We start from the raw sequence: 144,179 nt of genomic DNA on the forward strand, positions 1-144,179 counted from the left end.
TGAAGTCTTCATTTTTCTAGTTCTTCACATAGAGGAAGATCTTAAAAAATATTTGTTGAATTGAAACAAATAGGTGATCTCTAAGATCCCTTCCATCTCTAAACACTAATAGCCTATGATTGTACTTTTAAAATGTACTTTTAAAAAGAATCTCCTTGGTCAGGCCATGTTTCCCAGTTTTTATTTGGAAAATATGGTCACTGTTTATATTAACTGGACTATAGATTGTGGTATCACAGATCATAGGTGAGTGATATTGTTGTGAAGGCTTATAAAAATATCTACTCTGCCTGTGTAAAAGCTCTGGTGTGCCAAAAGTATGATCCATATTAAAAGCCTACTGAGAAACTCAAAAGCAGGGTGCCAGGGCTTTCTGTGCACTGAGATATTTTATTTAACTATTAACTTTTATTCTTTCTCCTCTCTCTTCTCAAAACGTTGCCTGAATTCTATTAAAAAATGCATAAATTCTTGGCAAGAAAGAAACTCTCCCATTGGAAGGAGCAGATGTCCTGCAAGAAACTTTTTGCCGTTATATTCTGTTTCTAATATCCTAGTATGATTTTTTCTTTAATGTGAACATGTTCTGGGCAGCTTTTCTATCTCTGTCCACCCCATGCAGATCATCACCATTCCCTGGCCACCCTTTTCAAATTTCCAAGGAAGGACAACTTAGACATTGGAATAATATTAAGAAAAGAAAGAAGAAAATTCAATTAAGCGTGTATGTAAATACAAATCTCTCAGTCTCCAAACAGAGAAATACCAGTTTAATAAGCAAGGCAGTCACTGGAATCTGGCCTCTCTTCTTCTATGTATTTGTTTTAAGCCCCAGAGATCTACTGCTCTCCATGATTTTAGGTAAGAGTCTCATATTTTAACAATTGGCATACAATCATCACTTAAACTTTTCTCAGGGTCATGGGATCATGTAGATATGTGAGAGGCAGTTTAGATCAGTGGATAGAGTTGGCCTTACAACTGGTAAGATTTAGTCCTAGTCCTAGTAAGGATTTAGTCCTGAAAAATTTCAGGACTGCATTGGTAGAGTGAGTACACTCTTTGGGAGAACTCTCAGATGACGTTCCTGCTGATGAAATCACAACTCTTACAATACTGATGAAAACACAGACTACAATAGAAATTTCCTCTTGACTAGCATCAGGTCTCTCGAGTCTTATGATTGGTTGATAATGAGGATAAACTCTCAATTGTATAGTTTAAGTTAATTAGTTTAATTCCTGCTGCTTAATGTTAAGGGAAGTTACTGTTTGCCAAAGACAGCCAAATTATTCTATTCAGCTATAAGATGATACTGGGCAGCTAGATAGCACAGGGAAGACTATAGGACCCAGAGTCAGGAAAGTTCAACTTCCTGAGTTCAAATCTCACACCAGACATTTACTAGCTGTGTGACTCTGGGCAAGTCACTTAACCCTGTTTGCCTCAGTTTTCTCATTTGTAAAATGAGCTGGAGAAAGAAATGGCAAACAATTCTAGTATCTTTGCCAAGAAAATCACAAATTGGGTCACAAAGAATTGGACACACTGTACAACAACATAAAATGATACTACTTTGTCCACGGTGGGGTTAAGAGAGGTGCAAATATATAGATTTGTTATTCCAGTTTAGGCAACTAATGTGGAAATTTTTCCATCTCCTGACTGTATTTTTTCACTCGATATCCCCCACAACTGGATTATCTCCTTCCTCACCTTCACCTTTTGGTTTCCATGGCTTTCTTCATGTCCCAGCTAAAATTCCATATCTCCAAGAAGGCTTTCCCTAGCTTCTCTAACTAAGATTAGCTCTAATCAGAACTGAATATATCTTGTTTGTACATAGTTATTTCTATTTTGTATCCCCCAGGTAGACTGTAAGTTCCTTGAGAGCAGACTGCTTTTTGTCTTTTTTTATATCCCTAGAGCTTAGTACAGTGTGTAACACATAGTGGGTGCTTTATAAATACAAATGAGCAACCTTTCATCATAAGAGAACAGAATGGCATTTAGATATTTTAATAATCACTCAGCATCTATTAAGTTTTTGACAGTATGTATGCCAAGTGCTAGTATATAGACAAAAGTGAAAAAGTACCTACCCTCAAGGAGTTTATAATATGATATGGTGAGAGGAGAAGGTATATTCACTTAAAAGTATATAGAAAATCATAAAATAAATACAAGGTGATGGGGGGAGAGGGAAGCAACTAGCAGTAGAGTAAAATCAGGAAAGACTTCACATAGACCTCACATAGGTGGAACTAGAGCTGAATTTTAAGAGGTACCAGAGATGCTAAGAGGTGGTAGGTAACAGTGAATACATTCCAGGAAATGTGAGTATCTTGGAAATGGTAGATGGAAGGTGGATGGAAGCAGAGAAAGGAGGTCAATTTGGCTGAACCAGAGAGTTTGTAAAGGAGTTTAAAGTATGATAATGTCATAAAGGTAGGTTGAAGCTACCAGAAACATTTGAAATGCTAATCAGGGGAGTTTGTATTTGATTTTAGAGTTAGCAAGGAATCACTGGAGTTTACTGAGGTGGGGATTGACATGGTCAGATTTTTGGTTCAAGGAAAACACATTGGCAACAGTGTGGAGGCTGTACTGGAATTGTGTTTGGGAGACCAATTGAGAAAGTATTGCAATAGTCTAGATTAGAGGTCATATTTGATCTAAACTACTGTGCTGACTGTGTAAAAGAGAGTGTGGACATGGGGACAAAATTTAAAGGAACTAGTAATTGATGAGATATGTGAGGTTGGAGAGAATGAGAAGTTAAGAATGGCAATGAGATTGTGAACCTGGGTGATTGGAAGGATGGAAGTATCCTCCATAGTTTGAACTTCAAATCTAGGTCTTTCAAGGTCACCTTCTATCTATTTCATCCTAATGTTTGTGACATCTCAAAGGAAGACAAATTATTACAATGGGGTCTAGGAGTCATAAAATGGTGACTGCTGAACATTTAAGTTTCACTGAAGAAGAAATAAAATGGTATGGTTCCTTTCTAGTTCAAATTCTGGATTTGCAAATGTTGGAAAAATAATCCCACAAGAAGAAGATAAAAAAATCTGTGGTTTTTTTTCAAGCTGTGAAAAAACGTGTGCTTTATAAAAGAGCTCCACAATATTTAAATTTATAACAAATTCTTCATCCCTGTAAAGAATGTCACTTCCTAACCAGGTGGTGGTGGTGATAGTTAGGAATGTAAAGAAGAGATGTGAATGAAGAAAAGGGGAGAGGAAAGGAATATGATAGAAGGGAGAATAAAGTAGGGGGAAGAGAAGTAGAAGAGAGAAGAAAATGTAGAAAGGGAAGGTTTCTCAAGGAAGTCAGAAGGAGAGAAAGAGAAATATTAAAAAGAAAGGAGAAAGAATGGGAGAGGTATAGAACAGGGGGAAAGAGTATAAGAAGGACACTGAGAGAAGACAAGAGTAGAGGAGAGGAGAAGAGAAAAAAGTGAGAAAGGAGGAAGAGAAAGATACAGAAAGGGAAAGGCTAGAGAGGTAGAAAAGGGAAAAGAAAAGAGAGAAGAGACAGAGTCGAGAGACAAGAACAGGGAGGCGAAAAAGAACAATAGAGTTAGACGAAGAGAATAGTAATATATAGAAATGCAGGTGATTTATGTGGGTAGGTAAAAAGGCTATATAGAAGGAGGAGAAAGGAAGGGATGGAGAGGAAGGGGAGCCAGAATTTGTGACTTTTTTTAATAACAGAGAAAAGAGCAAGGCAGCAAACAATCTTAGCTCAATCTCAGGGGCTTCATCAGAACTGAAATCCAGTCCTTACAATGTAAATGTAACAATTCTCCAGTTTTTATTCACAAGACTTGTTTCGGTAACGAAGTTTTATATTTCTAGCCAAATTTCCTCTTTTCTCACCCTTCATAGGTCAACATTTGTTGAGCACCAAAGCAGTCGATACATTGGGGCATATAGGGGCACTTTTAAATTTAGGGATAAACACCCCAGCTGTAAATCATTTCCTTTTTTTCCTCTGTGCCTTATAACTCTTTCGGAAGTCCCAAGTCCTGCTTAAGGTACTTTAATACCAAACTTCTCTCCCGGAAGACCTATTGACCTATTCAGGGGGCTTACCTAAAGATCACCTGGGGAAGGAAGTGACCTTGAATTCTGGCCACAGTTAGAGTCCCTGAATTGTCTATTTCTCCTGTTTCTCGGTCTCTCCTTCCCTCTAGCTCTTTCTTATCCCCTTCTGGTACATAAACTTTGATTTCTCGGACCCTGGAGGCAAGAAGACCTAGAGTCTCTAAGAAAGATAATTAGTTGATGGGCTCCCTACAATGGTTTTTCCCCATTCCCTTTCCTTCAGCCTCCGTCAAGAAACCTAGTATCAAATAGCAGACTTGAATGAAAGAAGGCGGTATTTTTGGTCCGTGGATCTGGCGCATATTAATAAGGGCAGATTAAATCTCTTCGACAAACATGAAACGATTAGAGCCTTGCGTGTTCACATCTGCCTACATTTAAGTAGAAGCGCAAACCAATATTTGTCAGCACGTTGTTTTAAATGCCTGGCTCCTGGGGGAGCACGGGTTTTATTAACTTTAAATTGATTACCATCTGTACTGTTTGCCCTCAGATCAAATTGTGTGTACCAGAAAGCCCAGGCTGCCCAGGGCCCGAAGCTCTAGGGGCCGGCCCCGCCCGGGCGGGCAGCGCGAAGCCCGGCAGGCAGAGGCAGCCTGGACAGCAGCTCAGCCAGCGCCCGGCCGGCCGCCGGGCTGGCTTCGGAATGGTGAGGGGCCTACGCGTTTAAAAGGGGGGCCGAGGGGGGCGGGGCAGGGAAGCCGCCTAGCCGCTCGTCAGCCGGGTGGTGAGCAGTTCTGGAGTGCCCCCCTGAGGATTCCCGGGCACAATGGTACTCGCTCTCCGCACGTACAGGGTGTGCACATCGTCTCGCGTAGAAGGGCCACGTAGCGTTGGCTGCGCGAGGATTTTCCCAGCCTTCCCACAGGCGGGCGGCCTCCCCAGCTTCCCCCAGGATGGGGAAGAGTGGGAGTGGGAGGGGAATGGAAGTGGGCAGGGCCCGGAGGGCTTTCCTTTCTTGTAATCCCAGAGTAGGGGGGAGGGGGAGGGCAGAAAGTCTCAAAGAGAACTAGTTTATACAGCGAGAAGCCAATGGAGCTGCAACGCAGAACTGGCCGGCCTACACCGGACTCCTGTCCAGGGAGTTTGGGGATCATTTGGGTTTTCGGGCTTTGGGATGACTTGTGAGCAGTCTCTCTTCGGTCCAAGAGCACATCGTCAGCGGTGGTCGTCGTGTCCTCTTGTCTTTCTTGGTTTTCTGTTCTCAAGCTGACTTCCTGGAGTCCCTTCTTGAAATGTTTTCAACATTTCAGTACCTCCCCTTTTCTGGAATGCTAACTCTTTGCCTCTTCTTGAGAACTGCCTGCTAAGTTAGATCTGCTGTAATGGAGGGAGTTTTCACGGCAGGAGTTCCGTTTGTGTCCGAAAGCACAGATTCTTGGGCTTTAGAGTGACCCTTAGCTATACCTGGTAATCAGATTGCCTGATCTTCAGCACATCGGTCATTCATTCATTCATTCAAGAAACAATGATTAAACACCTACTACCTGCAAAGAAGAAATTATGAATATTAAAAAGGCAGGAGGGGTGTGTTAAGGAATTAATTTGGGGAGGGGTCCCAGCCAAAGTAGAACTGTATATATGATTGCCCACAATGCGTACAGAAAAACCCTTTTGGGGGGGTATGTATCATAATGATATTATGCATTGAAATAGAAAATTTGGTAGACAGCCCCTTCACTTGTGCAGCTTATCTTTTTAATAGAGATATTTAAAAATAAACATGTAACTGTAATACACAACATTATATTGATGACGCTGGAAGAAGGAGGTGAGACCCCCACAAAGACTGGAGTACCAGAAGCAGGTCGCATGGAATGAATTCTCAGACTCCAGCATTGTTGAGGTCAAGGTAAAGATTTATTATGCTTTTCAGGGGGCAAGAGTTCTTAGGGAATCTGCAATCTTAGAGGGGCACAGGTAAAGTTTCTATAGGAAACATGTGCCAAATATGCTCACTAGGTGTTTTGGGGTGGGATTAGGGAGTGGTTAAGGAATGGTCACTCTTTAAAGGAACATGCGCTTTTGGTATCTACAATGCAGGTATTTTACCCAGAGTTCATCAGGAAATAGCCCAAGGAGGGGCTACATGGAGGTGAAATGTCACTAAGTAAACTAATGGTCAGAGCTGACTGAGAAATACCCAGGTTGCTCTCATCAATGTCTTGTTAGACAAGATAAATGTAAGGGAGTATACGTATGTCTAAGTCTAGGATGCACATGATTGGTCAGTGAGGAGTAAATGTCGTTATGACCCAGTGCATAGCCCGTGCAGCCAGTACACAGCTGGTTCAGACTAATAAGTTCTATAGGTGCAACTGGCCACTATAGCAGGAAGGGAGATAACAGTTGTTGCTAGGGTAGTCTGTGTCCTTGGATTGGGGAGAAACTGCCTGGGATAGTGTTTTGAAACTAGGGAGAAATGTGATTTTTAAAGAGAAATGTCGTTTTAGAATTGGACCCCAAGCACATGCAGCCAAGCACCCCATCAATATGACAAGTGCATTAATTTTTAAAATTAAATTGGAGTTTTTCAAACAAAGTTTTACATTCCTTCCCTCCCATCTTCCACCCAGCACTATCCCCTGCTCCCCCACTGAGAAAACAATAAAATTGAAGTCTATTAGAAACATGCCTAGTCAAGAAAAACAAATTTCCAGACTGGCCATGTCCAAAAACTAAAATCTCAGTCTGCAATCTGAGCCTATCATATCTGTATCAGGAGATGGCTTTTATATTTCATCCCGAGTCCTCTGGAATCTTGATTGATCATTATGTCGATCAGAATTCCTAAGACTTTCAAAGTTGATTGTCTTTGCATGGTTTTCATTGTATAACTTGTTCTGATTCTGCTCACTTCAATCTGGGCCAGTTTATAGAAGTCTCCCTCTTTTCTCTGAAAGCATTATTTTCATCATTTCTTACAGCACAAGTGTATGGCTTCACCTTCATATTCATGACTTGCTCAACTATTCCTTGGTTGGTGGAAGCACCCTCATTCCAATTCTTTGCACTTGGACAAAATTGGTACAAATATTTTTGTATGTATAGTTCCTTATTGTGGCAGCTAGATTTCAAAATGGATAGAGTGCTAGACTTAGAGTCAGGAAGACTCATCTTTCTGAGTTCAAATCTGGCCTCAGACACTTACTAGCAGTGTGACCCTGGGCAAGTCACTAAACCCTGTTTGCCTCAGTTTTCTCATCTGTTAAATGAGCTGGAGAAGGAAAGGTCAAAACACTTCAGTATCTTTGCCAAGAAAACCCCAAATGGGGTCATAAAGTGTTGGACGTGACTGAACAACAATAGGTCCTTTTCCTCTTTCTTTGTCTCTTTGGGGTATAGACCTAGTAATGGTTTCACTGGGTCAAAGGATATTCACAGTTTAATACCTTTGGGGGCATAGTTCCAAACTGCTTTCCAGAATGGCTAGATCTGTTCATAGGCCTACCAATGGTGCATGCTTGTGTCTATTTTTTTTTTTACCCCCTCTAGCATTTTTCATTTCTCTTTTTATAACAAGTACATTTAGAGAAGTGAAGAACAAATATGCCATGTGAGCTTGAAGGAGGAAGATAGGCCTTTGAGAATGTTAAGGAAGGCTTCATAGAGAAGATGTCATGTGCTTTAGAGGAGAGGAAAAGAGAGAGAACATGGAGAGGAATTCAACAAGAAGAAGAGGGGAAAGGAGAACATTCTAATCACAGGGGAAAACATGAATAAAGCCATGGAGGAAGAATGTGTCTTATTTTCCTCCAGCCCTTGACCTAAGTAACATTTATTCCTGATATCTTGTATTTTCTCATGCTATTCTGAACATCTATCCATTTGAATCTCCCCCTTTCCTCTGTATCTAGTTTATTCTTTTTCAAGGTCCCCCTTCACTACAATGCCATTCGATCATCCTTTTTGTTAAACTGCATTCTTTCAAGACTTACTGCATGCAATCCTCATTTAGGCACTTAGTTATTAGTGCTTAATTATTTAAGCATTTTATGTCTTCGTGTGTTGTCTCTCCTGCTCAAGTCTTTCTCCAATGCCACATCTTGGCAGAAAGGTGACTGGATTTGCACAAATGCATCAGTGGAGCTCTGTCTGGCAGGTCCCACTAGACTTTCAAGCACAGGGCCAGGGGAGGACAGTGCCCTTGTCTAATGACCGTGTTGCAGTTTCATGATGTGTTGTGATGGAACTGTCTCAAAGAATCCAGAATCAGACCACCTCTATTCTGCTCAACCTAGAGACTGGGCGGGGAGGGAAGGTCAGAGTCAGAGACTTTGCCCACCCTGGGCTGCCAAAAGCTGTTTCAGTTTCATGATGTGTTGTGGCAGAATCATCTCAAAGAATTCAAAGTCAGACCACCTCCAATCCAAGTATAAGCTTTTATTGAGACTGATGCCTCTCATGAAGCAGGCTAAGTTCCAAGAGGAGCCAGCAACTTCAGAGAAAGCAAGATGGATTTTTATAGATTAAAAATGCAATTATATAACAGAAATTATTAATATTAAAAAGGCAAGAGGGGTTTGTTAAGGGATTAAATGCAGAGAGGTCCTAGCCACAGTGGAACTGAGCCTGTGATCACCCACAATGCATACAGAAAAGCCCATTGGGGGGTATGTATGTAGGATAATGATATTATAATAAGTCTCTCAACTTCATAAGTTCACCTAAAGGACAGCTTTTGCTCTTACTGTGAAGGTGCCTACTTAGGGAAAAGTCCCTTCTTTTGTTTTGGGGTCCTCATACTGCTTGGGCATCCTGGTGGTGCTGCTTTCTGATTGGCTGCGTATTATGGTCCTGTCTGATACTAGATGGGTGTGGTTGTGGTTGAATGCACGTACACACCTGCTGTGGGAAATATGAGGAATGGGTCTGGGGGCAGTGGCTAGCTAGAGGCAATGACTGGGATCCCATCACATGGACGCATCTGCTGTTTCTGTGAAGAAACAGTTCATGGACACATCTGTTGTTCTAGTGAGCAGTGAGACATATATGAAGAAGTTAAGATAGTGGGTGGGGAGTCAGGGGTGGGAGGTGTGAGTGGTTCAGTAGGGGTAGTGGGTCTGCTGTTCAGTGGGGCTTATAAGGAAATTAGAATATTGAGGCTGGGGGCAGCGGCTTTATTATGATTCCATTAACCAGACTAGTTAATTGTAGACAGTATTATCACCAGTGTTGTGTATCAAATAATTTTTTTTCCTTTTGTCCTTTGGCTTTGGTAGAAGAGTTGCAATGAACTGCATGGATAGGAGAGTTCACTCACCCTACAAAATAAGGGCTCTTGAAGTATTAATGTCTGTCTTGTCTACCACATACTCTTCTGAACCTTACCTTACTTTTTCTACTATAGTTTCTCCCCTATCTACCCCCAGCACAATTTGAGGGGTATAGTAGCATCTCAGTAAAAATTTGTCTCATGATGGTAACTAGGGACTTCCTATCTACTCTGGTTTGAGCACAGCCCATTGGAGCATGTATGGAGCTATACTGGACTTCCTGCCTACTTCTGAAGTCATGAGTGTTCTGGCTCAATACTCCAGGATTTCATGCTTTGGGATAGCAGTAGCAAAAGGAAGAGGATATATGAAAAGATGACTGACCATGTTAAAAATATCTGCTTCGACCTCTACTCTGAGTTCATTCCCTCCTTATCTGGAGGTAAATAGCATGTTTCATCATGAGTCCTCTGGAAGTATCTTGTTTTCATTGTGTTGAGCGGTGTTCCTTAGTCTTTTAAAATTGTCTTCAAAATGAGATAATGTAAGTAAAAGTACTTTATAAATAATAAAACACTCAAAAAAAGATAACTAGCCAGAAAGCCAGAAAGAGCTGCCCACTCAGTAGACTTTAAAGGAACAAACAACTTCTCCTTGCCTCACTCATGGATATGCTATGGGGCTAAAAGGCGCTTCTCCTCTCTTCCTTCTTAGCCAAAGGCAAGGGCAAACTTTCCCTCTATTTTCTTCCCACTTCACAGAGGGATAAAAGGTCTTTGCCTCTCATTTAGCATATTAAAATCTCATCTTTAACTCCAGGATTTTGTACAGGTGGTCCCTCATGTCTGCAGCGCATTCCCTCCTTACCTCCACCTCAGGTACTAAAAAGCCTTTACTGCCCTGCCTCCAGACTCTCCCAGAGCTGTTACTGGGTATTTATTGATCTGGATATATTTTATATTCTCCTTCCTCATGATACATAACATCCTTGAGATTAGGAACCGATTCATTTTGTCTTTGCATTTGATTGATTTTTGTCTCCACTAGGCAGCATAGTACTTTGCATATAGGAGATAATTACTAAATACATATTGAAATTGCAATAAATTTCTGCAGAGGAAACTTTGGGAAATTAGATACCAAAATTTACCTAATGGAGAGGTTTAGTTCAAGTTGGTTTGGTGGGGAGAGGAATAGAAATTGGTCCTTGTCCAGTGGATACCCACCTTTCCAGTCCAGTTTATGAGACCCCAGGAGGGATCAGGTAGTGCAGGGACAAGGTATTTCATTCTGGCTTTCTTTCTGTTCTCTTTTGAAAAAAAAGGCTTCAGTGACCCTCTTTTGTTTCTTTAATATTTTTGTGACCTTATCCCTGCCCTCTTCTCCTTCTCACTCAACACAAAGAAAAGACAAAAACCTTATAATAAATATGCAGTGTCAAATTCCTACATTAGTCATATCCAAAAACGTATGTCTCTATATTTCATTCATCAATCATCTCTCTGTTAGGAGGTGGGTGCCATGCTTCCTCACTGGTCCTCTGCAACGTTGGTTGGTTATTACATTGATAAGGTTCCTTAAGCCTTTCGAAGTTATTTTTCTTTCTGATGTCATTGTCACTGTTTAATTTCTCCTGGTTCTTCACTCTGTATCAGTTCATATAAATCATAACAGGTTTCTCTGAAATATCTCCTTTATCACTTGTTATAGTGCAACAGCATTCCATTATATTCATATACAATAATTTGTTTGGCCATTCCCCGAGTGAGGAATGCTACCTTAGTATCCAGTTCTTTGCCACTAAAAAAAGAGCTGCTATAAATGCTTTTATAAATATAGGTCTTTTTCCTCATTTTTAGATCTCTTGAGTGGTATAGGTCTGGTTGTGGCAATATTAGGTCAATAGGTAGACATAGTTTAGTGACTTTTGCTCTTTGCTAGCCCTGTTTTTCCTTGAATCAAGCTTAAATTTGCCTTTCTGCAATTTCTACCCAAAGCTATTAGTTCTGCCTCCTGAGTCCAAGCATAACAAATTCAACCCTTCCAGTTGATAGGCCTTCAAATACTTGATAACTATCACCCTCTTCCCCTCCCCAAGCCTTCTCTTATCCAAGAAAGACATCCCCAGTTCCTTCACTTCATCTCATATGGCATCAGCTCAAGCTTCTCCACCTTAATGGTTGTCTGGACACTATTCAATTCAACAAATATTAATTTAGCATCTTCCGTGTTTATTGCACTGTGTTAAGTGCTGAGGATACAAATAAGAAAGAGAATATTAGTCCATATTTTGAAGAAGCTTATAATCTAATGGAGGAAAACAAGACCCACAAGGAAGCTGAAAAGAGGAGGGGCAAGGCAAGGGGGGACCCATGCAGGGGCATGATGTTCTCTGTAGTGGAAATCACTTTATCTCTTAATGTATCCTGAGGTTGTTTAAAGTTTTTTGTTTTGTTTCGTTTTGGCTGCTGTATCACACTATTGACTCATCACTGAGCTTGTGGTCCTCTAAAGTCCAAGATCTTTTTTAAACATGAATTGATTTCTCTATACTTGTGCAGTTAATTTCTTACAACCTAACATAGGGCTTTATAGTTATATCTCTTACATTTCAAATTTTTAGACTAGGCCCAATGTTCTAACATTCTGGGATTTTTTTTGGTTCCTGACAACCATCCCTGTGAACTTTGTTTAATCTGCAAACTTAATAAGAACGTCATTTTGATAATTTCCCAAGTATAGATCGCTGAGCACTCCACTAGAGACTTCTGTCCAAGTTGATGTGGAACTGTTAATATCTACTCTTTGCAGATATCTTGGCAATTTCACCTACTCATACTGTAGTGTAATAGTTACAAATATGAGTTTGACTCTAGCCCATATGCCTCCATCTTTCCTGCAAAAATGTGAGAGATTTTGTTAATTGTCTTGTCCTAAAAGAGAGGGAGATATTCCATGATCTGCAAGTCTAGTAACCTTATCAAGAAAAGGAAATGGAGATTAGTTTTGCATTTTCCATTCTTTTTATTATAAACTTGACAAACATCAAGAAATTGATATCAAGAAACATGAGCATTTCCATCCTCAAAGAACAGAAGATTGTATGTGGAATTGTAACTTACTTCTATATGCAGAGTGGTGGTGGGATTTTAAAGAATATATTAAATTTAACATAATAGTAGCAACATTGCCCTACTTGACTGTGCCACTTTTTTGACTTAACTCTATTGTCTCTTCAATGTATCTTTTAAAATGTTTCATTGACACTATTTTTTCTTTTTTTTTGGCATCACTATCACTCTCTTCCCTTTCTACTCTCTCCACATCTCACTCAATAAAATCCCTCCCTTGTAACAAATAGGTATAGGTAATCAAAACAAAGTCACAAATCAATTGTAAAATTATTTCTTGATAAACTCTTCTTGATAAAACCAATATGCCTTTGCAACCACCATTTCCTTTTCTATTTGTTCACTAACCATATCTTTAATGGTACATTTCTTAAATTTTGCTGGGGAATCAAAGTCAAGCTGACGGACTCATAGTTTGCAAACTATATTATCTTTCCTTTTTTTTTTTTTTTTGAAAATTGGGGCATTTTTTTAGGACTCTAGTACTTCTCTTATTCTTCACTATCGTTCAAAGGTCCATAACTTTAGCTCAGCATTCACAGCTGCCGTATTGTGTTTTTTTTCCAGTGCATTTGGATGTAGATCTTTTGAACCTGGTGATTTGAAGTTGTCCAGGCATCAAGGTGTTCTCTTACTGTCTAACTGATTATCTTGTGTCAGTGACTCATTAATCATCTTTGTTGTACCTTTCAGTTCATTTTCCTTGAAAGAGCAGATGTACAATAAGAACTGAACAAATCAGCTCTGCTTCCTCTTTATTGTCTGCCCTGTCCACTCTGAGATTCAATCCTATCTTTTCTTTCCTTCTTCTCCTTTCTTTCCCCTATATATTTGAACAAATGCCTTTTTTCTTTCCTTTTTTTTTTTTGTGCCATTCTTAGGTTTTCTTACATATCTTTGCTTACTCTCAATTTAAAAATGGTTGACACTATTCTTGCAGGACATGCTACAATTTATATTCACCTTCAATTACCTGATCTTGCATTCACCTTCTGTATATGTCTTTTTTTTAATTTTGCCAAGGCAGTTGGGGTTAAGTGACTTCCCCAGGGTCACACAGCTAGTAAATGTCAAATGTCTGAGGCTGGATTTGAACTCAGGTCCTCTTGACTTCAGAACCAAGTGCTCTATCCACTGAGCCACCTACTTCCCCTACATCTTTCTTTCTTTTTTTTTTTAAATTTATTTATTTAACGTTCATTTTAACAAAATTTTGGGTTACAAATTTTCTCCCCTTTTATCCCCTCCCCCCCAAACACCAAGCATTCTAATTGCCCCTCTCACCAATCTGCCCTCTCTTCTATCATCCCTCTCTGCCCTTGTCTCCATCTTCTCTTTGTCCTGTAGGGACAGATAACTTTCTGTACCCCTTTACCTGTATTTCTTATTTCCTAGTGGCAAGAACAGTACTCGACAGTTGTTCCTAAAACTTTGAGTTCCAACTTCTTTTCCTCCCTCCCTCCCCACCCCTTCCCTTTGGAAGGCAAGCAATTCAATATAGGCCATATCTGTGTAGTTTTGCAAATGACTTCCATAATAGTTGTATTGTGTAAGACTAACTATATTTCCCTCCATCCTATCCTGCCTCCAATTACTTCTGTTCTCTCTTTTGATCCTGTCCCTCCCCATGAGTGTTGACCTCAAATTGCTCCCTCCTCCCCATGCCCTCCCTTCCATCATCCCCCCCACCCTGCTTATCCCCTTATCCCCCACTTTCCTGTATTGTAAGATAGGTTTTCATACCAAAATGAGTGTGCATTTTATTCCTTCCTTTAGTGGAATGTGATGAGGGTAAGCTTCATGTTTTTCTCTCACCTCCTCTCTTTATCCCTCCACTAATAAGTCTTTTTGCTTGCCTCTTTTATGAGAGATAATTTGCCCCATTCCATTTCTCCCTTTTTCCTCCCAATATATTTCTCTCTCACTGCTTGATTTCATTTTTTTTTTTAAGATATAAGCCCATCCTCTTCAATTCACTCTCTGCACTCTGTCTCTATGTGTGTGTGCATGTGTGCATGTGTGTGTGTGTAATCTCACCCAGTACCCAGATACTGAAAAGTTTCAAGAGTTACAAATATTGTCTTTCCATGTAGGAATGTAAACAGTTCAGCTTTAGTAAGTCCCTTATGACTTCTCTTTGCTGTTCACCCTTTCATGGTTCTCTTCATTCTTGTGTTTGAAAGTCAAATTTTCTTTTCAGCTCTGGTCTTTTCATCAAGAATGCTTGAAAGTCCTCTATTTCATTGAAAGACCAATTTTTCCCCTGAAGTATTATACTCAGTTTTGCTGGGTAGGTGATTCTTGGTTTTAGTCCTAGTTCCTTTGACTTCTGGAATATCCTATTCCATGCCCTTCGATCCCTTAATGTAGAAGCTGCTAGATCTTGTGTTATCCTGATTGTATTTCCACAATACTTGAATTGTTTCTTTCTAGCTGCTTGCAATATTTTCTCCTTGACCTGGGAACTCTGGAATTTGGCCACAATGTTCCTAGGAGTTTCTCTTTTTGGATCTCTTTCAGGCGGTGTCCTGTGGATTCCTTGAATATTTATTTTGCCCTCTGGTTCTAGAATCTCAGGGCAGTTTTCCTTGATAATTTCATGAAAGATGATGTCTAGGCTCTTTTTTTGATCATGGCTTTCAGGTAGTCCCATAATTTTTAAATTGTCTCTCCTGGATCTATTTTCCAGGTCAGTTGTTTTTCCAATGAGATATTTCACATGATCTTCCATTTTTTCATTCTTTTGGTTTTGTTTTGTGATTTCTTGGTTTCTCATCAAGTCATTAGCCTCCATCTGTTCCATTCTAATTTTGAAAGAACTCTTTTCTTCAGTGAGCTTTTGAACCTCCTTTTCCATTTGGCTAATTCTGCTTTTTAAAGCATTCTTCTCCTCATTGGCTTTTTGACCCTCTTTTGCCAATTGAGTTAGCCTATTTTTCAAGGTGTTATTTTCTTCAGCATTTTTTTGGGTCTCCTTTAGCAGGGTGCTGACCTGCTGTTCATGCTTTGACTGCATGTCTCTCATTTCTCTTCCCAGCTTTTCCTCCACCTCTCTAACTTGATTTTCAAAATTCTTTTTGAGCTCTTCCATGGCCTGAGCCCACTGGGTGGGCTGGGATACAGAAGCCTTGACTTCTATGTCTTTGCCTGATGGTAAGCATTGTTCTTCCTCATCAGAATGGAAGGGAGGAAATGCCTGTTCACCAAGAAAGTAACCTTCTATAGTCTTATTTCTTTTTCCTTTTCTGGGCATTTTCCCAGCCAGTGACTTGACCTCTGAATATTCTCCTCACACCCACCTCGCCTCCTGATCCTCCCAGCCAGCACTTGGGGTCTGAGATTCAAATGCTGCTTCCCAGCCTCAGGGCTTTGGGCGGGGGCAGGGCTGCTATTCAGTGTGAGATTAAGTTTAGGTGCTCAGGTGGGGGCAGGGCCGCCTCACGGGCTCGGTTCCCTCAGGGGCTTTATGCAGAGACCTTCAACAATGGATTCAGGCTCCTGACTGCTTGGGGAGCCCTGGTCTGCCGCTGCCTCAGCTGCTGCCTCCCAAGGGGGCCTGAGTCATGGGGGTACCCCACTCCCCTCTCGACCCGCCAAAGAGACCCTCTCACCAACCCCCGTCACCTGTGGGTGGAGGGACCCGTGCGGCCGCTGGAGATTCCGTCCCTGAAGCCTGCTCGGATCTGCCCTTCTTGGTGCTGCGGGCGCAGCAGGGCTGTGCTGGGCTCCCAGTCCGTGGAGCCCAGTCCTTGGCGCAAAGGACCTTTTGCGAGAGATTTGCAGGTCTCTCTGGAACAGAAATCTCTTTCGCTCCACTGTTCTATGGCCTCTGTTGTTCCAGAATTCACTGTGAGTTCCTTTTTACAGATGTTCTATGGGTTGTGGGTTCGGAGCTATGTGTATGTGCATCTTTCTACTCCGCCATCTTGGCTCCACCCCCTCCCCCTACATCTTTCTAAGAATATGAAACATATTTTTGAAATCTATCTTCTTTCTCCTGAGTTCCAGACTTACATTTCCAAGGGCTTGCTATATATCTCCATCTGGGCATCTTGGCAAACAGTTGCTAAGTCCTGTTGAGTCCACCTCTGCAATATCTTTCTTTACCTCTGCAATAGTTGTGCAATAGCTCTTGTATCCATCCCCTTCTCTTCACTCACATTGTCCCCAGTCTATTTTGTGTCCTCATCACTTCTCACCTACAGTGTTGAAACAGCCTCCAAACTGGTATACCTGCTTCCATCTTTATTGTCTAATCCATCTTTAGCAGATACTGAAATAATGTTCCAAATATACACATCTCAGCATGCCACTCCTCTGTTCAAAAAATCTTCAGTGGTTCCCTATTGTTGGTGGAAGAAAACAGTAATTTAGACTGACATATAAGGGCTGCCACAATCTGTCTGCAATCTACTTTTCTAGGCTTATATCATGCTATTTTCTTCACACATTCTATTTTCCAAGCTTGACTACTGGTTGACTTTCAGTCTCACGCTGCATTTTCTTTCCCCTGTGTTGGTATGTGCCAATCTTCCTTCCCTGTAAACTGTTATCTCTTCATCTCTTCCTGTTGAAATCCTGAGAATATGGGTTCAAATTCTGACTTTACTCTTTATTCTCTGTGTCACTTGGAGTAAGTCTCTTCATTTTTCTGAGCCTCAGGTTGTTAATCTATAAAATCAGGAGTTGTACTAGATAATTTCTAAAGTTTCTTCTAACTCAGAGTCCCAGGATCCTATAATTCCATGTTCTTCCTGTGAGGTCCAGTTCAGGTACCACTTTCTCCATGAAACCTTCTATGGACCACCTCCTCCAAACTCCCTTGAGAAAGTGATCTCTCCTAAGATTAGAAATGTAGGTTGGAGCCAGATCATAATGGGCTTTGAATGTCAGGATCACATTACTAGATCTTTAGTGGGGATCCACTAAGAGTCTTGGTTATAGAAGTGAAAACAATAGGTCTTTACATTGCTAAACCAATTACTCAAGCATTGAAATAAAGGGTAGGCTAGGGAGGGAAGAGATTAGAAACATGAAGAACAGCTGAGGACTAGTACAGTAGTTCAGGCCAGTATTGATAAGGGGCTGATAGGGTGATCACAATAAGGAGACAAGAAAAAGGGTATTAAACCAAAGGACATATTTCAGAAGTACAATAGCCAGGTAAGGGGGCAGCTAGGTAGTGCAGTGGACAGAGCACCAGTGCAGGAGTCAGTAGGACCTGAGTTCAAATCTCACCTCAGACACTTGACACTCACTAGCTGTGTGCCCTTGGGCAAGTCACTTAACCCCAATGGCCTCATCCTGGGTCATCTCCACTCATCCTGATGAATATCTGGTCACTGGATCCAGATGGCTCTGGAGAAGTGAGGCTGGTGACCTGCACAGCCCTCCCTCACTCAGAACAAAGTCAAGTGCAAGTCATGTCATCATTTCTCTGATGGCATGGTTTTCTTTGGCAGCAAAGGATGAACACACACACAAGTCAGGTAAGGCAATCTGTGAGGGAATAAGGGAGGGAGGAACCAGAGATGATTTTAAGCTTGTGAGCCTAGAACTAGGGTTATTCAGTCTGAAGAAGAGATGACTCAAGGGGACATAATCACTATTTTCAATTATTTTAAGGATTTGTCAGCTGGAAAAGGGAATTAGACCAGAACCAAGAGCTACGAGTAGCAATTGCAAAGAGGCCAATAGGCTCTTCTTTCCAAGCCTTGATTTCGAGGTTAAGGGAAAAGCACCAGCTATTCTTCTGAATCTCTCCCCAAGCCACCAATCTGCTTAAGTATTCTTTTTCACTGTTTTGGAAAGATAAGAATAGAACTTTATTAATCTGGAACACTGAGCAAATTATAGGGTCTTTAAATCTTATGACAGGGTATGTCCCAGCTGTTACCTTGTGAGAACTATTCATTATGAACTAGTCTATTTAAAGGTGGCTTTGGCAGCTTGATGATGGTGACTTTGTTCTCTGACTCACAGGAAGCAAATAAGTTGCTATCAGGTGTTTGCAATATTTTGTAGCTTTACTTGAAGGATCCTCCAAAGAGGAAGAGAAATGAGCAGGAGAGTTAAGGACAGAGGCTTTTCTCAAAATAAATGTTAGAACTTCTTAAAGACCATCGGCAACAAGCTAAGACTATAACTTTGCACAAAGTTGCAGAGCTCTATTGATAGAAGGTGCTTCTTCATAAGGAGTTGCCTAACCCTAGTAAAACCATAGATTTAGACATCCCTTCCCCCCACCCTCAATAAAACAAAACGGAAGCAAAAACTTATTTTAGGTTATGGCAAAGGGCCATGTATCTATGCCTTACAAGAATCAATTGAAGAAACAAGATGTGTGCCAATTGTCATTACCCAAATACTTCCATTAAACTGAATTTTGACTCAACTACAAAGAGAGTTTAAGTAGCTTGGAGAAGAGAAGATGGAGAGGACAAGGGGGAATTACGACAACTGCTCTCGAATACTTGAAGGCTCGTCATGTGGAAAAGGGATTAAACTTGTATTGCTTGGCCCCAGAGAGCAAAACTAGCAACAGCAGGTCAAAGTTGTAGAGAGACAGATTTAGTTTCTATGTTAAAAAAATAGCCTTCAAAGAGAGCTATTCATATTTGGAATGGGGGTACTGGGGGAGGCAGGAGACTTTCCTTCATGAGAAGTCTTGAAGAGAGAGATGGATGATCAATCACCATGTTGTAGTAGCAACTCTTGTTCAGGTAAGGGTTCCATAGATGGGCTTGGAAATTCTTCTTAGCAATGTGATTCTATCATTCTGTGATTCTAGGAAAATGGAAAGGTCCTGGGAGCTTAAATTCTGGGCCCACATGAAGTCTGATCATCTCTTTTTGACATATAATTTTCTAATTATCTTCTTATTCTTGATCATTGAATAAGTATTTAATAATAAAAATTCTTATTTGAAACAAATATAACTCTATATTGCATGTACTCATTACTGAACATATTAATATAATGCATGGAAACAGAGGAGTTGGTGTTGCATAATGGAGAATTGCTACCTTCAGAACCAGGAAGACCCAGGTTTAAATGCCACCTCTGGCATATACTGGCTAGGGGAACCTGGGCAAGTCACATAGTCAGTTGTTGTTCTAAGTAACTATGAGTATAAATTGTAGAAAAAAATGCATTAGTTTATGTAAATCTTTCCAGGTTTTTCTAAGAGCATCTAGCTCATCATTTCTTATTATCACAACAGTATTCCATCACAATCACATACTACAACTTGTTCAGCCATTCAGCAACTGATGGCTATACCCTCAATGTCCAATTCTTTGCCACCAGAAAAGAGCTACTATAAATATTTGAGCATAGTTCCAAATTGCTTTACATAATGGTTGCATCAGTTCAAAACTCCACCAACAATGCATTAATGTCTTATTTTCCCCACATTCCCTCCAACATTTGTTATTTTCCTTTCTGTCCTATTAGCCAATCTAATAGGTATGAGGTAGTACCCCAGAATTGGTTTAATGTGCATTTCTCTAATCAATAGAGGGTTAGAAGATTTTTTTGTATTGCTGTAGATAGTTTTGATGACTTTATCTGAAAACTATTCATTCTTTATGATCATTTGTCAGTTGGGGAATGGCTCTTTTATATATATATATATATAAATTTAACTCATTTCTCTGTATACTTGAGAGATAAGACCTTTGTAGAGAAACCTGCTTCAAAATTTTTTTCACAGTTATGATTGCTATTTCCCTCCATCTTATTTTTCCCATTTATTGTATTCTCTCTCTACTTTTATCCTGTCCCTCCTCAAAAGTATTTTGCTTCTGACTGCTGCCTCCCACAATCTACCTTCCCTTTTATGAGTACCACCCACTTTCTCTTATCCCCTTCCCCCCCTACTTTCCTGTAGGGTAAGATAGATTTCTATACACAACTGAGTGTGTATGTTATTCCCTCTTTGAGCCAATTCCAGTGAGAGTAAGGTTTCCCCATCCCCTCCCCCATCATCCTCTCTACTGTAAAAACTCTTTTGTCCCTTTTTTTTTTTAATAATTAAATTTATTTATTTATCTTTTAACATTCATTTTCACAAAATTTTGGGTTACAAATTTTCTCCCCTTTTATCCCCTCCCCCCCCAAACACCAAGCATTCTAATTGCCCCTGTGACTAATCTGCTCTCTCTTCTATCATCCCTCTGTGCCCTTGTCTCTGTCTTCTCTTTTGTCCTGTAGGGCCAGATAGCTTTCTATACCCCTTTACCTGTATTTCTTATTTCCTAGTGGTAAGAACATTACAGTTGATCCTAACACTTTGAGTTCCACCTTCTTTACCTCCCTCCCTCTCCACCCCTTCCCTTTGGAAGGCAAGCAATTCAATATAGGCCAAATCTGTGTAGTTTTGCAAATGACTTCCATAATAGTTGTGTTGTATAAGACTAACTATATTTCCCTCCATCCTATCCTGTCCCCCATTACTTCTATTCTCTTTTGATCCTATCCCTCCCCATGAGTGTCGACCTCGAATTGCATTCTCCTCCCCATGCCCTCCCTTCTATCATCCCCCCCACCCTGCTTGTCCCCTTGTCCCCCACTTTCCTGTATTGTGAGATAGGTTTTCCTACCAAAATGAGTGTGCATTTTATTCTTTCCTTTAGTGGAATGTGATGAGAGTAGACTTCATGTTTTTCTCTCACCTCCCCTCTTTATCCACTAATACTCCACTAATGAGTCTTTTGCCTGCCTCTTTTATAAGAGATAATTTGCCCCATTCAATTTCTCCCTTCCTCCTCCCAACATATTTCTCTCTCACTGCTTGGTTTCATTTTTTTTTTTTAAGATATGATCCCATCCTCTTCAATTCACTCTGTGCACTCTGTTTCTATGTATGTGTGTGTGTGCATGTGTGTGTGTGTAATCCCACCCAGTACCCAGATACTGAAATGTTTCAAGAGTTACAAATATTGTCTTTCCATGTAGGAATGTAATCAGTTCAACTTTAGTAAGTCCCTTATGACTTCTCTTTGCTGTTCACCCTTTCATGGTTCTCTTCATTCTTGTGTTTGAAAGTCAAATTTTCTTTTCAGCTCTGGTCTTTTCATCAAGAATGCTTGAAAATCCTCTATTTCATTGAAAGACCAATTTTTCCCCTGAAGTATTATACTCAGTTTTGCTGGGTAGGTGATTCTTGGTTTTAGTCCTAGTTCCTTTGACTTCTGGAATATCCTATTCCATGCCCTTCGATCCCTTAATGTAGAGGCTGCTAGATCTTGTGTTATCCTGATTGTATTTCCACAATACTTGAATTGTTTCTTTCTAGCTGCTTGCAATATTTTCTCCTTGACCTGGGAACTCTGGAATTTGGCCACAATGTTCCTAGGAGTTTCTCTTTTTGCATCTCTTTCAGGTGGTGTTCTGTGGATTCCTTGAATATTTACTTTGCCCTCTGGTTCTAGAATCTCAGGGCAGTTTTCCTTGATAATTTCATGGAAGATGATGTCTAGGCTCTTCTTTTGATCATGGCTTTCAGGTAGTCCCATAATTTTTAAATTGTCTCTCCTGAATCTATTTTCCAGGTCAGTTGTTTTTCCAATGAGATATTTCACATTATCTTCCATTTTTCCATTCTTCTCTCTTTGTTCTGTGATATCATGCTTTCTCACAAAGTCCTTAGCCTCCGTCTGTGCCATTCTAGTTTTGAAAGAACTATTTTCTTCAGTGAGCTTTTGAATCTCTTTTTCCATTTGGCTAATTCTGCTTTTGAAAGCATTCTTCTCCTCATTGGCTTCTTGAGCCTCTTTTGCCAATTGAGTTAAGCTAGTTTTCAAGGTGTTAATTTCTTCAACATTTTTTTGGGTCTCCTTTAGCAGGGAGCTGATCTGCTTTTCATGCTTTTCTTTCATCTCTCTCTTTTCTCTTCCCAGTTTTTCCTCCTCCTCTCTAACTTGATTTTCAAAATTCTTTTTGAGCTCTTCCATGGCCTGAGCCCATTGGGTGGGCTGGGACACAGAAGCCTTGATTTCTGTGTCTTTGCCTGATGGTAAGCATTGTTCTTCCTCATCAGAAAGGAAGGGAAGAAATGCCTGTTCTCCAAGAAAGTAGCCTTCTATAGTCTTATTTCTTTTCCCTTTTCTGGGCATTTTCCCAGCCAGTGGCTTGACCTCTGAATATTCTCCTCACACCCACCTCGCCTCCTGGTCCTCCCAGCCAGCGTTTGGGGACTGAGATTCAAATGCTGCTTCCCTTAGGGCTTTTGGCGGGGGCAGGGCTGCTATTCAGTGTGAGAATTAAGTTCAGATGGTCAGGTCGGGGCAGGGCTGCCTCTCAGGCTCAGTTCCCTCAGGGGGTTTATGCACAGACCTTCCACAATGGATCCAGGCTCCCGCCCGCTTGGGGAGCCCCTGTCTGCAGCCGCCTCTCAGCTTCTACCTCCCTGGGGGGCCCGAATTGTGGGGGCACTCCACTCCCTTCTCGACCCGCCAAAGAGACTCTCTCACCGACCCCTGTCACCTGTGGGTGGAGGGACTTGTGCAGCCGCTGGAGATCCCATCCCCAAAGCCCGCTCGGATCTTTTCCTCTTGGTGCCGCGGCTGCCGCAGGGCTGCACTCAGCTCCCAGTCCCAGCGCCCAGTCCGCAGCGCGAAGGACCCCCTGCGAGAGGTTTGCAGGTCCCTCCGGAACAGAAATCTCCCTCGCTCCAATATTCTGTGGCCTCTGGGTGCAGAATTCGCTGTGAGTTACTTCCTTGTAGCTGTTCTATGTGTTGTGGGTTAGGAGCTATGTGTATGTGCGTCTTTCTACTCCGCCATCTTGACTCTGCCCCCTGTCCCTTTTTTATGTGAGATAATTTACCCTATTTTACCTCTCCCTTTACCTTTCTCCCAGTGCATTTCTCTTTCTCATTCCTTAATTTTATTTTTTTAGAAATCTTCCACCATATTCAATTCATAATTGTGCCTTCTGTCTAGATATACTCCTAACTGCCCTAATACTAAGAAAGATCTTATGAGTTACAAGTATCGTCTTCCCATGTTGGAATGTAAGCAGTTTAACCTTATTGAGCTCCTTATGATTTCCCTTTCCTATTTACCTTTTTATACTCCTCTTGAGTCTTGTATTTTAAAGTCAAATTTTCTATTCAGCTCTGATCTTTTCATCAGGAATGCTCAAAAGTCCTCTATTTCAGTGAATGTTCATTTTCTTCCCTGAAGGATTATACTAAGTTCTGCTGGATAGATGATTCTTGGTTGTAATTCTAGCTCCTTTGCTCTCCTATTTCAAGCCCTCCAGTTCTTTAATGTAGAAGCTGTTAAATTTTGTGTCATCCTGACTATATCTCCACAATGCTTGAATTGTTTCTTTTTAGCTGATTACAATATTTTCTCCTTGACCTGGGAGCTATGGAATTTGGTGGTAATATTCCTGGGAGTTTTCATTTGGGGATCTCTTTCTGGAGGTGGTTGGTGGATTATTTCAGTTTCTATTTTACCCTCTGGTTCTAGAACCTCAGGGCAGTTTTTCTTGTTATTTTCTTGGGAAAATGATATCTAGGCTATTTTTTTTTTGATCATGGCTTTCAGGATGTCCAATAATTTTTAAATTATCTCTCCTGCATCTATTTTCCAGGTCAGCTGTTTTTCTAATGAGATATTTCACATTATCTTCCATTTTTTCACTTAAAGTTTTGTTTGATTGTTTCTTGATGTCTTATAGAATCATTAGTTTCCACTTGCTCAGTTATAATTTTTAAGTCATTATTTTCTTCAGTGAGGTTTTGTTCCTCCTTTTCCATTTGGCTAATTTTATTTTTTAGTGAGATCTTTTCTTCAGTGAATTTTTGTCCATTTGTCCATTTCTGCTTTTCAAGGCATTCTCCTCATTGGATTTTTGTGCCTCTTTTACCATTTGTTTTATTCTGGTGGTTTTGTTTTTGTTTTTTTGAGTGGGGAAGGTAAGGCAATTGGGGTTAGTTGACTTGCCCAAAGTCACATAGCTGGTGTCTGAGGCTAGATTTGAACTCAGGTCCTCCTGACTCCAAGGCCAGTACTCTATTCACTCATGGCACCACCTAGATGCCCCCTGTTTTTGTACAGTGTCATCTTCTTTAGTAGTTTTTTGTGTCTCCTTTACCAAGCTGTGTGACTCTTTTTTTTTCATGATTTTCTTGCATCATTCTCATTTCTTTTCCCAATTTTTCCTCTGCCTCTGTTAATTTATTTTTAACATCCTTTTTCAAGCTCTTCCATAGCCTAAGAGCAAATCATATTTTCCTTTGAGGTTTTGGATGAAGAAATTTTAACTTTACTGTCTTCTTCTGAGTATGTGTTTTGATTCCTTGCCACCATAGTAATTTTCTGTATTCAGAATTTTTTTCTGTCATTTGCTCATTTTTCAAGCCTATTACTTGATTTTTAAATCTTTGCTAAAGTGGAGGTCTGCTCCCAGGGTGGAGGGAACACTGTCCCAAGCTTCAGGAGTTTTGTGCAGCTGCTTTCAAAGATACTTCTTGGGACCTGTAAGTTATCAGTTCTTGCAAGGTGATGTGATCTAAGGACAGGTGTGTTTATTACTGTCCTGGCCTGTGCTCTGGTCTGTGAGTAACCACAAGCACTCTTTTCTGTCCTGGAACTGTGAGGAGGATCCCTGCTCCACTGAAGCTCCAAGCTCCATTGTACTAGTGTTCCTCCTTGCCCTGGGACTGCCACCCAGGACTGTGACCTGGATCCAAGTGGGAGCAGAACAACAGAGACGCCTCAGTGCTAACAAAGAAATCCCTGTAAACTACTTCTGACCAGTTGTTCAACCCCCTTACTGTCTGGTACTGTTGGCTACTGCTGCTGCTGATTCAGCGGCTTCCAAGGCCTGCTTCTGGTTTGCTGGGGCTCTATCTGTGCTGGACTAAGCTCTGCTTTCACAGACCTTTTCTGACAACCTTCTAAGTTGTCTTGGGCTGGAAAATTGTTTTACCTCATCCTTTTGTGGGTTCTGTTGCTCCAGAATTTGTTTTAGGGCATTGTTTAAAGGTCTCTTGAGGGCTTTGGGGAAGAGCTCAGGCAAGTCTCTGCCTTTCTCCATCATCTTCCAGGTTTTTCTTTCCCAAGTAAACATCCACTCTTTCTCTAGCTTCCCCTCATGATGCTTGTTTATCCGTAGGTAATATAATATAATCTACAGTTTCATTAACTAAATGTTTTTAATAAATTGAATTTTGACTCAAACACAAAGAGGCTTAACTAGAGATACATATAAATAGCAGAGAACCTAATTTTTGCTTAGGTGTTGGGGCATTTTTCCTGACTGGGGTCTAGGAGTGATAGCTACTGAACTCAGAACCTTGTATTTAAATAAATTCTCTTAAGTGAAAGAGAAATACATGAACCTTAGGATGTATGTATGTGTATACACACACACACACACACACACACACACACACATTTAAGCAAAAGCACCTGATACAGTGTTTTTATACATGTCTGATAACGTATGCAACACCCCTTTCTAGTAGGCCTCCACCTCTCTGTCATGAAAAGTGAGGTATGATGTTTGCTTCTTGCCAACCATAGAGAAGTTTGGATATGATAGAAGACAATTATGCGTCATCATATCATCATACTGGTTATTCTTTATAAGCCCAATTTGCTCCTAGCCATACTGATAAGATAATCCTAAGAAAAGCTGAAATGAGCAGGAGAGTTGAGGACAGAGGTCTTTCCCAAAATAAAGGTGAGCTCTATCTTGGAGGCTACAAGAACAAAGAGTTCCTCTTCTTTGATTTGCATCTGATTTGGCTAGTAAGAATACATATATACAAATATACATATATCTATACACACATATTAATGAAAATCCATTGACAGAATTAAGTTCCTTTTGATTCTTGTTTTTAAAAAATTAACCTTTTTTTCATTTTGCAAGCATTTATTCTCTCTCTCTCTCTCTTCTCCCTCTCCCCTCACTCTTCCCCCTCCCCCCAAAAAAGAAAAACAAAAATGTATTGTCAACTAGAACAAATTCTCACATTGGTCATGTCTGAGTATGTCTCATTCTATTGATGAAGACCATCACTTTTCTATCTGTTTGCCTTCTTCACCCTTGAGCCTCTAGAATCATGGTTGGTCATTGCATTGATCAGAGGTCTTGAGTCTTTCAAAATTTTTCAGTTTTTATGATGTTGCTGTCAGTGAATGACTTATCCTCCTAGTTCTGCTTACTTTACTCTGTTTCAGGTCCTACAGGTAATCCTAGGTTTCCCTGAAACCACCCTCTTCAATATTGCTTATTTGCACAAAAGTGCTGGAAGCATAGTTCCATCATATAGCACAATTTCATTCCATTCATTTACCTTTAATTTGTGTAGCTATTCCTTCCTTGATCGGTACTCCCTTAGTTTCCAGTTTTTTGCCAATACACACAGGAGGGAGGGAGGGAGGGAGGGAAGGAGGGAAGGAGGGAGAGAGAGAGAGAGAGAGAGAGAGAGAGAGAGAGAGAGAGAGAGAGAGAGAGAGCTGCTATAAAAATAAAAAAGAATCTATGAGTTCTTTTCCAATTACTTCTATTTCTTAACAATGATCCTGAAAATCTTATAAGATGATGGAGTAAAGAGGCTCTGCTTCCAGTGTGGAGAGCACACTGTCCCAAGCTTCAGAAGTTTTGTGAAGCTGCTTTCAGGGGTACTTCTAGGGACCTGTAAGTCGTCAGTTCTTGCAAGGTGGTGTGAGGAGTTGAGAATAGCACCTCCATTCATTCATTTACTCTTAGATTACTGGGGTATGTACATGAATAAAAGAGAAATTCCCAGATCATTTAAAGTGATACTTTTCACTATTCGTCTGGGACAGTGTATGAAGAAGCAACTGGCTTCACAAACAGAGACAAGATATGGGAAAGAAGACACATAAGAGCTGCTGCCAATACCATAGCATTACTTTATTGACTGTTAGTCATTACCTGAAAGGGTCTAAGGATTGGCAATCAATGACAGGGGCTGCCATCTGAAGGAGAAGGTGCTGAAAACTTCCCCAGAGGATGCAAGTCTCTTCGAGTCCCTCCACAATTACAAGTTACCCTGTCTTCCCCATCTCTCTCCTGCCAGAGGGCAGGATACTGCTTTGCAAAGTTTTTGAACAATCAGGTCTTTTTTAAATGATGGAGGGAGGGTAATGTTTCTCTTTGCATGTCAATGTGGACTTATAGATCTGTATTCTAGATAGGACTTATTAGATTTGGAAACTAGATGTCAAATAGACTCCTCGCCTACATGGAATTTCCCATGGAATTTGATATAATTTTTCCATTTTCCACATCGTTATATTGAAAGAAAAATCTGACTTATTGTATCCTCACTTGAGGATATTTATTGTATGAAATCAGTATGAAAATCAGTATGAAACATTTTTCTCAAAGGGCATGATTTTATTTATTTTTAATTAAATTCTTTTATTATATGTAATACAAAACAATATATTATACATAAAATAAATATTTATTTGAAATTAAATATAGAAATACTTTTAATTAAATACACTTTTTAAATTTAATGCACTTTTTCCACTTCCCTTCCCAAATAAATATTAGTTCACTCGCTAAACAATTGCAGTTACGCCATTTCTCCAGAGCACTTTGTCTTTCTCCTTTGCTTTCTTTCACATTCTAACTTGTATCATTCGTCTATCTCTGCGTGTGATATTGTTTCAGTAATCTGTAAACTCTTGTAGATGGGAATGGGTTATTTTTCACCTTTCTATTTCCAGTACCCAATACAGTGCCTTGAATGTAGTAGGCACCAAATAAATGTGTGCTGAATTGTCTACTAATTACATAGGTGCCTTAATAATTTTTGATGTGAAAAACATAATAGACAGACACTAAAGTCATTATTAGTTGAGGGCAGGACACTTTGTCAGAGAATCATGGGATTTACAAGCTGCTAAGGACTTTAGAGATCATTGATTTTGAATCTGATGGGATCTTAGAGGTTATCGAGCCCCACCCTCTCATTTCATGGATAAAGAAATACACTCAGCAAGGTTAAGTAACTTGCCCCAGGTCACCCAGGGATAAGCAACAAAGCTAAGAGGTCCTTTACTGGTTTGTTGTTATCAGGTTAGAACATGAATAAGAATATCTAACATAACCAACCCCATCCCCTATCCTCCAATAAAGAAAATGAGACTACTTTTGTTGAAATATCTTGTCTAAAAGTCATACAGCTAGTTAATGGCAGAGCTGAGATTGGAACATGGCCTAGTGCTTGGGTCCATCACAGCCTTAATATATGCTAGTTCATGTCCCCTAAACTTGACAGTATAACAAAGTTAAGACTTAAGATGAGTGATTTAGTTATAAGTGTAGAAAGGTATGTCTGTGAGTTCCATGTTCCCACAGAATTTGGAGCTTAGATTTTTGAGCATCAAGAGCAATTCTTAAAAGACTATACTTTTTTTTATTCAAAAGAGATTTTTTATTGATATATTTTTAAATTTCACCTATATTCCCCCTGCCATGTCCCTCTCATTCTCCCTTTCTAGTTATCCCATATCACATAATATTTTTTTAAAGAAAAAGGAGAGGCAGTTAGGTGGCACAATGGACAGAGCACCAGCCCTGGAGTCAGGAGGACTTGAATTCAATCAAGCTTCAGACATTTATCATTTACTAGATGTGTGAACCTGGGCAAGTCACTTAACCCTGATTGCCTTGCCAAAAAAAGGGTGGGGGCAACCCAGCATAACCAATCAATACAACTAGAAAAAAAAATCTAAAAATATATACAATGTCCTACACCCATGGACCAGAGCTCTGACCTCTGCAAAGGAGTGGGGAGAAGTATAGAAGGCTGAGTGTGAACCTGAAATGGGAATGCCTTATTCAGTTTGAACTCAGATTGTGAGAAACAATGCCTTTAAAAAGCCTACTAGAGTCTAGTGAGTGAATCTGGCAGGAAGCTGTTATGGGAACAAGATAAAAAAGATGGGAAGAAGCAAGCAGTCCCTTCTAGGCCATGCTAATGAAGCTGCCATGAGTGGCAGAGGTAGCCAGCAAGGAGAAGGGGTTGGACAAGGTTTATCTTTCCACTTACACCACACAGTCTCTTGTAGTTCCCTTATCTGTCAAATAAGAAGTTGGCCAAGATGAAGGGTCTTCAAAGTGAAGAGTATATAACCCAGGGACGATATTAAGAGCACATAACCCTGAAGATAATCCATTGGGATCTGGGGGACTACAGGAATTTCATTTTCTATTTTTTATATTAAAAAATTAAACTTTATTAATATTTTATATGTGGATTGACACTGGTGCTCTCATTCAATTTCTATGGTAGATAACCATATGTTACATACAGTATGTGACTGATCTTGAGGGAAGAATAGTAGTTTCCTAACACTGAGGAGTTGACAATAGCACTTCCATTCTTTCATTTACTTTTAGTTTATTGGAGTACATACATATGCCCAGCTTCCCCGTGCCCAGTTAAGCATATTGATAGATTTTATTACCTAATTCTTTCAAAAACAAAATTTTTTTTATTTTTAACAAATTTTTAAACAAATTTTGAATTTTCTCCCTCCCAACCACCCCTCTTCTACACATTGAAGGCATGCAGACTTAGAAGAAGTATTGTTAGGTCAAAGGGTAGACACAGTTTTGTGACCCTTTAGTCCTAGTTGCAAATTGTCCTGAATGGTTGAACAAGTTCACAATTTCATCAGTGCATTAGTGTCCCTATTTTTTCCACATCCCCTCCAGCATTTGTCAGTTTCTTTTCTATCATACGAACCAGTTTGATAGATATGAGATGGTACTACAGTTGTTTTAATTTGTATTTCTCTAGTCAATAGTGATTTGGAACATTTTTGTGACTATAGATAGTTTTGATTTCTTCTTCTAAAAACTACTTGTTTATATCCTTTGACTATTTATCATTTGGGGAGCAATTTGTATTTTTATAAAATTTCCCTTTATCTACTTTATCACTTGGTTCGTCTTAAATTCTTACCTTATCCATGAATCCGGTAGATAAAATTGTCCATGTTTTCTTAATTTACTTATGGTATCACCCTTTATGTCTAAGTCATATATCCATTTTAACCTTATCTTGGTATTCTGTATGAGATGTTTCTAGTTTCTGCAAGTTCCTGCCAAACTACTTTCTTATTACCTAGTTTTAACTAACCTAATCCTCACACAATAGACAAATAGCTTAGAAAAATTTCTTTTTTTAATAGTTTTATTTATTTATTTTTAGATTTCGACATTCATTTCCACAAAATTTTGAGTTCCAATTTTTCTCCCCATCTTTCCCCTCCTCCCACCCCATAACACCTTGCATTCTGATTACCCTTTCCCTCAATGAGCCCTTCCTTCTATCACACCCCACCCTTCCCTTATCCCCATCTTCTCTTTTTTCTTGTAGGGCAGGATAGATTTCTATACCCCATTACCTGTATTTCTTATTTCCCAGTTATATGCAATAACAATTCTCAACATTCATTTCTACTACTTTGAATTCCAATTTCTCTTCCTTCTTCCCTCCCCACCCATCCCCACTGAGAAGGCAAGCAATTCAATACAGGCTATATATGTGTTGTTTTGCAAAAGATTTCCACAATAGTCATGTTGTGTAAGACTATACTGCCCTCCATCCTACCTTGTCCCCCCTTTTTTCTATTCTCTCTTTTGACCTTGTCCCTTCCCAAAAGTGTTTACTTCTAGTTACTCCATTATCCCATTTGCCCTCCCTTCTATCAAACCCCTCACCCCATTTGTCCCCTTCTCCTCTACTTTCCTGTAGTGTAAGATAGATTTTCATAGCAAATTTAGTGAGTATGTTATTCCCTCCTTAAGCCATATGCGAAGAGAGTAAGCCTTTCTTTTCCCCTCTCACCTCCTCCCTTTTCTCCTCCATTGAAAAAGATTTTTCTTATCTCTTTTATGAGTGATAGTCTACCCATTCCATTTCTCCCTTTCTCCTCCCAATATTTTCCTCTCTCACCCCTTAATTTAATTTTATTTTTTTATGGATATCATCTCTTCTGATTCAACTCAACCTGTACTCTCTGTCTATGTGTGTGTGTGTGTGTGTGTGTGTGTGTGTGTGTGTATGTGTGTAATCCCTCCACCAACCCAAATACTGAGAAAAGTCTCAAGAGTTACAAATACTATCTTTCCATGTAGGAATGTAAACAGTTCAGCTTTAGAAAGTCTTCTATGATTTCTTTTTCCTGTTTACTTTTTCATGCTTCACTTGATTCTTGTGTTTGAAAGTCAAATTTTCTATTCAGTTCTGGTCTTTTCATCAAGAATGCTTGAAAGTCCTTGATTTCATTGAATGACAATTTTTTATACTCAGTTTTTCTGGGTAGGTGATTCTTGGTTTTAATCCCAGTTCCTTTGACTTCTGCAATATCCTATTCCAATCCCCTCAATCCCTTAATGTAGAAGCTCCTAAATCCTGTGTTATCCTGATTGTATTTCCACAACCCTTGAATTATTTCTTTCTAGCTGCTTGCAATATTTTCTCCTTGACTTGGGAACTCTGAAATTTGGCCACAATATTCCTAGGAGTTTCTCTTTTTGGGTCTTTTTCAGGAGGTGATTGGTGAATTCTTTCAATATTTATTTTGCCTTCTGGTTCTAGAATGTCAGGGCAGTTTTCCTTGATAATTTCATAAAGATAATGTCTAGACTCTTTTTTTTTGATCATGGGTTTCACGTACTCCCATAATTTTTAAATTGTCTCTCCTGGATCTATTTTCCAGGTCAGTTGTTTTTCCAATGAGATGTTTCACATTATCTTCTAATTTTTCAATCTTTTGGTTTTGTTTTGTAACTTCTTGGTTTTTCTTATAGTCATTAGCTTCCCTGAACTCCACTCACTTTTTTAAAGAACTGTTTTGTTCAGTGAGCTTTTGAACCTCCTTTTCCATTTGGCTAATTCTGCTTTTTAAAGCCTCCTTCTCCTCATTGACTTTTTGGACCTTTTTTTCCAATTGAGTTAGCCTATTTTTCAAGGTGTTATTTTCCTCAGCATTTTTTTGGTTTTCCTTTAGCAAGCTGCTGACTCACTTTTCAAGCTCTTCTATGGCCTGAGCCCATATCATATTCATTTTGGAGGTACTGGAGGCAGAAACCTTGACTTCTTCTGACAGTATGCCTTGTTCTTCCTCATCCAAAAGGATGGAAGGAGACACCAGTTCACCAAGAAAGTAACCTTCTATGGTCTTATTTTTTCCCCCTTTTTTGGACATTTTCCCAGCCAGTTACTTGACTGCTGAATCCTTTGTCAAGAGGAGGGTCCTAGTGCTCCTCCTCCCCCCAGTACAGTCCTCAGGGCTGAGGTTCAGATCAGCTGCTCAATTCCCCCAGAGGCTTTAAGTTGAGCCACTGGACAATAGACCCAGGCTGACTCCATGGCCACAGTAGCCACCTGCCACACATTGCTGCTGCTGCTGCCACTGCCTCTGCCACCACCTGGTGCCAGTGCTAGAGGGATCCTGCTCCCCTCTTGCTCAGCTGGGAAAGCCCTCCCACACTGACCTTTGAAGCTTTCTTTGTCACTTGTGGGTTGAGGGATCTGGGACCCTCCCTGCTGAGGATTCTGCCCCAAAGGCCTGTTCAGGTCCTGTTCCTCCCTGTGCCACACAGCCAGGGCTGGGCTCAGCTCAGTGTCCTGTGGGATAGACCTTTCCCGTCAGCCTTCCAGGTTACCTTTGGCTGAAAATCTCTTTCACTCTGTTGTTCTGTGGCTTCTACTGCTCTAGAATTTGTTGAGAGTCACTTTTTACAGGTATTTTGTGGGCTGTGGGGGAAGCACTAGAGTATATGTGTCTTTCTGCTTGGCCATCTTGGCTCCTTCTACTCCACCATCTTGGCTCCTAAAAACATTTCTGCAAGTAGATTGAAGTGAATATTAAGGATGTAAGCATAAACAAAAGCCAAAAAAAATGGCAGAGCAGATGCTAGTATAGTCCTCTCTCAGATTCATTACAAAGTTTAAAACAATGATCCTCTGATCAGTTTGGGCAAAAATAAAAAATATAAATGATCAAAAAGGTTATTTTAAATAGAGATTTACATCAACTATCATCAGTTCTGAACCTTATCTATCCTAAGTGTATATTGGACTTTGAGATATTAATGATAAAGCCATTAGGATTTGCAATACCCTAAAAAACTAAGGGTTTGGAATGTGAAGACAAATTTTTACAAATTTACAGGTTTTTTAATTGTGTAAAGTCATTTAATATTCAAGACAATACTTTACAAAATATCATCTGGCCAAGGTGGTACACAAATACCTCTAATTCCAGGCCTGGGAGAGTGAGGCTAATGCATCTCTTAAGCTCAGTTCTGAGTTGCAGTAGGGATTAAACCAATCAGATGTCTGTTCTAAGTTTGGTTCCGATGTGGCAAGCCTCTAGGAGTGAAGGCCATCAAACTGCCAAAGAGAAATTTATGCCCAGGGCAAAAATAGAACAGGTCAAAGTTTCCATGCCAGACATCAAGGGAATCTGCTTGTGAGTGGTCACTCCTCTTCCAGCCTGGGCTAGATAGCGTGATGTATGAAAAGTCTGAGAGACATAATTTCTGGTTAATTAATAATCAGTTTTATTAATTATGGCTAGCTGATAAAATGATCATTTGGCTTTCTCTCAGAAACAGAAGATGAATCATGGAAGTCAATCAATGCTTGGAACCCTTGGAAAAGTAGATATTCCCAACAGGTGGAAATCAACTTTGATTGGTTTAACAATTGATGAGAGAATGAATATTATAATGAGAGGTAGGCTTATTCTAATGAGGGATTGGGGATGTGCCTTTGATTATATCACTCATGGACAAAGAGAGACTCATCTCAAGCCAGACCAGTCCCACCTTGAGCAATCTATACGAAAAGATATATCCTCCACCCAGTCAATGAACAATGAATGATGGTGGGGTAAGAATTCCATCTAGATAAGATGGTTTGGGTGGGGTAAATTTTGTGCAAGATCAGAGATGTCCTTGACAGAATGGGTTTTGAATGAGGAAATAGAAAAGGGAAACCTTAATCTCAATTAATATGAGACAAATAATCATGTCTCTCAATATGGAGAATTAGTCTAAAACAAAACAAAACTGTCAATAAACTGAATGACAAATATTTTGAAGCTTCTTTTATTTTAGAACTCTAATCAGCACAATGAAAACTCATGATTCCAGAAGACCTAAAATTAAGCATACTACTCATATCCTTCCAGAAACATGATGGATTTACAAAAAAGAATTAGACATATATTATTGGGCATGACAAGTATAGGAATTTTTTTAGCTGGATTGTGCATATTTGTTGAGGCCTTTTTTTCCCCTTTTATTTAAAAATTTTTTTAAAAAAGGAAGAAGAGAAAATAAATGCTTATAAAATAAGTATTAAAAAATTTAAATAAAAGAGGATACAGAAAACCCAGATTCTTTTGAAGTTTCTTACTTAACACTGAAAGATAAAAAGCCACACATCATTGGGGAAACATTTGTTCTTCCTGCTGCAGTAGTAATGGTTGGAATAATGCATAGAAATCAATATAATAATAAACCATAATGTACTCCTAATTCAGCAAATACTGTTAGAAGATATAGGAAACATTGCTGGAGATGTGAAGAAACAAATACTAAAACAAATTATTCAGTGTAGGAGGTTTGCTGCTAGATAAAAATATCGACTTTTCTAGATTCTCTAGATTCTATTTCAGGAATGAAATATATGAAGAACTACTTTTTTTGTGAGTTTCTAAGGAATAGATGTGTTGGAGAAGATGTTGTCTCAGCAGTAAATGACTTCCTTAATGAAAAAATTGCTTTATGTAAAAATTGTGTTAAGTGTAGCCACTGATAAAGTAGTTGCTTCGACTGGAATTTCTGTAAGAAAGGATTTCAGGGTAAGGTTACAGAGATAGCATCACATGTGAAATTCATTCTCCTCATCATTCATAGGCAACTCATTGAAACAAAGAAGTAGGTGTATATTGTGACACATATAGGATGCAAGATCATGACAGAGTAAATCCTTGATAATGCCTGGTAATGGGATGGGAAGGGATCAGATTAGCTTTGTTCTACAGCAGGGTTCAATGATTATTTCATGGGAAAGTACTTAAACGAATTGCCAAATTTGAAGATGTTAATAAATCTTTTTCTTTTGCAAAAATACAAGTGCTCCAAACTTGCCAACCATTTCTATGATAAGTGGATGTCAGTAATATGCAAATAAACAAACATGTAAATAAACATTTATTTTTTAAATTTAATTTTTGTTACATTTTAAAGTCTGATCCATTTCCCTCTTTTTCTCCCTCCCCAGCCCGCACTAGAGAAGGCCACCATTTGACACAGATTTATAAATATAATATATATATATATATAATATAAATATAATGTAAAGCCATACTATGCTTACTCCTATTTATCTGTTCTTTCTCTGACGTGGATGGCATCTTCTGTCGTAAGTCTTTTGTAGCTGATTTGAGTATTTATAATAAACACTTATTCTAAATATAAAGTCAACTACCCTGTAAGGTAAAGGTGACATTTTAACAATGAATGAGAAAGTAGGTGCTTTCTGAAAAAAATCGGTACTATGGAGAGACCATTTTGAAAATGAATGTTTGCAAATTTTCCACTTTATTGCTGAAAATGATTCATGTCACCTATTTAAACTCTCATATTTGCACACTTAAAAACTTGGCAACAGAATTTTCTAACCTGTTTAAAACCTTCCAAATAAAGAATTTAAGTGAGTTTTGAATTCATTTGTCTAAAAATATAATAATGAAATACCTTCCTATTTCTGAGGGCAAGTGATTGATATCAGAAAAGAAGGAAATTTACCAGGTGAAAAGTAAGAATCCTTATTTAGTAAGCACAGTCAACAAGCAATATGTTTCTCCTTCTCAGCTCTATGTATCTTTTTCAGATATGATAATCATTAAAATCAGGCATCAAAGTAAGTGAAACTTAGAACTAGACCTTTGAATCTTTGGATTACAAAGTATTCAACTATGATTTTAAAAAGCAATGAAGCATCTTCAACTACAGTGCTTTCACTAAAATTATTAATAAGTTATTTTAAAATATTTATTTAATCATCTCATTTAAAATTATTATTTTTCTTTATTTTCTTATATAAATGATATGTCAATACAGTGGGACATGCATATAATTTATAAATACACAAATACATGTACATGTTAAAAAAGGCTTCAGTGATAGGCATGTATGATCAAAAGTTTGGAGACCACTGTACTAAATAATCTGAAGGGTCTCTTCCAGGCATCAGATTCTAATTATTATTTTTAAAAATTTTATTTATGTTTTCTGTGTCTTACAACACCATGGTATTTCATATATCTTCCCCCCTCCCACCCTCTGTCTTGAAAGTCATCCCATATAATAGCATTTTTTTAGAGAGGAGAAAAAAAAGTCAGCATAACCGATCAATACACTGAGAAAGTTCAAAAATGTTTGCAATGTGTAACACCTGTGGACCTCCTATCTTCACAAAGGGGTAGGTTGGGGGTGTCTTCTCAAAGCTCTTCATTCTTATCCCACTTGATGTTTATAATTTTGTTACATTTACTTTTGATTTTTTTCTGTGTGTACCTTTGAACTTTCTGTTTACATCATTGTAGTGACTGGATATGTTGTTTTCTTGCTTCTTACTTCACTCTGCATCAGTTCATATACATCTTTCCATACTTCTCTGTGTTCATAACACACATCATTTTTTTACAGAGCACAGTTATATTACATCACTCACATCCATGTATCACAATTTGTTTAGCCCTTCCCCAATTGATGGATATTTACTTTGCTTCCAATTCTTAGCTGTCACAAAAAGTTCTGCTATAAATATTTTGGAGTATATGGGAACTTTTTTCTTATCAATGACTTCCTTGAGGTATAAGCTCAGTGATGGATTCTCATTCAAAAGGTATGGACGTTTTAGTCACTTTATTTGCAAAAGTCCAAAAGTATCAGATTCTAACTCTATGTAGTAGGCTCTTTTATGGTAAATATTACACTTTTTTTGCATTCCTCAGTGTATAGCAAAGTGTCCTTGAAACATAGTAGGTTGATTGATGAATGGACAGCTACTCCTCTTTGGGCCTCTTCAAATCTTGGTAAAATATTGATTGAAGAGAGGTCTATACCATTCATTCATTCATTCATTCATTCATTCAGGAAACATTTAATAAGTTCCTGCTGTGTGGCACTGTGTTAGGTACAGATTCCACATTAGCCCTCTGGGAGCTTATCCTCAAAGAGCTTACATGCTGTAAGATACAACATACTTAACTACACAGTATATATGAGATAAATTCCAAGTAACTGGGATGGGGGGAGGAAAGGCTTGGCATTAGCAAGTGGATTGATAAGGAGAGGTGGAACTTAAGCTGAGTTGAGGATTCTAAGAGGCTGAGGTGGAGGAAGCAAACTGTAGAAATTTTGGGTAACGTGTGTAAAGCTATAGAACCAAAGATGGAATGTAGGGTATAAAGAATAATGAGCCCAGTTTGGACAGAAGGTAGAGAGCACAAGGGGAAATAAGATGAAATAAAGCAGGCTGGACCAGATTGTGAAGGACTTTAAACAAGAAACAGAGGAGTGTGTATTTTAGAACTGCAGCAATCCAATGGAACCATCTGAGCTAAATTTTTGCTCTAGGAAGATAAATTCAGAGCAATAGGAAAGATGGAATGGAGAAGGGAAAGACTTGAGGGAGGGAATTCATTAAGAAGCAATTGAAATAGTCTAGGCAGGAGATAGTGAGGTCCTAAAACAAGATGGTGGTCATATAAATAGAGAGGGGACAAATATGAAAAATATGGAGGGAGAATCCATGAGTCTGGGCAAGTGATTAAATCTAGACAGTGGAAGAGAGAAGAGTCCAGGCTGACTTGGAGGTTGTAATCCTGGGAGACAGGAAGGATGGTGGTGCCATGAAGAGAAATAAGAAAGTTTGGTGGGTGTTTTGGGAGGAGGAATGAAAGAAACAAACATTGATTAAGTGCCTTACAAATATTGTCTCATTTGATCCTCATAACCCCGGGAGGTTGACACTATTATTATCGTCATTTTACAATTGAGGAAACTGAGGCAAATAAAAGTTAAATGACTTATCCAAGATCAGTGAGCTAGTAAGTGTCTGAGGCCAGATTTAAAGTAAAGTCATTGTGACTCTAGACCCAGTACTTGTCCATTTTTATGTTGAGGCTGAGATACTGGTGATACAGGACATTGGAAGTGTTAATGAGGCAGTTAATGTTGGAGTACTGGAACCCAAGAGAGAAACTAGGGCTACATATTTTAAACTAGAGTCATTTGCACAAAGAAAATCATTGAACCCATCGGAACAGATTATATCTCAGAGAAAGAAGGTGTAGTGAGAAAGAAGAGAAAATGTCAAAGGTAGAGCTTGTGGGGGAGGAGCGATATCAGATAGAGTAGGAAGCAGAGATGGTGACTTAGAAAGTAAGACTGTTAAGGAATGACCAGACAGGTTGGAGGAGAACCAAGAGTTCGGTGTTATGAAAACTGAAAGGAGAGGCTATGCTGGAGGACAGAGTAGTCAACAGTTCAGATGCCATGGAGGAAGAGGATTGAGAAAAGCCCAATAAATTTGCCAATTAAGAGTTCATTGCGACTTTAGGAGAATAATTTCAGCTGGTTGATAAGGCAGGAAGCCAAACTGCAAAGGGCTGCAAAGTGAGTTGCCTTTTCTATTTCACACTTTTCCTGCTTAACTGAGAATATATCATCACTTCATATCATTAGATTTTAATTGCATGCCATTTGCTTACAGTAGAGTTGGCTGAAAGTGAATGTGCCCCATCCTGTGAGTGCATAAAGGCAGCGATGACTTTCACTTTGCAGTGAGTGTATAGAATAGGCCTGCACAATATATGGCCTTCTGCCCGCCAAAAGATTTCAGGTGGCCCTTGAAAAACATAGAGGATGTAAAACAGGCCTGCACAACATACTGCCCTCATGCCTGTGTGTTGTACAGGCCTGGTGGAGAGTAACTTGCACCTTGAGCTGCTATGAGAGCCTAATAAAATTATGGGCTAGGCAAAAATCCCAATACAAAGAAAGCTAAAGGATTCACCCATTGTTTCTGTGTAATGGAATTTTATTGTAATGAATATAATGCTAGGAATCTCATTTTTAGTGATCTATGGGAACTCTAACAAGTGAGAAGAAATGCTTTCATTTAACAGGCAAAGACAGAGGTGTCACATGTTGCTCCATTCCTTTTCTCTTTTAATACTGGATCATTTGAATGCTGTTGTTTTAGTCAATGGTTTTTGAATTTAGGGATTATTTTTTAATTCAAAAAATAGAGGGTAGATGGTTTCTATGTTTGAGGGGGAAAAGGGTGAGAAGCAATTATTACCTGGGTGTGAAACAAAAGAACAATATGGAAAAATTAAGGTATATCAATCTAAGTACAGTGAAAAGAGCACCAGACAAATTCAAAAGATCTGGGCTTGCCTCTTACCTCTGACACTTATTAGCTGTGTCCCTAACAAGTTCATCCCCCTCTTTAGATCTGAGTATTCTCAATTGTACATTAGGGAGTTGACCTAGAACAGTTTTTAGGTTCCTTCAAGTTCCAACATTCTGTGATTCAAACTCAATTCTCCTTGCCACCTCCTGACCTTGGATCAAATAACATAAAATATTCAGATACTTGCTCATAGAAAGTGACAATGATGCGGAGGAAGCGAGAGAAAGCATTTATTTGTTTATAACAGGAGAATTTATAGTAACCATTTGAGTAAGACAGCATAATTGTGGACCATCTGCTACTATGTAAAAATATGCAAATCTCAATGAAGTAGAATCCAGTCTTCTAGACTACTAAGGCTTCCAAAATGAGTCTAGAACTATAGGGAACATAAAACAAAAATAAAACTTTGTGGGCATCTGAAGAAGCAGCTCTTGGCCATCCAGCTAAAAATAAGAGCTGAGCCATTGCCAGCCATCTGGACTTACGTTTTATCACTACACTCCAATGACTGGAGGAAAAAATGAGGCTGATGACTTTGTGTAGTTCTGCCTCACTTAAATCTAATTCACTCACAAGTCCAGACATCACCTTCATGATGTCATTGGTCTTCTACAAGAATGAAGGACAAGGAGGAAGAAGAAAGAAGGAAGAAGGAAGAAGAAGAAGAAGAAGAAGAAGAAGAAGAAGAAGAAGGAGGAGAAGGAGAAGGAGAAGGAGAAGGAGAAGAAGAAGAAGAAGAAGAAGAAGAAGAAGAAGAAGAAGAAGAAGAAGAAGAAGAAGAAGAAGAAAGAGTGAGAAGAACTCAAGAGCCAAAGATTATATTTAACATGTCAGAACTGGCCAAACAACCACACACGAGGACAAGAGTACTTTCATGGGAAGATTATATTTAAAAATGATCCAGTAAAGGATTAAGTCCAGGTAATAAGCTCCCTAGTCAGCCGTGAATATATCTCCTCAGTCTCCATCAGGGATGAATCCAAGGTCACTTCCATAGACCCCAGATCTTTCCTTGATGTCCATCACCAATTAGATCTCCCTGCTCTGTTTACCCCCACTTCTTCAGCAAGCTGTGCCCTCCAGTAAGACAAATCCAGTCAAACAGATCTGGAGTCAGGAAGACCTGAGTTTGAATTTTGATTCTTTTGACTAGCTGTGGTGACCATAGGCAAGAGCCTCAATCTTCTTATCTCTAAAAGGGAGATAACCGTACCTCTAACTTTTACCTCAGCAGGTTGTTGTGAGTCTCAAATGAGAAAATGTATGAAAAACATTTTGCAAACCTTAAAATCTACATAAATCAGTTATTAGCATAATTGAAAATGAGAGATGGTTTTCATGTTGATAGAAATCTATTGTTTTGTTCACATTGTGTATTTCACTTAATATTTGTCAGCCTTTTAACAAGTTCCTTCTCCTTGATTCATCTGCATTCAGTTTACAATCTATATAATTTGTATATTCTTAAATCCAACTTTTAAACAACTTTATAGCAAACTAGGTGGGTATTAGTAGCTCATTTTAATATCTGTATTTCAAAAATGAATTTAAATGTTTTAAAATTCATAAATAAATAATAAAACATTATGCCATCAAACATTTCATTTTAAATAAAATATTTCATTTGAAAGTATTGTAAAAAAAAAAACTGCTTTTCAAGATAGTGTAGTTTAAATGATACAACTTTTGAGAAAATTTGTGATGCCTAAGGATTCCCAAAGATCTTAACTCTTCCTTGAGGAGGTATGGGAGAGGGAAAACAGGGAATGAGAGAAAAGAGTGATGGAGGGGAAAAAGGAAAGGAGAACTGAGAAATAGAACTCTTAAAACCACCACCTTTTTCTCTGCATTTCTTATTGTCTCCCAAGCCCTTACTCTTTTACCTTCCCAAACCCTGCTCAGAAACTGATTTCTCTGAAAGTTTCTGACAAGTTAAACCACTACCACCACCACAACAATCAAAATTCAGCTCTGACTTGGGAATTTCTTCAAATTATTGTTGGAAGCGCATCATTCCAGTGGTGCCAAAATATCACCTCCTGATTTTATGAAAGAAAAAAATCTGCGTTAGTCCCTTATCCACACTTTGCCTCCTTAGTACCTCTGAATTGCTTGCAATAATTAGCCACTTGAGTTATATTATTTTTGCTTTACTCATAAGTATCCACTGAGGTTGTTTGTGAAAAAGGTCGTCTGAAGGATATGCTAGTCTCTAAACTGCAGCATACAGGTTTGAATACTACCCCGGAACCCCTCATTGCCCATGTTCAGCATCCTGAGAAAGGGGTCTCTGTTTATGTTAGCTCCTACAGTTCTTGAGATCGGAAGCAGAGACCACCATATTGTTTCAGAGGGAAAATCTGAAGGAAATGGGACATATTGACATTCATAGCCCAAGTTTTTCCAAAATCTGTCTACAATTGCCTCCTCTGTCTTTGTCCATTGCAACAGACTCTGGTAAATTCTACTACTGGTGGGACCTTTGGGAGCTCTTTAAATTTTGCAAGTTTGTAAGTTGGTCAGTTTCATCTCTGCCTACTCAGTGACCTCAGAAAAGGGAGAAATAACCACAAAAGAGAGAAAACACAGATGCATGGTGGGCAGAGCACCTCTTGCTACCACTTCCACATTTGGTAGCTCATTGAAGTCCTTAATCTCACTTAATTCCAGGAAGTAAAGAGAGACTCAAAGAGAAGTCTTCCCTTTTTCAGCTGAGCTACTCCTGAGTCATCCATTCTTTCAATGAGAACAGTTTTCATTATCATGGCATGTGAACCTACAATCACTCATGCCCAGGAACTAGCTTCCCAAAGTTCTGTGTGTTGGATTGGAACCAGAAAGGAAGTATCTGTACATACTCTTTATAACTCACCAAGAGCAAAGGTGAGTATGCTCTAAGTGCTATGCCTTCATTGATCAGTCTCTCCATTACTCACTTATGACATTCATATATATGCTCTTTATTAATCTTTCCTCCACTTCCAAATTATAAATATATGTTTATAAATATGCATATTTATAAATATAAATAAAAGTGGTGGTGATGCCCAGTCATTTTTCAGTTATGTCCAATTCTCTGTGACCCCTCTTGGTGTTTTCTTGGCAAAGATACTGGAGTGGTTTGCCATTTACTACCCCAGCTCATTTTAAGGAAATGATAAGGAAACTGAGGCAAACAGGATCAAGTGACTTGTCCAGGATCCCACAGGTAGTAAGGGTCTGAGGCCAGATTTGGACTTAGGAAGATGAGTCTTCTTGAATCCAAGCCTGCTACTCTATCTACCGAGGTTTGGAAGTGGAGGGAATGATAATGGAGAGCATGTGTGTAAATGTCACATATATATCTATATATCACATGTGTACACACACACACACACACACACACACACACACACACACACACACACATTCCTGGTGTTAGAATTGGAGAGTAGCATTACAGAGCTTTCTGATTCTGAACCGTGGCATTTCAAAGTCAAAGAAAAGGCCAACAGAGACTGTCATAATCCTCTGGTTTTCACACCTCTGGGCCTGTTTCCTCCACTGTAAAATGTCCTTGATTTCAAAGGCCCCTTCTAGCTCTAATACCCTAGCATTTTTTGAAATAATTAGAGAACATTTAACCAAAGGCTGTTGGTTTCTCTCCCCAAAATGTTGAAGCAATCCTCACTTACATGACCAAAGGATAAAAGGTCCTTTGCTGTTGGCTTTGCGACCTGGACTGGAAACTTGTACCAATGTTCCCACGCTTTGGGAAACAAAGCATATTTTTTGACTGACTTGGTGGGGTTATTTCTTTTTTGCCTTTCCAGATTGTAACCTTCCTTCAGCATTTGGTCACATCGTGAACTGTCAGAAGTCCAAAGTTCTGCACAATGTCCTGTCACCTTTGCTGAGGCCAAGTCAGTGCAATAAATAACACTGAGACTGCAAACAACAGTGTGTTCTTGTGGCCTAGTATTCAGGCAACACCCTCAAAACCGACATAACAGCTTCCTGTTTCCTCCTCTCCTTCTCTTGCTTTCCTTTCCCCTCTCTCCCTGCTGTTTCCACTATTTTTTAGTCAACTATAATCATAGTGAAGACAATAGTAAAATAAAAATAAAATAATAAAATTAGACAAACTGTCTCCCTTCTCTTACTTCCTTCATATCTGGCCAAGCCTCCTTTCCTTATTATGTCTTGGCTCCTACAGGATAAAAACACTGGGTCCTGGACTGTGTATATTCTCGTATAACATGCAGTGCTAACTGCGTTCTGTCTAAATGGAAATATCATAGGATCATAGAAGGTATCTTAGAAGCCAACTGGATCAACCCTCTCATTTTGAAAGATGAGGAAACTGAGGCCCAGATGATGGATTTAAGACTACTATTTCTCTTAAAGTTATGCCACAGCAGATAGAACTGAGCCTGGAATCAGGAAGACCTGAGTTCAAATCTGGGACACCTAGGTGACACAATGGGTATAGTAACAGGTCTAGAATTAGGAAAACTTGTCTTTTTGGCCTCAGACACTTACCAGTGCTGTGTGACCCTGGGAAATTCGCTTCACCCTGTTTGCCTCAGTTTCCTTATCTGTAAAATGAGTTAACAAAGGAAATGGCAAACCACTCCAGTATCTTTGCCAAGAAAACACCAAGAAGGGTCACAGAGAATGGCACACTGTTGGAACAACTGAACAAAAATGAGTTCAAATCTGACTTCAGAGAGTGTGACCCTGGAGAAGTCACTTAACTTCCATTTGCCTTAAATTCTTCAGTCACCAAATGGGAATAATCATAGTACATACCTCCCAGGATTGTTGTAAGGATTAAATGAGATGTTGTGTAAAGCACTTAGCACATAGTAGGCCCTTAATAAAGGCTTGCTTTCTTCCTTAGTACTTCTTGAAAATTGGGCTGTACGTTGAGTTGGGATCAATATCATTACTTCTACCTCCTCAATACTTATTTCATTTGGTTTTTCATCCACATTCTAATTCCAGTCATTCCTGCTCAGTCCCTCACCCATGATTCATTTCATTCCCTATTCCCACTCAATCTTCTCCATAACCACTTTGCTGCTGAGCCAGTGCCCTTATTCTATCTCCTCTAGCTCTGGAACCACAAACAGATAGACATCTCTGCCCTTGCTCCTGGAAAGGATATGCCAGTCTCTTCCCTATGTCCCCACTTACCATCCTGGTAACTTTCTGGACCAAGGTGCTCTTCCCTGACCATCTCTCCTTTATGTGTTGTCTCCACCTATTAGAATGTAAGCTCCTTCAGAGAGAAAAAAATGTAATTTTTTTTCATTGAAAAAAACCTTAATTTTGAAAAAGAAAATATGCTCATTAAAGACAGGGACTATCTTTGCATTTATATTTGTAACCCTACCACTTTCACAGAGTACTTGTCACATAGTGCTTAATAATTGTTTTTTCATTTACTCAGTCTATTTTAGAGAGGCTAAGCTATTATAAAAGCCTCCTGACTGACTTCTAGTTTCTCTCTTCTTCTTTATATCTATGCATAAGTATATTAAAAATTCTGAGAATATTTATCCTAGAGAAGACCCAGGGAGACCATAATGGTCTTCAAGTATTAGAAGGTATTCATGTGAATGAGGCATTAATCTTATTTTATTTGGTCCCAAATTACACCACTAGGACTCATACGATAGATGTTGAAAAGAGGTAAATTTTGTCTTGATGTAAGGAAATACTTGTTAACAACTAGAGAGATCCAAAAGTGGAATAGAATGTCTCAGGAAGTATTATATTTCCCTATCTTTGGGAAGATACTGCATGACTATTTGCTGCATATGTTAAATAGGGGTTCTTTTCCTAGATTAGGTATAGACTAGATGACTGCCAATGTCTCTGCTAGTTCTAAAATTATGTGAATTTGATTCGTGATTCTGATTAAAAAACCTCCAGCAATTTTCCATTGTCTACCAAATAGTTTAAATTTCTGATCACAGGCATTTAAGTCCTCCTATGCTGTAGATTTGACTGATCTATTCCTTCTTTTCATATAGTCTAATATTAAAACCAACCTGGATATTTTTCTATCCATATAGGTTTCTCATCCATGTCATCTCCTATGCTTGGAATAGATTTACTCCACTTCCATTTCTATTTCTTTCCCATCTCTGTTGAATTCAATTCAAGGCCAGATTTAGATATACTCGTCTTCAGTTCCATAATGTTCTTTCCCCCCAGAGAACAGTGACCTCAACAAATTTTGAACCAAGATCTTTGGAATTGCTCCAGCTTTTGAGAGCACTTTTCCTTGCCCTCCTTTGTCCTTATTAGCTTCTTCTTTGATTCAAATTTAATTGCTAAAATTATTACATTACTCCTTATTAGAGTATAAATTCCTTGAAGGTGAGGATGGTGTCTCTTTTGCACCTTCATAGCTACAGTTTGAGTGAGAACAGTCCTTTTGTACATAGTAGGTGCTTAATAAATGTTTGTTGAATTGAATTATTAAACTAATGTTATGAACATTATGTCAGAGAAACATGAGGCATTTTTTTCTCAATACTGTCTTACTATAGGGCACTATCATGAGATCATGGAGACACTTGAAATAAAGTCTGGATGTTGAGCTCTCTACACTTGAAGATAAAGGGAATTAAAGATCTGAAAATAGGGAAAACTAAAATTAGAAATCAGAAAATAGGCCTTCAGATGAGTCTGGGCAGGTTATTTCATAATAAAATGATCCTAATCTGTATTTGCGCCAAGCTTTTTATCCAAGAGCTCTAAATACTTTACCTATACTACTTGGCAGCAAGGGTCATTATCTCCATTTTACAGATGGAAAAACAAAGGCCTAGATTTGTAACGTGAACCATTAAGTGGTCTTGATGGGCTATTTTGAATGTAAAGTAAATGAAGTGAGGGCTAAGATTATAAAATTCACTTCAACAGTTCAACCCATATCCATTTAGGGTCTACAAGGATGAAGGCTTTGGAGGGTATGCCTATTAAAGAATGTCAGAGCTAGAAGAGACCTTAGAGATCTCTTCATTTTAAAGGCTTGATCTTGGACTTTTTTCTTTAAGGCTCCACATTTCAAATTCTATTTATTACCTATAAAAGCACTGACCTTATAACAAGGATGACCAGTGCTTTGTCTCAAAGTGTTGACACCCTAGGGGTATGGGTATTTCCTCCCATAGCAATTGCTTGTATTCAGTCTTGCTTCCTTATCCTTCACTGACCCACACCATGTTGTGGTGTAACCACCCCCTAGACTGTCATCCACAAGGTCCTTTCCCAAGACCAGCCTTCCTTAACTCCCAAATGGTGGTGTGGACTCAAGACTGAATTTACCCCAAACACAAGAAATCCTAGTTGTGCCTCTGGCCTCTTGAACCAAGGAAGGCACTTGTTCAACCGTGGACCTTGGGAGACCAAAGCACATTTTTTCCACTTTTTCTTCCCTTTTTTTTTTTTTTTTTTTAACAACATAGCTAATATGGAAATATGTTTTGCATGACTTCACAGGTAGAATGAATGTAATATTGTTTGCCTTCTCAGTGGTTGGGAGAGGGGCTGGGGGAGAGAATTTGGAACTCAGAATTTGAAAATGAATTTGAAAAACAATTAAAATTAAAAAAAAAAAAGAAAGTATAATGGACTAGGAGTGAGACCTGAATAACATGAATTCCCATTGTGTTCTTGAATAAGTCATTTATCTTTTCTAAGTCTCAGTTTCTATATCTATAAAATGAAGGGGCTGCATTGGGTTATTTTAAAGGTCCTATGTTGATCTAAAATGCTTGAATTTATACATAATAAAATATCCTTAACTTTCAATAAGAAATTTGGATGGTTACATTCTTTGTTCCTTCTTTCCTTCCTCCCTCCCTCCCTTCCTTCCTTCCTTCCTTCCTTCCTTCCTTCCTTCCTTCCTTCCTTCCTTCCTTCCTTCCTTTCTGTAAATTCCTTGATAAACCTAACTTTCTAACTGTCTTTGATTGACTGTGACTTTGAAGAAAAAATGAAGAAAAATATTTGAGCTTCAAAAGTCAGGTTTCTGTTCTTCCTCTTTCATCACCCTGACTAAACAAGTAATCCTTGGGCAGATTTCTCAAAATTCTCTGGAAACATGAGTAAGTAATAGAACTATCCTAATCTCCTTTAAATTTCTCAACAGCTTTCATACGAAGAAAATTACGCCTGAACAAACAAAGGATCAACAAGTGGGCCAGTCCTTGTGCCCTAAAAGTGAAAGCTGATTGTCTTGCCCTGAATTTTATGGTCAAACTCTAGAATTATAGGCCTCCTGGAAGATTCACTGTTAAGCTATCCTGAAAGTCCATGTCACAGGAGCATGGGACAATAAGGACTTGGAGTTACTTTTAGTATCTACTCTAGCCCATTTTGTGTAGGCTCCAAGAAGTGTGTTATTCTGAATTCTGTGCTAGAGGTGTCTCACATTACAGTGAGGGAGATCCTCAGGTCAGTCAATATCAAGTGTTCCAGTTCAAAATCCTACAGTTGTTCCCCATTGTGGAACAAATGACCCAAGTTCTTTAGTTTAGTCTTCAAGGCTTCCTCAACCTTTTCAAATGCACTGGACTTTTCCAGACTCTTTCCCTTCACATAACCTATACTCTGATGAGGTTGGACTCCTTGTCAAATCTTGTTATTCCACCCAAATGTATCTGGTCACTGGATTCAGATGGCTCTGGAGGAGAAGTGAGGCTGGTAACCTTGCACAGCCCTCCCTCACTCAAAACAAAGTCAAGTGCAAGTCATATCATTTCTCTGATGGCATGGTCTTCCTCGGCAATGAAGAGTGAACACAATAATCTATGAGTAGATGCAGTTCCTGAATGGGGACCCAACTAACTGGGTAACTCAGCTCCTCCTCTCCTGTCTGTCTCCCCCTCCCATTCTTTCTCCTCCCCAAAGGAAGGTAAATTTGGATGGCCAGTTAACTTGGGTTTTGCTGGCCAGATTCCTTTCCTTCCCTTCCCTTCCCTTCCCTTCCTTTCCCTTCCCTTCCCTTCCCTTCCCTTCCCTTCCCTTCCCTTCCCTTCCCTTCCCTTCCCTTCCCTTTCCTTTCCTTTGCCTTCCCTTCCCAAAACCTTAAACCTACTACACTCTGAAACTCATACGTTGGAGGACACTAGGCCATTACCTAAGGGCTCTCTCCTGGACCCTCCTGGCTTCAGAGTGATTATTAATAGTAACTGTTGCTGTTTCCCTCCCAGCCTGAGGTCTTTCTTTTTCTTGGCCTCATTAAAGGGGCCATGCCCTGGCTACTTCTTAAACAGGTCTATTCAATGAATGGACATTACCTCACCCTAAGGCAGTACCTGCAAAGATCTTGGACTAAAAGGTCCAAGGTCTCCCAGTGCATCCTGGGTCATCTGCAGTCGTCCTGATGAATATCTGGTCACTGGATTCAGATGGCTCTGGAGGAGAAGTGAGGCTGGTGACCCGCACAGCCCTCCCTCCCTCAAAACAAAGTCAAGTGTAAGTCATGTCATCATTTCTCTGATGGCCTAGTCTTCTTCAGCAACAAAGGACGAACACAATAATAACAACAATAATCTCACTTTCCCAACTTCAGGGCTTAGTACAGACTATTCCCTTGCTCTGTTCCCCACCCATTTCTAACTGCTAAAATTTTCACCTAAATTTCAGTCTATTCAAGAACCACCTTATTGTCAAAGTCTTTCCTAAATGCTCTTCTAGAAGTGACCTTCTGAACTCTCATAGTACCTTGTACTTCTCCTGTGGCTCTTATACTCTACCTCTGTATGTAGTTATTTAGAGAACCCTCTCTATTCCTTTCAACAGTGTTCATCTCCCACCTCTGAGCCATTGCAAGGACTATTTTTCATGCCTGGAATGCACTCCCTTCTCATCTCTGCCTCATAAAATCCTTTATTTCCCTTAAGAAAAAGCTCAAATATCATCTTCTTCATAAAGTTCTTCCTGACCCCAACTATCTTGTATTTTGCTGCCGTGTTTGCACTTGTTTTGTTTACGCTTAATATCTACATCTTGTCTTCCCCTTAGAAGGTACATTCCTTAAACTCCCTTACATTCTTAAACTCTTAAGCAAGGATTATTTCAATTTTTATCATTGTGTACTCAGCATCTAGCATTGTGCCTGGCACATAGTAGGAACTCAATAATTATGTTGATTGATTGATTAAATGCATGTATTATCTCCCTTACCACTTTAAAGGCAAGGATCATGTTTTATATGTTTTTCATCCTTCAACCTTTTAGAACTTCACCCATCTTGAGCATTTTTATGATCATTACACTTAGTAAGTAATTAAGATTTCATATGGTTAAGTATTTCATTAGTCTGGGTGAGAAATACCTTAGCAAGATATATTGAGTGAAGAATTCACTGAGTTTTTTTTGGGGGGGGGCAGGGAGGTTGTTTTGTTTTGTTTCATTTGTGAAAAGTTAAGGAAATACACCCAAGTAATAAGGAATTGGATAACCAGAAGTTTTATCTATTGTAATAATGTCTACTCTTTGAAGCAGCTCCCATTCACATTATTGGGTATAAGACAATATTATTAGAAAGAATGTAATATATTGGGGAAAACTTGAGAGAAAACTATATTCCAGAAAGCAAGCATTACCACCACTAGATCTGTATCCCAAAAAAGATCAAAGGAAAGGAACCTATATGTACAAAAATATTTATAGCAGCTCTTTTTGTGATGACAAAGAATTGGAAATTGAGGGGATGCCTATCCTCCTCTGGGAAATGACTGAGCAAGTTGTGATATATGACTATGATGGAATATTACTGTGCTATAAGAAATGACATACACAATGGTTTCAAAAAAACCTGGGAAGACACATATGAATTGATACAAAATGAAGTGAGCAGAACCAGGAGAACATTGTACACAGTAACAGCAGCATTGTAATGATGATCAGTTGTGAAAGATTGAACTACTCTCCTCAATACAATTAACCAGGACAATTCCAAAGGATTCATGATGAAAAATACTATCTACCTCTAGAAAGAGAACTGATGAAGTCTGAGTACAGATTAAAGCATAATTTTTTCAATTTGTTTATTTTATTAGGTTGATTGCTCTTTTTTTTTTTAGTTTGTGTTTTCTTTCTCAACATGGCTTATGTGGAAATATTTTTTGCATGAATATTTTTTACATGTATAATCTATCAAATTGTTTGCCTTCTCAAAGAGGAGGGAGGAGAGGAAGAGAAAGAATTTTGAACTCAAAATTTTTAAAAATAAATATTTCAAATCTTCTTTATGTGTAATTGAAAACATAAAATAAAAAGAGAAAAAATGCTTGACCAAAAATCAGACAAAAAAAAATGACAAGCAGGATGATTTCAGAAAACTTGGGAAGATTTATATGAACTGATTCAAAGTGCAGTGAGCAGAACCAGGAAACCATTGTGCATTGTAAAGGCAATATTATAACAAAACCCATCAGTGAAAGACTTAAATACTCTGATCACTGCAGTGATCCAAGATAACTCTGAAGGACTTATAATGCAAAATGTTATTCATTTCCAGAAAGAGAACTGGTGAAGTTTGAGTGCAAATTGAAGGATAATTTTCTTACTTTATTTTCCTTATTGGTTTTTGCAATATGACTAATATCAGTGCATGATTTCACGTGTATAGTTGATATCACAATGCTTGTCTTCTCAATGGGTGGGAAAGGAGTAGGAGGGAGGGAATTTGGAACTCAAATTAAAAAAATAAATGTCAAAAATAAATAACAAATAAAAGGGGATAAGTATCTGAGGTGGGATTTAAACCCAGGTCTTCCTGACTTCAAACCTGAGTTATGAATTCTAGCACTCTAGATACTGTTCCAGGATATATGTACCAATTAAACAGAGGACAATGTTTTTAAAAGAATGGTTTAGAAAGTAGAAATAATCTATCTGTAATTTTCTATTACAGTCAAAGATATGGCAATTGCTTTGGGAAATGTGATAGTCATTTAAAATTATTCATTTCTAATCTTGATCTTCAACAATAATCTCTCATAGAAATAGAGAAAAAATATAATCTTATCAAGAAATCATTAGCTTGTGCTAGCCATTCTCACCACCTTCTCACTCTACTTTCCCGTCTTTGAAATAATGCCATACACTGAGCCAGCAGATACACCTGTAGTAGGACTCCAATGCTTTTTCATGAATGGTATAGGCTGAAAAAAGCCATCTTTAATATCTTGCTCCTTTCCTTTAAGATCAAGGTGAAATTCACCAAAGGATCTCCCAATGGGAGAACTCCCTCTACCCATGTAGTTCACAACCTTTCTATGACTTCATTGAACACCCTAGGGAATTGATTGAGGTACATAGATTTAATCCCTCTATGATTTCATTGAATGTCCTAGGGAATTGATTGAGGCACATAGAGGTTAACTAACTCTCCGGAGGTGATAGCTTAGTAAGTGCCTAAGGTGGGACTTTAACCCAGGACTTGCTGACTTCAAGCCCAGATTCTTTTCACTATGTGACACTGTCTCACTCTCATGAGCAATAACATACACTTATGCTTGGACCTAGGGAAAGACCAGAGCAATTCTAAGGCAGCTGCCTAAGGCACCCAGGTTGGACCCATGCATCTGCCTTGTTTGCATTAGGGCTATCCTCCAACAGGTTGCAGTGTGTGATCAACAAGCATCTCTTCCCTATGCCCTGCATAGAAAGAGCCCTGTGCCAGGCCCTGAATCATAGAATCCTAGGTCCTTTGTGCAAGAAGGGACTCCAAAGACTTATCTAGTTCAATTCTTACCTGTAGTATAAATCCCTCCTGAGAGATCTACACAGAGTAGTCATTCAGCTTCAGGTTAAACAGCTCCATCAATAGGGAACTTACTGCCTCAGTGGGGCAGTTAATGGTAGTCCTTGCTGTAAGATAGATTTGCCTCATGTTGAGTCAAGATCTGACTCCCTGCAACTCCCAACCATTCTGCCAACTAGTTCTGCCCTTTGAATCTAAGCAGAAGAAATCTGTTTTAACCCTTCATATAGTAAAATGCAGATACCTTCCTCTACCAAACCAATCTTCTCTAGCCCCAGTTCCTTCAGATTATCCTGATATGGCAAAATTTCAAGATCCCTCCCCATCTGGGTCCCTGTTAATTGAACGTGGTCCAATTTATCAGCTAGGTAGCACAGTGGATAGAGTGCCAGATCTGGAGTCAGGAAGACCTGAGTTCAAATCCAACCCCAAAGACTTACAAGCTATGTGATCTTGGGCAAGTCACTAAACCTTGTATTTGCCTCAGTTTCCTCATCTGTAAAAGTGAGGATAATAGTAGCGCCTACCTCCCAGGGTTGTTGTGAGGACCAAATGAGATAATAATTGTAAAATGGTTACCACAGTCCTGACACAAACTAAGTCTTATTATAAATTATAAATTATTATATGATATTATTGTTATATCATAAATAATATTATATAAATTATATAATTATTATATAACTTATATAAATTAGCTCTTGCTATTGTTATTATTATTATTTCATTAAAATCTGAGGGTATTTCTTTCCCATGTGAATTGCTACCTAGCAAGATCTTGCCCATCCTACATTTATACAGTTGATTATTTTTACCCTAAGAACAAGATTTTCTATTTGTTCCAATAAAATTAGTTCCTGTTAGATTTGGTTCATTGTTAGAGTCTAACAGGACCCTTTTGCATCCAAATTCTGTTGTAAAATTCATCTAACACAGTTTAAAAGTCAGTCTCTTGGAAATGATCCATCATGTGTTCCTGGTGCCACTACTCATTCTCAACACTCAATTTCCACTCTCTTTCTCAAATTCTTCCATCAATCTCTCTCCAAAGAACTTTCAAAAAAGTAAAAAAACATAAAACACTCCACCCTCTAGTTCCAATCTTGTGATAGTTTTGTCTCTTTCTAGGTTGAGAAATTCCTTGGTGACTTGGGAAGTCAGTCCAACCCTTGCCAGAATGATTGTTACACATGTAATCAATCAATCCAGAAGCATTTATTAACCACCTAATATGTCAGACATTATGCTAAATGCATGGGATACAAATTAAGTAGCCCCAATTTCCCAGAAATTTATATTCTAATGGGTGAGACAACTTGTACATATAAAAGTGTGACACCCTGCCCCACCCCCATGGGTTACTTCCACATCTGAGTACTCAAAGGTTGGATCCCCAGAGGATGTCTGACTACTGCTCCCCTCAGATTCAAGGGGTAACCCTGAGATGTTGGAGTTTCTGTAGTTCCTGAGCCCCCACTGGTGTGGCCCTCATGATCAATTATCAAGTGGATATGAATTAGCTTTTAGAAAGGATATATACTAAGCAGGTATAGTGAAAACTGGTACAGAAACCATTCCTGCCAGAGCACAGGCCAATTTCTCCTTGGACACAGAAGGTCCCTAGGGGAGTGAATTCAAAGTTACAGTAAAATGGAAGTGAGGTACATCTTTGGGGACCCATGTGGCAAAGGAGTAAGTCATAGCTCCTACTTACTGGAAGTCATCTTTGACCTTTGTGGAGTGCTCATGATTTCCCCTTCAATGTACTTTATACTTGGCTCCAAGGGTCAACACCCTGTAAACTCCTGAAACTCTCTTTCATCCATGTGTCTAGATTGTCTTCAGCGTTTACTCACATCTTCTATGTAAGTGCTGCAGTCAGCCACTGTTGCCCACTGGATGATACTGCAGGCTCTGGTAGATACTGCTACTTACACCAATGGGACCTCCAATTCTACTGACCTTTCAGAGTTCACAATGTCATAACTTGGTCAAGTCAATCTTAATTGCCCTTTCCAAGGAGATCTATTGTTTGCCCTCAGCATGTTTCTCTACTTCAAGTAGTATGTGTTGTTTCCAACTAGTTCATTCCAAAATGGTCATTGGGGTGGGGAGGAGAGGGAGGGAAAGAGTATGAAATGAGGAAGGCCCTTTCTGCTCCTCACGAGGAACAATTCTGTCCTAGAGATCTAGGTGGATAAGCAGCCCTCTTGCTGGAGGTGCTGGTCCTCCCTGAATAGCCCCCCACATGCTTGTCTTTTAATATTACTGTACATATACCACCTATCTATTCCTTTTTTAAAAGTTATCAACCATTTATTTTTTTCCTTTCTACCTCCTTTTATAAATAACTATTTATGTACATATAGGACCTTTTGCCTTTTTTATTTTGGGGGGAGTATAAGCCTAATAGTGGCAAAACTATGCCAAAGTAAAATATCTTGAAAAGGTACCAAGTTACCAGATTCTAGGTGGTGTAGAAACCCCATTCTTGGCCCCCCATTCACTGCTGCTGAAATATGAGAGTGCCTGAGGCTTTCCAATAACATACCTCTCAGGCCAGATGGCATTAGATATTGGATATGGGAAAAGATTAATCCAGAGAGACATATTTTAGAACCTATTTTTTAAAAATCTCACATATGTAACTATATTCCAAAAGAGTGGTTGCTTTCTAACACCTTCTCTAACAAGAAAGATGATAAGAATCTGCCCTCTAACTGGAGACCCACAGTCTCAGGTAAAACCCAAGATCTATATTTCAGTATTGTCAAAAAGACTTGGTGATTGGAGCTCTAGGACTGGATATACCACAAGGGGCCAGAAGGGCTTTATGCCAATTGATGACTGCAGTGAGCATAATTTCTTGCTGCAGTCTGTCTTAGATGGTGCCCAACACAAAAAGAGAAGATATCATCCCCTGAGAAGAATGGGCTGGACTATGAGTTGTACCACAGGAAAAACAATGTCCTACATATGTGGATGATCTTGCCATAGTGGCATGGGTGCCACATGAGCAGAATTATATTTTAATGGGAGCAAAATGCTTGTCCTTGTTGATTGATGGTCAAAAAAAGAGGGCATTCCTCACCCAATTCCTGGTTCTAAATCAAGGGATTTTTGTGATGTTGGAGAGAACACAAACCTCTGCCTTAGAAAACTTACAAGGCTCCACACCAAAAATTCTGTCAGTAATGTGATAATCAATATGACCAATTGATTTGGACCTTATAGATAGGTCAAAATTAGCACCTGTCAGAAACTAGATGAAGTAAATGCTTTCATTTTGACTTGTGCTTCTATTTATCTTAAAAAAGGCATGGTCCCCAAGAATACTCTTAATCTCTTGGACAAAACAATCAAAAAGAAGGACAAGAGATGATTGTACCTTCCTCAGAGAGCCTGTATCTCCCCAATAAAATAGAGGGAGTGAATTTAGTGCCTGTAATTGTGGTGGCAGATATTGGACATGGGGTGAGGCTACTGTCCTCAATCAATCTGGGATGACTTTCTCACCATTTCCTCAATGATATGGTAAAAAAAAAGAATCAAGTGCAACCCTGACCAGAGGACCTTGCCTCCTGCCTGAATGGATCTTTGGAGGGAGAGTTTGGGAATCAAGGCATAAATGCTCAAATACTTGGTCCCCAATTCAGGTAAGCCTTCTCTCCACAAAAAATTTATCCACAAAGCCCATCCATTCCATTCCATCCAATGATGTCGTTTTCCTACGGCTCAGCAATAATCCTTTGGCCCTGGAATGAAAATCAGAATCAGGTATACAAATCTCATGAGGAAATTGATGGACTCAGTTAGAAGGAGTAGGGAGGTGTGTACACATGCGTGTATGTGTTAGTAGTTTAAAATGTACAGACTTTCAGGTATTATTGTTATATGATGATCCACCTCAGAATTTTCTGACATGTACTTGTTAACGATAAAGCATAATAATATAATTTAAAATATGTGTATATATATAAATTCACACACATATACCACATATATACATCCCTGTTCCTTCTAATATTTATGTATATGTATATGTATGAGCAAATATATATATATAGGAGAAAGGAGAAGGAGAGATAGAGAAATGCATCATAGGATGAGCAAATATACACAATAAATATAGATTAAAGTGCTTATTTTTAATTATTTTATAGGACAAATGTTATTTTATCCCTAATTAAATAAAACATTCCAGTTTTACTTTGTAGATAACTCTTCATGAATTGGTTTATTTTGCTCATTTAGAGATGATGTACAGATATTGTTTAAATGTATACATACACATATTTTAAGCTCATGTTATTATGCTTTACCATTATCAAGTATACACATATCAGAAAATTCTGAAATGCATCTTCACATAATAATAATACTTGAAGATCTATACATTTTAAATATTATTTGAATTAAAATAAAATATCTTTGGGGGTTGTACTTCCAAACTGCTGACCAGTTCCCAGCTCTCCTAACTGGGAATCAATGTATCTATTTTCCTTGAACTCCTCTAATATTTGTCATTTTCCTTTTCTCATCAACTTTAACAATCTGATCGATGAGGTGGAATCTCAGTGTGGTTTTAATTTGCACTTCTGCAGCTAGTTATCTGGAGCATTTTTTTCATATGGCTATTATTAGCTTGGGTTTCTTTCCTTGAAAACTACCTATTCTTTTGATCATTTATCGACTGGGAAACGGCCCAGATTTTCACCATCCACAAGTTTTACAAGCATAGAGAGTAATGCTGGAAACATCTCTGACCAATAGGATCCCCTCTCTAGTTGGGAAGGAAAGACTAACATTAACCAAATGAAAGCTGACCACACAAGGCAGATGCTCATTTATACCATACAGATTCTACAAAGGAAGTTGAAAGAAAAGATAAATACAGACTGGAACAGGCATAGAAGGCAATGTTGGAGGAGGGATCTGAGTTGGTCTTTGAAAGACAAAGGACAGGTAGGATTTGAACAAACAATGGCAGAATGGAGGGAATTACAGCGGAGAGGAATCAATGAGTTATGGAATAGAAGAATTTTAAAACTTAGCAGTTTCAAGACTTTTGAGATCACCTAGTCCAACACCTCCAACTCATGAAAGAAGAAAGCCCTGAGAAAAATGTACAAAGGCATGATAGAGCATGGATTGCTCATAGGACAGAGGTGAGAGCAGTCTGAGAAGAGCAGAAATGAATACTGGAAAGAGCTGGGATGGGAGTCTATACTTACAAGGTTGAAGTCAGATAATAGATAATTTTAAGAATCCAGCTGAGCAATTGCAATGAATTTTGGGAGACACTGGAGGTTTCTGAGTATGTTAGTAACAAAATGAAGACTTTAGAGTCATAGCTAGTAGCTAACATTGATAGAACATTTTAAGGTTTGCAGTTTTATGCATCATCTCATTGGAGTTCACAACTGTGAAGCTAGTTGCCTGTATTTTTCTCATTTTATAGATTAGAAAACTAAGAAGGAGAAAGGTTAAATTGCTTGCTCATATAGCTAGTATCAGAGGCAAGATTTGAATACAGGTCTTTCTGAGTACAAAGCCATCATGCCATCCACCATGGCACTAAGATGCGTCTATGCAGGAATTCTGGCTCTGGTTCAGACTCTAAGATAAGTTGTTTCCCCAGGATGGAAGTAGAAAAGTTTCCCTAGCATGGGAGTAGAGCTCTGGCAGTTGTCCAGCTGATTTGGATCCAGTTGAGTCTCCAGTAAGGTGCCATTTTGATTTTTGATTGATGTGTTGATTGATCTGTGTTTTGATTGATCTGGTTCAAGTGGTAAACTAATCAAATAGCCCTCCTCCACCTAATGCCAGTGCCCTTCTCTATGAGTTGTGTTTACATTAGAAACTTGTTCTCCTACCTCAGAAAATGTATATTCTCTCCTCTCCTACCTTGATCCCACCCCTCTCCACACACTCCCCCACACTTCCCCACACACGCACATACACAAACACAAACACGACTATGTTTCCATCTGTAGTATGGCGAGAACGTTTGCCCACACATGCACTTTGTCTCCCTCTCACAGAAATGAAGTAAGGCCAAGTGAGGAAATGATTCTACATCAGGACAGCGTTAAGGAGAGCAGTGTTATTTATACTCATAACAAGTGTTACCTATGAATTCTAAAAAAGTTTTTTCTGCAAGAAAGAGCAGTTGCTTCTCTCAAATAAAAAGAAGAGTTTTAAGACTTTTCTTTATTCCCAGACTAACCTTTTAAAACTAGGGAGAATAATTTGACTTACTGACAAGAGGAGAAATTTAAAGTACATAGGGCAATAAATTTGACTATCTGTGCTTTGAGTATATCTCTGTCTAATAATCTGGTTGTATTTTTAAAAAGTTACTTAAAAATGGTTTATCAGTAGCCTATTCTGATGTGGCAACACACAAATGTTTTCCAACAGTTGGCACCTTGTAAAAGAAGGCTCCCATAAACAGGATATTCCTGTTGGCAAGGGGCAGCATACTTGCTTAAAAAAACAGTTTTGTGTTTCTACAACAGTCTACTGACACAAACAAGGAAATGTACATGAAAAAAATAGAAGATATATACATTGCTGAAAATCCCCTGCTATCAGCATGGATACATCAGCCATAGTTGAAGAATGACGAATGATGTTGGTTAAATATTTTAAATCCCTCTCTCGATGAAGTTTTGTCTTAGAAAAGCAACACAAGAGGCAATTTTCTTTCTCTCTTTCTGTTCTCACCTTTTTTTTCTCCACTCTTTCTCCACATCTTCCTTCTAAGAAGCATTGTGTAATGAAAAGAGCACCAGTCAGAGGCAAAAGTCCTGAGTTCAAGTCTTGGCTCTGATATTTACTGTTCCTGGAGAAGTCACCTCTCAGACTCTCGTTTTTTCTTCATCTATAAAATGGGGATGCTAATCTGGTACTATATATCTCACAGGGTTGTTGGGAAGAACACTTGAAATGCTGATAAAGTGCTTTTAAAATATGAACTATTATTTGATTGACCTGTCTAGTAGAGCTCATCAGTGAGATGAAAAATGACTTTCCAACTTCTAAGGGAGGAACTTCCCACTATTCATTTTTTTATTGTGCGTTTTTTTAAGGGTTTGCATCCTGATCTCATATTTGTCTCTTGAATAGCTAACATTCCGTCAGTGGAGCTGAGGATGTGTAGGCACCATTCTACTCTGGACATGAGGCTCAACATCTGATTTATTATATCATAGGACAAACAAGAGCACCTACCAATGGAGGCATTGCCGGTCCTCTCAGGGTTACTGAGATCAGTAATGTCACACTCCCTTAGAGGCTTTCCAAGTCCACATGAATGGTCTGTTTAACTTTTGTAAGAAATAGGTCAATAGAGAATTGCGAAAAACCATGGAAGTAACACTTGACAAACATAAACCAGCTAAGCAAATGGTAAATGATGTGGCAGGCACCCACATGTAATGAGGACATATATCCTCTGTAGCAGAGCATAGGGTCTAGAAAAAAAATAAGGCAAGTCTTTAAAGAAATCAGGCTATAAGATTTTTTTCCCAGTCAAATTTAAATATGTAGCATTTAGGACCATTTAAAACCCTGAGTTGTCTTTGAACCTACTCCTTCTTGTTCACCAGGAATAATGTCTCTGTCCCAAAACTGTATCTGATTTAGAGTTAGAAAGTCCATATAAATGGACAATCCATCTATTGGCAGCCACAACATGACTGTCAACAATAATGTATATGTATAGATACACATACATATAGACAGTTGTTTGTGTATACACACATATGTACATATGTATGTAATATGTCTGTATATATAAATATGTATATAGATAGTAATAGACATGGATATAAATATAGCCATAGATGAGCAAGATTTGAGGGCAAAGAATTAAAGACCATGAAGTAGTTCATGATATTTTTATAACACCTCCCTTTCATTTGCACAGAAAATCTAAAGCATCTTGAGGATGAGGAGAGGGTGCTCAGGAAAATTGCTGAGGCTCAGGTCCAAATAGCCCTTAGACATTTGTTAAAAAGCAGACATTGAAATAATTTTTTTAATAATTTTTTTTATTCTACACTTAACAAACACCAAATAAAATGGGGATTTCCACAGATATAGTAAAAGAGGAAAAATGATTGTACAGGAAACTGAATTTCTATTATATAGAGCTTGCTTCTATTTTAAAAGATGTATAAATTCTCCATGTAACTTTTCAAGCTGTCCTCTCCCTCCCTTCTTCTCCTTGTTACTTCACTTCTCCCCACCTTCAAGAAAATTAAAATAAAAGAAAAACACACCCTTATGCCAAAAATGTGTAGTCAAACCAAAGAAATTCCCATAGTAAAAAATGGTCAAAATTGCATATCTCATTCTGTATATTGACTCTGTCACTTATATGTTGGGACATGGGTAGCATAGTTCATTCTTGTTTCTTTGGAATTGTATTTGGTCATCATATTGATCTAAGATTCTGAAATGATATTTAAAAAACGAGCAGGTTAGCATCAGAAACAGTGGAAATGAAAAGGTATTTTCTAACCTTAAATCAGATAGAGGCTTGGATGGTACAGAAACATTATTCCTGGTGGGCAATGAGTAGGTTCAAATACAAACTATACGTCTATGAGTTCTACCTTGCTGGCTTGCTTATCTGTGTTTCAAGGATATGGACCTTGGAAGATATCCCCTCCTAGTGACCAAAGCCCACACAGCTAAGATTCTGGGCCTGGCAGATTCCTCTCCTTACACAGAGAATCATTGAGGGTTTCTTCTTAGTCTCATGACTGGGTATGTGAAAAGTCTACTTCTATCACCAAAGAGCTGAAGCTTAAGCTGCTGGCTCTAAGAAGTTTATTTACTATTGACTAAGGTGAAAAGAGATGATAGGGCCAGTCCTTTATCTTATGAGGAAGAGATAGATCCTTAGCTGAGGACTCTAGCTGAAGTTCAGAAATTAGAAACAGAGAGAAAGTCTACAACTATTTTTCTGGTGGAAGTTCTCAGCATTGACAATGAGATCCATGGGTTAATGCCTAGCAGCAACCATATGAGCCAATGGGATGCAAGACCCAGCAGAAACTATGCATCATTATGAAGAGTAACGTGATGGAATTATAAGAAGAAATCAGAGGCCCTACAGTGCTAAGGGATGAGTTTTATCTGTGTCGATACCTCTTGCATGTGAATCCTGGCCACATACGTTCCTTACATGTGATGATGATCACAATGATGTTGATAGCTAGCATTTATATAGCACCTACTATGTGCCGGGTACTGTGCTAAGCACTATATCTATATCTATATCTATAGAGATACATATCTAGATAGATATATAGATATAGATATATATATGCATCCTGGCCACACACGTTATCTAGGAGAATGTCACTACATATTTTCTAGGCATATCCACTCTTCCAGCTGAAAGTGATTGTACCAATGGAGTTATGGAAGAAATTTTCTATTGCTCCTTTTCTTATAGTACTTTTTCATTAGATGTCTTTGCTTTTAAATAATTGTCTCCTCTGTCTGAATAGCAAAAACCAAACACATTGGTGGGGGCTCATGAGTAGATGTGGACCCACAGAAAACATTGAACTTAGGATAACTTGTTGAAGTGGTCCACATGCCAGTGGGGGTGCTCCCAGGTGCTACAATAGAATTATGGCACTAAAAAGGACCTTTGGTCATCTAGTCTAATCCTTTCATTTTACAAATGGGTAAACTAACATACATGGAGAGTTAGGTGACACAGTAGATAGTGTGACAGACTTGGAGTGAGGTAAACTCATCTTCCTTTGTTCAAATCTGGCCTCTGACACTTCCTGGCTGTATGTCCCTGGGCAAGTCACTTCATCATGTTTGCTTCAGTTTCCTCACATGTAAAATGAGCTGGAAAAGGAAATAACAAACCACTCCAGTATCTTTTCCAAGAAAACCCCAAATTGGATCATGAAGAGTTAAGATGAGTGAAAAGTACTGAACAACAATAAAACAATTTCCATAGCGAAGAAGGTATTTGCTTAAGGTCCTGTCTTGATTTTCTTTCCTTTACACAAAGAGTGTTACCAATTCCTTCTCTTTTTTTTCAGGTTTTTTTAAATTACTCTCCATCATTTTATCTCCCCACTAAACTTCAAACTTCATTAAGACAATGATCATGTCTTGGTTAAATTTTATATCTTTCTCAGTATTTCATTTTCTATATACAGTAGGTACTTAATTGAATTTAACTGACTTTTCACTATTTGATCTAAATGAGAGGAAGATGATGGAATCTGGTGAACTGCTTACATCCTTCCCTAGTTTTCTAATTGAAATTACTGACACTAATAATGTCCAAATTAGGTAACTGATGAATTGACTTAAGAACTTTGTATGTAGCAGAATATTTTATACTTTAGAAGGTGCTTTCTTCATATTTGTTGCTGTTGAGTTGTTTTCACTTGTGCCTGACTCTTTGTTACCCCATTTGAGATATTCTTGGCAAAGACACTGGAGTGGTTTGCTTTTTCCTTCTCCAGCTCATTTTACAAATGAGGAAAGTGAGGCAAACAGAATTAAGTGATTTGCCCAGAGTCACATAGCTAGTAAGTGTCTGAGGCCAGATTTGAACTCAGGGAAGATGAGTCTTCCTGCCTCTATCCATCATGCCACCTAGCTGCCCCCTTCTTCATGATAACCCAGTAAATTGTAGTATGCTAGTATTATCACCCCAATTTCAAAATGAGGAAATGAGGTTCAGAGAAAGCAGGTGACTTCCCCAAAGTAGGTGATAGAATCAGGATTAGAACCCAGGTGTTCTCCTTTCAAGTCTAGCGCTTTTTCCATTATATCATGTTGCCTCCCATAGTAGTTATACAGCCCTGAATGTGAGGTGCTGCTTTTGGTCGTGCCAATTTACACCTACACAGAAGATATCTTTCTGAACTGATCTGCTTCCTAGAAGCACTACCCCTCAGGTCTAACTGTTACATGTTAGGTTGGGGAAGGAATCAGGCTGAAGGGCAAAGTACACACTTATACAGTGCTTTATAATTTACAAAGTGATTTCCTTACCCCAGCCCTGTGAGGTAGGTATAAGCATTATTATTCCATTTTTACAGATGAGGCTTAGACAGGTTGGCAAATGACTCAAGTCACATGATCAGCACCTGGCCTCACCAGGACTTAAAGCCTGATTCCTTGTCCAGCCCTCAACTACCCAACACTTTTCTGTAAATTTTTTGAGACTTTTATTTTTGTCTCGTATCCTAGTCCCTAGCACTGTGCCAAGCATTCACTTATCATTCAATAAATGTTTGTTAATTGATTGACTTTCAAAACTGAAACTGCAAACTGGAAAACTCCTCGTATCATGCCCTCATCACTCTTGTTGCTACTTACCCTTACAACCTAACAGGAAGAGAAAATTACAGGTTGAAACAGGCAGGCAGAAGTAGAATCTATGTACTCCAAGGTCTTTGTTTCTCCATAGTCCAATCTTTCCTGTCTTGTGGCTCAAGGCAGTCAGCTGATAGTCACTGGAGTTCCCCTTCTCTTTCCCTACTGTGCTGGACACAGTTGAAAGTGGGAACATGCCTCCAAAATTAAAGTGGAATGGATTAAAGAACAAGCAGTGAGGCTGGTGACAGCCAATCAGAAAGGCTGAAGATGGGTTCCTTGCATGAGGAGGAGGAATGAGCTAAGCATCCTCTCAGATCTGTTCCAAAATTTAACATTCTAGGATTCTACAACTTCTCTCTGGCTGGTATCTGCCAAGAATGGCTAGCTTTCTCACTAGAGGAATCTGGGCTGACAAAGAATGGTCGAGAGAAATTTTCTCCTCTCATTCTCTCCCTCCCCTCTCTCTAGTTCTCATTTAATGATTCAACAAATGTTAATTAAGTGCCTACTATGTTCCCAGCACCTTAGGGAAAGCAGAAGTCAAAGACATGATCCCTGCTCTTAAGAAGGTGATCATACAAGATCCACATATATGAAACAATCAAAGAACCATTCAAAGGAGCCTTAAAAGTAGGGTGAGATAAAATCTACTGGGGCCAGGGAATGTAAATCATATGTAAATATTGATGGCATTCAAATGAATGGTTGTGGGTTAGGTTTAGGGTCAGGAAGGTTTCATGGAAGAAATTAGTCCTGACCTAGGGCCTTGGAGGAAGTGGGAGATTTGGAGAGGTACAGGGAAGTTATTTAAAGCAGGGATAATATCACAGTAGCAGAAATGAACATTATGACCCAAGGATGGTAAAAATATGGGGCCTTGGGTCAGGAATGATATGGGCCTGCCAGTAACCAAAAGCCTATGAGAGAAAACACTGGGTGAGGAAAGAGATGAATGATATTCCAAGTTAAAGAGTATGGATTTGAATTGAAAAGTAATAGGGAGCCATGGTAGGATTTTGACCAACAGATAATGATAAAAGGAATGTTCTAGGATGTCATGATTTCTTGAAAAAAAAATGGCATTAGTTATAAGGGGGACCAGTGAGGGCAATATGCCTGTGCTACTGATATGTGAGTCAGTAGGACCGTCTTTAAGTACGTAGATAACACATTTTAAAAGGTGATGGAATAGCTAAAGAGTTGTTCTTCATTCTATAGGAATCATTTAAATGTGGGATGTTCAGAGAGTACCTGTGCTAGGTAGGAGTTAGAAAACATGGGCTGAAGTGTGAGTTCCACCATTTACTTCCTATGAAGCAAGGGGCAAGTCTTTCAGCCTCCCTCAGGTGTAGTTTCCTTCTCTGTAGAATGGAAATAATAATCCTTGCACAATGTAGTTTGCAAGGGTACTACGGTCAAATGAGATAGTTCTTGAAAGCTCATGGGAAACTATAAGCCATCCTCTGGACATGAATTATTATTTTGGCTGGCTCACAGTAGGTCAGCAATGTCCCAATACGTCAGGGCAGTTATGAGCAGTCACATGGGCTAGGCATAATTTTGAATGGTTAGAGAACGTTGGGGCAGGTAGGTGATTCAGGGGACAAACTGACTGCATCATGGAGTCAAGAAAATTCATCTTCATGAATTCAAGTCTGGCTTCAGTGTTGTGTGACTCTGGAGAAGTCACTTAACTCTGTTTGCCTCAATTTCCTCATCTGTAAAATGGACTAGAGAAGGAAATGGCAAACCACTTCAGTGTCTTCACCAGGGAAACCCCAAATGGGGTCACAAAGAGTCATACACGACTGAAACCACTGACCAGCAACCAAGAGGGAACACAAAAGGACCAGAAATATGGCCTCTATGGTAGGCTCAACAATGGGTTAGCAGTGGTTGTCTTATTGGATCATGGAGTGGGAAAGTCCTTCATCATTTCAGGCTTCCTTGGGGAATGTGGCCGCTGTGGTAACCACCTTCATCCTCAAGTTCACTAGTTAAGGAAGCCAGGCTTTTACTGCCATCTCTCTCTGACCCCACCCCCATACCTACTCCCCGAAGGAAACAGTGGCATTCTTTTTTTTGGCGCTCACCTATGAGGAATGCCATCATCACAGCCTCCTGATTTAACTTTGTTTGTCTCCCCTTGCATCACGCCACTCTTCAGAAGCAGCCTGTTTGGCCCTGCTCCCATCCTGTCATTGTCTCTGCAGAGCTGGCGCCCCTGCCTGCTTGGCAGACACCACTGAGCAGGGGCCCAAGGCCGAGCCACCAGAGGTGTGGTCCCTCCAGGCTCTGGCAGAACTCACCTAGCTCAGCTCTCCTCTCCAAGGAGAAAGAGGCCTTCCTTAGGGGTTTATACCGATGCCACCTTGGCACGTCAGTACTTCTCTTCCTGGTACTGACCTTGACTGAGGAATAGTTGTCAAAGGTCTGTGGTAGGGCCATTGCACTATTATCATTTGTTATTGTTATTGTTTGTTTTATTGGCTTTGATGTGGTCACAAGGTGGTTTTGAGCAGGCTGATCCAAAGGAATGCAGGCTTGTCTGCACCAGAAAAGAAACACAGTTTCCAAGGGGAGTGGCACTGAGTCTGGCTGATTCTCCTCACCTGGGGCACCTACAGGCAAAGGGAATTTGATCTGGCAAGAGGGGCGAGGGAAAGTGGCTCAGAGCCTAGTCCTGCTACATTCATTTTCCCACCCAATAGGAAAGGCTACCTTTCTCAAAATGAAGCTGGTTGTTCAGTCATGTCCAACTCTTCATAACTCCATTTGGGGTTTTCTTGGCAAAGATACTGGAGTAATTTACTGTTTCCTTTTTCAGCTCATTTTATACAGATGAAGACACTGAGGCAAACAGGGTTAAGTGACTTGCCTGAGGTCACCTAGCTAGTAAGTGTCTGAGGATTTGAACTCAGGAAGATGAGTCTTCCTTACTCCAGACCCAGCACTCAGCACTCTGGCAGTTCATCAACTGTGCTACCTAGCTGATTTCAGCTCTACTTAGGTAAAGCTCTACTTAAATACACTGGAACAACCTGAATGAGTGACTTCCATCTCTAACTCTCCCCATCCAACACCACCTCTAACCCCACCCTATTCCTATTAAGTACAGGATGAAGGCAGCATCAGAATTCTCCTTTATTTTAATAGGTCTTTAAGGTCCATAAAGTGCTTTTCTTGCAGTTACCTTGTAAGATAAGTGTTGGAAGCATTATTAAACCCATTTTTACAGATGAGGAAAGATTCAGAGGTATCTCATAGTAAGAGTTGAGTTGGGACTCAAATTCAAGTCTTCTAAGTCCAAAGCTCCTTTCTCTTGAACATATTGCCTTGTCCACCTGTCAAATATGCCTTATGCCTTTCTACCACTGGGCACCCTTTGCTGGGGATTAGAAATTGGCAGTATTTCAAACAAAAGCTAGGGGTTTTCTCCTGCTACTGGGTTTGAGAAGAGTCACCTACCACTACTGAGTTCAAAGAGTCTCAGGGCAAAAGCAGGATCCCAAGAGCTTTGGGTTCCACTTTTCTGCCAGCTATATATCACAATGGCTCATATGAAGACAGGTTGAAGACAGGTGGGCTTATCAATGAACAGTATGCACAAAGTTTCATGACCATTTAAGAGCATTCAAAACCATTAGGGCTATTAGCTAAGGAAAATAAAAACCTGCCTTAAAGAGAACGAGTTTGACAGCCTTTTTTCTGTCTTTCAAAGTCATCAAGGTTCCCTAAGCTTGGGTGCCTCATAGGCATCTTCCAGTGGATTTCTGGTTTTGTTTACTCTGTTTAACTATCAGAAGTTCCTTGGTATTTGCCTTACTTATAGGCCCCTTTTCAAAGTATGTTGACATTAAGGCTGGTTTCCCAAAGCTCTAAATGGGTTCTTGGCCCTTGGGCAAGGACCATCTGGACAATCTCAAGTAGGCATTCTGTGAATGGGAATGTAGTCCAATAGAAAAGTCTCTGCACTGAGGCCTAGGAGAGCTCAGGTTTGTCCCCCCAAGTTATCCAAGATCAGTTTATCTTCAGCTGTCTGACACTGAAAGAGGTCTGGAGTGGCAAATCAAGGACCCAAGGGAATGAAAAAATTGAATTTCTTTTCAATATTTGTTCATGTCAGAAATTCAGCTCTGTGGGGATGAGTAATAGCTGACTTTTGCAATGTAGTATCTCACTTGATCCTCAGAACAATGCCATGGGGTAGGTACTATAGGTATTATTCGTTAATCCCCATTTTCCAGCCCAAGAAATTGAGGCTTCCAGAGATAAGGGAATTGGTTATGGCTGTATAGCCCTTGTTGGAACCTGAGTCTCTCTTGAATTTAAGCTTAAGTCTACACTCAAATAAAGGAGGACTTCAGTGGAAAAGGTAGCAAAAATAAGGGAGCATAAATCTTTTATTGTAAATTGAGGATTCTTTTTTCCTTTTAGGAAATTAGGGTTGAGGAAATGGCAGTTTCTCAGGGTCACCATTCTGATCATGAAAATACTTGGACAGTGGGTGGAATCAGAAGGTGATGGGAGGTTGAGCTGACATCAGTCTCTGTTACAACCTCCTTCTGTTGTAACTGTCCTCATTCTTGTGAAAACAAAAAGCCCAGAGCACCAGATCAGGTCTGCTTGGTTGTAGTACAGGTAATTGAGACTCTCTGCACTTATTTCAGCAAAAAACTTATCCCTTGCATCATTTTAGCAAAAGGCAGAGGCCCAAGGGTGATCAGGCAAGTGATAATAGTTCTTCTTTCATGTTCTTGGAACTCAGCTAAGTGTCAGCCTATCATATTATTTCCCTCCCCCCCTTCCCTAAATCCCATCTCTGACAAACTGTGCTTCCGGTAGGAACTTAATAAATAAATGCTTGTCTGATTGAAATTAAAATCGGATGAAATTCTCCCCTTTTTTTGTGTCCTGGAATTTCAAGTCCCAGAGATCCTTTGGCATTAGTAAGCGGAAGGAAGGGAAGTTCATTGAGTGCCCTTCCTGACAGGATAGTGATTTGAGCCTTCACAGTCTTTTCCTCTGGTCCAGATGTGACTCAGAAGTACCCCTGCTTCACTCTCCTGGAAGCCCAACGGACTTGAGAACTTCTGTCCTGCTGGCCAGCCCTCCTGACATTGGGGGGAATCATGAGGGTTCTGTCTGGGAGGCTTCTGTCACATTGCTGTTTCCCACATAATTTTGTGTTTAGAATGATAACCCATACCTCATCCAAATGCTATACAGTAGCTTAATTTTGCTGATCCAGCCTGTGGAAAAGCTGGATTGTAATGCCCTCTAGAGGAATGAGGATTTTTTTTTTCTTTTTAAAGCTATCAGGTGCCTCTACTCCAAGGGCTTCCTGTCAGCAGAGCTTCTCTGGAGAAAGAACAAATAACTACAACCTGTGGTGTCTGCGATTTTTTCCTTCCTTCCTTCCTTCCTTCTTCCTTCCTTCCTTCCTTCCTTCCTTCCTTCCTTCCTTCCTTCCTTCCTTCCTTCCTTCCTTCCTTCCTTCCTTCCTTCTTCCTTCCTTCCTTCCTTCCTTCCTTCCTTCCTTCCTTCCTTCCTTCCTCCTTCCTTCCTTCCTTCTTCCTTCCTTCCTTCCTTCCTTCCTTCCTTCCTTCCTTCCTTCCTTCCTTCCTTCCTTCCTTCCTTCCTTCCCCTTGCTTCCTCTCTGTCTCTGTCTCTCTCTGTCTTTCTCTGTCTCTGTCTCTCTGTCTGTCTCTCTCTGTATCTGTCTGTCTGTCTGTCTCTCTCTCTTAGTCTCTCTGTCTCTGTCTGTCTCTGTTTGCCTGTCTGTCTCTCTCTCTGTCTGTCTGTGTCTGTCTGTCTGTCTCTCTGTCTCTCTCTCTCTCTTTCTCTGTCTCTGTCTCTCTGTCTGTCTCTCTCTGTATCTGTCTGTCTGTCTGTCTGTCTCTGTCTCTGTCTGTCTCTCTGTCTGTCTGTCTCTCTCTTAGTCTCTCTGTCTCTGTCTGTCTCTGTCTGCCTGTCTGTCTCTCTCTGAGTCTCTCTCTCTGTCTGTCTGTGTCTGTCTGTCTGTCTGTCTGTCTCTCTCTCTCTCTGTCTCTATCTCTGAGTCTCTCTGTCTCTCAGTTACTGGGAATATTAAAAAGAAAATGTTCCTATAGGTCTGTGTTTCTGTGATCTTAGGCCAGTCTTTCTGACTCTCAGTTTCCCCATCTGTAATATGAGAAGATTCTATCAGATGGCAATAATGCTGATAATATCTCATGTTCATAGAGTGCCAGAATATCTCTCACCTCTCATTTCTATAGTGCCTAGCACATAGTAAGGTTTTAAGAAGTGTCTAGTGATCAACTTTTGACTACAGCATTATTTTACCAGATCTTCCTCCTAATACTAGGCCTGTAAAATAGGCCATGCCAGAATTATTATCTCCATTTTACAGATGGGGAAAGAGACAAAGTGATGCCTAAGGTTAGACACAGAATAAAAATCACAACGCTTAACATTTATGGAGAACTTTAAGATGTAAAAGTCATATTATCTTATTCAAATGTCACAATACTCCAGTGAGGTAGGTTACTATGGGTATTATCCTCATACCCATTTCAGGGTATGAGGCAACTGAGTGATTAAGGGACTTGGCCTTGGCCACACCATGGCCACATCAGGGATGGGAGTTGAAGCCAAGTCTCCCTGGTTCTGAGGTCAGAACCCTTTCTACACAGCCCCTCAATTTCTTTGGTAATCTCCCCCAACTAAGAACCCCAACTGTGGTAAATAATTGTGATTTTTTCCTCTCATCTGATAGACTAAATCTTGAACTCCATCTCAGGGTTTCCAGTTTCAGGTACATTTCAGAGCACAATCTAGGAGGCAACTAGGTGGCACAGGAGATAGAACTCTGGACATGGAGTCAGGAGGACATGAGTTCAAGTCATTTAACCTCTATCTGCCTCAGTTTCCTCAAATGTAAAATAGGAGTCATAATAGCACCTACCTTACATGGTTATTGTGTCTCAAATGAGACAATATTTGGAAAGCACTTAATGGTGCCTGGCAAGTAGTGGGTGCTTCATAAATGCTTGTTTTCCTCCCCTCCCCTTTTTCTTCCATCCACTGCCTTGTTTTACTAAGCTTTCACCTTTCAGTTCAGAGATTCTGTGACTCTAATAATGCAAGTAGAGAACAAGGTGATGTAACACATGAGCCACATGGTCTGATTGTTATCAATATAATACCAACTCAGTGAGGCTACTTATTAGACTTCTTAAAGGATCTAGGTTTTCATCAACATGGGGACTTACCTTCCCTAGAGCAAGTGGAAACTCCTCCCCACCTTGATGGCTCATCCCCATGAGCTGCCCTGGCCAAGACAAACCTGGTAGCTGAGCCTCTTCCTGCTCATAGCCCATCCCTAGGTCCACACTCTGAGCCAGGCTTTTTAAGATTCCACACAGCTTCTTCTCCCCTGGTGGGGCCTTTGAGAACCTAGGCTTACTTCCATAACACAGGGAGCCATCAGAGAAGAGATTTATTTTGTAAAGGATTTAGTTCTACATGGGGGAGAGGAGGAGAAAGTATTTTTTTCCTTTTACATTTTTATCAATATATTTTTGGTTTAACATCATCTGAATTTCCAAATATACGCCTCCCTGGGCCACTCCCCGGAAAGCCATATTTTGTAACAAAGAATTAAAAAAAGAGAAAAAAACAGTTCGGCAAAGTCAAGCAACATGTCAACAGATTCTGACAGGATAGACAAATTGCTAGGGGGAAGGGAGGGAAGAAGGAAGGAAGGAAGGAAGGAAGGAAGGAAGGAAGGAAGGAAGGAAGGAAGGAAGGAAGGAAGGAAGGGAGGGAGGGAGGGAGGAAGGAAGGAAGAGAGGGAGAGAAGAAGGGAAGGAGGGAGGAAAAGAGGATGGAAGGAAGAAAGAAAATGTTGCATAAACACAGACAAGCAAAACATATTCCTATATTGGTCACATCCAACATAACAAATGCATTTGCTATTCTGCATATCAGTCATCATCTCTCTGTCCTGAGGTTGGGGAGTCTTCTTTTTCATCAGTCCTCTGGAATTATGGTTGGTTATTTAGTGGATCAAAGTTCTCAAGTCTTTCAAAATTGTTCACTTGTTATAATATTGTTGTGTTATAAATTGTACTCCTTTCACTCCACCATGGATTCATGATGAACTCGGTCATCAAAATCTCCACTAATACTCAGGAACATTTTGACATACTACTTATGTGCCTGGTGTTCAAATTAGTGCAAAAATTAATACATAATTCCTGGAGAGACATCTCAGCCATAAATATCGCCTGGTTTCCCAGGCTATAGATGGGTAGTGATTTTTGCTTTGATTTCCTTAATCCACGACATAGTTCTTGAAGACAATGTGCAAGTTGGAAAGACTTTGAATCCGGTATTGTTTGTGAATCAAACTAGTTAAGTGGGGAGAGACTCCTTTCCAAAAGCTTGGATGTTAGGCAGCTAGGCAGTGGATAGAACACTGACCTTGGAGTCAGGAAGGTCTGAGTTCAAATCTTATCTCATACACTTATTATTGGTAAAAATTGATATTACATAATTATTTATCATATAATGAAACATTTTTGCTTAATACATTTTCCTTTATAGTGCCTACTATAAAGACACCATGCTAAACACTGGGAACACAAAGGAGAGCAAACCTCAAAACTTAATGGGGGACACTTAGCTGTGTGACCCTGGGCAAGTATAAAAGCAAGAACTCCGACATACAGAAGATGTCTGCTATCACCGATTCTTAGATCTGCATTTCTAAAAGGAAAGCAACTTTTGAGGGGTCAGCAATCACTTTAATCAAGCACATGTATCATTCACTTAGTTTAGGGCAAAAGTTAACCCTCTGAACTTCAGAGAAAATGCAGAGAAATAAAAATCAAAGACAATGCTTCCAACTGCCTGACATAAGCAATACATGCACCCTAGATCAACAGACAGATCCAACTGTCTGACCATTACATACATACATAATTACCAGGGAGTGAAGCACCAACATCTGAGCTTTCAAAGCCAGGGGACTGCTTAGCAGCTTCCCAGAGTCTCACTGGGCACACAAAGCTTCTTCCCAAACTAAGCCCCAAAGTAAAACCTCACCTCAGAGTACTTATACATTTTTCAGAGCCAGAGGGCATCACAACCCTTGAGAACCAATGCCTTATTAAAAAATAAACAAAAGATGGGGGCCTTCCTACAAATCTTCCCTAATCACACTCTGCTTAATGCGCAGGCCCATTAATGGGTGGGGAAGATCTTCTCGTTCAGAAGCAAAATTATATTAATAATACACAAAACAGCATTATCAATTCAGCAAGTCACTTAAACTTATTCACCCTCAGTTTCCTTATTGGTAAAATGAGGATGGGAATTGTATCTATCTCATAGGGTAATGGTAAAGATCAAATGAGAAGAAAGTGTTTTGTCAACCTTAACCCACTATATAAACGTTACCTACTGGGGCAAGTCATTAAACCTCCCATACCTCAATGTTTCCATTGTAAAATGTGTAAATGGCCTCTGAGGTCCCTTATTCCCCTAGATCCTTGATCCTATGATTTTTTTTTTGGCCATGGAAATTTGTAAAAGTCATGTACCAAGGTTTGGAAAAACTATGATCTGTCTCTGTAAGGAATGTATCCCTACTGATGAAATCACAGATCCCCAAAATATTAAAGACTACTCTTCCCTATTTTAATAAAAGATGTTACTCCTATTTTGTGTGTGAAGAAGCCAAGGTTCAGAAAATAGAAGTTACCCAAAGTCAAGATACTGATTAAAAGTAGAGCTAAGGAAACAAAAAAACAGATGTGTCTTGAAATCATTTTTCAGCCATATGTTCCATGTAGTCAAGCATCACAGAATGAGAGATTTAAAGATTATCAGAGATAGAAGAGACTGTAGAGAAGATCTAATCTAACCTCATTTTTTTTAACAGATGAGGAAATTGAGGCCCAGAGAGACCAAGAAATTTATTCAACATCAGGAAGTGATTTAGTGATAGGAGTTTTCTGACTCCTGTCTTCTCTTGCTCATGCCACATTATTATGGATTGCTTTTGTACAATTTCCTCCAACATTAGAACTCACATATATTCTCCCTCTTTCTTTGCATGTATGCATTTTTCTGGCCTATGCCAGCTATGCTGTAAACTTTGTGGAGGATAGAACCTGCCACAGCTTGCTGTCCCCTGACATAAAGCCAGGGTCATTCTCATTCTATGATAAGGCATAAGAGCAGAAGTTTTATGGAGGCAACCATGAATTATTGAAAGCTATGCCAAGAGAACGCAAGCTCTGGCAAGTTCTATCAAACTGGAAAGACTTTGAGTACAGAGATGTTGACCTGTGTGTATATCCTGAAACACGATTAGAATGTGTGTCTGTCATCCAAGGACCAGTCAAGCTGAATACAAAGAAGTCACCTGAAATCTAAACACTAGATGATAAATTTGGGAACGATAATGGCCCATATACTGGATGGAAATACGAAATGGGCTTTGGTTCTGGGTGGTGTTCTCCCATGTGCCTAGTGACAACAGTGGTATGGTGGAAAAGAGAGATGAGGGCTTTAAAAAAGGAAGGAAGAAAAGAAGGGAGGAAGGGAGAAAGGAAGGACTCACACAATTCTTGCATTGTCTAAAACATAAACAACTGATGGTATTCTTACGATGAGATCTTTGTCTACTGGCCAACACACTGACACATGACTAAAGGAACCCAATCACCTGCAGATCTACATTCTCACTGTAAAGAAAACCAAGAGGCACAAAGAAGTTCTAGGTAGATGGAAGAGTGACTCATAGATTATCCCAAGGGAAGTAACTCAGGAAGTTGGTGATATTGCTTTTGTCATGTTCCCAAAGGGGAAAAAAAACCTCATTTACTAGGCCACTTGGGCACCTGCCTTGTAGCACTCATGAAGACCATAAGTTAGCAAATCTCCATGAGCTAATCGCAGCTTTGGCAACAAAAATCTTCTCAGAAGATGAAGAAACAAAGTCATTCTATGAAAAGTTAGTAAGCCTCAAGTTAGGTCAATGTATGAATAAAAACATGGTAACTTTGTTGTAAAAGTGAATAAAAGGTAGAGAATGAAACTATGTTGGGTTTAAGATCAAGAAATGAAAGAAGAAAAAGGTTTAGAGACTAGTTTTAGAGACTGCTCAGAAGTCTTAGACCCATCCACCAAGAGTACTTCCTTTGAGAGCAGAACAGAAGGCGCTGGATGTGAGGAGGGTTTAATAGTTTTACAAAACCAAAGTTGATTCAATCTCAACAAACAGCAAGTAACTAGTTAGTAACATTGTTCATAATGAACTCTGTGCATGTCATCCGATGAACAACTGGAGCAACGATCAAAGGGAAAACTAAATTAAAAGAAAAGATAAAAACAAAGAGAGGATCCAGCATGAAGTTTTGGCAGCTCCTACCAGACTCCTTTAAACAGACTCCAAAATACTCCAGAAAATGAGAAATGACAAAGGTAAAGACATTAAGACATTTTAGCACAATGAGTAGGTCAAAAGGTCCTAGATATTGCCCGGTAAATGCTTAATATTCTTGGGAAATGGAAAGATATAAGTTCTAAGGATGCCAGTTTTGAACACAAGGTCATTTACAAAGCATTTTAGAGAAGAGCTATCATAGACAGCCAACAGCATCATCTCGCAAAATAACAAAAAACAGTCGAGCAAATTCAAAGCTTGGCATCAGAAGAACCTAACCAAACACCATTCCAAAAGTGTGTGTACACGAAAACATTCAAAGAAAAAAAATGGGAAAAATCTGTTGGGATTTTTATAATGAGTTATTTTCGTCAGCAATGGTGATGGAACCATCACATTTGAATTTTTCCACTACCTCCTAACACAATCCTCCTAATGCCTAATTACCTCCTACTATAGTAATATATGAAAGGAAATAATAAAAGCAAGTATGAAGATGAAGTTCGGAAGAGATTGAATACATATGGGAAAATCTATACTTGAGATGATACAGTTTTAAAGGTATTCACATATTAGTTTTCAAAATATCTCAAAGAAAGAAAGATTCCAAGAAAATTGAAAATATCGTAAGCAATGCTTCTATAATGTCCTCCCCCCTCCCATGAATCCATTAGTAACTGCTAATTGAAATGCCTACTTTCTCATGTCTATAAAAATCTTTATGAGAGTGGTCTTTGCCATGAATGATATTCTTGATGAAGACATAGAAGTAGACAGGCAGACTTCTGTGGAGAATTTTCTACAGCAGATCTTTATGGTCAATTGATTAATTATAATATCTCACAGTGACTATTGTTTATTTATTTTTTATTTGACTTGACAGAATAAAGTGCATTCTTAAAGACTCTCTTTAACCAAGGTATCTTCCTCACATAGTTTAAAAGTGTACATATGGAGGATGAATGAGTCTGTGGAAGTCATCCCAGGGAGTATGTGCCCAGAACACTCCTGGAAACTTCTGTAGACTCCAATGAAATGGTGATTCATCATTTGAGCCTTTGAGGGATAACGAAGTTCCTTCCTGAATCAGGCCATGTGAGGTTTGGAGTTGGGGAGCACTTGAAGGTCTTGGTATTACAAGTTCTGTGTCCATTGGTGGTTCACTGGTCTTTCCTTACCCCACAAGGTGATAGGGGGAGGTGAAATGGGCAGGGTGGAGAGACCTATGTCTGTTAAAAGAAGCTACAATTTCCGATTCAGTCACTCACTTTCTGATGTGGCAGGTAATATGTTTTCTGCTTTGACTCACCTAGGCAGAGAATTTGGGGTGGGAGCCTGGGGAGGGTTAAGGCTTTCTTTTCTCCCACAAGTCCCACTTAGAGCATGGACTCCATTAGGTAACCCTGTGCCTAGGACCCTGCTAGCCTTTTTCACTTTGAGTTTTCTTTTCTGAGTAAGTAGCCCGGGAGCAACCTGAACGGTGCTGTTGGCTGTCTATGATAGCTCTTCTCTAAAATGCTTTGTAAATGACCTTGTGTTCAAAATTGGCATCCTTAGAACTTATATCTTTCCATTTCCCAAGAAGGCTTTACATTAGATCAATGTTACATAGGAAGGTGGAGGTGACCATATAAATTTGGAAGGTCTAGAGATCTGTGAGTTCGAGGTGGCAAGGTCTACCAGAATGGTGATGACTGGAAAACAAGGGAAGCTTCTACATAAGAGAAGATATTCACCATGCAAGCATTCCTCCCTAATAATTCCTTATATTTGCAACAAGCATTCTAATTTGAAAAACAATTTCAAGTCAACACATTTATTACATGCCTACTATGCCAAGCACTGTGGTAAGTCCTAGGGAAATGAACTAAGGCAGAAGCAGACCTTGCTGTCAAGAAGCTAATGTGGGAAACAACATGAAAAGCTCTGTACAAATGCAACATATACAGGACAGATTGGAGATAATCTCAGGGGAAAAGCATTAGCACTAAAAAAGCAGTGGAAAAGGCTTCTTGAATAAGGTAGGATTTTCAATGAGACACAAAAGAAACCAGGAAAGCCACGAGGCAGAGGAGAGAGAGAATTTCAAGGATGGGAGACAGTTCTTGAAAGTGCCCCGAGTTGGTGGTTGGAGAATAGTGAGGAACTCTCTTATATTTTGTCTTATCTGATGTAACCAAAGCTGGTAGTATTTATCCCCACTGCACTGATGAGGGAACTGAACCCCAGAAAAATGAGTGACTTGGCCCAAGTTGCAGAGCTTGTAAGCCGGGATTCAAACTCCAGCAGGTCATCGGACAGTCCCATGATGTTTTCATAGTGCTCTGCTAAATTTCACATGCTAGCTCATTCTTACAGTACCTCAGTGAAAGAGGCTTCCAAGAGGGCTAAAATTCTTGAAGTATAACAATAATAAATAATGACCACAATAAAGATAGGTATGAAGTATTTTAAAGTTTCCAAAGTTTACATGCATTCATTCTTCTGAGCTACACAATAGTCCCATGAGTCCAGTGCCGCTGGTGTTATCTCCATTTTACAGATTAGGATGCTGAGGCTAAAATGGGATAATGTAACTTGCCCATACCTAAGGAGCAGCTTTCTGAAGCCAAATTTCTTGAACTCTTCAGTTTCTTGAAGACAAATCTGATATTACCACGGAAGGGTCAGAGAGACCTCCTAACATAAGTTTCTACAGTTTGAAATGCAGTACACATACACATGCACTCTTCTCTATTCAGAAATGTCCTTTTTAATAGGTACACATTCATAAAATTGATCACTTACTCAACCACGTTCTCTCACTTGTGCTTAGGCCTTTGGTACACACTCATGGCATCACAGCAGGTTAAATCTTGAAGGGGTCTTAAATAACTTACCCTAATATCTTTAGTGAGTCAACTTCAGAGTTAGGACTTGAAACACCAAATTACCTAATGTCCAGTACAGTGTTCTTTCAACTGCACCAGCATTATGTAGAATAAAATACAAAGGATTTGGAGAAAGAAGACTTGAATTCAAATCTTACCTCTCTGTCTCTTACTCAGTTTGTGACCTTGAGCAATCACCTGATGTCTCTTTGCCTCATTTTTGTCATTTGTAAAATCAGCAGATTGGACTAGTTGGCCTCAAAGGTCCCTTTTATCTCTAAATCCACAAGACCAGGATCGCTCAGTTACACCATGTCCATCTGTATTTGGGATACTCAGACCCAGAGAATTTATACCTGCTCCTTGAGTATTTCTTTTTAAAATAAATTTCGTTGATTTTTTTTTTGAATTATCACTGTAATTTCTGGAAATTCTCTTCCTCCTGTTTGCCCTTGAAATTAAAATTTTCTTTATGACAAAGAAAAACAATTAAGCAGAAACAACTGACCCTGCCAACTGGGTCAATATTCAGTCCTAGTAGTCTACTCAAAAGACTGATGACTTCCTGCCAAGAAGAAAGAAGTAGGTTTTATTTATTTATTTTGCTTTGGGACAGTAACTGGTTTTTCAGTCATTCAAAGCACTTCTTTTTCAAGCATGTTTTCATGAATATTTTTGCAGCCATCGTATGTATTGTTCTTTCAGTTTTATTTCATTATGCATGGATCATACAAATCTCCCAGTGTTTGCCGGAAGTCTTCATTTGCTACTGCACAACAGTATTCCATTCCATTTATACACCACTGGTTAGTCATTCCCCAATCAATAGACAAGGCAGCTAGAGGGCTCAGTGGGTAGTGGGCTGAGCTTAGAATTAAGAAGACCTGAGTTCAAGTCTAGTCTCAAACATTTCTTAGCTGTGTGTCACTGAGCAAGTCACTTAACCTCAGTTTGCCTTAATTCACCGAAGGAAATGACAAACCACTCCAGTATCTTTGCCAAGAAAGAATTAGCATGACATGGTCCAAGAGATCATAAAGATGCCAACACAACTGAATATCAACAAGAAAATCTATGGCACCTCCTTCTCCCCCCAAAAAAATCCTTTGCTACCACAGAAATGTTGTTATGAATATTTGGTATATCATAGAACAGACCTGTACAATATACAGCCTGTCATAGAATCATAGCTTCAGAACTAGAAGGGCATTTAGAGGACATTAAGTCCAAACCCCCAGTTTTATAGAGGAAACAGGCACAGAGATGTTAAGTGATTATACTCATGGTCACACAGCTAAGAAATATTTTAAGGTGAGATTTAGCCTAGGTCTTTCCAATGCAAATCCAATATACCATCCACTACACCACTTGCTGTCTCTGTTTCTGTCTGCTCTCTTTAAGAAAGATGCTCAGTTATGGAGTTGCTGGATTATATATCTCCTTTCATAAATCATATATTATGTACCCTCTTGTCATTGTACAACTCGTTCATGCACATGACCATGCTACCAACACTTGTACTTTCTGGGTCTGCATACACACACACACACACACACACACACACACACACACACACACACACACACACATACACACATCTATACACAAAGAGCTAAGAGGGTTAAAACCCATGCACCTCAAGCTCCAGAGGAGAAGGGGTTGGGCGCAGTGAGGGAGGAGAAAAGGGGAATGAGAGGGAGCGGGGGAGAGAGATGGAAATGGGGTGGGAGGAGAGAGACAGTCAGAAAGACGGACAGAGACAGAGAGACAAAGAAAGAGTGACAGAGGGAGGGAGGGGAAGGAGTGAGAAGAGAAAGAAGGAGAGAGAGAGAGAGAGAGAGAGAGAGAGAGATTGAGAGAAACAGAGAGGGAGATGAGAGAGGGAGAGGGAGGGGAGAGAGATGGGGAGAGAGGGCAGACAGAAAGAGAGAGACAGAGAGGCAGAGACAGACAGAGACAGCGTTTCTTACGCATAACATACCCCATTTAAAGTTGAAAGGGAATCCTGTCTTTCAGGACCGTGGCCAGCCTAAGAACAAAGAGTCGCGTTACTGGCCTGACTAAAGTTATCATTAGTTTTTTATTTCCCTTAGGTTTATGATGACATTTTTCATCTCGAGTTGTGTGTAGCATATTTTAACGCATGTTATAAACCTTTGTGCGCACAAAAAGCTCTATTAAAAGAAGGCTGAGGTCAAGACACAAACTTATGAAAGCAAGGAAATAGAAGTTTAAGGGAAAAAACATTGAGGCCCCATACCTTTGAATGTCTGGACCAGTGCAGCCCTATTAAAATAATGAGGGCTCAAGGCGGCAGAGAAAGTGACTCGTCCACAACAGGGTTGCAGTTAAAAATCGAAGAATCCACGAATGGGAAAAGACCTTAAGAGGTCATCTGGTGCTCCTCCTTGCCTGGCAGATTGATACCTCAACCATCCAAGTCGACATCATTGATTTTGTTTCTTAACATCTCTGAGATCAGAAATTTTCAAAGGACCCCTTGCAGTGAGTTCCAGGCTTCATTTACCCTCTTAAGCAAGACATTTTCCTATACATACATGAGGCACTGTGGAAAAAAGTCCTGGACAAAGAGTCAGGTTCCAGTCCTGGCTCTCCAATTTATAAGGTCCTTTTATTAAGGGGATTTGTTCTGTGAAGTTTGGATTCAGTCAAAGGGCTGTACTTGAAGACCTAGAAGGTCACATGTGATCTCAAGGTCGCAGGTGTTCCACCCTTGCCTAGGCGAAAAGTAAATTCTTGTCAATGAATACAGGTATAAAACATATTTACTTGGAAACCCTAGGAAATCAGGTTGGTAATTTGTTCCTCGTGAGGCTGAGGTTTACATTATCAGATAGATCATACAAATGAATTAATGTTCACACATTTAATTAATGGAGTCTGATTGCAAGTATTAAGAAGTGTTAGTCTAATTGGAGTTTCCATCACACTAGTTAGCATATGTAATGGTAAATCTACTTTGTGCATGCACTATGAATTACAGAGCTCTTTGAGGGAAGATATTATAATAAGTTTTCTATTTGTATCCTTATGAGAATATCCTTATACTTGACACATAGTATGCAGCTAATAAATGCCTTTTCATTCATACATTCACTGGATATAGAATTCAAAGACCTAGATTCCAATCTCAGCTCTAATATTCACTTCTTGCCTGGCTTTGGGCAATTCAATTCATTTCTGTTTACTGTGCCTCAGTTTCCTCATCTGTAAAATACTAAATGACCTTCATAAGACCCCTCCCCACTATGAATGCAATGGTCCTATGATTGTACTAGCATACTTGATATCATAGATCCGTATTCTCTGATGAAGTTAGCTGGGGTTCTGGCTGCTTCAAACTGCCTTCCAGCAGGCAGATGTCTTTTTTCTTTTGTGGTATGCTTCACTCTTTGGCACTAAAAGGCTTCTCAACTCCTTCTGGGTGCTGTTGGTTGGGAGACCACCTTAGAGATTCCTTCCTAGTGTGGTTGCAATTCTAACTCATGAATCTAGTAACAGAGGAATAGACTAGATTGAAGTCTATCCTTCCTACATAGAGACGCATCCAGGGAAATAATAACAGTGCTATGCATACCGACTTGTGAGAGTTGCTTGTTAACTTTTCAGTGTGAGCATTTGCACCTCAAAAATAGGCTAATGCTACTAATTGGGGCTTGATTTATTGCTTCATTGATTATCTGGGCTTAAGAAAGTGATAGGGAAAATATTAATAATGCAGATCCAACGTAAAAGTGTGTTGTACATACTCCCACCCAGAGCACTGGTTGTTAAACATTTATCAACAGGCTTCTAGATAGTGGAATAATAAATTTAGAGCCAGAGGACTTGAGATGACATCTAGTCCAACTTCCCAATTTTATAGAAGATGAAACTTCTCAAAGAGGTTACTTATTCAAGTAAATTGAGTGATATCAGGCTAGTAATACTTTTGCCCTGGACTTGGAGCGTGTAACTGTATATTGTTAATGTAAAAATCAGTGCTGTCTCTGTTTCTTCCCTACTTACCTTTTGTGAATTCTGCTGTCCCAGCACTCTAACTCCACTTTCTCTTCGTTCTTTATGCTCCTTAAATGTGTATATATTCACATTTCAAGTTTCTCTCTCTCTCCTTCTCTCTCTCTTTTTCTCTCTCCCCCTCTCTCTTTTCTCTCATCTCCATATAGCCTTCTTTTCTCCATCTCTCCATCTTTTTCTCTCTGTCTTTCCATCTCTCTCCTTTTGTCTCTCTCCTCTCTGCCTCCCTTCTCATCTCTCTTTCTCTCTATCTCTCTCTTTCTCTTTCCTTCTCTCTTTCCCTCTTCCCTCCCTATCTCTCCCTCTTCTCCTCTTTGCAGCTTCCTCTTTCTCTAGTCTCACTTGAATTTTCCTAATCTATTCCTGGCAGCAATAGGAGGCAGCCAAAGAAGCACTAGTCTTAGAATCAGGAGATTTGGGCTCTCATCCTAGCTCTGCCACTAATTTATTATGGGAGCTTTGGGAAGTTGTTGTCCTTCTCTGGAACTGAAGTACCCCCTCTGTAAAATGAAGGGATTGGACTAGATGGTTTCTCAGGTTCCTGACATTATATGGTCTTATTATTTCAGACAATCTGTTAATAAGAATCTGATGACTCTAGGAGAAGCAGAAATTTTTACTAGATTCAGATCAACACACAAGGAGATAGTTGGCATAATGGATAGAGCACTAGACTGAGAGTCAAGAAATCCTGAGTTCAAATCATACACCAGACACTTACTAGCTTTATAACTCTGGGCAAACTACTTAGCCTTTTTTGGCCTTACAATAGCACCTACCATCTCATAGGGTTATTGTGAGGATCAAATGAGATAGTATATATAGAGCACTTTGCAAACTCTAAAGTCATATTTTTATATATGTGTATATATGTGTACCCATATACATATATGTATATGTTTTTATATATATATATAAAATAAATGCTAACTAGTTAGGTGGTGATGGTGATGGTGGTGGTAGCAGTAGTAGTACTAGTAGTAGTAGCAGGACCAGTAGTAGTAGTACTAGTAATAGTAGTAGTAGTATTAGTAGTACTAGGAGGAGTAGCAGCAGGAGTAGTACTACTACTAGTAGTAGTACTAGTAATAGTAGTAGTACTAGTACTAGTAGTAGTACTAGTACTAGTAATAGTAGTAGTAGTAGTAGTAATAGTAGTAGTAAATGGCTCCTATGTGCACAGCATTGTGCTTGGCCCTGGGGGAAGATGCAAAGTTTAGCTAGCACACAGTCCTTGCTCCTGTAGAGTTCATGGTCGAGTAAGATAAGAGATTATATGGTCATAGATTTAGAGCTAGAAGGCAGCTTAGTCATTAGGAAGGTCATTTATTTCAACCTTTTCATTTTTACAGATGAAGGAGACAAAGTACTTGACCCAATGTCACACAGGTGACCTTGTGTCAGAACTGGGGGTTTGAATTCAGTTGGGCTCCTCCTTGTACTATTCCGAGCTTGATGACTGACTAGGTGTGCGAGATAAGGTCAAAGGAAGAGTCAAAGTTAACTCGGAGGTTTCAAATGTGGGAGACTAAGTGAATGGAGATGCCACAAACATGTATGGTGAGGTCCAAGGCACTGATCACCACGCTCCGGCTATAGTTCCACTGATAGCATGCTAGACATGGAATGAGGAAGACCTGAGTTCAAATATAGCCTTTGGCACTTACTAGCTCTATGACTCTGGGCAAGTCACTCAACCTCTTGTTAGACTCAGTTTACGCATCTGTAAAATGGGGATAATAATAGCACTTACCTTCTGGGGTTGTTGTGAGGATCAAATGAGACAGTAATTGTAAAATCTTTAGCACAGCGCCTAGTACACAGTAAGTGCTATGTACATTTTAGCTATCCTTATGATGTATCTTCTATGTACCTAGCTACTTGTATGTTGCCTCTCCCACTAAAATGTAAGCTTTTTGAGGTCAGGGACTATTTTTCCCCACTTTTTTTGTACTTCCAGAACTTAGCATAGTGCCTAGTATATAGTAAGAGCTTAACAAATGCTCATTGATTGACTAACTGAGGGCTTCTCCTGAAATTACCTTGCCTTAATAATGGAAGGAGTTTTTAAGCTGGGGGTCCAAAGAACCCAAGGGAAGATGGATATCTGTAGATAGATTCCAACTTCAATTGCAAAAATCATATATTTATTCCAATACGGTTAATTTCCTTTATATTTTACTACGTGCACATAAAAATACATTTCTGAGAAGGGGTCTATTGTCTCTACCAGACTTCCAAAGGAATTCTAGAAATCATTAAGAATACGCTCTAGGGGAGACATGAAATCTTGCCTTGGGAGGCCCCTATCCTGGAAGACCATGGTGTGCACTAAGAATAAAGGATGCTTACTTCAATGCCACTCATGCATTGTGGTAGCTTTACTTTGCTTCCTGCCCCTGGAAAAGCAGATGCTTCAAGTAGGATGGTTGCCATGACTCTACCTTTCTCCCTCCCCCCAATCTCAGGGCCCATTTGTTCTACTTAAAAAATAATTCTGTGGGTAAGATGATGTCATATTATTCTTACCCAGACAGTTGAAATGTAGGAGATGCCCTTGGAGAACCATAATATCAGCTAGCACTCGTACCTTTTCATTTGGTGAACTGTTGAAATCATTACAGTCATCAGAATCTCCTCAATAAATCCAGCACACTCTCCACATGTTTCAGGTGTGGGCCCTTGGGCCAGACATTTGGGTTTCAGCAGGAGGCAAGCAGATGCATTTCCCTCTCTCTCTTGCAAAGATGTCCATCACCTTCATTCTCTATTTCTAGAGGATTATAGACTGTCACCATCTACCATCATCTGGTATCCAGGATCTCTGGGTCTCTTTTCCTTACACTGAGTGGAGACTAGCATACTGAGATGAGGCAGCTGCCCCAGATGGAACCTGGAAAGGATGATGGGAAGGAGAGAAATGGGCTATTCCTATTCCTGACCTCTTGCTTTTATGAGTTTGCTCATTCTATTTTCTGTGATTAGAATGTGTCTCCTTCCCGTCTTTGTGTGTTCCATGATCACCTGTCCTTTCAAGTGCAACTCACATTCTGCCTCCTCCATGCAGTCTTCCCTGATAACCATCCTTAGTTAGTAATGATCTCATTCCCTTGGTGCTGACACAACATTTGAATCTCTTGTGAATTTATTATGTAATATTGTGTTACAGCTACCCATATTTTTGTCTTATTCCATCCTACTCCATATGCTCCATGCGAATAGTATCATCTCTTATCTAAACTTACCTACCTACCTACCTATGCTAGGTATCCCAATACCCAGCATAGTGCTCTGTACACAAAGTGCTTAGAAACACTTTTTGAATGAATGAATGAAGATACGTGCATTGGTCAAGCTTCTTCTACAAGTTAATCCTCCTTTTAGAAGTGTCTTGGGGCAGCTAGGTGGCACGGCGAATAGACCACCAGCCTTGGAGTCAGGAGGACCTGAGTTCAAATTCAGCCTCTCACACTTGACACTTAACTAGCTGTGTGACCTTGGGCAAGTCACTTAACCTTGATTACCTTGCCTTCCCCCTCCAAAAATTTTTTTAAAAAATCTCTTAAGGGCCCTAGTGGACAAAATCTATATTCTCAATTTGTTTGAGCAACCTTCCTCAAACAGCCCCTTGAGCTCTAAGCATTGCCTTGGTTAAGTGCCATCCAATCCTTAACTCACTGAGTGGTTCTCTATGCCTGCTTCATCTCTACAGAGGCCTAGAATCCCATTTCTTGCATGTGCAGGGGCTCCGATGGAACTGTTGACTCCACACATTTGTCAGGATGAATGAAGAGGTACTGGCAAGAGCAATTGTTTCAAATAGCTCAGTACTTGATGGAGCATAAGGGGTAACTAGATATTGTTGTGGTTGAGTCATTTGAGTTATGTCTGACTCTTAGTGATCCCATTCAGGGTTTTCTTGACAAAAATACTGGAATATTTTGCCATTTTCCTCTCCAGCTCATTTTACAGATGAGGAATCGAGACAAACAGGGTTAAGTAACTTGCCAGAGTCACACAGCTAGTATCTAAGACCAGATTTGAACTCATGAAGATAAGTCTTCTTTACTCCAGACCCAGCACTCTATCCACTGTGCTACCTAGTTGTTTCAGCTAGACATTACAAAGGTCAATACAAATTGAGAGTTTTTTCAGGAGTACTGTCAGTAAGACAGTCTGGACTAAGACGGAATATTTCATTCCATTCCCCATTGGTTCTGAGTCACAAGTTCTGCGATTGAGCAACAATGACATGTTGTAGTGCTGTCTGTAAGGGTACGAAGAATAATCATGAATTAGATTTGTGCCTGAAACCACAAATGTTCTCCATGAGCCACGAAGAACACTTCTTAATCTCTATAAATATGGAAAGAAGACCAAAAAAGAAGTCCACCAGCTCTCCCTGGACATGTTACTTCCTGATAAGAACATGACTCATTAAGCTAATCTTAAAAGACTTTAATAATTCAAAAATTTCTTTAATTTGGTGCTGGGGGTAGGTATTCCATCCACCAATGTAGAGAGCTACTCCTATGTGACTTTATAGAGAGTTTCAGGAGCCACAAAAATTCATTCCCCAATGGTCAATTTCTGTTGATGAGCCTTTCTTTCAAGGTCCTGTTCCTGATACCACAAACACAGTGACAGTTCTCTGGATCCTCAAAATCTTTTCTTGGTAAAACTGTGATATTCTTCAGGAAAAGTCTAGGATCATCTCCATGCCTTCATGAGGCATTTGAATGAGCTATTAATAGGGCAACAAAACAAATAATCCTTGTAATCATGGAGAGAGAGAGAAAAAAACCCAACCTGCTCTTCCTTATCATGTTACTTCCAACCATAAAGATCAAGTATGACAAAAATTGATAGGACCAAGTTCTCTACTGCTGCAAAAGATGATCTGAAAAATATGCTTATGGCTCCAGTGGAAATCCTGGCCAACATCAACATTACCAGGCTAATATTTGCTCACCATTATCAGATAGATGTGCCTCCTACAGACTATGTGCCAAGGATTTCTGGCCTTTAATGGAGCAAATTTGCTGATACAAATTTTAAAAGCTTCTATTTCTTTCTCCCAAAAGTGACTGTTAAGAGTTGCAATTCAGTCATGAAATATATACACATGTATGTATGTATTGTTTCTGTGTGAGACACAGAATGTGCTATATGTAACATTAGCTGAATAAATGATATTTAAACTCAGCCTGCATAAGCAATAAGAACTGAGGAGTTAAGGTAAAGAACAGGAGAGGGGAGAAAAGCTTTAGGAAAAATCTCTCTTTGTGGGTACCAAAGGAATAAGATGAGGTAGGAAAGTACTCTTTTCTCCATTTCACTTCGCTTAAGTAGACATTAGCCCCAGAGGTGTGGCTTTGGAAGGCAAACCCCTCAATCTCAAACTCTCCCTTCCTTGAGCTTCTTGACCCTTCTAGAATATCCTGTCAACAAAATCATTGGAATTGGATGGACAGCTACAGAACAAAGAAGTTAATTTTCTCAGACAAAACCAATGCAAAGATTGTTACACACTCTTTCCACTAGTTTTGCCATTTGACTTGCATCAATTAAGCACTTGATTTTAAATTTTAATTTAACTTTTTAAATTCTGAATTTTCCAGGCACACACATGCACGCACACACACATGCACATGCACACACAGAACATTACCAGGTACAAAGCAGAACAGAAGAAAAAGTCATATGAAAAACCACAGACATCTACGTAGAGCTTGCTTTACATATAATTATATGTAGCATAAATAGGTAATGCAGATTGAATATAATACATAATCACATATAAGTAAAATACACTCAGCATGACTTTCAAAGTTGTCCTATTTGTCTGAAGCACTTCATTTCTAGGACCTCTCAAAGGAGTGTTTTTCTCTTCATCCCAGCTAGGTAGCTCAAGGTGGTTTTGTTCCAAAAGACAAATAGTCAGCCTGAAAGTAAAAACCCCTGTGCACACTGAATTTAAAGACACAGGACCTGAATCACATCCCAGCTCTCTATGACAGAGAGGTGCCTGTGGTCCCTAAAACTCCCCAAGTGTTATTTGAATCAGAGTAAAATGTTCTTGGGAAATGTTTAATGAAATAAATAAAAATACAATAAAATATAGATAATGTTAATGTGTGGTTTTCTAAGTCAATAGATGCCCCCTCAGGAATCCTTATGCATAATTTAGGGGCCCAAGTTTCTATTTTAATTTAACACAACTGCTTTATGGTACTTTGAAAAGAAAACTGCTAGAATGAGACGATCTTGATTCATTTTCTGCCTAGAGGTTGGGTAACCTCTAGCATTACAAAAAACCTTTCTGAGCTTGTGTCCTTGTTTGTAAAATGAGAGGAAAGGTCTAGATAATCTCAGGGGTCCTTTTCAGCTCTAGTTCTATGATTTTACACTCCTAATCCTTAATCTTTCTGGGACTCAGTTTACTAACCTGTAAAATGAGTGGGTTGGACTACATGATTTCCAAAGTTCCTTCTGGTTTTTAATTCCATGTTCTTCTCAATGATATCTGGTCACTTCTATGTCCCCAACAACCTAGACATGAAACAACAGAAAAAGTTACTTAGAATTTCTAATGAAAAAGAATGTTACTAGAAAGGAAGTATGCCTGTGGTCTAGCAGATGGTGGAGTAAGGGAAACCTGGGCTCAAATCCTATCCCTAACACTAGGTGTATGTCCATGGGCAAGTTATTTTACTTTTCCAAGCCTCAATTTTTTATCTGTAAAAGGAAAATAATGCCTGTAGGATCAATATGTAGTATCATATTTGTAAAATACTGTGTAAATTTTTAAGTGCTATATAATCATTAGCTGTTGTTATTGAGAGCAACTAAGAGGGGATGCAGTACATAGAGCGTTGTGCCTGGAGTTAGGAAAACTCATCTTCCTGAGTTCACATCTGTCCTCAGACACTTACTAGCTGTGTAACCCTGGGCAAGTCACTTAACCCTGTTTACCTCAGCTTCCTCATCTGTAAAATGAGCTGGAGAAGGAAATGATGAACCATTCCAGTATCTTTGCTAAGAAAACCCCAAATGGGGTCACAAAGAGTTGGACACAACTGAGAACAACAAATCACTACCCTTTAGAAGATGTCATGTACAAAGGGTAAATGTAAGAGTGGTTCCTTCTAGGTGGTGAGTCCCTACAGAGTCTCCTGATCATGCAGGACACTAATGAATGCATTAAGCAAAGGCCAGAGTATAGTCTCCTAAATGAGAGATGTAATTGCTCAAAAAAAAAATGGTCTTGACCAGTCAAACAAGAAAAACCAAGTGGATGAAATATGCTTGTTGTTTACACTATGATATCCAGGTAGATGAACAACTTATAGAGTTTGTCCATAGAGTTTGCAGATACTGCAAACAGACAATATGGGCTGAGCCCAGAATTGAACAGGAAAAGGAATAGGTTGGCTTACTTTTGGGAAACTACAGTTATTGTTTTTTTCAATGACCTCCAAATTTCTCTGTGAAATAAAGGTCTATCTTTTTAACAATAATATTCTTTTGTTGTTGTTGTACTGTTGAATTATGAAATATTACACTCTTTAAAGAACTGAGGCTGATATGAGATGAAAAGGAATGGAAAAAAGCAGAGGGTAGACATGAGTAGATGAGACCTTAACACAGATCTTTGGAAACCTTATAAATATAGAACTTCACAGGAGGGTAAAGAAATTTATCAGAAAAATATATTACTAAAAAAAAGCAACAAGTTAGTCATATAATGAAAACAATGAATAGTCGAGAAATGATCATGCATTCCACTGGAAATTAAGCGTGCAGTTCATTGGGTGAAATCCCTGTGAAATATTTATGGGAGAACACAAACAAGCTTCATACAAGATGGGCACACATGGATGAATTGCAATTTGTCTTATTGTTGGAGGAAGTATCCACACAGAAGAGACCACAGATCTATTGAAGCAACAGAGTCGGTGCTAACAGTTTTCTTAACTATAAAATAAGGATAAAAATATTTAGACTACCTCCTTTACTGGGTTGTGGGAAGAAAAGAGCTCTGGAAACCTTCAAGTGATATAGAAATATGAACTGCTATTAATATATTGTTATTTTGGCGACAGCTCTTTCCAAGGAACTCAAAGGTTTTGTCGACTCGTTGTCTCATTCATTTTTATAGACATATTATCAAGATGTTTGCATGGCACATTTGCATGGTACATGTATGTCTTTCAGACAGTTGAGGTACTATTTTATGCTCTTATCATATGGAATATCCTTCTTCTCCTGATTTGTCCATTAAATTCCTACCTGTCCTCTGGAGATCCACTCAAATGTCATCTCTCCCAGAACACCTTCCCTCAGCCTTCTGGTTGGTGATAATCTTCTTCCTCAAACTATACAGAAGGTTTCCTTTGTATCTTGCTAGGCATTTAAATAATTTTATGTATTATAGCTATCTGCATTGGTATCCTATCCTTATGCTAAAGTGTAAGTTCCACGAGGACAGGGAATGTATTTTATCTATCCTATGTATCTCCTCTAATAACACATGACAATTTAAAAGGTTTGAGAGATAATTTCTGAGCAGTTTAGCAATTTATTAATAAGAACAACATAATTATTAATAAAAGACGGTCATTAAGCAGTTTTTCTTAGAGTAGGGGTAGGGAACCTGCAGCCTCAAGGCCACACGGGGCCCTCTAGGTCTTCAAGTGTAGCCCTTTGACTGAATCCAAATGTCAGAACAAATCCTCTTAATGAACGGATTTGTTCTGTAAAACTTGGACTCACTCAAAAGGCCTCCCCTAAGGACTTAGAAGGCCCCATGTGGCCTCAAGGCCACAGGTATCCCATTCCTGTCTTAGACCAAAGACCCCACATAGTGCTAGTCTCACAGTTTATATGGTCTTGGAAGAGCAGGTGTTCATGAGGGTGGCAATCAACTCTAACTGGTTAACCATCAATGAGAAAATTAACATTACAATAAAAGTGTGAGCTACATTACAATGAGGTATGTGACTTAGGCCACCCAAATCTTGGCCACAGACTTAATAATTTCCATATTGTCTGTCTGACAGAAGGGAGGATCTGTATTTCTCCAGACCTGTCTGAGTAAACACCACTGGCTTAAACTCAAATTTTCTTTTACTTTCTGATTAGACTTAGGCCTGGGTAAATCTTTAAGAGAGATTTCTCACGCTGGAGGGTTTCTAGATGAGGAAGGAGAAAGGGGGGAATACCTTGAGTCCTAACGCAATCATCAGTTATGAAATACAAGAGAGAAATAATCATTTCTCACACACAGAACTTTGGATGTAGTAGGAACTTATGAAACACTTGTTGAATGAATGAATGTTAAATCATTTCAAATAGCCACAGAATTCCTAAGCCACAGAATAATTCGGCAGTACTCCTAAGGATAGAACAACAACGTATAACTATATAGGTATATATACGTATACTTGAATATGTAACTATATATGAATATGTATAAAACCACATATGTGTCTCTAAACACACACACACACACACACACACACACACATACTCACACAGTATTTGCCTGTGCACCTGCATAAACAGGAAGTGGTGCAGGGACAGAGTTCTGGGTGTCCTTTTACACTATCTGTAGCAACCTACCCCTGAGCAAATTCTGAGATTCTCAGGGGAAATCCTGAATTGAGGCATAAGTCAAAGAATGATTTAGGAGAAACCCTCAGATTGACAATTGCCCATTCTACACCCAGAGCAGAAGCTTTAGGCCACAAGTTACTTCTAAATTCATAGTATCCTCTTTGGGTTTAAGGAGTTTTGCTCAGACTCTAAAAGATTATGGTAGAACTCCAATCTGGACAACACAAAGTGTTTGAAATACTAGTTCCTTGTCCACTGTTATATTTACATTATGTTGTCCTTGAAAAAGCCCAACTTTCTTTGGGACAGTGAGGTACTAAGGACACTTCTGACCAGATTCTAAGATGAGACTCCACACTTCACAGTGCAAAGAGGGCTGAAAGTAAGTTCATACTCCTGAAACTGGAACTGAAATTCCCTATTCATCTAAATGCTAGCACTCTAATCTTGAGATTTGGCTTTATATTTAGGAAACACAGATGTTGTTATCTTTGAAGTAGTCACCTTTTCCAAATGTCATTTTGGCTCTGAATCCAACTCGATAATCTCCCATCGACTGGGAGCTAAGTATATACAAGGATATGTTCCTTTGCCAGGAGTCCCATAATATTTACACAATGCTTTTCATCTTCAAAGGGCACTCACAAACACTAATGAATGGCCTTGTAACGGAAGGCAAATGTGATCACCACCATCTTAGAGATGAGAAATGGAGCCAGGGATCAGTCTAGAAGTGCCCAAGCATGTGGTACCCAAGCCAAAGGGCAATTTTCTAATGTGGTTATCTCTCTGTGTCCAGTTCCAGGCAACACCCTTTGGAGGGAACCACCTATACCACTAAACCATAGGAAGTGGTAGTAATCATTTCCATTCATTTAATATATTATGATTACATTGAGTTTTTACATATGCTATCTGTTTCAGTACTCACAAAACTTTTAAGAGGTAGGCATCCTATGGATTGTTAATTTCATTTTTTGCATAAGGATGAGGTTTTGAGAGGTTAAGAAATTTGCCCATCTATTAAGTAGTTGGACTGGGACTTAAACCCAGGTGTGATTAAGAACACCTGTGACTACAGGCAAGTTGCTTAGCCTCAGTTTTCTCATCTGTAAATGGAAACAATAATGCTTATATCACCTACCTCACATGGTTCTTGTTAGACTCAAATAAAATAATGCACATAAAAAATGCACTTGGCAAATCTTACAGTACTAGGTAAATGCGAGTGATAGTAATAATGACAGCTCTAAGCAAGTTGCTCTTTCTTCTGCATCACATTGGTTCCAGTCTTGTTTTTATGATTAATTAGTCATGTAACTTGGAGCAAGTCACTTTTACTCTCTAGGTCTCATTTTCCTCACTTATAAAATGAAGGAATTGTTCTAGATGTCATCTAAAATCCATTCTAACCCCAGGATTATATAATTTTCTTTACCCTTGAGAATTATTAAAAATCTACCCCATTACCATCATTATTCAATATAGGATTAGAAATGCTGATTATAGAAATAAGAGAAGAAAAAGAAATCAAAGGAGTTAGAATAGGCAATGAGGAAACAAAACTATCACTCTTTGCAGATGATATTAGAGAATCAACCAAAAAACTACTAGAAATAATTAACAACTTTAACAAAGTTGCAGGATATAGATAAACCCACACAAATTAGTATTTCTTTATATTCCCAACAAAATACAGCAGCAAGAGATAGAAAGAGAAACTCCATTTAAAATAAGTGCAAGCAATATAAAATACTTGGGAATCTACCTGCCAAGATAAACCCAGGAACTATATGAACACAATTTACAAAACACTTTTCACACAAATAAAGTCAGATCTAAACAACTGGAAAAATCGCTATTGCTAATGGGTAGGCTGAGCCAATGTAATAAAAATGACAATTTTGCCTAAACTAATTTCTTTATTTTTCATGGAGCTAGAAAAGTGGCAATGAAATTCATCTGGAAGAAAAAAGGTCAAGGATATCTAGAGAATTAATGAAAAAAAAAAATACAAAGGAAGGTGATCTAGCAATACCAGATCTTAAACTACTTTGTAAACCAATAATCATCAAAACTGTCTGATACTGGCTAAGAAATAGAGTGGTGGATTAGTGAAATAGATCAGCTATGCAAGACACAGTAGTCAATGACCATAATAACCTAGTGTTTGATAAAAGCGAGGATCCTAGCCTTCAGGATAAGAACTCACTTTTTGACAAAAATTGCTTGAAAAACTGGAAAACAAACAAACTAGGTATAGATGAATATCTCACACCATATACCAAAAGATAAGGTCAAAATGGGTGCATGATTAGACATAAAGACACCATAAGCAAATTAGAAGAGCAAGGAACAGCATACCTATCAGATCTCTGGGGAAGGGGAGAATTCATGAACAAACAAGAGATACAGTACATTACAAAATGTAAAATAGATGATTTTGATTATATTAAAATAAAAAAAGCTTGTGTACAAACAAAAACAATGCAACTAAGATCAGAAGGAAAGGAGAAAGTTGAGAGACAATTTTTACAGCAAATATTTGATAAAGGTCTCATTTCTTAAACATGTAGAGAACTGAGTCAAATTTATAAAAATACAAAGTCATTTCCCAATTGATAAATAGTCAAAGCTTATAAACAGGCAGTTTTCAGATAAATAAATCAAAGCTATTTATAGGCATATGAAGAAGTGCTCTAAATCAATTCTGATTCAAGAAATTAAAAAAAACTCTGAGAAAACACTTCATACCTATAGATTGGCTAATATGACAAAAATGGCAAATAATAAATGTTGGAGAGCATGTGGGAAAATTCATACACTAATGCACTGTTAGTGGACTTGTGAACTGATTCAATCATTCTGGAGAGCAATTCGGAATATGCCCAAAGGAAAACCAAACTGTGCATACCCTTTGATCCAGCAATACCAGTACTAGGTCTGTATCCTAAAGAGATCATAAAAAAAGGGAAAAAGACCTACATGGGGAAAACTTTCTATAGCAGCCCTATTCATGGTGACAAAATATTGAATACTGAGGGGATGCCCATCAATCATGGAATGATTGAACAAACTATGGTATATGAATGTATTAGAATACTATTGTGCAATAAGAAATGATGAACAGGCAGATTTCAGAAAAATCTGGAAAGACTAGTATGAAATGATTCAAAGTGAAATGAGCAGAATCAGGAAAACATTGTACACAGTATCAGCAACATTGTGCAATGATCATCTATGAATGACTCAGTTCTTAGCAACACAGTGATCTAAGACAAGTACAAAGGACCCACAAAGGAAAATGCTGTCCACATCCAGGTAAAGAACTGAGGAACTCAAATGCAAATTGAAGCTTTTTTTTTTCACTTCATTCTTTTTCATGTTAGAACTGTTTCTTCTTTCACAACTGTGACTAATATTGAAATATGTTTTACGTGATAGCACATGTATAATCTATATCACATTACTTACCATTTTCAAAAAAGGGAAGGAAAGGGAGGGAGAAAAATTTGGAACTCAAAATCTTTTTTTTTTTTACTTTTACAAAAAGTAATTTATTGGACTTCCAACTGAGTTTATAAATGTATGTATTTTTTCTTTTTCTTTTTAATTTATTTAGTATTTTATTTTCCCCCATTTATACATAAAAAACAATTTTAACATTCTTTTTCTAAAACTTCCAAGTTCCAAATTCTCTCCCTTCCTCCTTCCCCACCCTCATTCCCCATTAAGAAGGCAGACAGTTCAATATAGGTTATACATGTATAGTCATGCAAAACATTTCCATAACAGCCATGTTGTGAAAGAAAACAGACAAAAAAACTTCAAGAAAAATAAAAAAAGTATACTTCAATTTATTCAGACATCATCAATTCTATTTTTTGTGAATGGATAGCATTTTTCATAATAAATCCTTCAGAGCTGTCTTGGATTGCTGAACTGCTGAGAATAGATAAGTCATTCACAGCTAATCATCTTACAATATTGCCTTTACTTTATACACAGTACATTTCATTTTGCATCAGCTCATGTAATTCTTTCCAGGTTTTTCTGAGCGCATCCTTCTAATTCTTATAGCACAATAGTATTCCATCATGATCACATACCACAATTTGTCCAGCCTTTCCTCTCAATTTCCAATTCTTTGTCACCAGAAAAGAGCTACTATAGATATTCTTGTACACGTAGGTCATTTTCCTTTTTTAAAAAAATCTCTTTTGGGATACAAATCTAGTAATAGTATTGCTAGGTCAAAGGGTATTCATGGTTTCACGGCTCTTTGGGCTTAATTCCAAATTGCTCTACAGAATGGTTGAGTCAGTTCAAACTCTATCAACAGTGTATTAATGCCTCATTTTCCCCACATTTCCTCCAACATTTGTCATTTTCCTTTTCTGTCCTATTAGTCAATCTAATAGGTATGAGGTAGTACCTTAGAATTGTTTTAATTTGTATTTCTCCAATCAATAGCATTTTTTCATATGTCTATATACAGTTTTGATTACTTCATCTGAAAACTGTTCATATCTTTTGATCATTTATCAGTTGGGGAGTGGCTCTTATTTTTATAAATTTGACTCAGTTCTCTACGTTTGAGAAATGAGGTCTTTATCAGAGAAACTTTTTTTTCCACAGTTACTATTGCTATTTTCCTCCATCCTATTCCCCCCCCTTCCCACTGTTTATTCCATTCTTTATCCTTTCACCCTGTCCTTCCTCAAAAGTATTTTGCTTCTAACTACCTCCTCTCCTAATCAGCCCTCCCTTCTATCATCACTCTTCTTCTCTTATCCCTTACCCATCCTACTTTCTTGTAGGGTATGATAGATTTCTATACCCAATTGAGTGTGCACATTATTCCCTTTTTGAGCCAATTCTGATTAGAACATGGTTCACTCACTCCCTCTTACCCCCCTTTCCCTCCACTGCAAAAGCTTTTTGTTGCCTGTTTTATGTGATAATTTATGTGAGATAATTTTCCTTCCTCCCAGTGTATATCTCTCTCATCCCTTAATTTTATTTTTTAAAATATCATCCCTTCATATTCAACTCATATCTGTGCCTTCTAACTGCCTAATAATGAGACAGTTATTATGAGTCACAAATATCATATTCCCATGTAGGAATGTTAATGGTTTAACCTTATTAAGTCCCTTATGACTTGCCTTTCTAGTGTACCTTTTCATCCTTCCCTTGAGTCTTATATTTGAAAGTCAAATTTTCTATTCAGTTTTGGTCTTTTCATCAAGAATGCTTAGAAGTCCTCTATTTCATTGACTATCCATTTTTCCCCCTGACCTCCAGAATATCGTAATCCAAGCCTGAAACTAAAAATCTTGAAAAAAATGAATTCTAAAAATTATCTTGACATGTAATTGGGGGGGAAAGTACTAGGAAAAAAATAAAGTACTATTTTTAAAAGTCTATGCCATACAATTATGGTAAATCCTTTCTAGTACATAAAAGATTTCTTTCCTTATCTGACACTCAAGTGTGAGTATTCAAAAATAAACACTAGATATGGTGCAGAGGAGGGGGAAAGGTGCTACAATGGTTTTCAGGGGTGGGAACCTGTGACCTGAGGGCCACATGTGACCCTCTAGGTCCTCACGTGTGACCTTTGATTTCACAGTGAAATTTGGATTCAGTCAAAGGGCCACATATAGCCTAGAGGCCACAGGTTCCCCACCCTTGGCTTAAGTACTTAATGAACTCCTATTAATTAGTTGGTTGATTGGTTCTCCCACTCTCAACCTTTACTAAGGTCCCTCAGTGTTGATAGCAATCTAAAAAGGCATTTATTAAGCAAAATATCATGATATAACAAATAAAGAGATGGCCTTGGAGCCATGAAGCCCTGGGTTGAAGTTCCACCTCTGACTCATACCGGCTATGTGACTATGGGAATGTCATTTAACCTCTCAGTACTCTGAGTAACTCTCTAAGACCTTAAGTTGCAGAAAAGGTGCCAGCCTGCATTGATGGAAGGAGTCTGCTCACTTGGAAGTTTCCATACCAGTGAAAGCACAGTTCCTGTCTTCATCCTTCTGTCCAAAGCATTGTCCTAGGGATACAAAGACAAAATGGAAACTATCTCCTGTCCTTAAGGTGTTTATGTTCTACTGGAAAAACACAACATATAAAAAGCTAATTTATGTACATGATCATTTGAAGAAGGAGAAAGTACTAACAATCTAAGAGATCAGGAACGTTTTCTTTAGGAGGTGGCACAAGACCCATACCTAAGAAACCTGGATAAGGAAGGAAGAGGGATGAGGGACAGCCTGGGCAGAGGACTAGAAATTGGAGGTAGAATACTGAGTTCTGGCAATAGCAAGTAAGCCAGTTCAGTTAGAATATAGATGTGGGTGGATTTGTCACTGCTACGTGGTATAAGGACTCTCTAATCAACCCTAGGATAAAGTCATTCTGGTCCTACAGATGCCCTTCACCCACAGCCTTAGGGCCAACCTGAAACTATGACAAATGGACAGGAACAATTCCAAATGGGTCTAGAGTCATCCTACATACAGGGTTTGACCTGCAGTTGGTCCCATGACTCAGAGAATTCCCAGGAGAGCTGGGATACCTAGGTGACTTGGCTTAGTCTCATTCTCCCCACTGTCTCCCTCCTGCTTCTCTACCATTCAACAGATTGGAATCTTTCAGAGGATCTCCAGAACTCACTTGGCTCCATAGACCCATTGGATTATGAGGCTATATGGGGCTTCCCACTTATGTAGACCTGCGTTGGTCTGTGGGGCCCACCTTAGCACCAGCTTACACTTCTAGCACACTTTCTGACTGGGGAGGAAGAAAAAAGAAGCTGGTCTTCTCAGGTCTGACTCAGACCTGAGAGTAGGGACCAGGACATACAAAAGACCAGGATATTCCAGGTAAAGGGTGAGCGTGGGAGTATCAAAACTGACACATCACTAAGTCGTTGATCTCTCATAGAAAGAGTTTTAGATTCGAAGGCATGAGATTTGGTTCTGAAGATCGGACTCTGCTACGTCCTAGACTCACCCCCTTAGTTTCCCTATCTATGAAATGGAGATAATAACATCCTTAGGGCAACAGGAAGAAAGCATTTTATAAACCTTAAAGCTCTCTAAAAGCATTAGGATATCTGCAAATCTCATGTCTGCTACTCATTTCTCATAACATATTCAAGCACTGGAATCTTCCAATTTTCTAATCATATCAACCTGAACTTTGATAATATAGTCATGCTTGTGATATGTGGGTTATTAAAATTACCCAAACTGAGAATTATTATTGTCATTCTTGTTATTAGGCTGGGTCAACCAAAGGATAGACTTCAACATGGATTTAGGAGCCTGTTCAAGAGAAACCTGGCTTGTTAGCATGGAAATAGATGCTGAAGAGCTGATGACAGATGGCTCAGCTTCCTGGAACCACAATGGATAGGCTATAAACAGGCCTTGAGATAGTCTGCCCCGGCAAGGCCAAAGAAGCACAGGAGTGATTTCGTGGGTGTCCCAGAATTTCCTGTCTGATCTATGGAGGATCAGATGCCATCCTTGGCACAAAGGCTCCTACACACTCATACCTGACCCAATTATTAACCTGGGTAATTGCTTAATAGCAGTGCAACATGGGGGAGGACAGAGAAGGGAATGGAGGAGGGAGGTGGAGAGAAATGACCTTCAGCAATTGCAGAGGCCCAGAGGGAATTTTATTGCTCCCAGACAGGATTTGCTCTCCTACTCCCCTCTTGCTTAGTACACAACTTCTTTCCCTGGCTATGCTTATGGATCACAGAATGTTCGAGTTGGAAGTGACCTTAGAAATCATATTACCCAAACCCCTCATTTTGTACATAAGGAAACTGAGTCCCAGAGGGGGTGAAGTGACTTACTAGTATATCATAGATTGAGATCTAGAGAGGACTTGGGCAGCCATCTAGTCAAACCTCTTCATCTTACAGATGAAGAAACAGACCCAGGGAGGTTAAGTGAACTGCCTGAAGTCATATAGACTTGTGCAAGGTCAAACAGTACTTGGCAGACTGAAGGTCTGAATCCAGGTCCTCTGACTCCAAATCCAGGACTCTGCATTATAGCATCTACTATCATGACAGAAGAGAGAAAGTGAGAATTCAGGGAATTTCTGAACCCAAATGTTTGAACAATGACAACAAAAATAACTGGAGATGGTGCTTGATTGAGGGGAGTGAGGAAATAACTCTTTAGATCATTGTGTTGCCACACCCATTTCCTCAAAGGGGGATGCAAAGAGTAAGGGCTCTGCTACTCACTTTTCCTCCCTCTTTCCCTTCCCTGGGTAGTGCTTTCTCTCCCCTCCTCCTCACACTGTCTTATATTTTCTAAACTCCAAAGTAATGGACTAAGCTGGGAGAAAGGTCAGTTCATGGTTTGTGGGTTGATGGGAAACTATTTCATTTCCCTTCTCTCTTCATCAGCTCTGGTCCTGAGGCAAGAAATCCTAGTAAGCCAATAAGAGTAAAACTGGTATTTTAATGACAGTCACGTGTTTAATTTAGACTTTACCCAGGGACAAATCACCTGTGAGCAAGCTTGGCTGACCATTTTTGTAATCTTGTCTCTCCATAGTCAAAACTGCTAGGTAGGCTCAGCTGAGGCAAAGGAAAAGGAACATGGTTTAGTTAGTCTGCATACCTTCTGTTAGGAGCACTGGAGATGGAATGTCAACTGTAGGAACTCCATGTAGGGCAATCAGCAAAAACATAGAATATGCAGAAGGGAATATTATGAAATAAAATTGGAAAGGCAGATTGGTGCCAGATTGTGGAAGACTTTAAATGCCAGGTCTTAGACTAAGAGTCCTCAGGAGCCACCAAAGTTTTGGAAGAAGGGAAGCCATACCTGTTTTAGGAATGTTAATTTGCCAAGCACATAAAGGATGGCTTAGATAAGAAAGAGACTAAAATTAGGGATGTAGAGACAATCACAGGCAAAAAGTGATGAGTGCTTAAGCTAGAGTGGTGATCATATGAGTAGAGAAGACAGGATGATTGTGAAAGATTTTACAAAGGTAGATTTAATGAGGTTTGGCAAATGATTAAATATAGAAATCAAGGGAAAGGGACAAGTCTAGGAGGAATCCAAGGTTGTGACTCTGGGAAACTGGAATGAAAATTGAAATAAGGAAGTTTCCGAGGAGGAGAGATGATTTTGGAAGAAGAGATTGAGTTTTATTTTGGAAGGGACCTTAGAGAACATTTTACAGATTAGGAAACTGAGACTCCCAGTGATTAGGTGACTTCTTAGGATTACACAGATAGAAGTTAGAGAGGAAATTTGAACCTGGATTCTTTGTTTCCAAAGTCAGTAGCCTTTCTTATGTAACATCTTCATGCTGAATTTGAGATAACACTAAGAAATTCAGGTGGAGAAGTATAACTGATATTTGACAGAGAAAGTAGGGGTAGATGGATTTAGAAGTCATCTATAGAGAAATAAAAATTTAACCTCTTGAGTACTGATGGCATCATCAAGATAGGATATAGAGAGAGAAGAGAAAAGGTGTAGGATGGAGGTTTGAAATATCTTTTATTGTTGTTCAGCCATTTTTTCAGTTATGTCTAACTCTTTCTGACCCAATTTGGCGTTTTCTTGGCAAAGATACTTCAGTGGTTTGCCATTTCCCTCTCCAGCTCATTTTACACATAAGGAAATTGAGGCAGAGTTAAGTGACTTGCCCAGGGTCACACATAAGAAGTGTCTGAGACCAGATTTGAACTCAGAAAGTCTTCCTGACTCCAGGTCTTGCACTCTCCACTGCACCAAGCTGCCCTCTTGAAGTATCTTCAGTGCCATCAGTACAGGGATAGAGACCAGAAGAAAGGAAATAATTGTGCCATTTTTCTTGGACCAGGTTGAACTATATATGAAATATAATTTTCTAGTACACACATTTTAGGAGGATATTGATAAACTGGAAAACTCCCAAAGGAGGTTGACTGAGATGATGAAGGACCTCAGGATAATGCCAAATATGGATCATGTGAGGGCCCTGGAGAAGAGAAGACAGGGTGAGAGCTGTCCAAGTATTTTAAGGGTTGTCATACAGAATAAGGATTCAATTTATTCAGGTTTAATTGCCTTTTGTAAGCACATAGCTGGCTTTTTTTAATGTTGTCTCCCTGATTAAAACGTGAGCTACCTTAAGGGTAGATACTCTTTCTGCCTTTGTTTTTAGCCCCAGTCTTAGCACAGTGTGTTGAACATGCTCAATAACTTAATAAAAATTACTATTTTTAAATAATAAATATACAAATATTTATATATATAAATAAATAATAAATAGAAATTTTAAAAAGATTAATAATTAATAAAAAACACTTAATAACTGTTGATAGTGGTACCACTGTTATTTCTATGGTCATCACTGGAAATGATGCATTACCATCTGCTCAGTCACAGCACTGGAGAAGGAAATTACAAACCACACCAGCATCTTTGCCAAGAAAACCGCAATGGGGTCACCAAGAGTTGTACATGAGTGAACAATCCTGAAATTGTCACTGTATCCCAAGGATAGCTTTCCATCGGACTGAGATGAAGCTGAAACCTAGTATATGTGCTGCCTCCCCCATCAGAAAGTGGACTCTTTGAGAGAAGGATCTGTCTCCACTTTTCTGTTTTCTCATAGCTTAGCACAGTACTTTGCACACAGTAAGCATTTAGTAAATTATTTTCAATAATTAATTTGTTCATTCATTCATTGTGCTTAGCACCAGAAGGTAGAACCAGAAGCAGTGACTGGAAGTTTCAGAGACTGCAATTTAGCTTGCTGGAAGGAAAAAAATTCCCAACAGTTAGAGCTATCCAAAGTAGAACAAGAAGTAGTGGGTTTCCCCTTCTTCAAGAAAAGCTTGGCTTCCAGAAAAGGCACACTTGACAATATTTATAGAGGGGATTCTTGTTGAGGTATGGCTTGAATTAAGATCACAGCATCAGAGGTCTAGAACTGGAATGGACATTTCAAGGTTGTCTAGTCCAAGCCCCATAATTTTAAAGATAAATACCCTGAGGCCCAGAACAGTGAAGCAATGTGCCCAATGGGTCACACTTTGATGGCCTCTGAAGGCCCTTTCAGCTCTGAGATTCTGTGTTTGTCATTTCAAATCCATTCATTTTTCTAAATATAGTATTCCACTTTCTATGGCAAATACAATACTCTGGTTATTGTCATTTGGTTGCATCTTCATGACCCCATTTTGGGGTTTTCTTGGCAAAGATACTAGAGTGGCTTGCCATTTCCTTCTCCAGCTCATTTTACAGATGAGGAACTAAGGCAAACAGGGCTAAGTGACTTGCCCAGGGTCACACAGCAGGTAAGTGTCTGAAGCCAGATTTGAACTCAGAAAGATGAGTTTTCTTGGCTCCAGGCCTGGCACTCTATCCATTGTATCACCTAGCTGAATTCTTCCCCTCCTCCAATATTCCTAGCTTTCCTTAATGACTTACCACAGCTCTACAGTCAATAGATTTATCTTCTTGAGCCCAGGTCAGTTTTCGTCTTATACGTAATATTAGGCTGGTGGTAACAGATTTTTCAGGATCCACATTCCAATGGTCAGTTTCTCACTTGCCTTCTGAGCAAAATGGGGGCAGCAATGATGGAAATCCTGTGTCTTGCACCCAGTAGGATAATGTCATAGGATGTAGAATTGGAGGGGGACCCTAGAGAATACCTAGTTCAATTCTGTTACTTTGCTGATGAATACTCAGAGAGGTTAGGCATCCAATAAATATTTAGTGAATGAACAGCTATGGGTGGAGACTTGCATACTAAGGGAATTGTAGGGTGGCAGATTTAGGGTCGAAAAGGACCTCAGAGGTCATCTAGTCCAACCCCCTCACTTCACAGAGAAGGAAACCAAGACTGAGAGAGGTTGAGTGATTCGCCCAATAGGATCATAACTACAGAGCTAAAAAGGACTTCAGAGGCAACCTCATCCAACACCTCATCTTGTAGATAAAGAAACAAAGGCCCAGGGAAGCTATGTGATTTGGTCAACGTCACATAGGTAGTAAGGTAGTAAGTGTCCAAGGCAGGATTTGGACTCAGGTTGTCCGACTCCAGAACCAATTTTTTTCACTGTCACCATTCTGCTTCCCTGTTATTATTCTCCATGTTATTATAAAATAGGAGAATAGAAAACGGCCTCCTTAAGATGCCACCATGTGAGTTTGCCAATTTATCAATTGGACTTGCCCCAAGAGTGCAACTGGACAGGTGAATCTGGTCCTGAAACTTCCAGTTGTCTCAGCTAGGTCATGTGAACCAGAAACAACTAAAGCTCAGAAGGTGTCACACCGTTCCTCATCCCTTCCTTCTCAGTCTGTGGGAGTGCATACGTATGCTTAAACCTTATCATTATCTGATCTCCCACGGTCATCACCAGGAAATCTTTCTCCAGCCCACTCAGTGCTTCTCATCACCAGGTGACAGCTGTCCTCTGAGACAGTTCACCTTCCACTGCTAATAAAACAACTGAAAGTCTCTAAAATGTTCTCTTTAGGTCGCCCACATAATTCATAACAAATCAATTCTTCATATCTACCCTGTTTGCCTGGCATAGTTACCACTCCTCCAGATTTCTCCAGTATCTTGTCAGGCCTGCTCTTAAACATCAGAGGAGTCATTGTTAGGCACAGTGGGATCTTTCCAACAGAACTTCTGGCCCTCATTCCCCTTGCACTCAGTAAATAATACTTGGAACTGTGTTCTGAATGTTGTCAGGCTCTTCTCTAAGGGGAATTCATGTGTTGGAAGGTTCTGTTCAGAAACTATACCCAAGGCTTCCCTAAGACAAGTTGGATGCTTCAACTGTATTTTGGGACATGTCAAAGTATAGTGGAAAGAACAGGAAAGCCCTCAAATCCCGGTTCTGGTATTCACTAGCTGTGTGATCCTGAGAAAGTCACTTACGTTCTGGATCTCAATTTCCTCATGTCTTTGATGGGAATGATAAAACCTACAGGATCCTTCTTGCAGGTTTGTCACGAAGATCAAAGGAGTGGAAGTATGTAAAATTCTATGCAAATATGAACTGTTATTTTCATCAAACACCCGAGGTGCATCCAACAAATAAGAAATACTAACAGGTTCATTTCCCACCATCTGGAGGGCCTGAATCAGAAGAGACTTTGAGGAAGACCGAGCATGGAAATGCAGATAGCCTCACATGAAAAGAGTGGGGTCTTGGAGCTCTCCAGAGTTCTAGCGTTCTGCTCCTCTGGAGGCACGTTTTGTGAGCAGCCCGCCCCCCCAAGCCCCGACGCTATGCGGGGTGGATCCGCCTGCCTCCCTTCGCTGCTGTCTCTGCTGTCACCTGCAGAGGGGACCATGCCCGAGCTGCTGTCCGGTAGGGAGGAGTGGAGCCCGGCCTGCAGAACCCGCCTCCAGCCCAACTGGGAGGCGGAGGCGGCAGAGGGCTGCGGAGGCAGCGGGGAGGGAGACGACAAATGAGCTACACAATGAAAAAGCTCTTGCAGATGCTGAAGCGCTTGTTGAATGATTAAGAGACCATGACAAGAGAAACCTTATGAATGTAATCAATGTGGAAAGGCTTTCAGAAGAAGCTCCGAGCTTGCTTTACATGAGAGAATCCACACTGGAGAGAAACCTGATGAGTGTACTCGATGTGAAAAGACTTTCTCACAGAGCTCCAGTCTTGCTTGACATGAGATAATACACAATGGAGATAAAACGTTATGAATATGATCAATGTAGAAAGTCTTTCACATAGAACCCCAGTCTTGCTCTACATCAGAAAATCCCCAGGGGACAGAGACCTTATAAATGTAATCGATGTGGAAAAACTTTTAGACTCGGACCCACTCTTAATCTGAGTCAGAAAAGTCGCACTACGGAGAAAGTTCATGACTGTAATCAATGTGGAAAAGCTTTTACAAAAGAATCATGACAATGAGGCAGACTCTCTGAATGAACTAACCAAAGCTCTCCACAAGCCAGCAGAAGCAATGAAACAGTGTCAAGAAGAAATTAAAAAACTTAATGAGGTTGCAAGACGATGACCATGATCTACAGTACTTACGGGAAATCAGCAAGAAAAAAGACAAATCAGGGAATTCCAGCAAGAAAGTAAAGAATTAGGCACATCTTTTGAAGAACACCAGTCTGCTTTAGAACTCATAACAAGCAAGTACCGAGAGCAGATATTTAGGTTGCCAATGGTCAACAAAAAGGATGACCTAGGTATTATAATGAAGTTAAAGGAGCAACATTCCAAGGAATTAGGAGTACATGTGGACCAGATTGCCAAAATGGCAGCAGTGGTGAAGAAAGCTATTGAAACTGACGAGCAGCAGGCTTGCCAATCCAAGAAGGAATTTTTCCACTTGAACAAGAAAACAAAGGCTTGAGACAAATCTTTCCGATAACTCAAGAACCATTCCTCAGCCTGGAAAAGACTATGCGTTAGAGAGTATATCTTTGTCTGCATTGGATACCAGTAGTCATTGGAGCCCAAGGAAGAGCTAAAGAACCTGGAAAATCACTGACTTTCTATTGCATAGCTCCTAATAAAAGAACCAGAGTTTACTTAAAAAGTTTCTAATGAACTGAGCACCAGAAAAAGCACAATCTTAAATCAGCCCTTCATTTCATTCCTTTTCATATTATGTATAGTACACTGGTAAATGACATTTTAAAAAGATTTTAGCAGAACATCAGTATTTGGTTGTTATTGACTTTATTCCTATTAAAATTTGTATTGTGAAAGAGGAAACTGCAAGCCATCGCTATTAGATAAACAAAACTTCTCACATGTAGAAACTACTGATCATACTAGACCCCTGCCATGCTGTTATTTTCTTAACTTTTTTATCCAAATATTAAATATCTATCTATCTATCTATCTATCTATCTATCTATCTATCTATCTATCTAGATCTACATAGAATTTATGCAGTTATACCATTTTTTTAAAAGCTATGTTTCTTAACTTGGCCTTATAAAAAAAGGAAATATGTCCATTCCTAAATTTGATCTCTATGTGAAGGCTAGAAAATGGTTATTATATTGTACATGTACTGGGCCTACCTTTACATTTCTTAAGAAATGTCTTTCAAAGATGTCAAGATTATTAAAAAAAAAAAAAAGCTTTTAAAAGATTGATAATCTTTTGATCCTGTGGCATAGACCATAAATTGGATATATGTTTGTTCTTCAAACCTACATCCTAAGAGGTGCTTTTGTTTTAGCCAGTAACATATCATAGCTGATCATGACATTTTGAGAAATAACTGTCCGTAATTTACCGAAGGTAAAGAAATGTAGAAACTATCTTTTCAGTAATGAAAAAGAAAGCTATACTACTTTCTGAGAAAGAGACCCATATAGAAGATTATTCAGTAGGTTGAACTACTACTTTGGGGAGGGGGGAAGGTTAAGTTTGGATTCCTGAATAAATGTCAATTTCGTCAAATTTGTTTTCTGATGGATTTTAGGAATATTAATCTATCCATTGCCCAGCTGTCACAGTGGGAAGGCCTGATATAGCAAACCCAGAATAGAGAGATTTGAAGTGAGCAAAAAAGCCCACTGTATTTATTTTAACCTTGTTAATAGTAAACATCAATTTTTCATCTGATTTATAAAAAAACTCTTTATTTCATATAAAAGTTTGTGTTTCTTATTAGATACCAAGAGGAGCACAGAAACTATAATTATAGGTCTTTCTGAATTTTCCCTTGAGCTCATTTGTTCCTACTAACTTTCAGATTTTTTATGGTCATGATACTGAAACAGATATCTGGAAATAGTTCATTTTCTTGGATTATGCAACAACTGTAAGTTGTTTACATTACCATGTGAATTTTCAAAACAGACCAGCAAGTAAAGAAGTAATTGAAGTTTGGGCCGTTATTTAAATAGGCAATAAAGTAGAAACCAAACTTTCTCAAATTAGCACAGATTGCAAATTCCATTTAGATCGTCTGGTGCTGAAATTCGACTCTTCTAACAGAATCTATTAGTGTACAAAGACTCACATTCCACTAAGAGTAAAAGCAATAGCTATTTACTCAAATTTACCTTCCCAAACATTGCTTCTTTTTTATTTAAAATAAAATAAAACTTTATTCCAGAGGTCTTAGTGAAGATTTTCAATAAAGAAAAGATAATTTTTTCCTTAAAATTGTTTGGTAACTGTCTTCTATCTTATTTTGATTCAGAAGTAGTACTTGACTTGGTGGCAGGTTTGTCCAAATAAATTTTGGTTTTATCCCAATTAACTTAAGGAAATAAAACAAACTACACTGTTAATATTTAGTATGTGGCAATCTTGAGGCAGCTATTATAAAAAATGCTTGATAAGTATTTTTGTAAATAAAGTTTTGATTTATCTCCTTTTGGCCATCATAGACACACTGTGGTTTTTGAGATTTAATTTTAAAAGGATTTTTCAGAGTTTCATTTTGGGTAATAAGTTTTCATCTCATACACATTATTTTTATAATCCAGAAGCCTGAAATATGTGTTTGGAATGTCTACTGTATAAGTTTGTCAATAAAGATGATTGATTTTTTTAAAAAAAAGTTAAAGTATTCTGCAAAGTCATGAGAATATTGTCATTTAGAATAATTCCATCCTTAGTCTCTTAATGGAATGAACTCTTACTGCAACAGGAGACCAGAACAAAGTGAGTCACCCTTAGTCTCCCTCCATCCTGCTCAGGCACTGGTCTGGATGGCGTGAGAACAGTGACTCAATACTAAGAAATTTTAAGACCAAAGATTTGCATTCAGCATGCCAGAGGGAAGACCTGAAGTTTCTGTCCTCTAGGTCAATCTCTTTCTCCCATTCAAAGAATGGATCACTCGGGGCTCTGAAGGTAAAACATAAGAGCACTGGGACCTCAACCTCTTGCCTTGTCACCTAGCCACAGTATCCCCTTCTCTTCATAGCTATCCAAAAAAGGCAGTGGATAAGGTAAATATGATTTTTTGATTTTGTATTTACTGTGGAATAACTCATGTTCAGTTCGTGTCATGCAGACCAGTGATGGCATCTGCTAAACAAAACCCTTCCTTTTCTGAGACAAGCCCTAGTGATCTAGAAATGGTAATGATTGCATCAGCAGTAATGGAAGAAATGGATCTTCTGTCGCCTACAATGAAGGAAAACCCAATTACCAAGAAGACTCAGGTGAGAAGAAGCCATATACAATCAGCCTGACATCTCTGGCTCCAGTTGGGTTAGATTCCAGATATATCCCTGCCTCAAATCTCTCCGCTCTAGTTGATTCTTCTTCCAGCTGTCAAATAGAATTTCCTAAAGTGCAGGTCATGGGCAGCTAGATGGTGGAGGGAATGGTGCTCCAGGCCTGGAGTCAGATCAGACCTGAGTTCAAATCATACCTCAGACACTTACTAGCCCTGTGACCCTGGGTAAGTCTCTTAACCTTGTTTGCCTCAATTTTCTCATCTATAAAGAGCTGGAGAAGGAAATGGCAAACCACTCCTGTATCTTTGCCAAGAAAACCCCGAAAAGGGTCACAAAGTCAGATACAACTGAAAATAACAAGAAAAACAACAAATATCACGAAGAAAGCACCTTCTAAAGTATAAAATATTCCATTATATACAAAGTACTTGAGACAATTGATCAGATACCTGAACTGGACATTACCAGTGTCAATAAATACAAATAGAAAGCCAAATGAGCAGTGCAGAGATAGAAGGATATAAGCAGTCCACCAAAAACTTGTTTCCTTATTGGAAATCCACCCACCTCCCCAAGGATGTCCAGGTCTATTCTGGCGCAGTGTCAGAGACTGAGCAGCAAACTGTAAGCTTACTCCCTCTTTCAAGAAAAGTTGAAATGAATGGAAAACTTGGCAATAGCAAAATAATATAAAGATATAAAATGAGAAAAATTAATATACAATTTGGCCGGAGAATTCAGGCTTATTGTACCATTAACAATAGTGGTAGCCGCCTTTTCAAAAGCATTTTCCTCATAATGGCCCTGTGAGGCAGATGGTAAAAATTTTATCGTTCCCATTTTGCATATGAGAAAACTGTGGCTAGAGCGATAAAGTCACTGGCCCAGGGTCAAAATCTGCCTCAGAGACACACTACCTATATGACCTTGGTCACTTAACTTCTCCCAGAGTCCCTTTTTCCTTATGTGTAAAATGAAGGGGTTAGGTTACATGCCCTATGAGGTCCTTTTCAGCTTTTGATCCTTATATTGAACTCAAATATTTTATCCTCTTAACTTCAGCCAACTGGTCTTTCTCACATGTGGAGACAAGCGGAGTAAGTCTAATCCTTTTTCCATCAGTTAGCCCTTCAAATACTAAACACAGTTATCACGCCCTCCCCCATCCTCCAAATCTTCTCTGTTCTAGACTAAATGTCCCTAGTTCCTTCATCTTTGTTCCAGTCTAGATAGTTTCTTCAGAACCCTTTCACCATCTTGGCCATCTTCTGACCTCACTCAGCTGTGGTTTGCCAGCTACTCTTCTAAGATGTGGTGGCCAGAGCTGACCACAGTTCTCTAGATGTGGTCTAACTAGGGAACAAATACAGTGAGACTATCCTTTCCTTTGCCCTGGGCATGGTACCTCTCTTAATCAATCCAAGATGTTTCCCTATCTCAGTTACATGTAACATATTTCTCTAGAAGGCCCTACGTACTCATCAGTAGCATTGCTGGAAACCTCTGTCTATTTTTCAGCAAATGATTCAAGATATACTAACAGGAGATTTGATACACTAGCTTACAAGGAAACAAAGGAGGTTGGGGGAAAAATGTGTCACAAAAAAATGAAAATGAACATGATAGTCAGGTAAAGGTTGGACTAACTGGTGTCTTAAGGTCCTTCCACTTCTGAGATCTTACAATGTTGTGTAGAGAAAAATGGTTCTTGAGTCCACTGACAACTGAAATAACTGAAAATGATTATAATAAAGAGAAAAGATTCTCACCTTTCCTAATCAAATCAGTAATCAATTGGGCTTAAGTGGAATAGATAGCCACTTTCCTAATGTACATGACTTAAGAAGCACCTAGAAATAACAGACATTTGAAATTTCTAGGACTAGAGTTTCTTCCTGGTATTAAGAATGATTTCCTGAAGATCTCTGTTAAATAGCAAATATTTTACCATGAAAGAGATAACATGTTAACCTACTAGTAGTCTTTAATGCCTTAGAAAGAGGGAATAGTTTATCAGTGTGGAGTAGTAAATGGTTAGAGCACTGGACTTAAAGTTAGGAAGATCTGTGTACAAATACTCAGACATTTATTATCTATATAACCCTGGGCAAGTTACTTAACTTCTCTATGCCTCAGTTTTCTCATCTGTAAAAACAGGGGGCTGTATTCAATAGCCTCTATGCTTCCTTCCAGCTCTAAATTTATGATCTTATGACCTAAGAATGAGAGTTTGAGAAAAGGGGCCACAGGACAAGTTTCTACGTAGATATTTGTGGGAGGAATTCTGAGTAGCCAGCAGACACTAAATTCAGTGGGGGTAGGATTAGTAAGTCACAAAATATTACATATAGAAAAGACCTTAAAAATCATACAAGCCATAGACTTCTTTGGCAATCTGGTAAAGCCTATGGATTCCTTCTCATAATGTTTTAAAACATAGAATATAAAAATGCATGGCATTTCAAAGGAAGTCAGTTATATTGAAATGGTTATTAAAATATTAAAAAAAAAAAAGTTCACAGACTTCTGCTTAAAAACCCCTGATCTAGTCCTTATTTTACAAATGATGAAATTAAGGTTCAGAGAAAGAAGATGATTTGTCTAAGGTGACACCAAATCCAGTCTTCTTACTCAAATTAAGTGACTCTTTCTACAACACTACATGAAAGAATCAGGAGGTAGGGAGAGGGAGTGTGGAAATGAATCTCATGAGGGAGGATTAAAAGGTCTAAAAAACTATGTCACAATTTTGCTATGGACCACAATTTAGAGAACACAACTCTAAGAGCCATGGATTTACTGGTAGGTATTTGTATACTTTATCATAACCTCAATCTTGGTTAATTAGTACCATTTCTTTCCCACAGAGTATCTTAGAATCACAGGATCTCATAACTGGAAAGGGTCTTGAAGTTCGTCTAGCCCAGCTGGTCTTTCCATTGCCCTGTGGGTAACCTGTAATTTTAGTTCTTTTGAGATTGTGGTATTCCATGATTCACAACCATATAGAATCACCAGGACACTATGAATATGGAAGACAGGCTTCAGAAAGAGAGAGTAATTGGAACCATTGAGAACACCACTCAGCTTCCCAACTGCGATGGGACTTGTTCCCCTCTTCCTACTGTAATGGTAATTGAAATGGGAAGATCTTTCCCATTCATTAATAGGCCCATGTGACCTGTTTGGGTTACATGGAAGTCTTAGTCACAAGGAGCCTGTGGTGGGAAGAGTTTGTTGAATGAGTGGAGCAGGAATTGAGTCAGAGTTGGGAAGGACAGAGAAAGCATATAGCTCGCAGTAAATAAGAGAAGGCCATTTGCTTGAAGGTGTTCATTTGTGGGAAGGTCTGATAATGTGTATAGACTTCTTGGTTACCATGATGGATTTGGCTTGCTGGTGCTGGGATTTGGCTTTCTGGTGTCTGAATAAATGTTTGTCTTCTGCCTTCTATATGGAGAGTCTGTTTTACTTTGCAGTTCAGAACTATGCCAGCATCACCATTGGTGCTGTGAATTTTGCCTTTGTGATAGACTAACTCATTCACTGCATATCAGCATCTCAGTAATACTCGTTCTTCATATAGTAATTTTTTCCCATATGATTTGGTAAAGAGCAATCACTTTTGAATATCTGGGCATTTCAATGTGAACATCTATGGGGTTCTGTTGTTTGATGTAATGTCAACCGTAAAAACAAGTACGTGGAAAACCTCACCATCTATAAAGAACATCTTTCCTATTTGGAATTTGTATAGCACAATTCTATCACTTACTACCAGTGAGACTCCAACAAGTTACATAATCTCTCTGTGTTTCAGTTTATTCATCTATCATAGAAGGGCCTGATAACCTCTAAGATTTCTTCCAACTTTAAATCTATTCTATAAGCCTGTATTCTATGATAATGATGAAAACCTTCAGTGATCATGTTTCCCTATTTTATTACTCACTTGATATTGATAACAAAAAGATTATTAAACAAAAGTATCTATATGGGGATACCTGTCAAGAAATAAAATTATGATTTTGAAATCTTAATGAGAGATATCTCATTAGAGGAGAGCCCCATTTTGGCTTACTGGGTCCAAAGATACAGCTTGGCTTTCTCAAGGACTATCTATGTCAAATAACCTAATAGCTTTTCTTTCTCTTTTTTCCTTCTTTCTTTCCTTCCTTCCTTCTTTCTTTCTTTCTTTCTTTCTTTCTTTCTTTCTTTCTTTCTTTCTTTTTTTCTTTCTTTCTTTCTTTCTTTCTTTCTTTCTTTCTTTCCTTCCTTCCTTCCTTCCTTCCTTCCTTCCTTCCTTCCTTCCTTCTTTCTTTCTTTCTTTCTTTCTTTCTTTCTTTCTTTCTTTCTTTCTTTCTTTCTTTCTTTCTTTCTTCCTTTCCTTCTTCCTTTCTTCCTTTCTTTCCTTCTCTCTCTCTCTCTGTCTCTCTTTCTCTGTCTCTCTCTCTCTTTCTCTTTTTCTCTTTTTTTCTTTATCACTAGCCTGGTAGATCAGAGAGTATTGGGAATGTAGTATGCCTACATTTCAGCTAAACACTTGTCAAAGTCTCTTATATCATCCTTTTAGCATACAGAAATGTGAACTTGATGACAATACAATTAGATAGATTCAGAATTGGTTATATGGTGATTAATGGATGGATGGTGGTCTCTAGTCAATGACCCAGAGAGTTTTTATTGCATTGTGCTGTTTAACATTTTAAATCAATGACTTATATGAAGATATAAACAAGGAGCTTATTAAATTTGCTGATGACACAAAATTAGGAAGGATAGTATCCTATTTCCTTCTCATGCTTTCATGAAGACTGCCCTCAATGTGTACATAGACTATTCTTACAAAATTTTTGCAAAGAGAGTTAGACATAAGAATTGGACAACTTTTTTTAGCTATCTTTTTAAAACTAATACTATCCATGATCTTTTCCATTCTTTTATCAATTTTGTCCTCCTTAAGCAAACTTGAAGATTGATACATGAGTTACTTTTTACCTCCAGCATGGATTTTCTTTTTTTATATTAAATTAACTACAATTAGTCTTCCTTATTTCATTTTCTTAACTGCCATTTTCACTTCCTCATATAACTATTGGGAATGGAGGCAATCGAGTGTGATTGTTCCCCTATCATCAATGATGAGATTAGGTTGCTATAATAGTGCTGGCAGATCTGTTCCAATTCATATCTAATTATTGTACTCCATCTAGTTTCATCTGCAAATAGTTTCACAATGTTCTGACTTCATTGAGTTTCATGCCAAGCCTTCTGTAGGCTTTTTTTTTTTTTTGCCTCCAGGTTTTTTTTTTTTTTAACATTTTGTGATGTGATACAGCTCAGAATCATAGAATCACAGAAACGCAGAGTTAAAAGGGATCTCAGAGGTCATCTAATTCAACTCATACCTGAATAAAGGATCCATTTAATAAGTGACCATCCAGTCTTTCCTTAAAGATTTCCAGTGAGGTATAACTCACTACCTGCCAAAGCAACCTATTTCTCTTTTAGATGGCTCTGTTCTTTAGGAAGTTTTTCCTTGTACTAAACCCAAATGTGTCTCCTTCCACCTGCTGTTCCTACTTCTGCCCCCTGGGGCCAAGCAAAACAAATCTGTTCCCCCTTCCACATGATAATTCCTCAAATACAGTCGTCATATACAACCTAAATCCTCTCTTCTCCAGATTAACCCCAGTTTTTTCAACTGATAGAGTTGGAATATTCTCTTTCAAGTGTAGCTTAACCAATAAAGAGTATCATGGAATAATTACCTCCCTAGTCCTGGTAATTATTCTTCTTTTGCTAAAACTTAACCTTTGCATTGGCTTTTTAAACTGCTATATCACATGGTTGAGTTACATTTAGTTTCAAGTCTACTAACTTCCTCAGATCTTTTTCAGATGAACTTCTGCCTAGCCATGCTTCCCTGACCTTAGATCAATAAGACTGATTTATTTTGAACCCAAATGTAACACTCATCTAGGTGGCAGAGTGGATAGAGTACCTGACGGAGTCAAGAAAACTCATCTTCCTGCGTTCAAATCTGGTCTCAGACATATATTAGCTTTGTGACCCTAGGAAGGTCACTGAACCCTGTTTGCCTCAGTTTTCTCATCTGTAAAATTAGCTGGAGAAGGAAATGGCAAACCACTCTTGTATTTTTGTCAAAAAAATCCTAAGTGGGGTCATGAAGAGTCAAACATGACTGGAAAGACTGAACAATCACCACTTAATTTCATCTTCCTAGATTCAACCCAATATTCTAAATTATTAAGATTTTTTTATTCTGAGTGTCATCCAATATCACTGTCATCTTTATATCATCTACAAATCTGATATGTGCCACTCTATTCCATTTTTATCACCTCTCATCTGAACAATTGCAATGTCCTCTAACTGATCTTCCTTCTTGTACTCTGGTCTTCAATCCATTACAGCTGTCAAAATTATATTCATAATGCATAGATAGGACCATAAAATTCCTCTGATAACTCTTCCCTTCTCTCCCCCAAGAAATCATAAAAACCCAATCCTTCAATGGCTCTTTATTGACTACAGGAAAAAACAGAAACAATTTATTGTAACACTTAAGGCCCTCCACCATGTGCTTCCAACCAATGTTTCCCATCATATTTCACTCTCCTTTTTCATACACTGTGTCCCAGAGAGTTTAGACTGCTAGCTGATTTGATCTCCATAACTTCCTTCTTACAATTTCACCCTTTCCTTTGCATTCCCTTCTTCTTAGAGCAGTTTATCCAGATCTTTTCTAGATCCCATAATAGTACTCTACCTTGTAGCATCTGAATCATTTTTCATCATTATATCCCCAGGGCTATGCTATTGTGCACAGAACGCTGAACTGAGAAGATGCCCAATAAATATTTGTTAACTTGAACCATTCTTATTGTGGTGATATGACTCCTAAAGCTCTTTTGGATTCTCACTGTGGTATCGAAAGGATCCTGTGCTCTCAAAGGCTATGGCACGGGATCACATGGTCTATCCTGTTCAGAAGACTTTAAGTAAGGGCCTGGTGATATCAGTCTGTCAGCAAACATTAATTAGACACTTACTATGTGCCAGACACTTTTCTAAGTGCTGAGAATGAAAAGAAAGGAAAACAAAACCCACTCCCTGTTCTTAGAATTCACATTCTAGTGAAGGAGGCACCATGCAAATATATAATACATCTGTTGTTTGAGAACCAGCCAAGTTTAGAGTCACTACACTAGGTTGGCAACAGGGTGATGACTTGAATTCAACGCAGCTCTCACAGGTCATCTCCTATGTCATATTCTTGAAGCATCAAGGTGCTGAAGAAATATGGTGATCACTACTGTCCCAGCCTTATTTCACAAGACTCACTTTGGACCAAGCCATGTTTCTGCCAGACTGGACTTTTTAAACTCTGTTTTTACTCTATCCTCTCCTGCCTCCATTCATTTGTCCAACAGGTCTTTCATGTCCGGAGTATACCTCACCTCTGCACTCATAGCTTATTCATATACTACAAATATGTGCCTAGATCCAAGTATAGTGAGAACAACAGAGTGTTTGATATTTCCATGGAGAAGTGGTCCTTCTTTAAAACATGCCATCAACACTAAAATGACAAGAACAATTGCTATGAAAGAAACATTTTTAGGAAGACAGTTTAAGTTCATTATGCCTTTAATAAGCCTTAAATCTTTTCTTTCTCCAAAAATAAAGCTAAGTATAGCCTCCAAATTAAAGAAATTGAACTAAAATATCTTATTAATCCTTTGATGTCCATTTTTGACCTGCAAGTTGGTTAAAGAAAAGGCAACAGGCTAAATGCATATGGTATTTATTAATTCCCTCTTAAAGAAAATGGTAACATAGCACTACAGAGTCAGGACCAAGACCTGGCTGATCCAGTACTGAAATCATCTTGCTTAAATACATTTTACCATGAGAAAGGAATGCTCTTAGTTGGACAAATTATAAATTTAGTAAGACAAAACAATTACCAAAGTAGTGTCAATTGGGTTTTATGATCCCAAGCTATGTGAATTTCCTCTCTGTAGCATATGTCTCTATGACATATGATAAGGAGAAAATTCCACCGCTCTAGTGGCAGGCATCCTGTCCTAAACAGGTCTCTGAAACTGCTGACACAGGAAAGGGTATTTTTAACAGAGCTGACAAAGTTACAATTACAACCCAGGACATCTGTGTTTTTCCTTATCAATAACATGCCATAAAAAAGGGTCTCCTAAGGAAATTACTATCTCAGCCCCATTTGCTTCACTGAAGCATTCTCTGAGTTTACTTAAGATAACAAAAGAGCCTATTAGGTCCAGACTATTCTTAATTCAAGCTTTGGCCCTTATTAAAGTCCAAAATTTATATTAAATATTATCACCATTGATGACATCAAGTTATGGAGTTGCTGAAAATTACATTAAACAGTTTTGTGATCTCATGGGATCTTTCTCCAGTGATATCAAAATGTCAGTTAGATTCTATGAGTGAAAAATTCTTAATGTGCACCCAGAAAAAGTTATAGATTGAAGACTTCAAACTTTTCTCCAAAGGTCACATGGAACCAATGGAAGAGATTAATACCTACAATTATCTTGGATTTCTCCAGGCAAGACACATCAAGCATAAAGATATCACAAGGAAGGTTGCATCTAAATACACTGAAATTTACTGGCATCTTGAAATCAAAGCTAAATGGAAAAACCATATATTAAGCAATTAATATCTATGCAGTGGCTGTCTTGATGCATACTTTATAAACTGCAAAATGGGCCAGAATAGATTTGGAAAGTATCTTAAGTCAAAACATAATGTCCATCACCCTGAGATACATTAACATATATGTTATATAATTTATATTCTCTATCATGTATAATTATAATATATAATGTTATGCTATATAATGTACAGCAATACTAATATAACAATGTTAATATTTTCTTACAAAAAAGAAGGAAGAGTTTTGATAGAAATTCTTAGAAAACATCTTCAACTGGTCAAAAACTTACGCAAAAATTTCTGGAATAAGTAGACATTATTTCACCAAGTAATAATAAAGGATGATAGCAGACACATGCCATTAAAAGGAAGGAAATAAACTTTAATTAAGCACCAACATATGTCAGACACTGTGCTAAGTGCTTTACAAATATTACCTTATTTCAATCTCACAACAACCCTAAAAAGTAGGTGTTATTATCTTCATTTTACAGATGAGAAAACTGAGGCAGATAGAAGTTAAGTGATATACCGAGGGTCATACATCTAGCCAGTGTCTGAAACTGAATCTGAACCAAAGTCTTCTTGACTCTAGATTCAGAATTGTATTCACTGTATCAACTAGCTAATTCAGTGCATTTGTCTAATGTAGTTGAAACTGGTTTACCTTCAGATGGAATCTACAAAATAGCTAAGATCTAAGAAGGAAAACAAAAGACCCTCCATGAGCATCATCTATAGGAATACAACCTACAACCTGACAAAGAATCCTAGAACAAATGGCTCAGTTATGCAGATTTTTTTAATTTTTAAAATGAAGGCACTTATAATGGCAGTTCAGGAGTAAATTGTTGTTACCATATAATGCAGAACAATTTATACTTAAGGAGACCAAACAGTGATCCATGAAATTTATTCCAAGAAATGTTAGAAACTATATAACACATTCATTCAAGTTATTTAAAAAAAAACACCTGCTATTCTTTTATATCAAATGTTCCATGAACTGTTGTGTAGCTGGATAAAAGAATTACTTTTTGTTATTGAATATAAGTATTAGGATGTAAACTAATACTTAGTCAGATATGAGCTGTTGGTTGGAATTATATATCAGAAGTTCACTCTTTTCCATGATTCAAATGACAAAACCCCATACTAAAAATGCAAACCTCAAAATATCCTGGAGAACTTGACCTTTAAGCTGTCCTAGAGCTAGATGGTTATGCTTACTCTAGACCTTCCTTCTCTGATCCATGACCCTTATAATCATCTAATCTTTCCCTTTTCTCTGTATTCTGCATATAATCAAATCTTCCAAGGAAAGTGCCCTCCAGGCACTTTCCAGGACTGCTTTATAGGGCTTACCCCATGGATTCCCCTTTTCCATAGTTCCCCATTCTCAGAACAATGAGTATTATTGTAGGTGGCAGAGAGTATACTACCCCAAGGTAGGGCACATCAGTGTAGTAACACTGTTCTATACTCTCTCATTGACCTTTCTAAAAAATCTCCTCCCCGTGTCCATGCTCCCCCACTCCTCCAAGGGCCAGTTGACCTTATGGGTTTCAACTTCTCCCCTCCTAGAACAAGTAGATTTTCAGGCACCAAATCCCCCAGACCTGATTCTGGTAAGGTCTTCTTCTACCTTCACCCATACAAACATTCATCAGTGGAACCTCCTCCCACTTCTAAAGTAAGGTCTCCTTTTCCTGTCCTTTTTTCTATCTTTTCTTCCTCCTCCTCCCCAACTCCCTTAGAATCTTCTCTTTCTGAGACCACAGAGATCACCTCGCCCTCATGGCTAAGCCCTTGATTTGACCCCAGCATATCTCTCCTCACTATCCTCCTGTTCCCCCTCACCCTTCACATACCCTCCCATGTTGTAATGTAGCCTCACAAAAGAAGCATTACCTGTAGTTGGGGAGGTTGCCAGGTTCTGTTTATAATGACCCCTGACCGCCTCTTCACTGTTATTTCTACCTGGGCAATTACCACGGACCAAACTTTACCCACAGTCTCCCTGATAGAGTATTGAATGATAAAAACTAAAAACAACATTTTAAATCAATGTCACCAAGCCACATACTTATAATCTCCAAGCCTCATGGAATGAGAAACTTTCAATATAAGAAGACCTACGAGAGGAGGTAAAAAATCAGGTAGCAGTAAGATGTGGTATAGATGATTCTGGTTTTCCTGTCTGCTAATAGAGAGATACCAAGGATGCTTTCAGTGAGTCTAAAGAAGATGAAACTATATCCTAATACTTTTCTTCAACAACAAAAAGCAATTATTTTATCCATTTTATCCAATTCAACAGTCCATTAAGTATTAAATATAAAAGAATAATAGTAGGGGATAGACTTGTTCTGGGACCATTTGTATCTGAAACATGACATAAAGATGAGAAGAATGGGATATTAACAAGAGTGACATTTGGGAGCAGGATGAGATTCATATCATTCTTGTCATCCTGCCTGCTGTGGGACCATCCCAAAGAAGCTTTGGATAACACTACAAAAGATGAGCTTCCACCCCAATGTTTTTATTCAATTATAAAAATGCTCTCATTTCATCTACCTGGATAAAAGTCTACAGAATGGTTAATGTAAAAGAATCACAGCAGAATAGGAGCCTCATCCAGAACAATTTCTATCTGAGCTCCATTAGAAAAGACAAAATAAATGATAAGAATAGGAATTCTGGTAGTAATAAGATAGTAATACTGGTGGTGGTGATGATGATGATGGCTACCATTTATCTTGTGTTTTCAGATTTATAAAGTGCTTTCCAAGGCAAGGAGTGGTTCACTTTTTATTTCTTTATTGCTGCACTTTGCACTAAATAGGTACTAAATAAATGATTGTTGAATTATGCTGGAAGAACTCTATTCATTCAAAAAAACCCACAAAAATAAGGGATTCATGATATGTAATTTGGATTTGGAGCATGGAACCTGGATTCTGTGACACTTACTATCTGCATGATTGTGGGAAAGCTATCCAAACTCATTGAATCTCACCTGTAAAATGAGGGGATTAGATCAGACCACCTCTGAAGTTCTTTCTAGCTTTTAATCTATAATTCTCTTTTCCCATGATCCTAGTTACAGGAAGGAGGTAGGGTGATAGAACTAGTGCTGGACTTGGAATCATGAAGATCTGAATTCAAATCCCATCTCAGATACCTTTTAGCCATCTGACTATGGGCAAGACTCAATTTTATCATCTATAAAGTGGGGATAATAAGCCTAAAATACTTACCTCTTAATATTGTTCTAAGGCAAGTGACATAATACATTTAAATCAACTCAAAAACTTCAAGCACTCTATGTGTTGGCCATTTATTCTTTTGGATAAATCCCCTTGTGCCAAAGAGTGGGAAAACTCAGGGCTCCAAAGATTAAGGTTTGCATGGTTCATTTTTAGTATTCATCATTTGTAATTCTAAACCTTTGTATGAGGGTTGCAAGGGTGTATCTTTGAGTCAGGGACTGTTTTTTCTTATTGCTTGTTTTGCCTTTCTTTTTTTATTTCCACTTAACACAATCCCATATAGTAGATGCTATATTAATAGTAATGTTAATTAATTAATATTAATATTAGTTAATAATTAATTTGTTAATATTAATAACAATATTAATATTAATGTTTGCTGAGCAACCGACTTAGAATCATCATGCCTTCTACAGAGACCTAGGGGATCAAAAACTTCATCAACTGGAAATAGCCCCAACTCAAGAGCTAATTTTATGGAGGAATTTATATTGAATCATTTTGCCTCAGTTTTCCCATTAGTAAAATAGAGGACTAATTGTTGTTCATCTTTCTTTCTTGAAGAAGACGAATGACATCAAGAGGATGATGTCTTGACTTGCAAGTGAACTGGATTTAAGTGAGGCAGGACTGCACAAAGTCATCAGCCTCACTCTCTCCTCCAGAGTCATGGGAGTTCAGCGTCAAGACATAGGTCAGGATGACTAACAATGGCTCCAGATGCAGTGAGGGACTCTGGCCTTTCTAAGCCTTTCTTTCCCAAGTCTCAGTTTGTCTGAGGCAACACCCATTCAGTGATTAAAGGCTAAGTAAGAATTGAGGTAAAAAAAAAAGACTAGTTTGATGTTCCAAAAGAATCAGTCTTGGAGGGGAAGATCCTGACCAGAAAACCAGATAATATTAAGTGAAGGATAAAGCATGGAGACCCATGTTCACCAAAGGCTTTTTTTTTTTTTTTTTTTGCCACCATTATTGGGGATGTAATATAGAGAATCCTAAGAGGAAGAATCCCTATAGATGGCCAGAACTTCTAGGTGCTCCTGTTTGTGTATAGCATTTTGCTAATTGCATGCAACCCCATGATATTCCCAAACATCTTCAATGACCTCCACAAATATTGAAATGAGGATGTTCTAACAATCTATTGAAGAAAAGCCAAATGAATGAATCTGTATTGCCATACCATAACATTGAGCTGGATGAGTGGTCCATTGAGTTAGTTCATCAGTTCTTATTATTTAGTTGTTGTAAGTTGTGTTTGACTCTCCATGACCCAATTTAGGGTTTTCTTGTCAAAGATACTGGAATGGTTTGCTATTTCTTTCTCCAGCTCATTGTATAGATGAGGAAACTGAGGAAAACAGGGTTAAGTGACTTGCCCAAAGTCACATAGTAGTAAAAGTAAATGTCTAAGGCCAGATTTGAACTCAGGAAGATGAGTCTTCCTAACTCCAGGCCCAACACTCTAGCCACTGCACCAGATGCTGCCTAAAAGGGCAATGGAGAGATACGTGGTGAGCCATGTAACTTGCAGAATACTACCAGTGATATCTTACATGGAAGAAGCAACATGAAAAGCATCATCAAGGAAATGTATGATTGGAAAAGGAGATGGGTTAATCGTGTTAAGAACAAAGAATAAATAGCTTGACAGTCCAGATATTGTACTGGTCTTGACAGAATGATAAAAGACCTAGACGAAGACTCTCAGCATGTTGGGTAGATCCTCCATGAAGGTTTATGGGAGAACATGAACAAGAATCACACGGTATGTGAAGTTGTGTGTGGAATTTGATTGTATCACTGGAGGGAATATATATATATATATTATACATACATACATACATATATATATATATATATATATATATATATATAGAGAGAGAGAGAGAGAGAGAGAGAGAGAGAGAGAGAGAGAGAGAGAGAGAGAATATTAGGAGTCCATTGGAATGTATTGAAAATGGAGAATTCCATCCTTTATCTAATCAGGCTAACACAAAGATAAATGAAGGGACATCTCAGAAAATGCTTCAAAACTCTGAGAAAGAAGCTACTCTCCCAGGGAAAGGATTTTGTTTACTGAGCATTTGCAAAAGGCTCCTATGGAGATAGGGCCACTATAGAAATTGATCATTCAAAGCAGAGCAACCCTAGAGGTCATGGTGACCAGTGGAGAGGTTACTTGGTGTTCACTCATTCACCTTGATGCAGTGGTGCCATCTTGGCGAGTTTTAAGATTTATTACTGCCATGTCTAGAGGAAATTTTCCTGAGATTGTGGCATCCAGTGACAATTAAGCTGAGCTCTCAGCATCCCCAGAGAACTTCCTCAGTGTAGCCCAGCAGCTGCAAGTACTGGATGAAATTTATAGCTATGAACTACAGGGCACATAACCAGGCCTGATTTATGGGAATGCGCAAAGATCAGGGGAGCCCAGCTGATATTTGATGACTTTTTCTTTCCGGAGCAGCAGTTAGAATGTTACTTTCCTTCCACCCTGGAAATTTCCCTAACCTAGGAGTGCCATCCTGGGGAAAAGGGAAGCCCTTTCTGTTCAGTTCAGTTAGGTGTCATCAGAGGGACACTTCCCAGCTCTGGCAAAGGCCAGGGCAGACCCGTTTGTTTGGAAGTCGTTCCTTGCGGAGAGCTTCCCAATGGTTCCCTGGCATTGTGTGCAGTGCTATAATTATGGCCTTCACAGCTGTCAGCCAAGGAGACAGCCCAGAAAATGAGGCTGGTTCAGTAAATATTTAACCAAATTATGCAAAGCATGCTGCAAAAGAGACTCAGCTGCGAAGATTAGGCCTGAGTAGTAGAAGAGCCCTTCATTCAAAGGAGCCTGGGGTGGGGGGGAAGAGGGGAATCCCTCCTTCTCTGTCTCAGAGGGAAACCTGAATCCATGGCTGCTGGCTGAACCTTTGAGCAAGCTGCAGAGGTCTGGGAGTTGCCAAAAACTGGGAGCCAGGCTTTATGTCTTAATTCACTCCGGTTTACATCAATTCACTTCACAGGGCTATAAGTAAATTTTGCTCCAGGATCCAAAGATAGAAAATTAGAGAAGTAGGCACAGCAACTGTTCCAGGAGAGCTGGTAGTTATACTGATCAGATAGATACACACATACACACACATACATGTGTGTATATACACACAACATATACATATGTGTGTATATTCATGCATGTGTGTCTACATATATAAACACATACACATATATACATGCATACATACATTTCCATATCTATATATAGTACACTAGGCTTCCTTCCACAACCATTAGGGGATTCCAGCAGGGATTGTCTTGGCAGTGTAGGTTTTCACTCTGAGTCCTTAGGCAGGTCATCAAATCTCTTTCTTCCTCATTATCCCCAGATGTAAATGAGTAGTCCAATGTCAAATCAGAGAAGTGGCCAGTGGAGCATCCCAAGGATCCAAATTTGACTGGTGTTTAACGTTTTTATCAGGACATGCTTTATCAAATTTGCAGATGGCACAAAGCTGAGAGGGACAGCTAATACACTGGTTAGTAGTCTTCTTTATGGGCTAGACCACGGAGTCAGTTCTAATAAAATGAAATGTAATAGGAAGAGTTGTAACTGTTTCTCTAAGCCTAAATTTGCTCCTTTGCAACTTCCTGTTATTATCAGAAGCAAGACAAGCCTAATCCCTCTTTCACATGATGCCCCTTGTAGATGGCTAGCGCATCTCCTCCACTGGACCATTTCTGGTTGCTTCAACAGATCATAGATTGACAGCCTCAGCTCCCTTTACTATCTTGCTTGCCTTTCTCTGGATCTAACAGCTTCCAAATACCCTTCCTAAAATGTGCCTCTGCCACACTTACTGTTCTTCACACATGATATCTCACCTCCCAAATCTTTCTGTGCACAGATGATGCCCTGCATTCTCACCTCCACCTCTTGGAACCCCTGGTTCCCTTCAAGACTCAGTTCCAATGCCACCTTCCATGGGAAGCCTTTAGTTACAGGTCATCTACTTATATGTTGTTTCTCAAATTAAGGATGTAAACTCCTTGAGGGTTGGGATGATTTTTGTTTTTTCTCCATGCCCCCAACACTTACCATAGTGCTTAGAATATGAGTAAGTGCTTAATAACTACTTATGGATTGATCAGTTAGTGGGGAGAACTGAACACAATACTCCAGAGGTGTGCTGACATGAGCAGAATTCAATATAACTTGACTGCCATATCACACAGTTTTCAAGTCAACAAGTATGTATTAACTACCTACTGTACATGAGGCACCATGCTAACTTCAGAGGATGCAAAAAAAGGTAAAAAAAATTGTTTTTAGTTCTGTTAGTGTGCAGTTCACCAACACTCCCAATCTTATTTCAACTAGAACTATCCCACGTGTAAGATTTTACACTTAGACTCTTTAACTTTCATCTTGCTAAACTCAGAACAATATTCTCATTTTTCAAGTAAACCACTGTTGATTGGATATGAGATGCTAGCCCAACGTTGCAGTTGTGGGAGATTAGAGCAACTATGATATCAAAGAGAAAGCAGAAAAATAAAAAAGAAATATCAGGATTAGGAGGAAACGTAATAAATTAATGTTGGGACCCATTCAGTTTGATATGGAACACAAAGTTTAAAAAATAATCTAGAAATGATCAAATGCTCATAAGTCAGAGCTAGAAAGACATGTTTGGAAATTATCTCCGTAGGGTCATACCTAAAGCCATGGGCATGAATGGGATTCCCAAGGAAGACAGTATATAGAAGACAGATGAAGGCTAAGGGCAGAACCTTGGGGAACATTCATGTTGTGGAATCAAAAAAGGATCAAGAGTCAGTAAAAAAAAAATAATCAGAGAAGGAGTGATTGGAGAATAGAAAGGAGGAAGTCCAGGAGTTTCCATAGCTGAGGGAGGAGAAGTATCCAGTAGGAGGAAATTATCAACTGTGTCAAAAGTCACAAAGAAGTCAAGGAAGATAATCATAAATAAAAGTCACTGGATGTCATGAGGAGGCTATCAATGATGCCCTTTGAAAGAGTACATTCAATATAATAGTGAGAAGGGGCAGAATAAAAGATAGACTGCAAGAAAAAGAGTGAAGAAAGGGTGGGTAGAGAAGAAGTGAATTCATCAGTATTGACAGCTTTTCCCAGGATTTTAGCAGTGAGAAAGAGACAATGGGGCCACAGGTGGCCAGCTGGGTAGAGTAGAAAAATCAAGGGAAGGGACTTTGAGAATGAAGAGGCACTGGGGAAGGAGCCAATGGACAGAGAGAATTAAGAGAAACAAATGCATCCTCACCATAAGGAAGCATTTGGTAAATACCCACACATACATGGCACAGAACCAGTAAAGGAAAACAGTCTTTGTCCTTCAGCAGCTTATGATCTAAGACAGCAACGTCAAGGAAGATAAACATACAAAAGAACATGAAGAGGCACACACACCTGCACAAACACTGAGTGATTTATAACTTCAACAAATAACATTTTTACATTAGCTACAAAGAGTGGTTCGAGGAGGCTGGTGTGGTAGAAAGTAAAAAGTGAAAAGCCTAAGTGTCACCTGTTGGAAACAAAGTCACTTGCTCTGGTAGAGTGAGTGTGCCCTGCATTTAAGAAAAGAAGTCCCAGACTTACCAAACAGATAAGTTAACAGATTCATATTCAATACAGGATTTTTTTTTGAATAGTGAACTCATTCACTCATTTATTCAACAGATATTGTTGAATTTCTACTGTGTTCAGCACTGCATTTATCCTTTGAAGTCATAGCATCATAGAGTTTCAGAGCTGGAAGAGACTTCACAGGGAATCTTTTTCATCTGAGATAGATCTGCGACTTTTAGTGGACTACAAGCTCAGTATGAGTCTCCAATACAACATGGTGGTCAAAAAAGCTAATGAGATCTGAGGCTGCCTCAGAGGAGGTATCGTGCCCAGAACATGGACATGCTGTGGTCACACCATAGATCTAGAGGAGCATGGTCCATTCAGAGTACCATGTTAGTAAGGATGTTGACAAGTTTGAGCTTGTCAAAAAGAAGGTAAGCAGCATGGTCAAGGCCTCAAGCCTATTCCATGCAAAGACTGGTTAAATGACAAGGAATTTTGAACCTAGAAAAGAAAAATCTTGAGGCAGGGAAGGGATAATAACTACTATTTTTGAGCATTCAAAGGGTTGCCTTGTGGGAAAGGGATTAGGTTTATTCAATCTGGAGTGAGAGAACAGGAATAGAAACAAAGAACAAACATTTCAAGAGGCAGATTTAGGTTTAGGTTTAATGGGAAGAAATAAAAAACTTTTTAACAGAGCTACTTCAAAGTGAAATGGGTGGGCCTGGAAGGATTGGGTCTCACCTAATTTGAAGTCTTCTGGCAAAAGGTGGATAACTACTTGGAGAGCATATTGGTCAGGTGCACTTTGGCCTCATGGCCTCTGAAGTCCTTATGACCCTGAGACCTATTTTGACAATATCCCAGACAATGGGTGGCCCAGTCTCCAACTAAAAAGCCCCAAGTTCACAAGGTATTGGCTACTTAACAGAGTGCCTGAGGAAGGGAAGAATTTGTAATTCTTAGACAAAATATTAGGAGCTATTACCAATTGATTTATTGGGAATTACGGTAAAAATGATGATGTCAGTCAGTTGCAAAGTAGGATTTCATTTACCAAAGTACTATTTATTGAAAGCTTCTTGGGATTACAGTCTGTTTAGTAAGTGAGCTGCATTTCCTACTCTAAAGACTGACTTCCAAGGTCCTTTTCTTCTGTAACATTGTGTGATCAATCAAACCACACTGAAGCTCTATAATGTGATGATTACCTGATTTTGTAATCAAAGATCCTAAGAATATAGGAGAAACATACTTCAGGCAAGAAAGGTGCTAGCTTCATTTTAGACTCATTCTAGTCAGGTTGTTGGGTCCAAGCTAATACTACAATAAGACACAGTTATCAGATTGCAAGAACTGTGCCATGAATTGAAGGTTGTAGTGAAGAAGTTCTCTCTACCCTGATCCATCAGAGGCTTCCTAATGATTAGATGACTCACTGAGCTAGAGAAATAGTGTGGACCTTTAAGATAATACACCTTACGTATGCTCTTCTTACATGGAAAAAATTCAGATTCTGGGGCTCATGGAGTATATCACATGACTCCAGTGTTATCTCAGAGGTGACGTCCCGAACTGAGGCCAACTCAGCTACCCCTTGGAAAATAACAGAATGGCAGGTCTGAACAGGATCCTCCCACTTAGTGTTTTATAAATGTTCTGCCTTACAAGGGACTCCCTGTCCTAGAAACTGACTTGGCATCCAATCTCACCACATCCAAGGGGAGTGTTGGCTGATGTTATCTCTCAAGTGAGGGAACATTCCAAGAAACTTCTAGTGCTCAGCAAAAGTTATCAGTCTAAATTCTGAGTTGTAAGATTCAAACTTTGGCTTCATTCTTCTCAATATGCCCTAGTACAATAAAATCTCCCCTTAAAATTATATCTGCATATATCCATGACAAATTCTTTTTCTCTCGACAATCAGTAATATACATGCACGCACACACACACACACACACACACACACACACACACACACACACACACACACAATTACCCCCAGACTCAGGCAATTGACTCATTAAAGGTCCATCTATGACTGATTATTCACATATAACCCATCTAGGTTCCCTCTCACAAACTCACTTCAATTTCAAGGGTGGAAGAACTCATCTCAAAAAAATCTGTAGTCCAGCAAACTTTCTATCAGATCATCCATATTTGCCAATGCTACACTAAGGAAATCCAAACATGAGGATGTTCCCTAGCCTCAGTTTCCTTGTATGTAAAATGAATGGGTTGGACTAGATTATTTCTGAGGTCCTTTCCAGCTCTCTATAATTCTAAGTTCAAAATCTATTCAAAGCAAACAAGTTATCACCATTCCTACAAACAAAGAGGCCCCAATTTTATTTTTGGTCATCTCACCCTCTGTGTGTTTTCATCTGCTTGTCATATTCCTTTTTAACAAATAGATTGCTTTCGCTATCTTTTGTTTCTCCAACACCAACATTTTTTCTGTCCCTTCCCGTCCTCACTCTCAAAGAACTAGCCCTTATAGCAAGGGTTTGGTTTTTGTTTATTTTTATTTACAGAGGAAGAAGAAAAACAATCAACAAAACCATTCTACCCATCAAAAAATCTGATATTCTATGCAATGTTTCACACCCATGGACCCTCCCGCAGTAGAGTCAAGAAAACGATATTCACAATAACTTCTTGTTATTTTTGAGAGTATTTCACTCCTAGAAGGCAAAAGTCATACTATTTTAATAGACTGGAGTAGGATAAGGATTTCTTGCCCTGTTTTTTCAGTATTCTCGGGAAGGAGTTCTTAACCTTTTTTAGTGTTTTGGATCTCTTTTGCAGTCTGTTGAAGACTATGGATGCCCTCTTAGAATAATGTTTGTTGCCTACATTTATAATTGAAGGAAATACTAAGTTTTTATTTAGAGGTTATTGAAGATAAATGTTTATTTTTTTTCCTTTCAAGTTCATGGACCCTCGAAATCTATCAACAGATTCCTTGTCCATGGACCTTTGATTGAGAACCCCTGCACTAAAGTGTCTTCGTTGACTTCAAAAGATGTCCCAGAAAATCCTTAAGGATTGTTATTCCATGGAAAGGAGGAAGGGAGAAGGAAAAGAAAGAAAGAAACAAAGAAAGAAAGAAGGAAAGAAAGAAAATAGGAAGAAAGAAAGAAAATAGGAAGAAAGAAAAAGAAAGGAAGAAAGAAAAAGAAAGGAAAGAAGGAAGGAAGGAAGGAAGGAAGGAAGGAAGGAAGGAAGGAAGGAAGGAAGGAAGGAAGGAAGGAAAAAGGAAGGAAGGGAAGAAAAAAAGGAGCAAAGGAAGAGAGGAGGGGAAGAAGGAAGGAAAGGAGGGAGGCAGGGGAATGGGTAGGGAGACAGAAACAGAGAATGAGAGAGAGAACAAGAGTGATAGAGACTGAGAAAAAAGCAAGTACATGCTATGGAGCACGTTCAGGGGGTGAGGGGTATTGTGAAATCAAAGAACCGCAATAAGGCAGGAGGGCAGGGCACTTCTGAACATTTGGCACTCTACTCCAGTGCCTAGCGTTGCACTAATGCATGAGCACTGGCATCACATCGCCCATTATTTGGTGATGACTAACCCATTTCCCAGGGGTGTTGTGAGGAATGACTCATAAACATGGCTTTGGCAGATGCTGAGTGCTGTGGAAACAGTCTATGATGGCAGCTCTGCTTTGCCAACACTGACAAAAGGCATCCTCTTCAGTTGCTGGTGAGGAGAGTAAGAACCAGTGAATGAAGCTGCTTTTTTTGGGTCCCTCTCCACCTCCTCTCCTTACCCTCAAGAGCTGTGATGGATGGAGTTAGGTCCATGGAACTGAATGACCCTTCCCTCTTCTGGTAGTTGTTTTGTTTTGTTATTTGGGGGAGGGGAGGAAAAGAGCTACTGTAGGAGTGAGAGGGGGTGGCTTGGGGTGGGAGTGGGGATCGGGGATTTGCAGCTGAGAAGTTCCTGTAAGGGTAGGAGTCAAAATCAAAGGACAAAAGAGCCAAGATCAAGAACCTTCAGGCAGAGCTGAAAGGCTCTAGAGGTAGGAGGTGTTGTCTGAAATGGAAGTTGGGTCCAAACCAGGAATCACAACTAAGACAGAGAGGAGACTAGTGAGAAATGGAAGACTAGGCCGGGGGGGGGGGGGGGGGGGGGGGGAGGGAAGAGTAGGGGTAGGGGTCAGGTTGTAGAGGTTCTGTAAATACCAGACAAGTAACAACTGGCACAGTGTCATGTAGCCTGGAATGATTACTAGCATTTTTAACATCCAAGGAAAGAATGAAAGGCATCATCAAATCAAATTTTTTTAAAAATTTCAAATCAACTTTTTAAGATAAATTCAGTCAAGGAGCAGTGAAGACCCTGGAGAAAGATCCCAACCTCAGGCCTTTGAGAGTAGAAATCCCAAGACACCAACCCATGGAGGGAGAAGGAGAAATAGAGACCCCAGTATACTAAACCCTATGATAAGAGTTTCTCTCTCTCTCTCTCTCTCTCTCTCTCTCTCTCTCTCTCTCTCTCTCTCTCTCTCACACACACACACACACACACACACACACACACACACACACACACACACACACACACACACACACACACACACACTGTAAGTCCATTTTTATGGGGAGTGAATGCCAGTATCTGACTTTCACCTTCACTGTGTCACAGGTAGCTTTCATGCAAGTCCCTGATTTATGCATATCATATTTCAATACATTGTGAATAATCCAAACTGCCTTTCTCCTCCTTCTTCAAAGGGATGGCACAAATTTCCAGCCCCAGAAGGTAGACACAAAAAGGATTGTTGGGCATAGATTAGAGAACATCCCTACAGGCAGACAATAATCCCCTAGAGGAAGTGGGGTGATTGGGTCTACACTCTGGTGCTGGGAGATATGGTGGGGGCAAAAATATGCCAGAGGTAAGTGGGGACAGTCCAGTATATCACTGAAACCCAGGAAAGAGGAAGGAAGGCAATGAGATCATTGGGAGTGGTGGCCTGGAGGCCTAGGTATGGTAGATTTGGGAAGGACTATTAGCCAGAGGACCACTAGCTTATAATCATAACTAACAATCAACGTCGCTCTAATCGCCCCACCCCACCTTATGTCCTTAAGCTATGCAAAGATATATCTCAACCTTACTAAACTATAAATTTCTTGAGGGCAGGGACCATGCCTTATCTAAAATTTGCTTCCCTCCCAGTACTCAGTGGACAGTAGCTTAGGACCCAGTCAGTGCTCAATAATATGTTCTATATATTACTATACTTGATGGGTCTGTGGATGCATGTATATTTTCATGGCCATTTGGCTATCTTTAGTCCTTCCCTCCAGTCACTTCTGCAGTCCCAGTAGCTTCATAACTCTTGCCCAACACATAGCATCATAGAGATCCAGAACTAGAATATTTCTTAAAGGCCATCAAGTCCAGTCCCCCAATTTGACTCATGAGGAAACTGAGACCTGTAAAGTTCGAGTGGTTTATAGACAATTTTTGTGTAAACTGTCATGAAAGATAAGGAATGTTAGCTTTCTCCAAATAACTTTTGGGGAGAGCATGAGATAATATGTGAATTGCTAAGCAAACTCTAAAACGTTGTGTCAAGGTCAATTATTATTGTGGTTATCTAGAATTCCTAAGGCAGAAAGATTCCTTTATCCCCATGCAGATCAACTTTATCTCAGTATCTCCTGCTTCGGGAAGACCTAGACTCACCTCTTAGAGAAGCTTCTACTGGCAGAAGGTGGGAAGGACCCGTATCACCAAATATCTTAGTAAGCTGTCAACAGTTCACAAAAGTATTCATAAAACACAACAATGGAGAGGTTAAATAAGTTGTCTTAGAAGGAAATGGAATAAAATATACCCACAGAGCCAATGGAGATAAGACAGAAAAGATAGACACTCAGAATGCAGAGCCTTATAGGAAGGTAGATACAAAAAGGAGGGGAAATTATCCTTCTAAAGAGTAGTTCAAATTATTTCAGAAATCCATTCTAACATAGTTTCCTTCCTCACCAAAGGCGTATAGATAGCGTTCTTCAGTATCAAAGAAGGGAAAAACTGGGGCAAAGTCAAGCGAAGCAATTTGCCTACTGATTAAATGATGATAACAACTCATGCTCCAACATCACAGCTGACAATCCCCAAACCCACAAGCCTGGAAGGAAAGGACAGGTAGGAGGTACTTTGGGGTAGGAAGGTGTGGCAAGAAGGGGACAAAGGGTGCTAGGAATCGCCCTGTTTTCCTACGGTCTACACATACTGATTTAGCCAGTGGTCCTCCAAATATGAGATCCTTGTTCTGTGCAACAATGAGTGGACACGCTCGTCGAGGAGGAAGTGAATCCCAACAGGCTTTTCATTCTCAATGTAAACGAAACCAGAAGTCATAAGGAAGTGAGACCTAAATGGAAGAATGGGTCAGAGATTCTCTGAGCAAATAGAAGCGAAAACAGAGTTGACTTTATTGTGTACCTCAAAGTAGCAAGAAGTATTTGTTGTATTTTATTGCACATTGTAGGTACTTAACCAATGCTTGTTGATTGGTTGATTGAGAAATAATTTATATGACTCATCTCTCTCCAGTCTTTACCCAGAGTGCTCTACTCCTCTCTATTCATAGCACTACCATGTGTTTTTGACTCCTCTAGGGAGAAAACCAAATGGGTTGAGTCTGCTCAGAGAGGCAATCTTTCAACATGCTGGTAAGATCTATTCACCTACAGAGATTCATCGAATTATCCAGACTTGCACTATCCTAAGGGCTTGGATTTCCCCGAAAGGAACCATGAAGGTAGAATTGCAAGAAAGGAAATTTTATTTCCATCAAATCTTCAGTGTTAAAAATAATTCCAGGTAATTTTGTTGTTCAGTGGTGCTTAACTTTTCATAACCCTGTGGACCATACCATACCATTACTGCCCGTGGAGGTTTTTTTGGCAAAGATACTGGAGTGCTTTGCCATTTTCTTCACCAGTGAATTAAGGCAAACAAAGGTTAAGTGAATGACCCAGGGTCATACAACTAGTATGTGTCTGAGACCAGATTTGAACTCAAGTTTTCCTGACTCCAGGTCCAGAGTTCTATCCACTGTGCAACCTAGCTGCCTGCAGAAGGCAGTTCAAGTCTCTTACTCCCCCCCAGGTAATGGCTTAGGCTCTCCTGCTTATTAATAGTTCCTTATTTTGGAACTAACTTCACAATTCTCTTATTTCTCCAAGAGGCAGCAATTGCTCAGGAACTTACCTCTCTCCCAAAGGCTGGCTCCTTGGTACAACTAGATGGACAATCTTGAAACTAATGCTATCAGGACATTCTCCTCCCAGCCTACTACAACCCATGGAGGAGAGATTCAAGAATTCTCATCATTTGGCCACATATTTTGGTCACATGTTTTACAGTTGCCATGTCTCAAGTAGATCACTTACACAATTGCCTCCCTAGGGCTGGATAAATGAGCCTGGGTACAAAAATTTTCCTCTTGGGCTATGCTGACATACAATTTTCATGTACCTCTGCCCCAATATACACACAAATGATTTCTGCAGTATGTGTGTGAGGGGGTTAGGGAATTCCCCCCAAGCCCATTTTTATATCTGTTTCTCTTTAAATATCTTTGAAAAGGGTTCAACTCTGTAACTAATTCCCTTTTGTAGGTTTAACACAAAGGGATAACTTTGACCCATAACAGTGTGAGCCAACAAAGTCATTTCCAGTAGATGAAATACAAAGTCTCAAAAAAGGCTGACCACTCTGTAAGCTCATGAAGACTCAAAACTCCTCTGAATCATACCCTGCATCTAAACCACCCAAAGAGCAATCAAAATATGTATGGTAGGTATAAGCACGTTGCCACTGAGAAGTTTCAAAGGAATAACATCAAAGGAGAGGTATGAACAGAGGAAGAGGCAGGATGGTCTGTGTAAGAAGGAGTGATAATAAATGGACAAGTTGATCATACACTAGTATTTATATCATATATATATATTGCAAATGGGAAATAATTTCAGAGAGAAGGCACTAGCACTTGGGAGGAGGGAATCAGGTAGCATACTGGTTGGTGCAGTAGCAGGCTACTCATGCCTTCTCATCTTATACTAATGATACATGGGATGAGAAAGCATGAATAGAATGCTATGGCACTAGTTTAAAAAAAAGAACCCATACCAGTGATTCCCCAGAGTACCCTTCAAAAGACACAACAAAAATAATGTTATGCTGGGGTAGCTGAGGTTTTTGAAACTCTTGAGTTCAGGAGTTCTGAGCTACAGTGGTGGGTCAAGGCAATCCAATGTCTATACTATTTAGTATAAATATGATGAGTCCAAGAAAAGAGAGGGGAGTTATCACCAGGTTGACTAAGGTGAACTGAGCTGGTTCAGCTATTGAGCAGGACAAAGCTGCCTGGCTAATCAGAGTGGAATTGAATTGTGAGTAGGCCTGTATTTCCATCCTGGGCAAGATGGGGAGAACCAGACGAAAAAGACAGAAAGGAAGAAAGGAAGGAAGGAAGGGAAAGAAGGAAGGAAAAAAGGAAGAAGGAAGAAAGGACAGAAGGATGAAAGGAAAAGAGGGAGAAAGGAAGAGAAAGATAGAGGAAAGAAATAAGGAAGGAAGAGAAGGGGGAAAGAGTGAAGGAAAGAAAGAGGAAGAGAGGAAAAGAGAAAAAGGAAAAAGAAAACAAAGAAAAAGAAAATAGAGCAATGGTGGAATGACCTGCCAACATCCCATGTGTGATATGACATGTGCTCATAACCATATTAAGTAGGAGAACTCATTCTCTCCATTGCCTCTAGATGAATTCTAGGGTGATACTGGTAGCCCTGTCTCCAAGCAATCCCGTTTCTTACCAGCAGGATGAAACTTGCAGAAAAGGAAGTGGTAATGCCTATGTCCCTCCCCTTACCTACCAAGGTAATATAGATTCCCTATCCAGGCTGCCCAGAGGGTTCATCACAGGGTTGCCTAGCAGGACACATACAAGAGAAGTGTTTTACAGTTTGCTGAGAGAAGCCACAGAAAGGTTAACAATAAATCTGGAAAAATAAGACTCCACATATGGCTGAAATGCAAGTTAGCCAACTCAGATCTTTCCAGAAAGAATCTGAAAAGGAATTGGACGCCTTTATCAGAGACTTTAAAAAGTGAAACTTTTTCTTTCACTCAGCTGAAATAAAGAGAGATATGGGGGGAAGGGGATGGTGGGGAGTAAGGTTTCAATCAGTAATCCATCACCCAATCAATATGGGATGCTGGAAGGTTCTCTGCCTTGTCAAGCTTCTCAGATGCTCCTGGGAGCTGAACAGGCCCAATCACTCCCCTCTCCATCTTTATTGGAGCAATAGAACAGAATATGATTCTTCCACTTCCAGGTCATTGGCCTACATGGTTTCTTAAAAATAGCCTTCTCCTTGAGCTTTAGGGTTCCTCATCATCATTCCTCATCCCAGTCATTTCCCTCAAATAAGAGGGAACAAATGTACCCAACACAACAAAAGGCTCAAGGAAAGAATCCTGGACTTGGAGGAAAGAAGTCTGAGTGTCTGCTATGAATTACCTGCAGGGTGTTGGACAAGTCACTCTCCTCTGGGTCCCAGCTTCCTCATCTGTAAATAGTCAATAGATCAATAAGTATTTCAAAAAAGCCCATTAGGAGAGAGGTGCTCAGGGTACAAAGACAAAAACTGAATCAGTGTTTGCCATCAAGGGGCTTACAATAATAACTTTATATAACCTTGCAAGTATTGTTGAGCACTTTCCTTGTATTATCTCATTTGATCTCATGAAGGTAGGTTTTTATTGTCCCCATTTTACAGGCTTGGAAATAGGCCTGAGGAGAGAAAGCAACTTTTTCAGAATCAAACAGGCAGCAAGAGTCTCAGAATAAATTGAACCTGGAATTTCCTGATTCATATTCAGAATTCTTTCCATTACTCTATACTTTCTGACTCTCACTCTTTCTTATTCCCATGATGGCTTTTTTTTTTTTGAGGCACTCACACTTAAGGGACTTGCCCAGGGTCACACAGCCAGTAAGTATCTGAGGCCAGATTTGAACCTTATTCCCAATTTTTAAGGTTTCTTCCAGTTAGAGAAAAAGTCTATGGTTATGCTTATATACTAGTCAAAGATTGTGTGGGTCCTACTATGCAAAAATGAACATACCCATCATTTGGGAGTACAGTTATCAATTGATTTAAAAAGCCAGAATTTTAGAGATGTGCACAATCATGAATAATCTCTTTGTGTTCATTTTCCTTCATTTCTTATCTAAAGTTAAGAGAAAAACCTAAGATAAGGGGAGCGTGTCATAATGGATAGAAAGCAAACTTTGAAACCTGGATGACCTGGGCTCAAGTTCTGTTTCTGATTCAATTATAGTTGTGTGACCTTGGATGAGTCATGTAACCTCCCCATCCATTTTTTAAAGCTCTGAGTTCCAGAAAAGTTACAAATTGTAGGAAGACGCTATACAAGAAATTCCCACATTAATGATATCACAGATATGTATTACCAGCCCTGCTCTCTTCCCCAGTAAAACACTCTTGTTTATATATTTGAATACCTTATCAATGAAGTAAAAATTAAATTTTATTTAAAATAATAATGTTTAGTATAGTGGTAGGAAGTAGTTCTCTAACAAAACTATTTTTAGTATTATTTTATCTAGCACAAATGTGTTTTTACTTAGGCTATCTAGTTCATGCTTACCACACACACACACACACACACACACACACACACACACATATCAAGCATGAGTTGGGAGGCTATGAGGCCCCATCTTCGTTGTTTGTGCTGCTTTGGGCAAATCCCTCATCATTCAGGAGAGCATCCCTAGAGATAAGGATGCAATAAAATGAGGGGAATGTAGGCTGCAAATTCCCTATACACCGTGATGAAGGAAGGAACTCTGGAAGACATCATGGCTGACTTCCATTTGGCAACGTCACTCATTTGGCTTTTCTCAAAGCTGGAGAACAGCAATAGCAAATGTTGTCAAGACTGTGACCTCCCGAGAGAAGCCCAGTTCCTGTCCCCATTTCACCAGAGAGGAATTATGTGAGATTTAACTCCATTGACCAGAGACTGATACAGGGCTTCCACCTATGATTGCCAAGAATGGGCTGGATGATCTCTATAGTCTTTTCAGTCATGATTCTCATCCCCTGCCTCACTGTTAAACAGGAAATTCTATAAATGTACCTCATGCCTGAGATGGGTTAGCTCATCTGAGCTTCTAAGATTTCTGTTTGAATACCATTTTAATGATAAGCATATTTTTTATCTTCTAAATGCAGTCACACAATTTTGAAGGACATTGTACCTTGTAATACAATGTGTTTGGGAGGGGTCTTTCTTAAAACTTTTTATTATATTTTAGTCAAGGATTTCCTAGGGAGTGGAAAGGATGGAGGGGCTAGGGGAAATCAGAAGTTGGTAGAAGTGACTAACATATTAGCTGACAGTCAGTGCCCAAATGAGCTTATCAGGCTAGAATGGTGAACCAAGTCTAAGAAGATGAAATCTAATACGAAGTTTTTCAGTTTTGTTCCAAAAAAAAAATCAATTATATAAGTAAAAGATGAAGGCTGTAGATGTGATCTAAAGGCTTGGTATGTAATGGTGGATCCAGAGGGGCAACTAGGCGGTGCAGTGGATGGAATGCCAGACCTGAAATTAGGAAGACCTGAGTTCAAATTTGACCTCAGACACTTACTAGCTGAGTGACCCTGGGCAAGTCACTTAACCCTGTTTGCCTCAGCTCCTCATCTGTAAAATGAGCTGGAGAAGGAAATGGCAAACGACTCCAGTAATCTTTGCCAAGATAACTCAAATGGGGTCACAAAGAGTCAAGACACACAACAAAAAGTGAATTCATTAAGAGTCTATAGTGTGACATGCAGCCAAAAAAGCTAATTTGACGTTGGGCACAGGAGCACCCAGGTGTGCCTTTCTCTCAGGGGAAGGGATGGTGATAATGCTTGCCCCAAGATGCCTACACTCTAGGCATGACTATGGCCTGCAGTGATAGTCGTGCTGGTTTCTGTGCTGGTCAGATCATATACGAAGCGATGTGTCAAGCTCTGACTGACACATTCTGTGACAGAAATCAGTCAATTGAAGTATATCCATAGGAGGCAAGGCAAGAAACATTTATTAAGTGCTTATTATGTGTGAGGCACTGTGCTAAGTTCTCGGGATATAAATAAAAGCAAAAACAAAATTTTAGAAAAAAAAACAGCCCCTCAGCTCAGGGACCTACATTGTAATAGGGGAGGTTAACATATAAAAGGGAACTGGAAAGTAAAGGGAAGGAAAAACGGGTTCTTATGCTGGAATATGGTGGCAAAGTCTGCAGAATCCAAAGCACAGATGCATGGAGCCTTGCTGGCCTGGGCCTTGGATCCCCCAAACTGAGGACCTAAAGGAATTCACCGAAGGGAGAAAGGGGTGGGCATGGTAGAGGGATACCGCAGGGTGAAACTGGCTAAGGTGCTGAGAGAAGTGCCAGGATAAGAGGGCAATTTCATGGTGAGAGAGCAACTGAAAGTCTGTAGACTCATAAGCATGGCAGGCCTGGGCTGGTCATTTCCAAAATGGAAGTCTCAAAGGACCTGACCACAATGGAAACTCAGAGATAAAATTCGAACCCAGGCCCTTAGCCAACACTCTTACCATGCTGCTTTCCTGAAAAAGTACGCTACAAATATCAAGGATGGTGGTGGAGGAGGAGGGACCATTTGGAATGAGGTAGAAGGTCCACTTCCTTTGCCTTTTTGACAGTGAGTGAGGGGAATGGGAGTTGAGATAGAGAAATACAAATCTCTTTTCAGCATCTTTTCAACACCAACTGACCTACTTCCTCCTCTTTCTCAGGGAGTTTCCTCTGTGAGTCACTGCCCAACTTCCAGCTAACTAGTTCCCATAGCACTGGAGTCCCCCAATGGGCTCTACTTTGTAAATTTTCTGCCGTGCTAGCAATGTCTCTGTCTCTACCACATTCTTACTTGACTACAGTGAATTTCTAATTCTTTGCAAATGTGCAAAGTTATTCCTCACTTTCCCACAAGGTGGTGCTTCTGCATGTGGTAAGGTCCCATAGAGTGAGGGAGCTACTTCAGTCTAGTCATTTCTTACAATAGCGTTCCTATGGTACAGGTCTCCTATTTCACTATCTGAGAATTTTTATATTCAGTCTATCACTACTGTTCCCCAGGTAACTTTTACTTTTAAAGTGATAGTTGGTATCAGTAAAACAAAGACGTAGTCATTTTCTACCTTTCAAGCCTAAACCTATTTAATGAAAAAAAAATGCATTCAGTTATCCAGTTTGATTATTCATTATTAAACATGGACTGCTGACCTCCCTGTGCTAAAAGAAGGCAACAATAAGTTTACTTTAGCTTTTGGGTTGGTGCATGGACCTCCCAAGAAAGCAGAACTAGCGAGAAGTCCAATTCAAGCTATCCAGTGCAACAGGCATTTATGAAGTAGTAATAGTGATGCCTAGCATTTACGTAACACTTGGAGGTTTTCCAAATGCTTTCCAAACGTTGTCTCATCTGATCCTCACAACAACCCTGCAGGTAGATGCACTTCTATTTGCACCTGTGTGGTAGGCATTGGGTGTACAAAAACTCAAGGAAGTTACAGCTTGTTGTGTAGAGAATAGCATGTTCACTGGCTACAAAATTCAGAATCCAGGGACGTAGGATAACCAGCTTGGGGGGAGTGGGGGGGAAGATGAACAGAAAAGGCCAGGGAAGATGAGCCTGGAGGAAAGCAAGGGGTTCTTTCTGTTTGAATAAATAAAATGTTACGCTGATATCTTTTGGTTTCACATTGTCTAGACTTCCCATTCTGTCCCTCTCTCTCTTCTCTCAGAGAGCTATCCCTCACAACACAAGATTTAAAAGAGAAAAAGAGGAGGAAAAGAAAAAAAAACGAGCAAAATGGGTCAGTCTATAGGAATACGCAATGTTTCACACCAGTGGAGCCTCCCCCATCCCACTTGACAAAGAATGGGGGAGGGGAGGGACTCTTCTCATATCTCTTCTTTGAGGTTGATAGAATTCTTTCTAGTGTTGTAGCCTTCACTTTTGATTGCTTTATGGTTTCTGGTTTTTTTTTTTAATTTACATTATTGAGGTCGTTTTCTATGTTCTTGTTGTCTTGGCTCTGTTTTTATTTCATTCTGCATCAGTTCATGTAAGCCTTTTGATACTTCTCTGTAACCATTATATCTGTCATTTCTAACCAAGTCAAAATGCATTTATTAAGTACTTACTATTTATCAGACACTGGCATCTGGGTGATGTAGTCGATAGAGAATTGGACCCACAATCAGGAAGGCCTGAGTTCAAATCCAGCCTCAGACACTCACTAGCTGTGTGACCCTGGGCAAGTCATTTAACCTGGTTTGCCTCAGTTACCTCATCTGTAAAATGAGCTGAAGAAGGAAACAGCACCCCCAATTGACAAATGGTCAAAGGATATGAACAGGCAGTTTTCAGAGGAAGAAATTAAAGTTATCTATAGTTATATGAAAAAGTGCTCTAAATCACTATTGATTAGAGAGATGCATATCAAAACAACTCTGAGATACCACATCACACCTATCAGATTGGCTAACATGACAAAATAGGAAGATGATAAATGTTAGAGAAGATGTGGGAGAATTGGAACACTAATTTGTTGGTGGTGGAGCTTGAGCTGATCCAATCATTCTGGAGAGCAATAGGGAACTATGCCCAAAGGGCTACAAAAATATGCATACCCTTTGACCCAGCAAAATCGCTTATCTTGGGGACTGTATCCCCAAGAGATCATAAAAATTGGAAAAGGTCCCACATGTACAAAAATATTTATAGCAGCTCTCTTTGTGGGGGTCAAAAACTGGAAATCAAGGGGATGCCCATCAATTGGGGAATGGCTGAATAAATTATGGTATATGAAGGTAATGGAATACTACTGTGCTATAAGAAATGATGAATAGGAAGACTTCAGAGAGGCCTGGAAGGACTTATATGATCTGATGCTGAGTGAAAGGAGCAGAACCAGGAGAACTTTGTACACAACAACAACCACAGTGTGTGAGGAATTTTTCTGGTAGACTTAGAACTTCACAGCAATGCAAAGATCTAAAACATTCCCAATGGACTTGAGGCAAAATGCCATCCATATCCAGAGAAAGAACTATGGAATTGGATTGCAGAATGAAGCAGAATATTTTCTCCATTGTTATGTTTTGTTTTTCTCATGATTTCTCCCATTCATTTTAATTCTTCTATGCAACATGACTAAATGTGAAAATGTGTTTAACAAGAGTGTATATGTAGAACCCATATAAGATTGCATGCTGTCTTGGGGAGGGAGGGGTAGAAAATCTAAGACTTATGGAAGTGATTGTAGAAAATTGAAAACAAATAAATTAATAATTAAAAAAAGAGGAAAGAGCAGACTACTCCAGTATCTTTGCCAAGACAACCCCAAATGAGGTCATGAAGAGCAAACATGACTGAACCAACTGAACAGTAATGACGAGAACATGCTAATCATAAAGGAATTCAATGAAGAGACAAAACAAAGTCCCTGCTCACAAGGAGCTCCCATTCTAATGGGTGAGACAACATGTAAAGAATGAGGTAAATACAAAATATATTTATATATAAATGTATAAGTATATATATGATATAAATTATAAACACACACATACGCACATATATGTGCGTATGTGTGTGCATACACACATGTGAGCATATGCATATATCTACATATTTATTGGGCAGGGCCTGTGATATATGTGTGTATGCACATATATGTATGCACACATATAAAACTTTCCATTTACTCTGTGTGTATATGTGTGTATGCACATATAGGTAAGCATACATATAAAGCCTTCCATTTACTCTATGGGTGTATATATGTGCATATATGTGTCTATATGGATAGATACATATACTATATTGTAGATGCCAGTGTGTACACACACACACACATAGTAAATTGAAGATAATCTCAGAGGGAAGGTACACCAGCATCGAGGGAGATCAAAAAAAGGCATCTTGTAAAAAGTGAGCTTAAATGATTTTTATATCCCAGTAATATTATATTATATTCATGAATCATCATTTGTTTAACCATTACCCAATAGAGGGGTATCTCTTTTTTTTCTTCTTATTCTTTTCTACCATGAAAAAAATTCCTGCCATAAATAATTTGGCAAGTAAGGAGCATTTCTTCTTCTTTCTCTTTTTAATCAACCACTTTCTTTGGGGATATTTATGCCTAGCAGTGCAATCTTTGGATCAAGGGGCATGAACAATATCAGCCATTTTATTTGCATAATTCCGAATTGGAACTCTAGGGATTCTCAAAGATGGTGGAGGTAAGAAACAAGTGTACAAAGTCACAGAGATAAAATATGGAAAATTTTGTGCAGGAAACAGAAAGCAGGCACATTTGGTTGGAACATACAGTTCATGAAGTAACGTGCAGTAAGCCAAGAGCCAGATTGTAATGGGCTTTAAACACTAAACGTAGGAATTTGTATTTCATCGGGAAACACTAGGGAGTCATTGTGGCTTTTGGAGCAGGGAAGGACATGGTCAGGCCTGCGCTTTCAGAATATCAACTTGATAGCAGTGTGGAGGGAGGACTGGAGAGCGGAGAGACAGGAGGAGGGGAGATCAGTCCTTCCTGACACTTAATCTGTCATCTCCTTGGCTATAACTGTTGGGAGGATAACAGACTGCCAAATGTGGCCCCATACATATGGGCTCCCTCAAACTACACAATAAAATACATTCTCCAAAAGTTTTGCGTAATCTTCATTTTTGTTAAAAATACATGATCGGATCAAAACTCCGAAAAAACTTTTTCATTCTCTGAATCAATAGAGCACTTTGCACGTCTGATCCATCTTTCATTTTCTTCCTTATATCCTAATAGAAGTGATGTGTTCTAGTCACTTCCCCATCTGGGTCTCCATTTCTGTAAAGTGAAGGAACTGGACTAGATGATCTCAGAAGTCCTAGCTATAATATTTCTTTTTTTTCCCTAATGTTAAATATTAAATTTTTTCCAATTACATATAAGAACAATTTTTTAACATTCATTTTTTAAAATATTGAGTTTCAAATTCTTTCCCTTCCTCCCTCCTCTCTTCCCTTTTTGAGAAGGCAAGAAAATTGATGTCATACATGTGTAGTCATGCAAACATATTTCCATACTAATCATATTGTGAAAGAAAACAGACAAAAAAAAAACCACCA

At 39.1% G+C, this 144,179-nt stretch overlaps 1 pseudogene; it reads left to right on the plus strand.

Moving 5' to 3' along the window:
- The first annotated feature begins 105,926 nt into the window (after window positions 1-105,926).
- On the plus strand, window positions 105,927-106,730 carry LOC140522450 (FGFR1 oncogene partner 2 homolog pseudogene; annotated as a pseudogene).
- The last annotated feature ends 37,449 nt before the right edge of the window (window positions 106,731-144,179 follow it).

This window comes from Notamacropus eugenii, chromosome 1 (assembly GCF_028372415.1).
Source record: "Notamacropus eugenii isolate mMacEug1 chromosome 1, mMacEug1.pri_v2, whole genome shotgun sequence".
Classification (NCBI taxonomy): Eukaryota; Metazoa; Chordata; class Mammalia; order Diprotodontia; family Macropodidae; genus Notamacropus; species Notamacropus eugenii.